At 34.2% G+C, this 120,321-nt stretch overlaps 2 protein-coding genes across 4 annotated transcripts; both read left to right on the forward strand.

Moving 5' to 3' along the window:
* The first annotated feature begins 3,527 nt into the window (after positions 1-3,527).
* Positions 3,528-5,523, forward strand: LOC116668198. The gene is made up of 2 exons (XM_032494807.1): positions 3,528-3,671; positions 3,957-5,523. The coding sequence occupies exons 1-2, from the start codon at positions 3,528-3,530 to the stop codon at positions 4,683-4,685; spliced, it is 873 nt and encodes a 290-aa protein (XP_032350698.1). The 3' UTR covers positions 4,686-5,523.
* Positions 4,481-114,010, forward strand: AGO3 (argonaute RISC catalytic component 3). Of its 3 annotated transcripts, XM_032495920.1 has the most exons (21): positions 4,482-4,798; positions 20,672-20,843; positions 27,515-27,579; positions 33,000-33,120; positions 36,736-36,944; positions 37,779-37,915; positions 44,638-44,730; positions 62,658-62,792; positions 66,928-67,015; positions 67,141-67,288; positions 67,722-67,841; positions 70,229-70,351; positions 70,680-70,813; positions 73,567-73,751; positions 82,561-82,720; positions 84,062-84,152; positions 87,311-87,505; positions 87,844-87,978; positions 90,609-90,710; positions 99,926-100,125; positions 100,604-114,010. In XM_032495920.1, the coding sequence occupies exons 8-21, from the start codon at positions 62,702-62,704 to the stop codon at positions 100,710-100,712; spliced, it is 1,881 nt and encodes a 626-aa protein (XP_032351811.1). In that variant the 5' UTR covers positions 4,482-4,798; positions 20,672-20,843; positions 27,515-27,579; positions 33,000-33,120; positions 36,736-36,944; positions 37,779-37,915; positions 44,638-44,730; positions 62,658-62,701; the 3' UTR covers positions 100,713-114,010. The 3 variants fall into 3 exon arrangements, with proteins under 3 accessions (XP_006186375.1, XP_032351811.1, XP_032351810.1); XM_006186313.3 differs by lacking the exons at positions 27,515-27,579; positions 44,638-44,730 and having other exon boundaries at positions 4,481-4,798; XM_032495919.1 differs by lacking the exons at positions 4,482-4,798; positions 44,638-44,730 and having other exon boundaries at positions 20,707-20,843.
* The last annotated feature ends 6,311 nt before the right edge of the window (positions 114,011-120,321 follow it).

The raw sequence follows: 120,321 nt of genomic DNA on the forward strand, positions 1-120,321 counted from the left end.
GCACAGGGCCCAGTGAGAAATTTTCAGTGGCAGCTAGTATGTATGTATATGGGCCTAGCAGTCCTCTGGGGGCCAAGTGTTGTAAACTTTTCAAATTTCAGAGATAACCTGTAGCTACCACCTGCCAGATTCTCTCAGAAGGAAGCCAGCCAGACCCATGCTCCTTTTTAGCAGCAAGGACTAGTGAGGTTGGTTGAACTTGAAGAGCAAATTGGAACATGGGGGGGATTTTTCCCAGTTGAAACAAGACTTAAACTTATGACCATTAATGAAGCAGAAATAAAGTGTTTAGCAGGGTGAATGGGAAGATGATCATTACGGCACATTTTCGCTATAAATTTCAGTTTCAGAAATGATTGATGTTAAATAGGTTTCAGGATGTTGGTTGCTATTCAAGAGAAAAAGATGGTGGAAGCCCAAGGCCTGATTTGTTTGGTGCTGGAGCTCAAGGTTTGAATTAAGCTTATCCTGGCCCTGGACATCCTTTTTCAGTATTGGTTGAGCTGCCTTCCTTCCCTCTGCCCTGTCAGTTGGCATCATATACTGTAGCACATCCTGTCTATCAAGTGGCTTTGGGGCAGGACGAGGTTGGGTGTTTGTTGGATATCACTTGGCTTAACAGACCCCAGAATGACATGGCAGTTAGGGGTTGGCAGCTAAAGGAAAGGGTTATAGTGCAAAAAGAAGAATATTTTCAAGTTCTGAGCCTGGGCTATCCTCAGACTTGTCTGTACTGCTTGAATAGCACTGAATTGGAAAATTATCTCTCCCTTTTTGTTTCTAGCTTTCAGGACATTTATTCTTTTGGCTATTGGCTAAGGAAACCTGGCAGGCTTAGAAGGTGCACAGAGCATGACAGAAGCACTCTTTTAAAGTAGTAGTTGTCAAGGGGGAGCTGAAAAGTGGACTTGTTGGAGATGAGGTGCATTTAGAAGTTCTCCATTTAAGTACCACTGCTGCCTTCCCCAGGATACCATATCAAGGTTTTTTAGACCATTGTGGCTTACCCTGAAGGAATACACTGTCCTCTTGTTCTACACTGCAGCGGTTTCACCACTATCCTCTTGGCAGTGTCTTTTAGGGACAAAGAAATTTTGAGGACCTTTCTAAGGAGCCCTCTGTCCCTCTTCCCTACCTTCTAGAGGCAAGGAACTTTCCTTGGAAAAGAGGCAGTGGGAGCTCCCAGCCAGGTTTTTGGAAAAGGCCTCTGGGTTGTTAATGGAAGTGAACTGGAAAAGGAATAGGGGCTTGGGTACTTTGAAGTATTTGGTTAGGTGTTTTGTACAGTATCCATTATATTATTTAGTTGCATCTTCATGGTATTCATGTGAAGTAGTGTATCAGTTACCTTCAATTGCATATAACAAAACCCAATGAAATTGGCTTAAATACGGAAATCTTCACATGACAGGAAGCCCTGATTTAATATGGCTCCAAGGTTGGTTAATTCAGTGGTTCAGTGATAACAGGCTCTTGGAATCTTTTTACTCTGCTGTCCTTTATATTGATTTATCCTCATGCTTGTTCACCTCAGCATGCCAACATGGCTACTATAATTCCAGGAAGGAAGTGTTGACAGGACAGTGTCTAGGAGAAGAGGGACTAATTTCTCCCAATATTTCATTTTAAAGAAAGGAAATCCCCGGAAGCCCCAGCAGGTCTGGCCTCCTGTCTCATTTGCTAGAAATGGATCATCTTCCCACTATTCTGTCATTGGCAAAGCAAATGAGATCATCCATCTTGAGTGGCTTAGATTAATTAGGAGTTATCCTATGAGTCATCTGGATTAGAAAGACAAGTCATGTTTGCTAAGCAAGAAAGAAAAGGATAAGGGCTCTTGGGTAGGCATCCAGCAGTGTCTGCTCAATGTAGGTACTCTGGTTTTTACAGATGAGGAATGTGATGTTCAGAGAGAGTGACTTTCCTAGAGTCACAGATAGTAGCAGAGGGCCTTCAGTGACAGCTCTGACTGTTATATATTGTGCTGCAGTACAAAGTAGCTTGCTTTCTGCTGTGTAAAAATTGCTGGTCTAGGAAAATATTTCAAGTGTTATGTTGGCTGACTTCAGTCCATGCAAAAGGAGAGGATTCTGTCCAGTTGCTTTTCTCGTCCAGTGATGTTTATCTAGCACAGGAAGCCTAGGAATGCCACTTTCAGAGGGCACAGATTTCCTTGCCCCCAAAATTTGTTTTCTTTTATAGTTTTCCCTTCTGAGAGCAACCAGTATCACAAGGGATGAGGGCAGAGTTTTAGCCTGTTTCCTGAGCCCCATTCTTGAAGCCCAGTTATCTATTTGTCCATCCATCTTGCCCCACAAATATTTACAAAGTGCTACTATGTGCCAAGCATTCACACTGTTCTAGGCACTGGGGCTATGACAGTTAAGATACAAAAAGACCCTGCTCTGTGCCCTTAAGAGCAGACCTGTGGGAAGTGAGGTCCAAATATAGGGTTTGCATGTGATCAGGGGAGAGCCTCCTTCAACTTTGCTTTTGGCAGAATCATTCAAACCTTTTGCCTTCCTACTTCCTGATATTACAATTCACATGGGCTTATAGGTGGGGGGGGGGTCTCTGGATAGCAGAAGTAGATGGGAAGGCATCATTGACATTTATTAAATTGGACTGAAGTAGAAGGTCCAAATCCTGCTTCACCCATCTCAACAAAGAAGAAGATGGCCCACCTCCAGGGTTCATCATCATCACTATGTCTGATCTGGGAGACACTGAGGAAGCCTGCAATCATTTAGGGAACCAGTTGAGGGTGTGATAGGCCCTTGATATTTACCCCTGTCAAATGCTGCTACCTGCTTGGATTATGTATAGTCAAGGGTTGAAAATAACTTAAGATACAGTGTTTCATCTAGTGACATTTAATTTGATACTTAAAAATTGGGGAGGGCATTTTCAGTAAGAGGGTTTTATGATTGGAAGGAAGAAGTGAGGCAGAATTAGAGTCAGTGTGGATTTGAATCCCATCCATTTACTGTTTACAGCGGGTGCATCTAATAAGCGCTTTAAAAAGGTAACTATAGTAGATACCTTTTTTCTTCATTAACATCTAGGGAGGGTTTTCTCTGTGCTTTATGTACATTTCCTAACTTCACAACATCTGAGGAAACTGAGCCCCGCAGGATCAATTGACTGATCCAAAGTCCCACAATAATTGGGGGGAACTAAAAATGGGATTTTCCTCCTTTCCTCTTTGTCCCAAGCTTTAAAAAAAAAACACGTATTTTTGATTATTAAAGCTCTAAACATTACTGATGCTTAGGGACATAGGGAGAAATCATGAATCATTCCTCGGCCTAAATAAAAAAGTATCACATTTCTTTACGGCAACAAATACTAATGTGCTGGTCCTAATAACATAAAGCCTACATTCTAGAGGGAGAGAGGCATGCAAACTAGTAAAAATTGCTGACTGGGATAAGGGTTACTAAGGAAATACTGTAATAGTATACAGGAGTGCCTCACCATTGATCGGAGGTCTGGAAAGGGCCTCTGAGATGTCCTTAAGTTGAGGTATGAAAAGTAGAGGGGAAGGAGTGCGGAAAAGAGAACAGAGAGGGTTCCTGGCCAAGGGAACCATAAGTAGAGAGGCTCCAAACCCAAGAGAAGCGCTTTGCCTGGTGGAGGAATTAGAAGCAGACGAGTATAGCTGGAACACAGTAACGGGGAGAAGTCTTGTTTAAGGGGAAAGACAGGGCCCCTTTACGCCATACGGTTTGGCCCTGTAATGGAGTTTGGGTCTTAGTGTGACCAGGCGTTATTGAAGAGTTTTAAACATAGAAATTATTCGATCTGATATTTGTGTTAAGTCCTGTTTCTTAATCTTTCCCCAAGTTATATTGTACATCCCCCACCCCCACCCCAGTCCCCAAATGGTCGTCACAGCAACTCTACAGACTTAAGAGTGATCCTCGGTGGTGGACACTAGACCGCGGGTTGAGTAGGTGGCCTCGTGGGGCATCCAAACGGGGCGTGGCGGGAGGGCTGGAGGAGAGAGCCTCGCCCCAAGACAATATCGGCCCGGGGCCGTCACAGCTGCAGGTTTTGGTCCAGCACCTCAGGCCGGCCACGCTCCAGGCTCCACTCCCCGTTACCTACGCCGCCTTCAGCGACGTCGTCTCAGGCAGGCGCGGCCCCGCACCAAGGTGGCGGGAGGGGTCCAGTCCTTCGGGGTTGTCTCCGGCCGGCACGGCCCCGCGGAGGACCGCGCGAGGGCGGACCCGTCCTGGCTCTCTGGACTCGGCCGCGCCCCGCCGCGCTCACCCCAGGCTCCGCCCAGGCTGGGCGACTGCTCCGCGACACCTCCCCTGCGTCCTCCGCGCCGGCCGCGCCCGCACCGACGTCGCGCCCGCAAGGCTTGGGCGGAGAGGCGAGGCTTGGGCGGAGAGGCGAGGCTTGGACGTCGGGCCAGCCGGGGCGGCGGAACTGACGCCATCAGGCTTCCGGGGGCGGCCCCCAGGGAGGTCGGCGGCGGCGCCGCAGTCGTGGAGAGGCAGTGGGAGCGTAAGCGGGCACGGGCGACGCAAGTTCCGCACGGAGCTCTCCTCTTCTCGCCTCACGCTTCTTCCTCTCTCCTAGTCGCGTGCTGCCTCCCCACGGCCGCTCTTCCTGACGAGAGCTTTCGGAGTGCGGTTGCTGAGAAGCCGTCGCCACCCCGCCTCGGGGCCGAGTGAGGGTTCTGTCGCGCCGCTTCGCCCCCCTGCGCCGACTCCTTGCCCTCAGTGGCGGGCGCCCTTCTCGCTCGAAGCACTCCCCCCAGCTCCATGAATGGAAATCGGCTCCGCAGGTGAGTCAGAGCTGCTGGTCCGGTCGGTGGAGGTATCCGCAGAGCATCGTCGCTCCCTCCGCCCCGGCCCAGGTGAGCGAGGTGAGCGCGGTCCGGGAGGCTCCCCTCTCCTCCCGGCCCCTCCTCCGCCGCCCCGCAGCCCCGCCGCAGTTCCCCAGGGCCACCGAGTAGGCGAAACTGCGGGGAGGGGACGTTGCTCAAAGGATTGAAGTTTGGGGTTCTCTAGGCGCTGTTAACTCTTTTTTTCTGGAGTCTAGAAGGGTTTGCCATCGCTTTTGTTATTCCAGTTGAAGATGTAACGGTGTGTGTGTCCTTTAACCGTGTTGTGTGTCCTGTAGAGGCACTGGGCGGCTAGCCCTCTCCCTTATTTATCTCGTAAGGTATCCGTGAAGATACATTGAGACGACAGATGAGAATTAAGTTTGAAATAGGTATTAGTGCAACATCAAATGCAAGATGGCATTTCTTCCATCCCCTGGTTCTTTTCTGATTGTGGCAGTATGATACAGAGTTCCTGACGATCTTGGAAATGTCATATCAGCCTGGATCACTGCTTATGTGAGGAGGTAGATCTTAATATTGCTGACTATATATATATTTTCCATTTTCTGTTCCCTAGTGAATCGTTTGTCATATTCCTGGAAATTTGGAATTTAAGAAAACTGCTTCTCTCCTTGGGAAAAAATGAGAGTCTTGAGAAAAAATTGCAATATGGGCAGTACTTAAGAAAAAGCACCCTTTACCGTCCGTAATTAATTGAAGGACATAAAGTAGATATTACATAACGGTTTGCTTTCCAAATGATCATACTTGCTAATGTTAGATTTGGAAATATGCTTCATCCTGTCACAAATTTATAAATTAATTTTTAAAATACTAAGGGGTGTCTTGTTACTAATGGTATCACAAGTTCCTGAATTTCACATCTCATTTTGCCGATTCTAGAGGCACCTAAATATGAGATAACAAAAACTTAAATGAAAGAAACCAGAGACATAATGATGATAAAAATTTTGTTGACTGTGTTGAGGAGTTTTAATTGTTAAGGAGTCTAATTGTCAAGTAGATGCAGAAAGCACTTAGAAATTGTAGAGGTGGACTGAGAAGGATTTATTACAAGTTTTATTATATGGAATTTTCTCTAATCCGTTTCTACCACTTCTCTTGCATGCTCCATTTTTTTTTGCCTTATTTGTATCTTCTTAAAAAGGGAAAGTTTGTCTAGATTGTGAAGAGTTTTAAACTCTCATTTGTTTATCATTGATTTGTATATTTCTGAAACTGTCCTTTGTTTTTCAGTTTTCTACTACACTATTTAGGGAATGTGATGATTTGGGGGCTATATATGATTTTTTACGTAAGTGTCTTTTTGTTGAGCCTGGAAAACAAACATGAAAGTTAAACACTGTACTAATTATCCTAAATTTTAAAGTTTTTTTTTAACTCTTCAAGTTTTTTTTTTCTTTTTCTTTTTTGGGTTTTTCATGCGAAATTATGCCCAAATATATGGACAACATCTTAGAAAATAGTTCTGAAGTCAAACCACCTAGCCAACAAGTCCAGTTAGCCAAGTACAAGTCAGTAAATGCTCCTATGAATTCTTGAGCTACAGATAAATTTTACCTCTTTTTTACATGTGCCATTGCTGAAATACATATCCATTCAACTGTCTTCACATCTGCGGAAGTATAGTTAGACTTATCAACCATATGCTTGGACATCTTGAAGCACAAAATTATTCTTCAGTGCAGTTTATACATGATTGACTTTAATTTAATAATGAAATAAAGTATAATTTAGCTCAAGATTGTCATCAAAAACAAAATTTTCATTCTTTCTGAGACTTACATGTAATTGTTATGCTGCAAATGAAATTGAAAGCATAGTTGGGAAAAATGTGCAACTAAGTTTAAAATCAAGATTTTGACAGATACATATTTTGGTTTAAAAAATTTTAGAGGCAGATGTTCTCTAATAGTCTGTTGAATCAGTGTGGGATCTTGGCTCTCCAACTCTAAGTTTTTCTTTTGCGTGGAGATTCTCAGGAATCATCTTATGACAAGATACTTTAAATTTTAGTTGTCAGATGGATACATAGAAAACTTGAATTTATTTACATTAGAGTATTTCAGATAGAAATTCTATATAATTGTTTCTTGGTGAATCATTCTTCACTAAAAGTAAATATTTGTGTATTCTTCCCATTCACAGGTAATATTTTAACTGATTTTTAAGGGTGTCCTTTACAATGTACTGATTTAGTACTGTGTAAAACTTCGATTTAACTGAAAAGCTAGCACAATTTGTTTTTAAATAGTAATAATCAATAGTTTAGCATCTATGCCTGTGACTCCTTAGGGGAGCTTTTGATGAAACCCTATTTTTTATGGTTTAATTACAACTGGACTAATGGTATATATGTTATATTTTTGGTCCAAATAAGATGTAAATAGAAGAAACAGAAATGTTCATTAAGATACCAGTTCTCAAAAAACAAACAAACAAACAAACAGATATCAGTTCTCCTGAGTAGCCATTTTTTAGGACCATACCATTCTAGTCTGTATTTTCAAGTAAAGTCAGACTACTGTTTAGGATAGAAAGAATTGTACTTACCTACCAATGGAAGAAAAACAGTTTGTACTACTTTAAATTAGTGATAATGCAAAGGATTTAATGTGTTTGGTAGTTGTCTTATACAGTCTTACAAAAGTGAATAGACTGTTTCTTAGTTATATTCTCAAATTCATGTTTGAACGTAGTTCTTTTAGGACTGTGCATTGCTTTAATAATGAAAATCAAGAAAAGTCATTTGAGAACAAGTTCCAAAGGAACAAGAATTGCATTTATGGAAGCTAGAATTGAATGAAATGAATAAAAGCTGTGGGTTCAAAATACTAAAATATATAATACCATTAGGTTCTCAGTTTAGTATTTAAAATAAACAATCTTTTTTAATCACCTGGGAAATGTTTTTATTGTTATATAAATTTTCTCACTTGTAGATTTTTGTCTTGAAGAAAATAAAATGCTCTCTGGGTAGGGGGCATGAATTTTAAACATCGAAAAGGTTTTTCTAGTTGGTTGTCGCTTAAATTTTAGCTAGTGCTGCTCTGGAGTGGCCATTATAACTTTTTTCCTAGTATTTGCTGCCCTCGGCTGGAATTGGGACTTATAAAAATGTGTTAGATTATTTTGATTTTTGTTTTAGAATTTAATTTCTCTGACAGTGATAGAATGCCCTGAAGGAAAACTGAAAAGGAGGCAAGAAACAACTTTTTTCTTGTAAACAAAGACTTTAAAAAGTAAAAAAGAAAAAAAGAACACATATGTAACTCTCAAATGTAATTAGATTAACATGATGAAGACTTAAAAATTATCCTTGATTTCATCACCCTAATATAACTACTCTTTAAATTTTAAACTAAATTCCAAGCTAATGAATATATTAGTTAAAAAATTTTTTAAAGTAATTTTGGAGAGCAGTTAGAATGAATGAAATGATTTCTAGATGCTACTTTTGCTCTTTTGGAGATTTTCATGTAATAAGTTGGTAATTTAGAAATAATTCATATTAGTTTATATTTTTCAATGGGAACATTGCATTTGTTTGGTTCTATAAGCCTGGTCTGATAGTATGCAAAGAGGCCAGGGGCCCTGTAAGGGGGACATTTCCTGGAAGAATTCTCTGTTGTATATGGAAAAACCCTAGCTCAGGGTAGAGTTCTTGCCAAATTGCCATAAACTGTTGGATTCTAATTGAATACTATGTTGCTTTATATCACACCCATCTTTTGTCATATTGGTTTCTGTGGTCTTTAAATACTTGAGGATCTACCTGAAAGATGAATTAAATAAATATTTTTTAAACTTTCTCTTATAATACTGAAAACTAGGACTTTTAAGTAATTTTTGTATGTAGAGGGGTTTGTTTGGTTTTTTATTTTTAATGGATGGGAAGAAAAGGCAAGTTATCTGTTTGCAAGAAGGTAAAACTAAAAAGATAATTTATTTAAGAATAGTATTCTTTCCAAACCTGTTTGTCTCGATTGGTTGGGATGAACAGCATTCACCAGACATTCCTACTTCTAATTCAGTTGTCTAGGATACTCAATAGACCCTCATTCTTGGCTCATTAACAAAACAGATGTGAGAAAGAATATTGTGTGGTTTTTCAACCATAGTGGTTATGCTGTTAGGATACATGAACAGCCTTTCTGTGTTTGGAGTTTCTGTAGTTTTCTCCCATTATCTGTGTTAATATTAATAACTTTCTTTGGCTACTCATTGCTTAAAAAAAACCAGACTATTGAGATTCAGCAAAATCTTGTCACATAACTGATGCTTTCTCTTATATCTTAAATGTGGGCTCTGTGGTTTGGTTGCAATAAAAAATTATGTACATTAGTCTGGAATGTCAGTTTAATGAAATAATTTGAAAGAATTCTGTTTTACATCAGCCAATTTTTCTTACATTGTTTCTAAATTATCAAGTCTTTGAGAAATCAGAAGGTATCTATAGGATATAGACATGTAATATTTTTGTATTGTTCATTGGCAGAAGAAATTTTGCAAGAAAATGTTTTCAATTGTAGGCTTATGTAATGCTGTTTTTGAGTCATCACCAATACTTGATATTTTAACTGATTTCTAAATCTAACATCAGAAATTCGTTAGTGTATCTGTGAATTTTAAAAAAGACTGAAGAATAGATTGCAAAATAGGGTTATACCACAGCAATGAAGTTCTTTTTTTGTTGTTTTTTGAAGAAACTTTTGGCTTCTAAATTAGGACTTTCTATCTGTATATTTAACATAAAAGTAGTGATTCTAAAATTACTGAATTTTTCTAAAATTTTTGCTTGGATGATCGAAGTTTTTCAGAACTGTCCAACCTTTAATTATAAAATAAATCTCAAGGCATTTCCATACAGGGGCTACTTGTTTTCCAGGGGGAAAAGTCTTCAAAAAAATGGTTCCTCATACTGCCATCTGAGAAGTTTAACCCTCAACAGATTGAATATTCTAGAGTAATTATTTAGCTGTAGTGAATATAATAAATGTAATTATGTAAGTGCATTGTATTTGTACAGGTTCATTGAATGAATAGGTAGAATTAGGTAGGAAGTTACTAAAATCTCATGCTGATGTTTACTGGTTACCTCATGGATTTAAGTAGTAAACAGAGGCATTTAGTTATGTCACATTCTGAAGTCAACACAATTTATGTATTTTTCCAAAACAAAAATAGAAATTTTTTGCTGATTGCAAAAAATGTATGTTTATTATCTTTAAAAAAGCAAACAATATAGGAAACTCTAAAATAGAAATGAGAATAATATGATCCCATTTTCCAGATAAAACCATTGTTAACTTTTTCTTGTATATTTTCCCAGACACCCATCCATGTTTCTTACTGTCAATCCATCATATTGTTTTTAACCTGCTTTTTCTACTCAAAAATGTCTCATGGACATTTTTTTCCCATATTTTACCTACATCTGTATAGCAATATAATAATTTTTACTGAGTACATAACATGTAATTTTATATATTATTAGTCTTATGGATGATGGTTTAAATTTTTTCCAGTTTTTAAAAAATTATGAGTAAAATTTTGGTAAGCATACTAGCATATACATCTTTGTATAGTGGTTCAGTGATTGCTTTAGGATAAATTCCTAGAAGTAGAATTGTTGAAACAAGGAGTAGTCCATGAATATAGAAGCCAAAGTTCTCAGTGAAAATTCATAATTTGGTAATAGGCTATAGTAATGCTATAGTTGATTCAGATTTATTTACTGCTTATTTTTAATTAACCCCATTTGCTATAGGCTGTTATTTAGCTTTGGATTCACAAGTAGTACATTTTAGATTGTTAGGTCAGTGAATGCTTTGAAAATGTATGGTTTTATGTTTGAAGTTTAATGTGGTTAGTTGTTATTAGCCATACTTGCTACAACTACTAGAAAAGTTTGAGGTAGAGATCAATTTCAGATAGTTTTCTATGTAATTACATTTTCAACTCTAGTGGGCAGTGTATGTATTTGTTAAATAACTAAAGTGTGCTTCACTATAATTTATTCTATTGACAGAATTGTTTCTTCCATTAATTTACTTTAAAATATGTTTGATACTTAAACTTGATGATTATTTTATAGTTAGTAACAGTAGAATTCTGTTACATTGCTTATTTATGAAACAGAATTTTGGTTTTTGCCAGTTTGTATAAAAAGCACCGGGCTTGGTTTCTCTCCTTTATAATGATAATGGAGGAAAAAATTGTCAGTATGATATAGTGTAGAAAGCATGGGTTTTAGAAGCAAATCCTAGGTCTCAAATTAACTGTGACTTGTTAATGATATGTCTTTGTAGGTTCATTGATTGTAACAAGTGTACCACTCAGGTGCAGGGATATTGATAGTGGAGGAGGCTGTGCATGTTTAGGGGCAGGAGGTATATGGGCAGTGTCTACCTTCTGCTCAGTTTTGCTGTGAACCTAAAACTGCTCTAAAATATAAAGTCTACTAAAAAAAACTGTGACTTTGGGTAGTGTATTTAATCTTTGGTAACCTTAATTTCATTATCTGTGGAATGGCATAGTAAAGAGATTAAATATGCAAAGGAAATGGTATTCCTATCTTCCTGTTTTTTAAGACAGTTTATTACAGAGAATTGAGGATGTATACGCAGACTTGTATAATAAACTCCCATGTACGCATTACACAAACTCAGCAACAACCAACCATGTCCAGTTGTGTCCATTCTAATTTTCTCTTCCTCTATGTATTTTGAAGCATATTCTAAAGATAATAACATTTTATTCATAAATGTCTACTAACTATATCTATAAAAGATATCAACCCACAATACCATTATCACAGCAGAATAAAAATAGTAATCATCTTTTACATCAAATATCCAATCAGTGTTCAAATTTCTACTTGTCTCAGATATTATACTTTTTTTAAAAAACAATTTGCCTTTTATTTATTTCCTTTTTGAGTCAGGATCCAAATAAGTTTCACACATTGTGAATGGTTGATATGTCTTTTAAGTGCCCCTTAATTTTTAAGTTTTCTATCCTTTCTCCCATCTACAATTTATGGATTGTTTGTCCTTTTAGACTTTCTCAGTCTGGATTTTGCTGGTTCCATGTTCATGGTGTAATTTAACATGCTTCTCTAAATTTACTGTAAACTACCAGGACCTTAAGTCTTGACCAGATTCAGGGCATCCTTTTTGAACTTACTCCAGTCAGATTTTTGTCCCCACCACTTCATTGAAATTGCTCTTATCAAAGTCCACAAAGAATTTGCTAAACCCAGTAGTCACCTCCCAAGTCTTAATTTTATTTGACTCTTCAACTGCATTTGATTACATTGCTTCCTTCTTGAAACACCCTTTTTTCCACTTGGCTTCCTGGGTACCATATTCTCCAGATCCTCCTCCAACCTTTTTGGAGATCACTTTTCTGCTTTTCTTTTGCTGTTTCTTCTTCATCTCCCCAATTTCTAAACACTGGGAGTGTCCCAGGGCTTATTAGTAGTCTTCTGTATCCTGCCACAGTCTGGGTGATCTCTGGTGCAGTGGTTTCAAATACCTCTAATATGCCAAGGACACTCACATCTATATCTCCAGCCTGGACCTCTCCTTTGAACTCCACACCTATCTAATTGCCTACTAGACACCTACTTGTACAGAAACCTTAAAGTTAACATGTCCTAAAAATCCTCTTGATTTCTTTTCAAAACTTTCTGCTGTTATGAGTCTTTATTATCTCAGTAAGTGACACTTCCAATTCTTTCAGTTGCTTAGACCAAAAAAACTTTGAGAACTCTATTCTCTCACATCCCACACCTAATCCATTAGCAGTTTTTATCAGGTCTGCCTTCTAAACGTTTTCCATCCACGTTGCCATCGTTCCCGAGCTGCTACCACCCCTGCCCTAGCCAACATTATCTTTTGCCTGGAAAGTCAGCTAGCCAGTCTCCCTGCCTGTACTCTTATATTATTTTTCATACAGCAGCTGGAGTGATTGCTTTAAAAAATTTAAGTCAGATCATAATGCTTCTTGACTCAGAATGTTTTGTTGGTTTCTCAGGTCTCAGAATAAAATCCAAAGGCCTCATCATACAAATCCTGTATGATCTGATCTCCCATTAACTTTCTGACCTCATCTCCTGTCATTCTCTCTCTCGCTCACTCTGCTGCAGACTTAGTGGTCTCTTTGCTGTTCATCAAACACCATGCAAGCTTGTGCTTTTTCCTGTGTACTTGATTTTCGCTCTGCTTGGAATGCTCTTCCAGCTATCCACATGACTTGTTCTCTCACTTCTTCTGTTTTCTGCCTATTTGTCACCCTTTCAAAGAGGCCTTCTAAACCTATCTAATATGGCGAACTACTCCCCCCCACCACACATACATACACTTTCTATCCCTTTAACCTATCTAATTTTTTTATAGCAGTTATTACTACCTAATTGGCAAAAAAGAAATACAATATAATCTGCTCCCCACACCCCTATAAAACCTTCATGAGGACTAGGTCTTTATTGTTAATATTAAAATTATTATTCACCTGAATCTGAACAGTGCTTGGCACTTAAGAGACAATCAGTAAATATTTGTTGAACAAATTAATGAGTCAATAAATTAATGACTTAATGAATGATAGCCTTTCAGCAAATATTAGTTTGTAGTATAGTGTAATGATTAAAAATGCAAGCTCTGAAATCAGACTATTTGCAAATCCTAGCCTTGCTACTTTCTAACTGTGAATGTGTTTTTTAATCTCCCTGTGCTTCAGTTCCTCATTATAATATAGTACCTCCCTCAAAAGTCAAGTTGTTTGTAAACTGACTATACTTCAATTTTTAAAAAGCCCCCCAAAAATTATGTTGTAAGAAGTTCACCTAATGTATGTAATACTCAGTACATGTTAGCTGTTTTTATTGTTACAGTGTTGGGATACTTCCTAATATATTATGAACTAATTAAGCAAAGTAAATGTGACTTTAATTAATCCATGTATCTATAAATTTTGAACATAATAATTGTTCAGTAAATAGAGAAATGACTTTATGATTTTGATTTTTTAAAAATTATCTATGGGGACAGTGAGTTTCATAAGGGAATGGGGGATATAGAACAATAAATCATTATTTTTAAGCCAATCTTGATAGAAATCACATGTAAATAAAACTGCCGGAAGTTATTTTTTTAAAACACATTAAAGGTTTTTTAAAATTGTAATGCTTAATGCTGGACAGGGTAAAGAAGAGAAACCTGGTGATAGTAATGTGTTCATATGCGGTTTGGCAGTATGAAAAATCAGAGACATGTTTCTGTTTCTACTCTTTGACCTGGAAGGTCTACTACTGAAATTTATCTGAAGGAAAAAATTTTGTTTACTAGTTTCCCTCTCTGGCTCTCCCAAATAAAACAATAGGTGCTTGATGCAGAGAAATTCACTTAGCATATTGTGTGACATTCTGTAGATGTTGATTAATATTTATTGCAGAGCTACTGTTTTTTAACGGCTTCTGTGCCAGGCACATCTAGAATGTGTAGGTCGTTTTATCTCATTTTTAAAATAAGGCAACTGAATGTACCTCAACATAATAAAGGCCATATATGACAAGCCCATAGCTAATATACTCAGTGCTGAAAAGCTGAAAGCTTTTTTTCTCAGATCAAGAACAAGACAAGGATATCTATTCTAACCACTTTAATCCAGCATAGTGCTGGAAGTCCTAGCTAGAACAATTAGGCAAGAAAAAGAAATAAAAGGCATCCAAAATTGGAAAGGAAGGAGTAAAATTGTCTCAGATGACATGCTATTATTCAAAGAAAACCCTAAAAACTGCATGAAAAAGCTGTTATAACTAATGAATTTAGTAGAGTTGAAGAATGCAAAATCAGCATACGAAAACTATTGCATTTCTGTACACCAACAACTATCAAAAAGATTTTTAAAAAATCTCACTTACAATAGCATCAAAAACAATAAAATACTTAGGAATAAATTTAACGAAGGAAGTGAAAGATCAACACATCAAAAACTATAAGACATTGATGGAAGAAATCGAAGAAGACACAAATATATGGAAAGATATTCTGTACTCATGGATTGGAAGAATTTAATATTGTTTACATATCCACACTCCCTAAAGTGACCTACAGATTCAGTTCAATCCCTATCAAAATTCCAATGGCATTTTCCACAGAAATAGAAAAAACAGTCCTAAAATTTATATGGAATTATAGAAGACTCCATAGCTAAAGCAATCTTGAGAAAGATGGAGAAAGTTGGAGGTGCCACACTTCCTGATTTCAAACTATATTACAAAGCAGTATCAAAACAGTATGGTATTAGCATTAAAAATAGACACATAGATCAATATGAGTCCAGAAATAAACCCATGCATGTATCGTCAATTAATTTTTGACAAAGGAGCAAAGAATATACAGTGGAGAAAGGATGGTGTCTTCAATAAATGGTGTTAGGGATACTGGATAGCCATATGCAGAAGAATGAAACTGGACCCCAACATATGTCATATATAAAAATTAAAATGGATCAAAGAGTTGAATATAAGACCTAAAGCCATAAAACTTCTTGAAGGAAATGTGGTGAATGAGCTCCTTGACATTGGTTTTGGCAGTGATTTTTTTGGATTTAACACCAAAAAGAAAAGCAACAAAAGCAAAAATAAACAAGGGATACATCAAACTAAAAAGCTTCTGCTCAGCAAAGGAAACCATTGACAAAACTAAAAGGATGCTTATAGAATGGGAGAAAATATTTGCAAACCACATATCCAGTAAAGGGCTAATATCCAAAATATACAAGCAACTCTTACAACTCAATAGCAAAAAAACCCCAACTCAATTAAAAAATGGGCAAAGGACCTAAATAGACATTTTCCCAAAGAAGATATGCAGATGGCCAGCAGGTACATGAAGAGGTGCTCAACATCACCAATAGTCATGGAAATACAAATCAAAACCACAATGAGATATAACTTTGTATCAGTTAGGATGACTTTTATCCAGATGAGATGAATGCTGGTGTGAGTGTGGTGAAAAGAGAACTCTTGTGTACTGTTGGTAGGAATGTAAACTGGTACAGACACTATGGGAAATAGTATGGAGGTTCCTCAAGAAATTAAAAATAGACCTATCATATGTTCCAGCAATCCCATTTCTGGATATATATCCAAATGAAACCATTATTTCAGAGATTTAATTGTACTCTCATGTCCTTTGCAGCATTTATAATAGTAAAGAAATGGAAACTATCTTAAGTGTCCATCATTGGATGAATGGATCTAGAAAATGTGATACATACACACACAATGAAGTATTATTCAACCTTAAAAAAGAAGGAAATCCTGTCATTTCTGACAACGTGGATGAACCTGGAGGGCATTATGCTAAGTGTAATAAGACAAAGACAAATACTGTATGGTATCACTTATATGTAGAATCTAAAAAGTCAAACTCAGAAACAGAATAGAAAAATGGCTACCAGAGGGTGGTGGAAATAGGGAGAGGTTGGTACAAAGGTATAAACTTTAAACTATAAAATGAATAAGGTCTGAGAATCTAATGTACAACATAGTGACTATCGTTGATAACACTCTGTTGTATAATTGAAATTTGCTAAGAGAGTTGAAGTTCTAAATCCTCCTTCCTCCCTACCAAAAAAGTAAGTATATGAGGTGATGGATGGATATGTTAATTAACTTGATGGGGAGAATATTTTCACAGTGCACAGGTATATCAAATCATCATGTTGTGCAGTCTAAATATAATTTAAAAAATAATAGTAAGGCAACTGAGTCTTAGAGGTTGTGACTTTCTCCTGGTCATTAAATCTGGATTTTGAAGTCAGGTCTGAGACTATAATTCAGTTGAATTGATTAATTTAATATACTCACTTTTTTTTATCAGTTAAGAGTTTTAGTTACAAATGACAGAAATCCAGCTGAAATTAAGCAAAAGTGATTTACTGACTCACTGAATCCAAGGAAGGTTGAATAGCAATAGGAAGAACAGGTTGTGCAGCTGAGATTGCATCTGGAGCAGTTGGAACTAGGAACTCATGGTATCAGGCTGCTCTGTTATTTTGGCTTCTCTCTACATGTAGCTTCCATTTTCTCTCACTGTTGATTGGCTTTTTCTACACATCAGGACACCTACATCTCCAACAGCTATTGTATCTCATAGCTTTAGGCCCTGGAGAAGAAATGCACAGTTTTGTTTAGGGCCTAAGTTAAAACAAAGTCCCAGGGGAAGGACTTACTACTTTGTCTTGGATCTGATGTCCATCCCTGGGCCAATCAACTGTGGGGTCAAGTTCACGTAGGATCATAGCAATTGTTGATATTCATGTAGTACTTGAGAGAGGGTACAGTTTTCAAGAGAATAGCCAGTAGATGGAGGAAAAGAGTAGGATTGTGTTTGACATACAATTCTATGACTATCCACTACAACTGCTTATGCTTCACTATCTATAATAGTGAAGAAGTGAAAACAGACTAAATATCCTTGAGTGGAGCTTGGTCAGTTGTAGTTCATCAACTTAATGGATTATTATGTAGCCATTAAAATTGTGACTATGAAGACTGTAGTCATACAGAGACACTTATGATGCTATGCTATTTTAAGTGGGAACAGAATATAACTTATTATATGTAGTGTGTTTGCTACTGTGAAACTTTAAAATGTAGTGGGAGGGATTCAGATTACTCGAACAGAAATGTATGAGGTAATATGGCACAGGATCACTGTGATCCAAAAGTCTAGTCCCTAGCTTTGTAGATCCTGACTCTTGGTTTTGTCAGGGCATCCGGAGCTGATGAGGGACTGATTGATGCTAGCCAAATTCACAAGAAACTAATATATAAATCATAATGCTAGTTTAATAATTTATAGAGAAAATACTTCCAGAGCATTGAGAAGATTCACATTGACTAGTCAACAGCTTGTCTCCTTCAAGTGGTCTTTATGGGTAGCCAGACAATAATCAGAAGATTGCTCTGTAGTCAGGGAATCAGAACAAAGGATTTAATCAAATTTACTCCTAAGTATTAGAAATAGAAATATGAATCACTCTTAATCTCTGTCCTTAGATCACTCAATTTATATGAAAATACAGGTAGTAAAATAACTACAGAATTTTCTCTGTGTACAGCAGGCAGGTTATTTTATTAGGCTCTACTCCCACTAAAGAAAACTAAAAAATCTGGATAAAATAGAACAAAATGCCTTCTTAAAAGTATGGAATTCTTAAGAACAGGTTCCTGAAGATCAGATATTCTACATCACAACCACTAATTAACCTCAACTAATTTCCCAAAATATAACTAAAACACATTAAAATATCTGTATATCAATCACAAAGTATCATGTTAGGATGTAAAATGCTTAAGAACATCTTTCCTGATCACCAGATAGTTAATATGGTTAGTTATAAACAGTCGTTTCATGAGTAATGACATGACAAATACATGAGCTTTTTAAAAATGATTTTGTTAAATTCATTTCTTAAACTGAGATATAATTAATGTATAACATTATTTTCAGATGTACAACATGATGATTTGATACTTGTAAATATTACTAAATGACGACCACAATGAATCTGGATAACATCTTTTACCAGACATAGTTAAAAAGATTTTTCTTGTGGTTAGAACTTTTAAGATCTACTCTTTTAGCAACTTACATATATGCAATACAGTATTATTAACTATAGTCACTGTGTTGCATATTCCATTCCCATGACTTACTATTTTGTAACTGAAAGTTTGTATCTTTGACCCCCTTCACCCATTTTGCCCACTCCCTGCTTCTGAACAGTCTGGCAACCACCAGACTGTTCTCTGTATCTATGAGCTTGGGGTTTTTTTGTGTTTTGTTTGTTTTTCTTCCTCTTTTATATTTCACAAATAGATGAGTTCTTGTGCTATTTGTCTTTCTCTGTCTGACATTTCATTTAGCATAATGTCCTCAAGGTCCATGTATGTTGTTACAAGTAGCAGTATTTCCTTTTTTATGACTGAATAATATTCCATTGTGTGTGTATGTATATCACATTTTCTTTATCCATTCATCTGGTAAGACACCTAGGTTGTTTTCATATTTTGGCTATTGTAAGTAATGCTGCAATGAACATGTATGTATATGCATGACTGGCACACTGTGCTGTACACCAGAAACTGACATATTGTAACTGACTGTTCCCCAAATAAAATAAATAAATAAGTAAGTTTTTAAAAATTAAGTAATTAAAAAAAAAGAATCAGGGTTTTTTTGGCATTTTGGTTGAATTGGGGTATGTTTTTTTTCCCTCCCGTTCTCTGGAAGAATTTGTGTAAGATCAGTATTATTTACTTGCTTAAATATTTGGTATAATTCTGTACTGAAGCCATCTGCATCTGGAATCTTTTAGTGTATGCATATGTATGAATATTTTAAATTGTGGGTTTAATTTTTTTCAGATAGTTACAGGACTTTTCAGATATTTTAAATGTAAATTCATTCAGATAATAGTTATTAATTTACTAACTAAATTTATTGTTTGAATTTTGTTTCACAAAGCTACATTTTGAGCTTTAAAAACTTAATGCTAGATATCATCTAGGGTTTTTTTTAACTAATAAAATATGTGTAACATTAAATTTGTCATCTTAGTTTAAGTGTACAGTTCAGTAGTATTTAAGTACACTCACATTGTTGTGCAGCTAGCCTCAACTTTTCATCTTGCAAAACTGAAACTATACTCATTAAGCAACAATTCCTTTTCTCCCTTTTCCCCCAGTCCCTGGCAACCACTCTTCTACTTTGTCTCTATGAATATGACTACTCTAGGTATTATTAAGTGGAATCATATAGTCTTTTTGTGACTGGCTTATTTCACTTAGTATGACCTCCTATGTTATAGCATGTGTCAAAATTTCCTTCCTTTTTAAGGCTGGTTAATAGTCCATTGTATGGATATACCAGATTTCATTTATCTATTCATGTATCAGTGAACACTTAGGTTGCTTCCACCTTTTGACTATTGTTAATAGAGCTGCTGTGCATAAATGTATAAATACCTCTTCAATACTCTGCATCAATTCTTTTGGGTATATACCCAGAAGTAGAATTGCTGGATCATGTGATAATTCTATTTTTAATGTTTTGAGGAACCACTCTACTGTTTTCCAAAGCAGCTGTACCATTTTACATTTTATCAACAGAGAACTTTTCAAATTTTATATACTTTCATGTATCAGTCAGCTGTATTTTTGTAGGAATTTGTTTATTTCATCAAACTTTCAAATTTATTAACAAGGTTTGTAATGTCTTCAGTATCTGTAATGATACTTTTTTCCCTCGCTGATATTTGTTACTTATATTGACCTTTTTTCTCCTGTTATAAAAATCAGTGTTGCCTGCAGTTTATCAATTTTATTTGTCTTTTCAAATAATTTATTTTGTGCTTTGTTGACTCTTTTTATTGTATACTCTTTGTTATTTTGTTCATTTGTTCTTATCTTTCTTTAAGTTTACTTTGCTCTTGGTCTCATACTCTCTGGATGTGATTTGTGCTTGCTTATGCTCACGTGGGTTTGTAGGATTGTTCTTTCTACCCCTTCCAAAACAGTTTTCCAGAAGTCCCCAGTTTTTGTTTGTTTGTATGTTTGTTTTAATGAGAAAGGTAAATTGGGATGAAAGAAGTTGGTGTTAGAAATGACGTTGTCTTTCAGCACTAGGCTTTAACTATTATCAGCTGTACTTGACCTACTCTGTTTGACAAGATTATCAAATGCAGCTTGTAACAGTGTTATTCTTTTTTTTTTTTTTCCTTCCTTGGCAGGACCCGTTGGGGCCCAGCCCCTACTCATGGTGCCCAGAAGACCTGGCTATGGCACCATGGGCAAACCCATTAAATTGCTGGCTAACTGTTTTCAAGTTGAAATCCCAAAGATTGATGTCTACCTCTATGAGGTAGATATTAAACCAGACAAGTGTCCTAGGAGAGTGAACAGGTAAGAATCTTGAAGTCACAGAGATCTTTTGCTGTTGTCTTCGCTTTAGTAATTATGTTTATCTTATACATCTGAATAAAATGATAATGTCTACCAGTTTGACCAAGAACACATGGTAATTTGCTTTGAAATTGATTATACCTCAGCGGTGTGATGGTGGGAAAAAATCTACAAACAACCTTGAAATTTTTCCATTACAACATGAACTCATATGTTTCCTCTGTGATAATAGAAAAGGTCCAAGTCATTTTTATATGTTCTTGAAATCAGATTAAACATCTTTTCCCTTGCTGTTAGGTAGTATTTATATGTGCTTTCTTTTTTCTCCCCAACCTACCCCCACCTTACTGACCCATTTTATAATGTTCCCTTTAAGAAGATGGTGTTGGTAGCAATGGTAGATAGAGATGGTGGTTGTCATGGTTTCATGCTTTCTTATGATCCTCAACTCCTAACTGTTCCTTACTCTTATATAGGAACAGGTATATATGATATATATAACATTTTATCAATCTGCTTTCAATAAGCTTCTCTCTCACTTCCCCCAAATACTATATAGTATATATCTATATATAGTATACATAGATATGGATGTGGTTTAGGTGATACAGGGAATATAAAAGGAATTTATGACATGCTATACACTGTGGAAGAGGATTTTTTCCCCCTTGATGGTAGGTTGTTTTTTTTTTTTTTTTTAGTCTTACAGACAAAACATTTAGAAAACAATTATGTTCAACTTAGCATTTTGGTTTATAGTGTCAAATACCCCAGTCTTTTCTTATTCAATCAGTATTATTATTAGACCTTCATTTAAGACAGATTTATTGCTGTCAAGAAACTTGTAATTTAGTAGAAGAGATAAAACACATAAGAAAATGAAGTGAATGAGCACTTAGAGACCTTGTAATAACAGTGAAAAAAAATTTGTAGTATGAATGTTACAATTAACATGTAGTGCAGTGTTCTTTCTGAGGTCAGGAAGTGAGCTGTGGAGTCTTAAAAGTGGAGGAATCTAAGAGATAACTAATTTGATAGCTTTTATATATTTGAGATCCAGAGAGGTTGAGAGGCTTACTCAAGAACACAAATTTCTCGTAGCAAAGGTGAGACCAGAACTCCAGAATCCTGACTTGGTAGTCATTAAGAAATACTTGTAAAGCAAGAAGGAAAGGAATTGAGTTAATCTAAACAATTGGTAGAATTGCAGATAGCTGTAGTAAAGAGAACACTTTTTTTTTTCCCCCAAGATAAGGCAGAAGTAGCAAAGTTACAACAATTGAGAAGAACTAGGTGTAGGGAGCATAAGCCAGGTTCATGGAGGAAGTTCTAGTCAAATACTACAATAAGCTACCATCTATGAATACATGATTTCCTTATCTTGCTGTAGCCTCCACCTCTTTCCTGAGCTTCAGACTGATGCCTGAATTTCCCTAAAGTGTTTCAGACACAAGTCAAAACAACTTATTCTTTCAATCCCCATCCCCAAATTCTGCTCATACTGTTGTATTCTTTTTCTCTACCTAAACTCCCAAACTAGACCTCCTTTTTCCTCCTATTGGTTATCAAGTCCTATTGCTTCTATTTCAGAAATTATTCCCTAATCTGGCCCCTCTCCATTCATACTACTGCCACCTTGGTTTCAGACCCTTTTTTGTTATTCAGACTATTGTAATTATCTCCTAATTGGTCTCCCCAAACATCTTTCTGTTCCCATTCTCACTAAGTATCCACACTTCTGGCATAGTTATCCTTTTAAATCAGATAACTGATTATATCACCCTCCTGCTTTAAAATGTATTCAGCTCCCTATTGCCAAATTTAGTATAGCATATCCTTCTTATTTTGGCTCACACCTGTATCTTTTTCCATATTCTGTAACTCTGGAATGCCCTTTCTGCTCTTACCTCTCTTCCAAACTTCTATTATTTTTGAAGACAAACCTTTTGAACTCCATAGTCAGATGGTAGTTCATTCTACTATGACATTGTAACACTTGGTTGGTGTACACTTTTGTTATAGTATTTTTAGTGCATTGTGGTTATTTGTTGCTACCCTCTTCTCTCAATATAACCTCTTCATGAAAAGTAATATTCTTTGTCATCATCTTTGTATCCCTGATCTTAGCTCAATGATTGGCACATAATACATACTCAGTAAAGTGCTTATAAAAATAAAATGGGTTGACACAACATTGTAAAATGATTATAAATCAATAAAAAATGTTAAAATAAAATAAAATGGGTTGAGTGTGATGGTGGGGGATGGGAGAGAGAATTGGACACTATAGAAGGATTCATATGCCTCGATACGGATTTTCAGTACCCTGTGCTTCTCTCCTAGGATCTAGTCTTTGTCTTAATCTTTCTCTTTCATCTATCTTTGTGCTTATAGGGACCAACTATCTCATGCTGCACTCTCAAATTCCCTTTTCCTTGTTTCTCAAAACTAGTGTTAATGTGTAAATTTGAATGAAGGATAATCTTGACCTTTTGATAGACGTTTACAGTTTTTTAAAAGGCCTTTGTTAACCAAAGGAAATCTCTTAACTGATAGAATGTCTAAGGCAGATGTTTCTTAGCTGAATTCCTTATTGCTACCTCTCTACCTTGCCCTGCCTAAAAAAATCACCCCTAACTTAAGAAGTAGAGTATTACAGGTTATTTATTGAATAGAATTATATGATGAAAATATTATGAAAATGAAATCACTTGAAGATAAAATGAGTTGGAATTCAGGGAATGGTGGGAGGTGAAGGCTTGGGACCTTAGAGAGATGTCAATTGAGGTTTCTGTAGTATTTCAAATGAGTTATGAGGGTCTAGGACAGTGGCAGTAATGTTAGGTAAAAAAGAACAAAATTGTTTATTAGATTTGTTCCTTCTCCTACCTTTTCTTTGGTAGGAGGGTAAGGGAATAATCATGTGTTATATGTGTATATATTATGTTCCATACCATAGAGTTTTGCATGTAGATGCTCAACATGCAGGTTAAGTTTGGGGGGGAAAAGTATATACATTCTGGTTTTAACTTACAGTCCTGTTGACATCCATAATTGTATTTCATCTTTATGTTGTTTTGTCTTACATTATTTGCCAGTAGAAGTAAAGAATCTGTAATTTAAAGGTTTCCAAGTGGAAATTTTTTAATCATATATCTTTTTTTTTAATTAAAGTACAATCAGTTACAATGTGTCAGTTTCTGGTCTACAGCACAATGTCCCAGTCATTATCATGTATCTTTTATTTGAGTTTTGATAGGAGCTACAGGACTTCTTTGGGACTCTAAAATTAGCATTAATTGACTTTGTACTTCGTTAATAATATTGACTTGGTTTTATATCAACATACACAAAACTGACTCCCTTTATTTTCTTCAAAAGACTAACTTTTATGCTCATTTTTTGCAGTGTTACTTAAGTAGTTAAAATTGTTGGTGGGCTTCTGAAATTGGTTCAGTTCCTGTACTTCAACAACTGGAATTCTAGAAGTTAGAAAAAAACAAAATAGAATTTTGTAATTCCTTTTCAATATTAGCTAAATGGTTATGGGCCAAAATACAACAGTATTTAAATCAACACATATGAGGTTTCCCTTGTCCATAAGCCACATGCTCAAATACTTGGCAGTATAGCATTAATAATAATAGTAGAATCATGTATTGCAGCCAAACAAGTTTCCACTTTAGTCAGAAGAGTTTTCTTGGACAAAATATCCAGGAAATGCTTGTGAATCATTTTGTGAGTCAGTTTTTCTACTTTAGACTTTCTGTTCATTGCTTTTTTTTGACCTTTCCTCACTTCTTTGGGGACTGTTTGTGTTTCTTTTTTTCCTATTTAATGATTTGATTGGGAAAAAAATCATTAGTTAAAAGAGCGTGTTTGTTAAGCAGATTTCAAATGTTTCTCTCTCTCTTTTTTTTTTTACAAGAGAATGGTCTAAAAATTAATTTTTAGAAATATAACCTAGAGTATAAATTCTGTAAGTTGGGGGTTTTATGCTAGTTTGTCCAACTACTAAATATGTATATGAGGATAAACCTTGAGCAGACTGTTACATATACTTATTCTAAATCATTAAATTGTGAAATAGATGGGGAAAATTGTGTATACAGCTGGATTATACATGCAAGACCTATTTTCAAAGATTTAAAAGAATCTTGAAGTAGTTGATAGGTTGTGATTGAATTTTTGATGCAGTTTTCTTTTATAAATTAAACATTGTCTTATAGTCATACTATTATGATTACTCTTGTTATTCTATTACAGTTAATGACATAGTGCTGAATATTTGTGCATGTTGCATATGGACGTAATGTAATTCTGATGATTAAATTTTAGAAGGGAAAAAATAAATCTATCTTGATACTGTTTGGGCTTTTAAATAGAAATCTCAGATCAAAGTATTTGAAGAACCTCTTCTGCTGTTATTAGGAATATTATTGGCACAGTGTTATAACAGGATAGTATGCCAAGAGAAGGACATTCTTTTTTAAGTAACAGTTTTATTGATTTAAAATTCACATACAACACAGTTCACTCATTTCAAGTGTACAATTCAGTGGTGTTTAGTATGTTCACAGATAGTGTACAGCCATCACCAAAATCTAATTTTAGAACATTTTGTCCTTTCCAAAAGAAATCCCATACTCTCCATAACAGTCACTCTCCATTGCCTCCCTCCTTGCAGCCCCTGCCTGACACTAATCTATTTTCTATCTCCATAGATTTGCCTTTTCTGAACATATCAATATAAATGGAATCATACATTCTAAGTTATTACAAGATAAAGCCAATAAGTCCCTGTGCTATATTGTATATCCTTGTTGCTTATTTATTTTATACATAGTAGTCTGTATCTGTTAATCCTATAGCCCTAATTTGTCCTTCCCCACTTCCCTCTCCCCTTTGGTAACCACAGGTTTGTTTCTATATCTGTGCGTCTGTTTCTGTTTTGCATATACATTCATTTTGTATTATTTTTAAGATTCCACATATAAGTGATATCATACAGTGTTTGTCTTTCTCTGTCTGACGTATTTCACTAAGCATAATATTCTCTAGGTCCATCCATGTTGCTGCAAGTGTCAGAATCTCATTCTTTTTAATGGCTGAGTAATGTTCCATTGTGTGTGTGGGGGGGTGTACCACATCTTTATCCATTTGTCTGTTGACGGACGATTGGGTTGCTTTCATGTCTTGGCTATTGCAAATAGTGCTGTTGTGAACATTGGGGTGCTTGTATCTTTTCAAATTAGTATTTGGTACTTACTTTTTAAAATTAGAGTCAGTGTATTGTAAGACTTAACTAACAGCAGTGGCAGTGGTGATGATGGGAGGATGTAGATAGAAGATTTAAAAGAAGAATGAACAATTTAGGTGTGTGAGGGAAAGGGAAGAGATAAGAATGGCTTCATAGTTCCTTGCTTGTGCATTGTAGATGGCTTTAACAGAAATACAGATTATAAAAGGGCCCAGTTTCTTACTTTCTCTTTTGGATATTTGGAGGTTAAAATATATAAGAAACATCAAAATGAAGAAGTTCAATAGATTTTTGGAAATAAGTGCCTAGAGCTCAGGAAATAAGATGGAGATTGAGGTTTGAGATGTGTCAGCATATAAGTGATAGTTAAAATCTAGGGGAAGTGTGTATAGTTTAGGTAAGAAGACTGAGAACAGATCTGGGGATACTGTTGTTTCAGCTTTCCCAGTGAAGACACTGAGAGATTGCAAAGGTAGGAGAACCAGAACAAAGTAAGTAGAAGCTATTTGAGAGAAAGCAAGGCAAGGATCGTGATTTTCAAGGATAAATCACAGTGGCAAATGCTAAAAGAAGCCAGGAATTTAGAGGCTGAAAAGAGACCATGCCTATTAAGAAGTCAGTGGTGGCCTGAGGGAGAAGTGTTCTAGAGGAGAATTGTTAGTGTAAGCCATATTAAGTTAAAAATTTATTTCTCAACCTAAAGTAATCTATCACTTGTTTGTGAATACTAGAAATGTTTACTAGATTAGCTTGTGTGGTTATATAAGATTATGAAAGAATTCACACCCATGTGAATTGGCAATGAAGATAGTTTATAGTAAAATGCTCTGGTGTACTACAAATTTTATAAAGTACTAAAGTTTAAATCTAAAATGTAACTTCTTTCTTCTCTACTCTACATCTTTAAACTATGTTGATGCAAAAGTACATATTGGCTACCTTCTCTGTTACTTTGTAAAGAATTTGAAGATAAATCAGAGGTTGGAAGGGTACTAGGAGACGCTGCCAGTTGTTTGTTGTGTTTTATAAACCTCTGGGTTATTTTACTATCTTGTTATACTTTAGCAGTCTTCCTTCATTCTGTCTGTACTATAATGACAGATTAATTTATTGCAGCTGGGAATACTAAACTAAGGTGAATATTTTCCACTTTTAGAGGAAAATATTACTTCATGTCTTCTCCTAAAGACTAAAGTAACATTTCCCATCCTACCTTTTGGGAGCAGAGAATTAAGAGGTACCTAAAAATGAGATGAAGATGGGTGTCTATGAGCTTATAGTAACAATTAACCGGGAAAATAATTTCTTCTCCTCTTTACATTGAAGTTTCCCTCTTTTACCATTTTTCTGCTGTATGAGTCAGATGGTAAATTGGAACTTACTGAAACCAATATTAAATTTTACTTTACAGTCTGTGCACCAGAGCATGATGGAGTCAAAAGTCTTGGTACCAGAATGTAGGAAGTGGTGGTTGAGGTAAGAGTGGGAAGGTAGGCTGTAGCCCTTTTTTAAGACCTAACATACTCAGGTAGGCTCTTCCATTTTTGTAGTAATCGCCAGATATTCTTAAGGATTTTTAAATTCTATCCTGAAGTTCTACAAAAATGCATCATATTATTCTCTATGAGAATTGTTCCCTCTTCAGACTAAGGTTATTAGTAGAAGGAAGCCACTAAAGATTAGTTAGAAGTTTTCATCCCCATTTACTCAGATTTTCTTTTTCAAACTTTTTCCCTAAGTACTGCTTTAGAGTTAAAATATTTTATGTATTTTGGTTATTATAGCTTCACTTTTTATCGTAAGCTAAGAAGCTAGCTTAACAGTGTACACATAAAATATTGTCCTGAAATTTCTACATCTGAACAGAAGATCAAAGGATCCCCCCATTGTTATAATAAAAGACTACCAGTGCTCCACAATTACAATATAGAGAAAATTTCATTCACAGTTTCTGTTAATTATCAGAAATTGTTCTTTGTATTAATTTACTATATTTGATGCTAATGCATTATAATGTATTCTTTTGTTACTTGAAAGACTTCAGTACTTCAATATAATTCTTAAAGTATTTTTGAGATAATTGTGCTTAAATTTTTTATAAAAATAGTATCATACATATTTACTTTTTTTTCCTCAGAGTACTTTCACTAATATCCCAAGGGTTCCTGTAACAGCCCTTTATATCATTTTTTTGATAAAGGAACTAAATTCAGAGAGATCAAGTAAGCTTCCTAACAATTTAATGGCAGAGTGGTACTGAAAACTGGTGTCTACCTATTTTTTCTCTGGTACATATGTTACCACATATTTTATAAGTTTTCACATTGGCAGTTTCCCAATTCAAACTTTCTTCATAATACACTGAGTACCTTTGCTGCTATAGATGACTAGATAAATTACTATATTAGAGAGTTTTTCCTCTAGTTTCACATGCCTGCCTGATGAACATTCTAATAAACTACACTTTGCCACAGTATCTTTTGAGATAAAAAATGAAAATTTGCAATTCCTGGATTTGTTACTTTGTTATGTTGCATACTAAAATTACATTAAAAGTCTAAATATATCATTTAATTTCATCATATTAGTGAGAGGTTAAAGTGAAGAGACATGATAATAAATGATGGTCCCATAAAAGCTGATTCCCTTTGAAGCATAGATTTTAGCAGTTATGAACTTAATAGTAGTTTAATGTTAAAATTGCCCAATGTATATAGAATTCTAATACCATTCTGTTAATGCTGTAAAGCCTTAAGTTAAAACCAACATTTAGTTAAATTATTCATAAAGGAGTTTCTATATCTGATGCCATGATCAAATCTTCAGTTTCATTATTTGATATTCTCTTCACTAAATTTTACTATTAGAGGGATTGTAGACATTATTCACTTCAATCTCCTAGTTGGTATCTTCCCTGACATAACTACTCTTTGAACAGTTCTAGCAAGGATGAATTCAGGTTCTTCATGAGATAGTGTAATCCACTTGTGAATAACCTGGTGGTTAGAAAATGTTGGAAGTTTTTGTTCCAAAATCTGTCTCCTTATATTTTTCCAACTATTTGTCTTAATTCTATCTTCCCATACAAGGTAGACTTTCTACTCAGTTTTTCACTTGAGGATCTATCAGAATAGCTGAAGACTTCCATAATTTCCTTTGAGTCTTTCCTATTCTAGACTAAAAGTCCTTACTTTGATTTATTTTTACTCATAAGGGTTTCTATCAGGATTACTTTCTTCTGGTTATGTTTCATTTTTTAGAGTCTTAAGTTTTTTCCAAATTGAACAGAGTACTACAGAATTTTAAATGACCTGTGTAATATATGATGGGATGGTTACTGGCCTTATACTGGGTATTTAAATATATGCAACTGAGTTCTTTAGTTTTGAGGAAGCTACATCACACTATTAGTTCATTCTGGATTTATAGTCACCTAAAGCTCCTTTCCATAAGAGCAGTGGATAAGTTCAGGTCCTCTAATTTGTTCTTACTGCAGTTGAACTTGTGTTTAGACTTTAAAGTTACCCTTATTATATTTTATCTTCATTTAGTTTATTGTTGTAGTTTGTCAGTAGCTTTTAACATACTAATTTTTTTTTAGCATAACAGCCATGACTCTCAAGTATGTATCATTTGAGGGTTACTTAACCAACAGATATTTTTAAAATTATTTACTGTATGTAGGACACTAAATATGTTTCTTTTGCTTACGGTATTTATAGTTTTTTGTGTGTAGGGGGAGGAGGACTTCAGACATTTATTCTTAATAAAAGTTTCCATGAATATCTAAGTTAACTTAGAAAAAGAAAAGGAACTTGTCCTGCCCCAAATTACAACATAATAAAACACTCTAGTAATCATGAAAACATGTTCTGCTGCTCCAAGAACAGACAAGTAGACAATATAGAGAACTCAGATCAGAACTTAAAAAGATAAAACTAGCATTACAAATTGATTGGTTAAGTATAGACTGTTTAGTAGACAGTGTGGGAAAACTGGCTCACTAAATGGAGAAAAATGAAATTGAGTTCTTATACAATTCTGCTTATAAAAAAGAACCTCACATGGATTAATGACCAACATATATAGATAAAATAAAATTAATAAAGCATAATACATCCTTGTGACTTCATATTAGGAAACTATTTCTTAAAACCTCAGAAACATGAGACCATAAGGTGAAAAAATTATTATTTTGATGATACAATATTGAGGATTTATAGTTTAGTAAATACATGGGCATTGTTAACAGGCAGATAACATTTGTGGGGAAGATATTTGCAATAATTAAACCTGTTAGTGAATTAGTATTGAAATATCAAAGAAACTTCTTCAATTCAACAAGAAGACTGGGACCAGAGTGAAAAAAAATGAGCAATGGAAATAAACAAGGAATTCACAAAAGAAGAAATGCAGACATGTGAAGGGATGCTCACATTCATTAGTAATAAGAGAAATCTAAATAAACCAAGATTTTAGTTTTATCCACTAGACTAGCAAAAATTAGAAAGCAAAGCCAGATAATGCCAACTCTTGTCTGGGATGTAGGGAAATAGGAACCTTCAGGAGCATGGTTTAGTATAGCCATTCTGGAGAGCAGTTTGGCAGTTCTTCATCATTTAGTTGATAAAATTCATTTGGACCTAGTGGTTCTGTTCCTGGGTATATATATGTATAGCCAGAGATTAATTCTCACACAAGTTCATAAGGGGACATAGAAGGATATATTGCATTGCAGCATTGTTTTGTGGCTGACAATAAAAGATACTCTGAGTCTGTATTGCTGGGAGAGTAGATGGACAACATGAGGAGTACTTTGCATTGGTCAGAAGCAATGAACTAAGTGTCCCACAGCAACATGAATAGATTTTGAAAACCTAGTGCAGAGGGTAAAGTGAGGAATATGTACAAATAGAAGGATCACCAAACACATTAGAAAAAAATAACTTATTGGGAAGGAGAACAGGAGTATGAAATGAATATGGAAGGAAAGAAATCAATTAGTTAGAAGAGGGGTCTTATACAGATGAATGATGATAATGTGGCATGAACTGAGGAGTGTGATTAACTTAACCTTTTGTACCTGGGGAATGAAAGTGGGGTTTGGAGATTCATTTGGCAGTGGTTTGTAAGTTGGGCCAGAGAAGAAAAAATTAAAGGCATAAAAAACAAGAAACTTAAGATAATCCACATACTAGGGCATGAAGTTTTAATTTAAGATAGTAGCAAATGGGAATCGAAAGTAAAAGACTGGTGCAAAAAATAGTGCAGAGAGGTGAAGTCAACAACTAACTGGATGAAGAGTGGTCCAGGTTTTGAATCTGGGTAAGTGGGAAAATTGAGGCATCAGTAATTAAAGAGAAGTACTAAACAGAAGGATAACCAGATCGAATTTGGGGGAGATATGTTGAATTCAGCTTTAGATATAGTCCTTTGGAGGTTCTATCAGATCATTGAGGTAGATTATCTACTGTTAAGAACATTAAGAATATACTGTGTGCTAGGCATCAAAGCAGAACAATTTTTTATCTGTAAGATGTTTTGAAACTCCCTACTATTTTGATCTCTTCTACCATTTTGATCCTTAGAGTGGTTTGATTGGGTTGCCAGGATTTGATAAACTTAAAATTATATACCAATTTACTGCTGAGTAATAAGTGACAAAGCAGTCAAAACATCCTGACAAATTAGATCTGTAAAATCTCACCTGAGAAACCAGAATTGATGATAAATCACAAAAGAAAACTTAAAATGGCAGAAAATCTTTGAAATTTTGTTTTGTACTCAAAAACTGATCAGTGAATCAAATCCTCATTGTAATATTTACTCTAGAAAAGACTTGATCTTCGTTTAAATAGTTTAAGCAAAATAAAATTGAAGGGAGGGGAGATAGAAACTTTGAGCATTTGGAAATTTCTCTGGGTATCAAATAAGCTTAATTATTTTGTTCCAGAAAATGCTGTTTTGTCTTCTTTCCCTTCTACTTGACTGGGCTAGAATTGAATCCCCCCCCCCCATTCTTTAAATTATATTGTATTATAACTTATACCAGTACTATGTGAATATACTGCCATTGTAGTATATTTAGATTGTATAAGCAAAATAAAAAATCATTCTTCTCTCCACTTCTCTCTCCAGAGGTAACTAACCACTGTATCTATTTGGTACATATCCTTCTAGATATCTTTCTACTGCTTTTACAAATTATGTGTACATAAAAATAAATATTTATTTGTGGATATTTAATATTATTCTGTCTATAGTCTGTAATTTTTTTAAACGTCTAAGCCTTGAATATTTTTCCATGTAAATACATCGGATAAAAATTTTAGTTTGTGGGATAAAAACAGAAGTTTCAAAATATCCTTATTGACTAGAAACTATTGGAAGAATGGGGGGTGGGGGTACAGGTGTGTTTATTGCTCTCAGAAATCTCACAGTCTAGTAGAAGTGAGGTGTATAATAATTATAATACAGTAAAGTAAGAGTTTTAATAGATATTTGTATTAGGCACTATTAATAGATATATATATTAGGAAAGGGCATCAAGCTCTTTGATAAAGAGAGGTGAATGTGTCAGGTAGTGCTTAGCGATGGTGAAAGAGATTTTGGATCAATTTCTGAGGATAATGTTTTGCAGGTCAGCTGTATCCCAGAATGATTAAGTAATTCGCTGGATTCATTCTTCTTTCTTTTGTGAAATTCACACCATCCCTTGCCAGAAATCAATCTTTCTGGTTTCCTAAGCCATGATCCTGAAAGCAAAATTTTAATCATGTATGATTATCTTTTAGAATTTTGGCAGTTTTAAGTAGTATAAGAAATTACTTTAGTTAAGATTTTTGTATTTCATCATGCAGAGGATCATGTGAATGCATTTTTTTCCCCTTTTTTAGGGAGGTGGTTGACTCAATGGTTCAGCATTTTAAAGTAACTATATTTGGGGACCGTAGACCAGTTTATGATGGAAAAAGAAGCCTTTACACAGCCAATCCACTTCCTGTGGCCACTACTGGGGTAAGATATGCATTCCTTTATTGGAAAGCTATACTTTTGCAATGCCTTTTAAATACATTTATTACCATGTTATATATAGACTCTATATGGATTATTTATGTATTTTAGCTTTTTGTTTTGAAATAATTTCAAACTTGAAAAAAAGTTGTAAGAATCATGCAAAGAATTCATGTATACCAGATTCACCAGTGTTGTTAAAGTTTGCCACATTTGTTTTATCATTTTTTCTTTTCTCCTTTCCTTTCTCTTTGTATCTATAGAGATAGCTGTATACAGAGATACACATATATACTTATTTTTCTCTGCACCATTCAAGAGTAAGTTTCATACATCATGCCCTTTAATGTGTTTTTCTTCAGAACAAGGATAATAAATGATAGTAGAATGATCAACTTTCCTAAATTTTACATTGATATAATATTATTGTCTAATCTACTCCTATTCCAGTTTTGTCATTTGTTCCCGTGATGTCCTTTAGCATTTTTTTTTTTCCTTTAGTACAGAATCCAGTCCGGGTTCCTGAATGTATTTAGATGTCCTGACTTTTTAGTCATCTTTATTCTGGAACAATTCCCGGCCTTTTTTATTTTCTTTTATGACATTAACACGGTTAAAAATAACAGGCACGTTATTTTGTAGGCTATCCCTGTGGGTTTTTGTAGTGCTTCCTCTTGATTAGATTCTGATTAAGCATTTTTGGCAGGAATATTACACAGTTCTTTCATTAATAGTACATCATATCGGGAGGCACATAATACGTATTTTTTCCATTAGTGGTAATGTTAACTTTGATCACTTGATTAAGTTGATATCTGTCAGACTTCTCTTGTCAAGTTTTTTTTTTTTCTTTTGTGGGGATAGGGAGATAGTTTTTTGTTTTTGTTTTTGTTTTTAATTGTGATAAAATACACATTACATAAAATTTACCATCTGAGCCATTTTAAGGTACGGTTCTGTGGCATTAAGTACATTCACAGCCATCAATACCATCCATCTGCATCTTATAAAACTGAAGCTCTGTATCCATGGAACACTTAACTCCCCATTTTCCCTCCCCTCAGCCCGTAGCAACAACCATTCTACTTTCTGTCTCTGAATTTGGCCTTTGTCAGTGCCTCTTATGAGTGGAATCATACAGTATTTGTGATTGACTTATTTCACTTAGAATAATACCTTCAACATTCATCCATGTTGTCATGAGTCAGAATTTCCTCCCTTTTTAAGGCTGAATAATATTCCATTGTATATATGTACTACATTTTACTTATCCATTCATCTGTTGATGGACACTTGGGTTGCTTCCCCATTTGAACATGTGTTTACTCTAGGGACCTCATGTAAGTGGATCTATACAATATTTGCCCTTTTGTGACTGGCTTATTTTACTTAACATAATGTCATCAAGGTTGTTGCATGGGTCAAAATTTCCTTCCTTTTTAAGGCTGAATAATATTCCATTGAATGTATATACCACATTTTGTTTATCCTTTCATCCATTGATGGACACCTTTTGGCGGCTGGCTGCAAATAATGCTATGAACATGAATGTACAAATATTTCTTCTAGTTCTTGCTTTCAATTCTTCTGTGTATATACCCAGAAGTAGAGTTGCTGGATCATATAAATGGTAATTCTTTTTTTAGTGTTTTAGGAAATGACCAAACTGTCTTCCACAATGACTGTGCCATTTTACATTCCTACCAACAGTGCAAATATCCCACATACTCCACACCCTTGCCAAAATTTGTTGTTTTCAGGTTTTTTTGATAGTTGTCATCCTAATGGGTATGAGGTAATGTCTCATTGTAGTTTCTGATTTGCAGTTGCATAATGATAGTGATGTTGAGCATCTTTTCATGTGCTTATGGGCCCTTTATGTATCTGCTTTCGAGAAATGTGTATTCAAGTCCTTCGCCCATTTTTTAATTGGGTTGTTTGGTTTTTGCTTTTGTTGTTGAATTTTAGGAATTCTTTATATATTCTTATCAGATATATGTTTTGAAATACTCTCTCACATTCCATAGGTTGCCTCTTCACTTTGTTGATTGTGTCCTTTGATGCATGGAAGTCTTAAATTTTTATATGGGAGATACTTTTAAGGATCCTGTTTCTCATTAGACTTTTTTAGTAATTGATGATTTTTGCTTGAAAGGATTACTGCTGTGTAGTAATGGTGATTTTCTATTTCTGTCATTCCTTCTATATTAATAATTGGTATTCTCCTGTAAAAGCATTTTCTTCTCTGTTTATCCTTATTTACTTGCCCAAATCATCCCAGATTTAGCCTGTGGGAGCACCTTTAAGCTGTTCCTGTGTCCTTTTGACATGACACTTTTTTTTTTTTTTTTTTTGATTATTTCCTCACTTTTGGGCATAAGATGTTCCAGGTTCATCTTGTTTTCCCTGCTGCAGTCCTGCAACTAGCCATCTCTCAAAGGTGCACTGATTTCTTTTAGTTGGGGAATACAATTTAGAACCCAAAATCTGGGTACTGGATATGCTCGTTGCTTCTAAGTTATATGTGCATCTAAGCCCTTTCAATGGATGGAGGTAGAAAATATAAATATATAAATAAGTAAATAAGTAAAACCCATAATAAATAATAAGTAAGTATTACATTCATATAATAAACCTAACATGTATCCTGCAAATATCACTTATTGTATGCAGTATGTTTATTGGAAATCATGAGTTCAAACTGATTCTTCCAGTTCCAGTCTAGCCCCACTGGATTCTTTACTCTCTACATTGCATATTTGTATTTTCCTTCTTCTTTAAACCCCTGCCTCCTCAAAACATCACTTTTACTTATTTGTTTAATCCTATAGTACATATAAAATAGTTTCTAAATTACTGCACTGTATCAGTACAGAAAACAAACCTGGTAGTAAAAGTTCCAGGTTTTATTTTGTGTGTAGTTCTTCCCCAACCACACCCCTCCTCAACACCCTTAACCAAGAGTATAGTCAATATACTATGTTCAGGAGTTACCTGCATTAGAGTTTTCTTATCTCTTCTTTTTTTTAAATATTCTTTTAATGTGGTTATGTTGTTTGAAATGCATTTGGTTTCATTTGATTTTGTTTCAGTTTTAGTTTTTTCCCTCCATTTTTGTTGATCTTATTTTTTTTAATGTTATAGAACTTAATGTTCTTCCAGAAGTCAAAACTATACTGAAAAACATACCCAGAATTGCTAGTCCCTCCTTATTTCTTCCAGTTTGTTCCTTCCTATCCTTTGAAAGTAACTAATTTTTTTGTTTCTGATTCATGCTTCCCGTATTTCTTTTTACAAAAATAAGCAGATATATAAATATTTTTCCGTTTTCCCCTTTCTCACACGAAAGATGGCATACTATTTGTGATCTTGTGTACTTGCTTTTTTCATGTAACAGTATAGATTGGAAATTATTCCTTAGCATTTCCAACAGCTCTTCCTCATCCTTTTTTTTTATAGCTGCCATTGCGGTGACAAAGAATGCTGGCATCGATAACTTGCCATTGGGATTGTTTCTTACATTTGCTTTTTCTCTCAAACATTTTTATAAGTTAAACTTAAAAATAATTGTATTTATCTTTTTAAACTTTTACCAGTTGACTCTTTTCCCATCAATAGGTAGATTTAGATGTTACTTTACCTGGGGAAGGCGGAAAAGATCGACCTTTCAAAGTATCAATCAAATTTGTCTCTCGAGTGAGTTGGCACCTACTACATGAAGTACTGACAGGACGGACCTTACCGGAGCCACTGGAATTAGACAAGCCAATCAGCACTAATCCTGTCCATGCCGTTGATGTGGTGCTACGACATCTGCCCTCCATGAAGTGGGTGCTTCTGGATTTTTGTCCTCTTTAGATTTTACATGTGAAAGCTTTCTTCCCAAGAGTGAGTTATATAGGCTTCCTTTGGTTAACCTTTAGATGTTGTGTATTTTGTGATTTCAGTTGAAGAATAGCACACATACAAGTTCATTGACAAAAGTAAGTTACAGAAGATTCTCTGACTTGTGAAAGTAAATGAACATCATTAGCATAGCTATTCTAATGGGTATTTTTTCAGAAAAAAAAATGTCTAACCCTTTTTCTTAGGAGATATAAATCTTAAATAACTGATACATCTTTAGTTTTAGTGTTTTAGTTAAATCACTTTGTTTTAAAAGTAATTTCATTTTTTATATAATAGTATCAGATTGTGTTGAAATTGTTACTCTTCTGACCACACTAGGTCTCACATATGTATATGTATATCTGTGTGTGTATATATATATATATAGGATCAGTGTGTCTTTTCAAAGAAAAATAATGTGTCTTATAAACACACAGAAGTAGCTTTTTGATCAATGATTTTTTATTCAGCATTTTCTAAGGTTGGAACTATTTTTTAAAACTATTTTCAATAAAGTGTTTTAAATAAAAGTTATTCTTAGTCAAACTAATGTTAGTTTTAAGAATAGAGAATTTCAGTGAAGGATGCTGTTTTTTCATTTTGAGTGGCTACTTTTTGCTTTCACAAATTTGGAAGATGTTTAGTTTCATATATTCACAATGGTAGGCAGCATTATGATAAGTTAAGGTTATGTGCTCCACACTCACCTGTTCTGCAGACTTAAATACTTAATGGGAAGGGAAAGATTGAACATGCCATTTTAATTTTTGTAGATATACACCTGTGGGACGTTCCTTTTTCTCAGCTCCAGAAGGATATGACCACCCTCTGGGAGGGGGCAGGGAAGTTTGGTTCGGATTCCATCAATCCGTTCGGCCGGCCATGTGGAAAATGATGCTTAATATTGATGGTAAGGGAATTAAAACCATAATCTGTGTTGAGTATTGAAATCTATATGGCCTCTGTATGTATTTGTGTGTGTGTGTGTGTGTGCGCGCATTTTGTGTATAATTATACTTACTAGTGTCTTGAAGTAAAATTTGGACATAAAACAAACTGAAAAAAACTTAATTTTTTATTACATTTTATTTAGAAAGCCTTTACACAGAACTTTTCCTAGAATGCTACTAAATAAAAATGAAGTAAGCACATGAAAACAAATATAAACTCTTTGACATAATCATCTCAGAAATTGTAGCTCATTTTTGTCCTTAACTGTAAGTCAGGATTTCATTATGTAATAAATATTTTAAAGGAAGAGAAGTCTGTCGTTCACGATCACCCCAAGTAATCTTCACATTTTAGGTGTTTTTCGAGAATATTTTTGAACATACATAAAAGTAGAGAGAATAGTATGATAAACTGCTACCTATGTTGCCATTATCCAGGTTGTCAGAGTTTTTCTGCCTTTGCTTAAACTGTCTACATTTCTTCCTCTACTGTAGTATTTTTAAAGCAAATCCAGACAGCGTATTATTTTGTCCCTGCTACAGCACGCACCTGAAAAATTATGGATGTTTTCTTATATAGTCATAGTGCCATTATCATATGGGAAAAAAAAGTTTAAATAATTATGTATTTGTAGCCTCTAATTCTCTGTCCAAAATTAGATTTCCCTGATTGTCTCAAATATGTCTTTCTATAGTTTCTAATTAGGATCTAAATAAGATTTACACATCACATTTGGCTATTATGCCTTTTTAAAATGTAGTAGTCCTATTTCCTTCCCTCTGCTGTTATTTTGTTTTTCCTTTTTTTTTTTTAATGCCATTGACTTGTAACAGAAACTCTTCGGCTTTTCCTATAGAATATCCAGAAATCTGGATTTATCTTTTGTTTTCTTATGGTGTCATTACCTTGTTCCTCTGTTCCCTGTATTTCCTGAAAATGAAAGTTGGCCCTAGAAGCTTTATTCAACTCTGATTCATAAGTGCTCCATATTGTATCATATTAGGGGCACACAGTATATAGTGGTCCTAACTGTAGTGATACTAAGATTGATCAATATGTTCAGAGATCAATAGGCCTGATCTCTCCATTGTAAATTTCCTAGTCTTTCAATTACTAATACTGCATTCATCAATCATTGTTACCTGAACTATTTTTTTACTAGGAATTACCAACTGGTATTTTTTCTAATTCTGTTATCCTTTTTCATTAGATGGAATTCTTTTGAGGAAAATCACATTTTCTTGTTGATAACTCATTAGTCTTTGATAGCTTTCTTGCTTTCTGGCACAGCAGAATGTTCCAGATTCAACTTTATGTCCTCCCCTGGAATCAGCCATTCCTCCAAGGATCCCTGGATCTTTCTAGAACAGTATATAGTTTCATCATCATTTTCAGCTGCATCTACCATTGTGGGGATATGACATCAAGAGGATTTATTTTTAAAGTCATCTTTAAATGTATATACTAGGGCTGTTTTTAATCATTTGCCATTTAAGAACATCATTTCATATATATTTAGGTGTACCTTTAAGATAGATTCCAGGAGGTAAGATTGGTCAGTCAAGGGCAGATGTGTTTTGATTATTATTGCCAGGTTGCCCTCCAGTGAGGTTGTAAACATTTTGCATTAGTAAATGAGACTGCCTGTTTCCCTATACTTTGCCCCTAGAGGTGTCAAACTCTAGATTTTTGACAGTCAAATTTGCAATAAACAGTTTTCTTATGTACTGTTATTTTTCATTTGGCCATCTTTTCACATATGTAAGGCCCCCCTTATTTCTTTTTTTATTACTGTTAATGCCCTTCCTTTTTCCTGTTGGATTTTTGGTCTTATTTACTGAAAGAGCTTTCTACATTAAGTAGATTAGCCTGTGGTGATATGATTTGCAGGCATTATCCCTAGGTTATTATTTGTCTTTTGATCTTTGGTACTGTTTTGTTTTTTGTAGAAATTTGTCTGTTGTGGGGTTGGGATGTGTCAATCAGTCCCTTCTTTTATAATTTTTAATATCTGATAGGGCTAGTCTAATTTTTCTCTTCAGGGTTTTCTAGGCCATTCTTACTTATTGTACCATATAAGCTTTAGAAACACCTGGTCTAGATCTAGTGAATGTGAGAGGATGGGCTGTTACCTTTATTGTGATCTCATTATATTTTTAAATTAACTTATTGAGTCTTTCTGTCCAAGAAAATACTATGCCTTTTCATCTGTTCAGGATTACTTTTGTTTCCTTCAGGAGTGTTTTAAAATTTTTCTCACATAAAATTTGCACATTTCTTGTTGTCATTCCTAGGTATTTTCACTCTCTCTCTCTCTCTTTTTTCCTCTCTGACTTACTGAATTCCATTGGCTTTTCAAGTGATTTCCTTGGACTTTCTAGGTTATAATTATTTAATCTACAGATAGTGATAGGTTTACCTCTTCCTTTGAATTTTTATACCTCTAATGTTCTTAATCATAATATTGACTGATTAGATAGGACAGTATTAAACTTTAGTTATCAGTGGGCATCCTCTTTTTATTCCTTAGTTTAGAAAGAATTCTTCCAGTGTTTCTGCTTTAAGTATGAGGCATGCATACATATATATATATGTATAGGAGTGTGTGTTGGTTCCTATTTTATTGAGTACTTTTAATCAAGAATGGATGTTGAATTTTGTCAGATGTCTTTTTAGTATCTATGGAACTAATAAAATATTTCTCTTCTTTTTAACAAACTTTGAACTAAACTTGGGTTTTTGGATTCTGTTAATGTGATGCCAGATTTCTTTTTGTTAATGCTATACCTTTTTATTCAAAATGCAAAAAAGTAAGATTGATCTGATCTGCAATCTTCTCTTTTTTTGTGCAGTCTTTTTCAAGTTTTGGTATTAATGTTTTATTTCATAAAGAACTTAGAAGTTTTCCATTTTCTAAAATGTACAACAGTTTTAAAATAGTATTGAAATTATCAGCTCTTCTAAGATTTGGTAGAATTTCCCTGTAAAATCTTGTGGCCTGGTTTGTTTTGTTTTGTTTGATTGATAGTTCTTTTAAAACTTTCATTTATTTTGTGAAAATCAGTCTGTTTAGGCTCTCTGGGTTCAGTTTCAGTACATTATATCTTACTAGAAAATTATCTATTTTATCTATATCTGATGAATTTTTATAAAGTAGTGTCTTATTTTTTAAATTTTCTCTGTTTCTATGGTTTACCCCATTTGTTTAATGTTTGTGTTTTGTCCTTTTTACTGTTGATTAGGAGAGGTAGTAGTTTAATCAACTGAGTTTTGGGGTTTTTTTTCTGCTTCTAGCCAAAGAGCTTTTGAAATTTTTTCTTAGTTCTCTGATTTTCTGTTTTCTCACGCCTTAATTTCTATTTTAAGCTTTATAAATTTTTTCTTCTACTTTTCTTCAGTTAATTTAGTTGTGTTTCCTAACTTTTTGAACTATATTAGTAATTCATTTACTTCAATTTTTTTAATTGAAAAACATGTTTAAAACAATGAATTTTCTTCTGATCACTGTTTTAGCTATGTTCCAAAGCTTCTAATATGTAGTTTTTATTACATTCTAGAAACACCACAAATTTTACTTATTTCCCCTGTTATCCAAATGTTGTTTGAGAAACTTTTTAAATTTTCAGATTGAAGATCTTTTTGTTTTCTGATTCTATTATAAGTTTCTAGTTTCATTGTGTTGTTAATCAGAGAATGTGGTTTGTATTTCTACTTTTAGAATTTGTTGAGACTTTTTTTTTATAGCCTAATATGCAGTCAGTTTTTGTGAAATTTCAATAGCTATTTGAAAGTAAGGTATATTCAGTTACTAGGGTACAGTTAAATGAATATCCATCAGCACTTCCATTTTTATTATATTGTTTAAGTCATTTATTTCCTTATTTATTTTAGTTTACTTGTCTCAGAATGGGAGAAATAAATTTAAACATCCTATTGTTTTTCTGTCTCTTTCTCCTTATATTTCCTGTAATTTCTGCTTTCTTAATGTTGCTGCTATATTATTGGGAGCATATGTTTACCTATCTGTTTTCTTCATTGTGAATTGTACTCTTTACAATGATAAAGTGATTTTTTGTTTTGTTTTGTTTTGGGCCAAAAGTCTACATTGTCTTACAAAATGCTCCACCTAACAAAATGCTCCAATCCATGTGGTTTGTTTTCTGTGCTTTTTATAAAAGCTAATTCTGATATTATGAAGGTTTTTTTCCTACCAGTAGTTACTTTTATACCAGATGATATAATATTAATCTTTCTCTCTCTTTAAAGCAGTGTCTTTGGCTTTCCTTAATGAGTGACAATTAGATTAACTTTATTATCTTCCTGCCCTTCTTCCGTCCCTCTCCTTTATTAACTAGTTTTAGCCAATATAGCATTATTTTATTGTTCTTTATAATTTTGCTTAAATTTTTACTACCTGACTTTCAACTTTGACTCCTATTACTATATGTGCAGTGAGTTTATTCTACTTTTTATGTTTTTTCTGTCATCCATTTATTTGTACATAGTGCTATTCCTGTGTTTTTTGATCACGTAACAGTTACTTTCCGTGCTGTCACTTGTATGTTCATTTTTTTTTTACCTTAAATCTCCAATTATATGTATCAGCTGGCTTAAAGTCCTTTTACTGAAATTTTTTCTGTCATCTCTTGGATGTATTTTGTCCGTAAGTTGTTACTTCAGGAAGGGCTCATATAGTAAGAGTTGAGTTTTTGTGTATTGAAAACCACTTGTTTATAGGCTTGTTCCTGAAGGGCTGCTTGGCTAGACATAAAATTACTGGCTCTCACTTTCTTGAGTTTCTCATTAGATATTTTTCTACTGTCTTCTGACAATCAATGTTCAGTAGAGAAGTATGATGTCAGTTCGAGGGTTTTTTTCCCTAGAAGGGACCTGCTTTTTTGTTTTGTTTTGTTTTTTTGTCTGGTTACTGAAAGTATTTTTTACAATTATTTTACTAGTTTTTTTTTTCCTCTGTGTTGACCTTTTTGGGTCAGTTTTGTTTAAAATGTGGGATTACTTTTCAAAATGTAGATTCAACTCTTTTATCTTTTTATTTTAATGTGTCATTTTATGTCTTTAAAAACAAATTTTATCCTATTTGCTCTTTACTGTGCCTTCTGTGGTATAATTTTTACCATTTGCCCACTGTAGTTTAGTCTAATTTTTTAATTAAAAAAAATCTTTTTCTTCTATTTCTTTCATGAGTTCTGCAGTGCTTACTTATTTCATTTCCTTCTCTCTCTGTCTTTTTTTCATCTCCTTCTCTTGATTGTCTCTTCCCTGAGTTCTTAAATTTCTACTGAGATCTTTCTTTAAAGCTGCATTAAGAATTTTTGAATTCATGTTGAAAAGTAATGTTATAATTTTTATCTACTTTGTGGTGGAATTTTCTGTTGAGTTGTTTTTTGTTTTGGTTTTTTGTTTTGTTTTGCTTTTGTCAGGGATGCTGTGCTGCTTTTTAAAATTTTCTAAATGGTGTCTTTTTATGGATACTTACCACTTTTGTCATTCTTATTTGAATGAGATGAGTTTTCCAAAATCACCTATTAGAAGAGACTGGAGTGGGAGGGGGAAGTGGGATAGGACATTAGGAGCAAGGTAGTTTTCCAGATTTCTCTGCTCAAGGCTTCTGTCCTCTTATTCTGATGGGTTCTTTCTTTAAAATATAGCCACATCTCCTTTGCCTCTCAGTAATTCCATGTTTAAGCAGCTTCTGTTACAAGGTGATACAGCTCCTGCCTTAAAGTGCCTACTCAAATGTTAACAATTACAGGATTTGTGAAGGATATATGATAGTTCTTTATACTATTCTTTTAACTTTTTCTCCAAGTTTAAAATTACAGGAGAAAAATGCATGCCTTAGTTTTAAAAGGGTAGTCAGTCTGAGATTTGTCACTTCTAGTTCACCCTCCACTCACTGTCATGACTTTTTCTACACCTCCTTTCTCAGCTTCCTTCTGCGATTCTCCCATTCAAACTCAGTTCTAAACATTGCAGTTCCCACTTAGGATGGGACCCTGTTTCTGGGAGTGAAACTGCTCTTCCTCCAGTAGGATCCTTTCATACTTCATGTCTTTCTCCCTTGCATAGGCTCTGCTAGTCCCAAGTAAAAGTACTTTTGTTTTGGGCCATATTTACTTAGAATTTGGCATTTTCAGGTTTTTATTATCTCCTAGGTTCATTGAAGATGTAGGGTTTTTTTCTTTTCTCTCTCTTTTTTTACATTCTTTTTGTTGCTCTGCATTGAGTTCTAGGAGGAAAGTAGGAAATTTTGAAAATAAATTGCTGGTATTTACCTACTGGAACTTAAAGTTCATCTTTGGATACTATTAAAAAATAATTTATAAATAATCTGTCAAAGAAATCACAAAGAAAATTTTAAATATTCGGAACTGAAAGATAATGAAAATAGTACATATCAGAATTGGTATGATTAGCTAAAGCAATGCTCAGAGAGAATATAAAACCTTAAATGCCTATTAGAAAAGAAAAGCATAAGACCTATGCATTCTTCTTAATAATTTAGAAAATAACATAATTAAATGCAAAGAAAAGTAGAAGGAAATAAGAGTTAAAAACAGAAATTAATAAAATAGAAAACAAATTTACCTCTATCCTGTAGGTAGAGAGACTTCAAAGATTTTTAAGAAGGATAGTGACATGATCATATTTGTTTTCCAGAAAGAGACCTCTGGCAGCAGTGTGGAGAATAGATAGAGGAGAAAAAACTAATCTGAGAAGCCAGTTAGGAGGCTTTTTCAATCACTAGTTCAGGTAAGAGATGGTGATGGTCTAATGTGGGATGGAGAGGAAGGAACATATTACAAAGGTTAAGTTGTAAAAATAGGCTTAAGAACCATGTCCAGAAAAAAACTTTGGGTATAATTACTGGTACATGGAACTGATTGGAAATGAATAGACCAGAAGGTTTACTAGATTATTGAAAGGATTGTTTTTTGGAAATAAAAGTATAAACTTACTGTATTACTCCAATTCAACCAGAGAAGCAGAACCAGTAGGAGATAAATAGATTGAGCTTTCACAGTTGTAGGGGCTAGCTAATCAGGTCTGAAACCCTTAGGGTAGACTGTCAAGAAGGGCAGACTAGAACTCATGGGCATGGGCTGAAGCTGCTGTCCGTAGAAGGAAGTTATTCTCCTTGGGGATACCTCAGCCCTTTATCAAGACCTTTCAGCTGACTGAATGAGGCCCACCCAAATTACCCAGGATAATCTCTGTTACTTAAAGTCAACTGATACGGACTGTAATTACATCTATAAAATACCTTCATAGTAATATCTAGATTAGTGTTTGGTTGAATAACTGGCAACTAGTAACCTAGTCAAATTGGCATATTAAAAATAAAAAATTTTGGAAAAACATACCTGGCCTGCAAAATTCTGTGATTATTCAGTCTTTCAAACAACCTTCATAGTTCCAAACCTTCAGGCTCAGTGACTATGCTGTATTAGAAACTAGTTTTCAAGGACATACTTATCAACATACATTCAGAATGTACTTATGCCAAGTATGAATTACAATGTTGAGTATGGGAGGTAGATCTGCTGTGGCTAGTTAGTTGGCAGTATATACCGTGTATAAATAGATCAAATGTTAATATGCCTAAAGCTTGAGGATTCTATGGAACATATGGGTAGAGTCATCTAGTATGTAGTTGGAAATGCAGGTATGAAAATCTGTAGTGGTAAGAGCTAAAAGTAAAAGTTTTGGGACTCCTTAGAATATAAATCCATATTTGAAACTCTGGAAATGGAAAGACTTCTTTAGAAATAGTATTTAGATTGAAAACAGGAATGAGAAGTATAGAGTCATAGGGAATACTAGAATTTAAGGAAGGAAGAGGAACCAGTGAGCAATGAATGATTATTACAGGCAGTATGAGAGTCAAAAAATGATGTCAAGGAAACCAAGAGAGGAAACATATTCAAAGAGTAGGTCATTTCACAGTTAAGCAGTGGGAACTTTTCCAGTAAAATCAAGAAAGACAAGGATGTCAGTACTGTGATATTTAGTCACTATTGTGTTTGCTAACTTCTGTTCTTCTTACAGGTTTTAGTCTACATGTTACTTCCTTGAGAAGCAATATTTAATACCCTTCTCCCCCATATCCAGCCATCCCCCAGATCTGACTTATGTATTTCTCTTATGTATTCCCATAGCACAGCGTACTCCCCCTGTAATAGCATGTGTCACCCTGAATTATAAATATTATTCTGTGTCTCCTATCAGAATGAAAGCTCCATGAAGCTAGAGACTATCCATCTTATTCATCAGTATGGGTACCCTCCATGCCTGGCACAACTCTTGGTCATATTAAGCTAAGAATGAATGAATAAAACCAAGAACACGGAGGAGGAACATTCCAAATGAGCCTGGAAAGTTTGAAAAATATTTGTAGAAATGAATGACGTTTTAACTGAGCTTTACGAAATATGATGAGTCAAGAGTTTGGATTGAAAAGGAGATACGTAGGAAAAAAAAGATTTCTGAGAAGTCTCTAAAATGTAAAACTTTATTGAAAGATGTAAGTGAAAATCTAAATGAAAGAAATATATTAGTTTTATTGAGAAGACTCAGTTTGATAAGATATCAGTTCTCCCAAAATTAATCAATAAATGCAATTTTAAGTAAAATCCCAGTAGGACATAGAGTGAAACTTGATAAGTCAGTATTAAGATTTATTTTTTTAAAAATGGAAAAATAAATGACCACGAAAAGTCAATGTAATTTTAAGGAAGAATAAAGAGGAAGGAACTACCTTCCTTATTTTAAAACTGTAACAATTATACCACACTTCCTTAACTGCAGGGACAGACAGATTAATGAAGCAAATACAAAGCCTAGAAACAAGCCATGTGTGTGTGTGTGTGTGTGTGTGTGTATAAGTGTGTATAAACTTTGTTATTAAGTTGGCATTTCAGATCACTGAAGAAAGAGTGAAATATTTAATGAATGGTGTTTATACAGTTGTTAACTATATGAAAAAAATATACCCATCTCACATCATATCCCAAATTTATTTCTAGGTGAATTATAATCTAAAATTTAAAGCAAAACTTTGAAGTTCTTTCAGAGAAAAAATAAGAGACTATCTCTAATATTGAACAAAATGTAACATGTATAAAAATACTGATAAACTTGGCTGCATCAAAATTTAAAACTTGTTTTTTATTAAAAGACACATAAAGTTAAAACGCTTGGAGAATATTTACAGCACATATAACCAAGAGCTTTACAGACTCTAAGGAGATTGGTAAAAAAACAGATAGTTCACAAAAGAGGAAAACCTAATGGCCAATGAACACATGAAAATCAGATTCTCAAATTCATTAGTAATCAGGAAAATGCAAAAAAAATCAATAAGGTACCATTTCATACTGATCAGATTTGTAAAAATTTTTAAGTCTTGTATCCAGTGTTGGTGAGGATGAAGTAAAAAGAAACTCTCACACACTGTTAATAGGAGTATGATTTGATATAGCTACTTTGGAGAGCAGTTTTTAATACCTAGAAAAGAAGTAAAGATGAAATCAAACATCTTAAAACCCTTAATATACTGTACATATATTCTGCACATGTGCCGGAGGCATTATTTGTAATAGAAAATTGGGAACAGCCTGATTCCTGTCAGTAGCAGAATAAGTAAACATTTGAATGAGTACATAAATTGTTACATCGTGGTGTACTATATAACAGTTAAATGAACCAGATCTACATATATCAACATGGATTATTACTGAAAACAATGTTGGGATGAGCAAAGGGTATGTTACTATTTATATAAATTTAAAACAACAAAAGTATATCCTGCATACATACAAATGCTGTAAAATTATCAAAACATAGATGAGGCAAATACACATCAGTTTCAGAATAGTAGTTCCCTTTAGGAAGAAAGAGGAAAGAAGAGTGGAATAAATTGGTTGGGGTAGGGAGAAGAGATAGACTAAAAGGCTGCATGTTTCAAGAAAAATGTGAAAGCATGTTTGTGTGAACAAAGTATGTAGATAACTAGTTGCCATTGTGATGCAAAGAAATCAAAAGGTAGGATTTTTTTTTAAAGATTTGTAGTATCTTAATGAAATGAAAATAAAGCCTAAAATTTTAAATGGGTTTATTAAAGTTGATAGTATGTACTGTTGCTGTGAAAAATAGTGAGGGAAAATATTGCACTGACCACCTTACCTATTTATATTGCCTTTTTTATTTGTGTAATTTTGATTTTGCAACCCTTGCCCTCGGTATATTGCACGGAACAAAACAGCCTTTATTGAACTTAAAATCTACTGGAAAAGATTAGTATTAAACAGTATAATGAGTACAGCAAAGAAGTACTGAGTCCAGTGAGACCATATAACAAAGGAATCCATTCTGGTCTCAGTGTTTGAGGAACATTTCTCTTAGGAAGTGACAGATGGGAGCTCGGTGAAATTTGGGATGGAGATGAGTATGGAAGAGTACTTTAAGAAAGCAAGCAATTTAATTCTAATTGCATGACTTAAATCGTGTCTTCAAAATGATTGTTTTCACGGTATTTAATATCCTAACTCTCAACTATGTAATTAAAGTTACTGAATTTTACCAATCTAAGATACAAAAAAATTTTTTTCCCATTTCATCATCTCTGAAATTGGGAGATGTCTTACAGTGGATGGTTATCACAATTTAATAAGCAAATTTCTCTTTTAGGATGTATGAAATATTGATGTACCTTATCATCACTAGCATTTTAGAGTCAATAAAATGCAGAATATTTTTTCAGTTTAGCCTGCTTTTAGGCCTAACTCATTGGCAACATGCATTTTGTTGTTGTAATTATGCATTTTCAGAGCATTAGAGTGAATCTGGCATTTATTAGATGTATCTCCCTGAAGATATTTTTGTTTACCACTCATGTCCCAGGTAGAATGCTAAGCATTTTACATTAATTATAGTCAGCCCTCATTACCTGGGTTCTGTGGATACTGAGGGCCGACTGTACTATGCCATTTTATGTGAGGGACTTGAGCATCCACTGATTTTTTTGATATCTGAAGGGGATCTTGGAACCAATCTCCCACAAGATACCAAGAGACAACTGTATCTCGTATGAACTTCATCACAGTTGTTTGAGTTAGGTCATACCCCCAACTGAAGTTTAGAGAGAGAAAATCTCTAAACTTTCCCTCTCTAAAGTGATTTTTCTCTTTCTAAAGGTCACATAGTTTATATTCCATATTTATATTAATTTATATGTGCTATAACCTATTAAATGTGTATTTAAATATAACCATAGTTTATATTTGAGGTTCAGTAGTTTATATTTAAATGATAGAGGTCAGCTTCTCCAATTCCAAAGCTTATGCCCTTACTATTCACAGCTCTTTACTGCATTCTTAAAGAAGCAACATTCCTGGCAGACAAATCTCAGACCCAGGAAAGAGAAATGTTATTTTATTTTTATTTACTCTCTTGTGCTTTTAAGTAAAAAATAGCTTTCTATAAAACATTCACTATGTATTTTGCTGCTAGAAGGAAGTAGTCAGAACATATAAGTGGTTGTAGAATTTAGTAATTGTAATTTATGCTGCTTAAGAGTCAAAAGTTCACACTGAATATGCTTCCTTTGCAAGGAAAACAGATTTCTAGTAAGTAATTTATTAATCACAATATAAATATTGCTTGCTTCGTATGCTTGTCTTGAGTTCAGGTATAAGATCCCTAAGGTTAAGAAATAATTTGATGTTTAAAATATTCAAATTAGTCCTCAGAAGTAGATCAAAGCAGAACATTCCTTTAGGGTAAAATGAGAGTCTGATTTCAGGCAGCAGGGCAGGAACTTTATCAACACTGGTCAAGCTAGGCGAAGTAAAGATCTCAGTACCAGGCTTAGCCAGTCTATCCTCGCATTAGAAAAATAGTATAATGGCAGCAGGAGTTCCAGTAATAGTCTTTGTCAAATCTTTTTCTTGATTCACAGTGTTTCAAGTCTTGTGAATATGCCCTTCATATTTGATGCACAAGGGTCCTCTTGCTATCTGTATCCCTTCCATTCCCCCCTTCTTTTTTTTAATGTTAAGAAGCTTCATGAGAAAAGGGTACACAGGAGGCAAATTTTTGATGCGTTTCACATTGGAAAAGGTATCAGCAAACCTAAATGAAAGTTTAGCTGGGTTTCTGTGCTGGAAATAATCTTCCTTTGTAAATTTGAAAGTGGCGCTCTATTTTTTAAATAGCTTTAGTGAGGTTTTGTCTCCCTTGTTTTACTTTACTTTCTGATAAATTCACTCACCTTCATCTTCTAACCTTCTTTTCACTTTTTCATTTTTGCTATTATTTTTAAAAATTTTATGTATATATATATATATATTTAATTGAACTATAGTCAGTTTACAATGTTGTGTCAATTTCTGGTGTACAGCATAAAGCTAAAGTGAACATACATATATTCATTTTCATATTCTTTTTCACCATAGGTTACTACAAGGTATTGAATATAGTTCCTGTGCTATACAGTATGAACTTTATGTTTTTTAATTTCTAATCATTTTTTATTCCTTGAATGTTATTTTATTATAGCATACTATTTTTTTAAATAGAGATATAGTAGATTTACAATATTGTGTTAATTTCTGGTATACAGCATTGTGATTCATTTATATATATATATATATATTCCTTTTCATTAGAGGCTATTACAAGGTATTGAATACAGTAGGACCTTGTTGTTTATCTCTTTATATGTAGTAGTTAGTATCTGCAAATCCTGAACTCCCAATTTATACCTCCCCAATTGCTTCCCCCCACTAACTATTGTTTGTTTTCTATGTCTGTGAATCTGTCTCTTTTGCCAATCAATTCATTTGTCTTTTTTTTTTTTTAAGATTCCACATATAAATGATGTCATATGGTATTTTTCTTCCTCTTTCTGGCTTACTTCACTTAGTATGATGATGTCCAGGTCCATCCATGTTGCTGCAAATGGCATTATTTCATTCTTTTTTATGGTTGAGTAGTCATCCATTGTGTATGTGTACCACAACTTCTTTATCCAGTCACCTGTCGAAGGACATTACGTTGCTTCCATGTCTTGGCTATTGTAAATAGTGCTGCTGTAAACACTGGATGCCTGTATCTTTTCAAATTAGAGTTTGCTCCAGATATATGCCCAGGAGTGGGCTTGCTGGACTGTATGGTAAGTCTATTTTTAGTTTTTTTCAGGAATCTCCGTGCTGTTTTCCATAGTGGCTGCACCAAATTGCATTTCCACCAACAGTGTAGGAGGATTTCCTTTTCTCCACACCCTCTCCAACATTTATCATGTCTGGACTTTTTGATGATGGCCATTCTGACTGGTGTGAGGTGATCCCTCATTGTATTTTTGATTTGCATTTCTCTGATAATTAGCGATACTGAGCATTTTTTTCATGTGCCTATTGGCTATTTGTATGTCTTCATCAGAGAAATGTTTGTTTAGGTCTTCTGCCCATTTTTTGATTGGGTTGTTTGTTTTTTTTTTATTGAGTTGTATGAGCTGTTTGTGTATTCTGGAAATTAAGTCACATCGTTTGCAAATACTCTCTCCCATTCCATAGATTGGCTTTTCTTTTGATTTATGGTTTCCTTTGCTGTGCAAAAGATTGTAAGTTTAATTAGGTCTGGGTTTTTTTGCTTTTATTTCAGTTGCCTCTATCGACTATTCTAGGAGAACATTGCTACAATTGTATCAGAGAATGTTTTTGCCTGTGTTCTCTTCTAGGAGGTTTATGATGTCTTGTCTTTTCTAATTTTTTGAGGTGAAAGTGTGATAATTAGGTTTGTTTATTTTTTAACAGGGAGGTACTGGGGATTGAACCCAAGACCTCATTCATGCTAAGCACACACTCTACCTCTGAGCCATACCCTCCTCCTGGGGTATTTTGTCTTATATTTAAGGCTTTAAGCCATTTTGAGTTTTTTTTTTTTTGAGTATGGTGTGAGGAAGTGTTCTAATTTCATTGATTTACATGCAGCTGTCCTGCTTTCTCAACACCACTTGCCAAAGAGACTGTCTTTTCTCTGTTGTATATTCTTGCCTCCTTTGTCGAAGATTAATTGACTGTAGGTGTGTGGGTTTATTTCTGGGTTCTCTATTCTGTTACATTGATCCATATGTCTGTTTTTGTGCCGTTATCTATAGCGTACTATTCTTGTTTCATATATGGTAGTAGCCTCTCTGAGCTCACTGAGAATAATTTATTTTGGAGTTTTCTTTCTCTTGCAGGAGCTTATGCTCTTTTTTTTTGTTTGTTTTGGTCTCTTCTATTTTGGAGGCTTTCCCCAAAAATATAGTATCCTTGATTATTTATTCATGATGCAGTGGGAGTCTAAAACACTGACTAGATACTCTGAGTGCATCAGTGGGGCCTGTTGACTTTGAGCTTTATCATAGCATAATTTCAGTGGTTTAATATTGGGTTACTAATATTATGGATAATATTTGTATCCTTAGGTCTTTATTCTTGCCTTCAAATTACCCAAAGATGAGTCTTCCAAACTCCTGCCTGAAGAATAGTAGTTTCATTGCCTGCATTCTGGAAGCCAGGTTAGGGATACTGGCTTGGGAATTGTCTGCACTCAGTATTTAATATTTATGGTGATTTAATTTCTTGTTTGGCATACAGTCCTGTGCCCTCAACTGTACCTGACATCCTCTCTCCAAAAAGTCTTTTACTTTTTCCAGAAAACAGACCTACAGATTATGCCAGGATGAAGAAGGGGCAGTTGTTCAGCAATATGGATGGAGCTGGACAAGGGATCTAGGACTCTACCTGCTTCTCGAACAGCTTTCCTCTTTATTTTTCTGCACTACCCTCATACTTTTAGCACCAGTTTCAGAGGTACCTAGTACTGCCATTTCTCATGCCTTTTGAGGATTCTGTAGTGTAAATGCAGTTGATTCTTATCTTTCCAAACATAGCTGGACTGGGATTTCATTTTCTTGGATCTGTTGTGTCAGTCACAACTTGTCCATTTGCTTTTCATCAGCTACAATGCTGATGCCTTTGTTTTCTGTTCTCCTTTCCTTCTAGGTTTATGTCTTCCTTTTTTTAAAATTTGTTACCATAGTTATAGTGGAGTTTGGGGAAGGATGAAATGAGCTGCTTGTGGTTCATCTGCTATCTTAACCCAGGATCTGTTCTTAAAAGACAGGCTTTATCTAGTTCATCTCTAAATTCCAATCCAGAGAGGAGTTCCTGATATAGTAGGTACTTGATGAATGTTTAGATGAATGATTAAGTCTTGTTTTATATCTGTAAACTCAGTTGGTAACAAGTTTGTGCTGGAAGCCTAATTTCTTGCCACCTGGACCTCTCAGTAGGGCTTATTAAGTGTCCTCATGATGTTGTAGCTAGCTTCCTCTGTAACAGGTAATCCATGACAGAGCAAAGCAGAAGCTGTAATGACATTAAGGCCTAGCAAAGTTACATTCTGCCATTTTTGTAATATCCTGTTAATTATACAAGTCAGTTATATTCAGTGTAGGAGAGACTTACACAAAGGTGTGAATCCCATGAGGCCAGGCTTATTATCAGGGAACATCTTGGAGGCAGGCTACCACACAAAATTTCTGTCTTAATCTAGAGAAGAACAAATTAAACCCAAAATAAGTAGAAGGTAAGAAATGATAATCAAATCAAAAATTAATTAAGTAAAAAAATAGTACAGAAAAATGAATGACACAAAAAAGTTGGTTCTTTTTAAAAAAAAAAAGTTAATAAAATTAATTAACTCCTAGCAAAACTAATCAAGAAAAACAGAAAAAACAGATTACTAGCATCAGGAATGAAAGAGGGGGTTATCACTAAAGGTTCTTTAGTTTTGAAAGATTAGTAAGGGAATGTTAGAAACAATGTTATATCAATTAATTTGATAACCTAAACACAACTTTACAAAAATTGGCTTAAAGAAAATTGGTTGTACTAGCCTCATACCTACTAAGAAAATTTAACTCATAATCTTTTCTAACAAAGAAAACTCCAGTCCCAAATGATTTCACTGGTGATTTTTATCTAACATTTAGAGAAAAATAATACCAATCTTTTACAAATTGTTTCAGAAAACAGAAGAAGAGGAAAGGCTTTTCAACGTAATTTTATGAGGCTAGTATACTCCTGAATCTGACACCTGACAAAAACAATACAATCCTCTCAACAGACAGAAGTTCCTTGACACATTTTAACATTTTCATGATAAAAATTTACAACAAACTAGCAATAAAAGGAAACTTTTTCAGCCTGGTCAAAGCATCTAGAAAAACTTACAGGCATTGTCATACTAAATGATAAAAAGAGTGAATGCTTTTGCTTAAGATTAAGAACAAGTCAAGGATACTGGCTCTCACTATTTCTATCCAACATTGTGCTGGTATTTCAAGAAAAATAAAGGCATAATGTTGTAAAGGAAGTAATATGACTATCTCTGTTTGCAGGAGACATGCTTGTCTACATAAAAAATCCTGAGAAATCTACCCTCTCCCCCAGAAAACCCTACTAGAATTAATAGATGAATTTAGCAAGATCACAAGACACTACTTGTATATGCAAAACATAATACTAGCAATATAATAAGAAATAGTACCAGCATTCAACAATAGGAAAAATGAAAAACATATGTACCATTTTTAATAATATACAAAAACGTAGTATTTAGGAATAGATTTAAAGAGAGACATTTAAGGCCTCTACCCTGAAGACTACAAAGCTAAGAAGGATAAGGAAGATACAAGTAAACAGAGATACCATATACTTGGCCCAGTGGACCCAAATTGTTTCAATATCCATTATCATCCCCAGGTTGATCTGTGTACTCAACATAATCTGAAAATCTCATCAGACTTCTTAAAAAATACATAAATTGGCAAGCTGATTCTAAGATTTATATGGAAATGCAAAAAAACCTAGAATAGCCAAAATCATTTTGAAGAGGAACAGAGTTAGAGGCTTTATAATACCTGATTTCAAGATGTGCTGTAAACTACAGTAATCGAAACTGTGATATTGGGGTTATAGATGGACATATAAATCAAGTTTCCAAATAACTGTATATACTACACTTAGTCAAAAGGCTAAGGAGCGATTAAAATAGACACGGAAGTAGACCCACTCATGTGGTTGATTGATACTTAACAAAGAGGCCAAGATAATTCACGGGGGAAAGAATAGTCTTCTCAGTAAATGATGCTAGAACAACTGGGTATTTGTATGAAAAAAAAAAAATTAACTGCTGTTTCACACCATACTCAAAAATTCAAACTATATCACAGGCAAAAACATAAAAGCTAAAACTTAAAAAAAAGGAAAGATATGTATGTCCTTGAAGTAGACAAAGATTTCCTAATACGTTGGAAACCTCATCTAAATGAAAACCCTCTCAACACTGTTAAGAAGATGAAAAGGTAAGCTACCTGCTGGGAGAAAATATTTACGTAACACATCTGAACAAAAAACTTGTATCCAGAATATATGAAAAACTTGCTAACTCACAGACAATTTTAAAAAGTGGTCAAAAGCAGATATTTCACAGAAGAATATGGGAATGGCCGATAAGCACTTGCAAAGATGCTGAACATCAATGGTCATCTGAAAAATGCAGATAAGAACCACAGTGAGATATCACTTCGCATCCATTAGATTGACTAATTTAAAAAGACTGGCAATATCAGGTGTTCTCAAGGATATGGAGCAATTAAAAATGGTAGGAGTGTAAAACTGTACAACCACTTTGAAAAATATTTTGGCAGATTCTTTTAAATTTAAACATTTTCTTGCTGTGTGTCCCAACAATTCTATTTTTAGAACCTTCTCCAAGAAAAATGAAAACATAGTTCCATGCAAAGATTTGTGCATGTATATTTACATGTTCATAATAACTAGGAATTAGAAACAACCCAAATGCCCAGCAACAGGTGAACTGAGAAACAAGTTATGATTTATTTATACAATGAAGGACTACCCAGCAATTAAAAAAACTAACTACTGATTTATACAATGGTATGGATGAATCTCAATTAAGATGTGCAAAAGAAGCTAGATGAAATGGTATGTATAGTATAATTCCATTTATATGGAATTCTAGAATCATTTAATCTATTATGAAAGGAATCAGATAAGTGGTTGCCTGGGGCAGATGTGAAAGGAATTGATTACATACAGACAGGAAAGTACTTTCTGGGGCAATGACATGTTCTGTCTTAATTGGGGTGGTAATAGCATAGATGTATATACATTTGTCAAAATCGTTGAATTTTACAATTAAAATGCATTTTATTATATGTGAGTTATACCTCAGATTGTTTTTTAAGTGAAATATCACTACACATCCACCAGAAGAGCTAATATTCAAGTCTAACAATACCAACAATGAAAATTTGGTACAACAGTGACTCTTACATGCTGCTTGTGAGAGGGTCATTTGTTAAAAGCACTTTGGAGGAGTTTGGCATTATCTAGTGAAGTTAGAAGTACACATCCTTCATGACTCATAAATTCTCCTAGATAATCGTCTTTTCTACTAGAGAAATATATGTGTGTGTGCATCAGAAAGACCATCTATAAGATTATTCATAAAGTTAATCCTAGTAACCAAAGGAAAGTACCAGTACAAACTGTCCACCAACATTAGAGTGGATAAATTGTTTCGTCAATAAAGTTTTTAGGCAGAACAATGAAAATGAAGAAACTAGTTACATTTAATACAGATGAGTTAGAAACAATCTTTAGCAAAAGTCTCAAAAAAGATTACATGCTTTATGTTTCCAGTTACGTAAAGTTTAAGAACTAGGAAAACTAAATTGTGGTACTTTGTGAACTGTACTTATGTTGTAATTCTATTAAGAAAAGGAAATGACCACCATCCTTTTGGTTACCTTAAGAAGAAAGAGAGGAAGTTAAAGTTGGGAAGGGGCTAGGGAAGAAGCTTCTAGGATACTAGCAGTATTTGGTTCTTGATATGAATGTTGGTTATGTGGATATTCACTTTATAATTTAAGTGACACATTTATGTTTTATACACCAATAAATATGTGATATTTTATATTAAAAATAGAAAAAAATCCTTTAATCAGTATCTCCAGAGTATTATGTTAATAATATTTTGCTAGGTGATAATAGGAAATGCAAAGATGTTTAACATGACCTCCAAAGTGCTCACTATTACCATAAAGAGGCAATGTGTAATAAGTGGTCTTAATTTCTGCTCTTACACCTTCAGGCATGGAAGTACTTATAAAATTGAGGCACATAACTCAAGAGGTTAAAGTATGAGTGTGGTTATGTTTTTAACAGGATCTAACATTATTTACTGCTTTATTTTATACTCTTATTTTGGACCTAGACTCATTTCGTACATGTAGTCCTAGTTACCTTAAATATGGCAAATATTTATTATTTTCTTTTTTCTCATGTTATTTTACTTGTGTCCTAACAGAAATTTTTAGTTTTGACACAGTGAAAAGCAAACTCAAGAATCCTAATGTCTTCTTCATGGACCATTCTCCTGTACAGTGTCTTTGAGTTAGTTTACATTGACAAAATGATTTTGCCAAGAATTAAAATCTTAGTAGATAGTGGACAAAAGACATGAGTAAACAATTCTTCAAAAAAGAGAAAAAGAGCTCTGATGAACTCCTGCCATTTTCTGGGCATAAATAGGTACCTTACATTAAATGCTGGACCTAAAATTAAAATCTATTTCATTTTCAAACTTACCCTTTTCTTGTTATTTTAATACGGCTTACCATGAAAAGAATAAAATAAACCTAGTTTAAAAAAACAACATGTGACAGTAAGTTACGAAAGATTAAAGGATCCATTTCCAACAGTGACAAAATTTTTTATCAGTGAATAAATCTATTAAAAGATATGTGAGTTATAAGATATAGCATAAAACCTTAATGAAATTGGAGTGACATTAATAAATTATGTTCATGAATTGAAAGACTAGCCCACTAGTATTCCAGTCTAGTTTCGTAAATTATTTTGCCCTAATTGGATATTATACATGTCTAGATACTGGCAATCTAAGTAGTTGGTAATATTTCATTTTCTACCAAACTCATCTCAAGTTTTTTATTTCTTAATTTTATTTATCTCAATTCTAACGCTTGCCCATTAGTTTTAATTATATAACCTAGTACAAATTTATCTAATTTGATAAATGATTATTTAGGTTGTTTCCTTTCTTTTTATTATTAAAAATAGTGCATCAGCCTTCTTATTCATGTCACTTTAACAGATATGGAATTTTTCTAGAGTATATATTCCAATAGAGTCAAACTGTTAGTTTGAAAATTATGGTCGTCTTCAAACTTACTTTAAATTACCATTTGCTCCTAACTGCATCAGTTTATATTCCTGCAGTCCATATGAGAGCTTTCATTCTTCATTCTTCTTTTGGCTTGTTGTCAGTTTGTGTTACCAGTCTTGAAATTTTTTGCCTATCTTGACTCGTGTAAAAATGATAGCTCAGTATAGTTTTTATGTATATTTCCTTAATTACAAATAAGATAATTAGTGAAAATTTGTTTTTGACATTTAGATTTTCTCTTCTATGAAATGCCAAGTCATATCTTTTGCCATTTTTATTGTATTATCTTGATTTGTAGGAACTCATTACATATTATGGATAATAATCATTTGTTACATGTATTACACATATCCAATCTATAGCCTGGTTTTGTTTTGGGGTTTTTTTGGCTTTGTTTATGATATCTTTTATATTTTGTTTAAATTCTTTCTTGCCTCCAAATCATAAAGATGTTCTATATTTTCCTCTAAATGTTTGTTTTTCTTTTCATATTTAGTTCTCTGGATAAGAATTTGTTTTTATATATGGTATAAGGTACGCTTTCAAGTCTATTTTGCTGGTCAGTGTTTTTGTTCCCACAGTCTCTTGACTTGAATAGGATTATAACAAATCTTGATGAATGATAGATAAGATTTCATTCTTTAAAACTGTCTTGGTTATTCTTGTTTCATTGCTCTTTCATTTTAATTTTAGTATCAACTTCTTAAGTTCCAGAGGTCAAGGGGGTTATATCTTGTTGGTATTTTGATTGAAATTGCTTTGAATTTGCAGATTAATTTATGTAATTAATTTTTAATTACATTAAAAAGGTAGATTACTTCATTTATTTAGCTCTTGTGTAGTAGTGAAGATACCTGTTACTTCTATAGGTCTTATACATCTTTTGTTTAGATTTCATCCCAAGTGTCTTATGTTTTTTGCTGTGATATTAAATGGTATTTTTAGCTAATTTTTTTTTTTGGAGGGGCAGGTAATTTGGTTTATTTATTTATTCATTGATGGAGGTACTGAGGATTGAACCCAGGATCTTGTGCATGCTAAGCATGCACCCTACCGCTGAGCTATACCCTCCCCTCAAGTGATATCTTTTCTTAATTACATTTTAAGTTGATTGCTAGTGTATAAGAATGTAATTTATTTTTACATATTGATTTTAAATCTAGCAACTTGCTGAACTCTTATTCTAGAATTTGTAAAATATTGGGTTTTCTATTTAGACAGTCATAATATAAATAATAATAATTTCATTTCTCCCTTTCCAGTCATTTTACCTTTTATGTCTCTTAACTTGCATTACTATGCTCACTAGGACTTTCTATTAAATGAAGTTGAATTTACCATAGATTTTTGGTGGATAACTTTAATTGAGGAAGCTCTTTTCTAGTCCTGGTACAGTGAGAGTTTTAGTTGTGGTCCTAAATTTTATCTAATGCATTTTGGGGGGGCCATCATCTATAGAAATAATTGTATGTTTATTTCCTTGTTTCCATATATTAATGTAGTATATTTTGTTAGTAGGTTTTTAAAATATTAAATGTAAATATTACTTTTTCAGTTAAACTCAGCTCATTTATGAAAGGGGAAGAAGGAATAAAATGCAATTTATGTAAGTTTATAAAATGCTTAGGATTCAACCAAAGGGTAGAGAGGCACATCCTTTTCTCATTAAAATTCATGCCTATTTCAGCTGTACTCACTGATTTCATCCCGTCTTTTGTAAGAACTTTTCTTCAGTAACTTTAATTTTTACCTCAAGTGTCCACATTACTGTAGAGAAGATGATAAACTTTAAAATGATTAGAAGCATAGTGGGATAAATACTAGGGAAAATTAATAGAATGTTGAACAGGGTAAACGATGTTAGTAGTTTCAACTCTGTGATATAAGACACATTAGAGCTAGTATTATAATAATCCAGTGAAGAAAATTTACCTGTAGGATTAAAGGAAAGATAAAATAAGCATGTTACCATGTATTTATTTTTCAAATTAACACAGAAGCAATTATGTGGTTATTTGATATGTATCCTGCCAGCCTTGTTTTATGCCCAATATTCTCACGTTTTTAATAGAAGAATATAATGTATACATTTTTTAAAGTACTGTGGATTTGAGTAAGATATCCAGAATGCTAATATAATCTTATCAGTTGCTCTTTTTTTTTTTAATTAGTTATAAACTGTAGAGGTATTTCTAAAGTTTATTTGGATGGAAGTGTAGCAATGCGTATTGATTCCTCTTAAATCTTTCCTACAGAAGTACCATGGTTGTGCGCTTATACACAGACACAAACACGCAGGACAGTCATTGGACCGTCTTTCTGTAATGGTGAAAAACAAAACCAAAATAATTATCCATCATTAGGGACATGAAGTACATCCATACAATGAGATATCCTACAGCTGTGAAAAAAAATGATATAATTCCATATTGGTACATATAGATCTGTCTCTAAGATATATAATAAGAAAAAAGAAATCAAAGCCCAAAATAGTGTTTCTCATGTTTTATCATTTGTGTTCTCTTTCACTAAGAGAAGAACAGAATATATATTCACTTAATTATCATGCACTCAAACTGCAGAATTATATGAAGCCATTAAAAAGAAAGTATTGATATGGAAAGATCTCTAAGATATATTGTTAATTTTTAAAATAATAATAAAGCAAGTCATAGAACATACTATCTGATCTCATGTTTATCTGTAAGTATTTTTTTCATTTTTCAGTTTTATTAGAATTGTTACAATATGACTGCACATATATAATATATTGCATATAAATACGTATATACAATATACTGCACATATTTTTTCAATTTACGTATATGTAGTGTTCATTGTTTCTAAGAACAGTTTAGAACTTTAGCTTTTTAAACTTACATTGTTATCAAAGGAATAAAGCCAACCACATATTTCTAAGTACTTATTAAAAGAACAGGATATATACATACCTAACTTAATAATGGTTACTTCTTAAAGATACTTGGAGACCAGTAGAAGTCTTTACTGTGCATATCTGTATTGTTTAATTTTTTTATGATGAGACTTCATTCATATATTATTTCTGTAATAAAGGAAAAAGTAATATGTGCTCACTATTTAAAAATGAAGATTTAAAGATAAAATTAAAAAGAAGAAGATTTTAAGTATTCACAGTAACCTTACCACTCTTGAGATAACTACTGTTAAAGCCTTGATAAATACCTTTCAGAGATGACATTTTGTGGAAGATACTTAATCCTAAACCAGGGAGAAGGAGAGACAAAGCTCCACAGTGGGCATGTTTTTTTAGTAGAAAAATAACATGAAAGCATGTAGCTTATTGTCTGTCATGGTTTTGATTTTCATTGTATCCCCAGTGCTTTTATAGCACATAATATCCATCAGTAAGTATGTGTGTAAGAAATGAGTGATGCTGATCTACTCCCTGTGGTGAAGTTCTTCCAGTTCTAAAACCCAAGGGTAAGAAATCATACTTGTTGGCTGTTAGAAGACTGCTGACTGTAACTAGGTAACATTGGGCAAATAACCCTCACTATTACTACATCTAGCTTGGATTAGCACACGTAACATTTAATACCACTCTCTTCTCACATCTGTGTAAGACATGGAAAGCTCTTATTAGAACAGATAAGCCATCTAGGGTGGCACAGAAAGCTTTGTTTAAGAAAAAATACCTAACCTCATCTGCTAAGATGCTCTAGCCTTTGTCTCTTTACAGGCCTTGTCTCATAGCCAGAACACTGCTCTGTAATGTAGTAGGAAATGGAATGTTTCACTTACCCGTGATGAAAAAGATAGATTATGAAAACTGTAATATTAGGCTTTTCTGTTGTGCTTATCTTCCAGTCACACAGGTCAAATTAAAACTTCTTAATCTTAGAAATATTTTTATGTGTGTATAAGTATATATAAAAGGGTAATTTTATTTTTTTAACTTTTTTCTCCTTTTTCAGTTTTATTAGGTAGAATTATTACAGTTCAATTGCACATACACATTATATTGCATGTAAACACATATATACAGTATACTGCACTTTGTTTTAGTTTACATATATGTACTAATTATTGTTTCTAAAAACAGATTAGAGCTTTAGCTTTTTAAACTTACATAGTTACAAAAGGAATAAAGCCAACTACAAAATAAGAATCAACAGAATGCGGTAATCCAATCATAAAGAACAGTCAAGTTCTTAGTTATAAATAATAAGTAGTTCATTTGTGTCCTTATTATTATTGTTACTAAAAGGGTAATTTAAAGTCTATGATTAGTTAATTATCATGAAGCCTGAGATCAAATTTTTGAATTTTTTTAAGAAAACAATAATTTGTATTATTTGTGTTTTTCTTCTTAGTTTCTGCCACTGCCTTCTACAAAGCACAACCTGTAATTCAGTTCATGTGTGAAGTTCTTGACATTCATAATATTGATGAGCAACCGAGACCTCTGACTGATTCTCATCGGGTAAAATTCACCAAAGAGATAAAAGGTGAATTAATTAGCATTTGGAACAACTTAAGTATAAAATGCATGAATATAACAAACTTTTGTTGAAATTTTTTTAAGTTAAAATCTTTTCATGTAACATCACCAGTAAAAATGTAGATTGATTATAAAATGTCACATTAAATTCATTACCATAACATCTTAGGTAGTGTTTCAATGAAAGAAATACCAAGTAGTGAAATTAATATTGATACTAACTAGTTTTTTGTTAATATTTTCTTTTACTAGCTGAAGAGATGAATATCTCATGGGAAAATGCTTCTATGATACTGTTAAAAATAGGAAGCTTATTCCAAAAACATTGTTACTTCAGAACTGGAGCCATTCTTTGAACATATTCTAATATAATGACTTCTTTATTTTTCTGAAATGATAGCAGAATATTGTGGATATGGGGCTAGCTTGTTTCATGTGTTATTCTAGAATTAAAACTTAGTTATTTCATATGCATTGTACAGTTGACCATTAATCTTGCCTCTTTTAGTTAGTAGCTAAAATTTATACAGTGGTGTTGCATCATATGTATATTTTACTAATATAAATTCATCTCTAAATGGTCTTCCAAAGATAAAAAGAAAAATTAATTTCAATTGTATTCTAAAATTTATATTTTGCATATATTTATTCTTTATATATTTGTACATTTTTATGTACATATACAGTTTTATGTGCAAACCCATATAAACTGTACTTTATCAGCAATTTAGGGGATTTTTTCAAGGGTAATCTCCCCCACCCCTTGGGTTTCTTTTTTTTTTTTTCCCCTACTTTTTTTTTAATGCAAGTCCTGGGGTTTGAACCCAGGACATCATGCATGCAGAGCACACACTCTACCACTGAGCTGTTACCCTCCCCAAGAATAATTTGATTATGTAAAATCCTTGCCTTGTTCATAACTTTAGAACCTAATCCTCATATAAGATGTGACTCCACTGTATTTAGTTCTTTATTATTTAGACACAAAGAGAAATTAGATATTCTCTAATTAGAATGAGTAGGATAAATTCTTTTTATCATGTTAGATCTTAAATAGTCAGAAATACTTGTGTTGTTTTATTTTAAGGTTTTACCTATTTGCTGCAGATAATTTTCAGCTTGTGGTTTGAATGAAGTATTAAAGTTTGTTCTTTGAACATCTTTCAGTTCCCCAAGTCAATTAGTGTAGCTGAATACATCTTACTTGCTCCAGTAATCATTTATTTTTTGCCATTCAGTAACCAGGCGAGAGAGAGTCACTGTAATAAAGAAATTAAAAGGAAAATCCTTCCTTCTTTGAAAATAAGCATCCATTTATCACAATTTATTTAAGTGTCAGAATAAGAAAGTGTTATATATTCTCGTATTGCAGTCATAGCATTGTCCTTTCATAATCTGTATTAACTGCACAGTTCGCATTGTTAGGAGGTAGTGCATTACCCACCATTAATATGTGATCATCTAAATGCCATGGTTTCCCGTGGAGTTGCTGCTTAGTTACCACCTCTGATATCATGAAGTCACTTACATTATTGTGCGGTAACTATGCAATCAACTCATATCACCACTCTATCACAGAAAATACAAGATGTACAGAACAAGGATTCAACTGCTGCCCGAAGAGCATGGACTCGATCTTAACGTCAACTGCTCAGGGGGCCAAAGAAATGACTGAAAATATGACTAGACAAAGCATAATAAAGTTGATGTTATAGTGAAGGTAAAGCCAAGTTTATAGGTTAAATTATTTGATTTATTAAAAGCCAAAAACATTTTTGGTTGGATGGAGGGTTTGGGGAGGGATCTGGGCAGAGAATTATCTAGTCCATTTTTTTTTTTATTTAACTTTTTGCTAACCCCTGAATTTGGACCTAATCCTTGGCAATTATGACCATAGATTTGGGGTAGAAAAATCTGAGTTGGATCTAATTGACAAACTGGTGGTTTTTTCCTCTATTCAAAGTCAAGAAGGCTTTTTCTAAAGAGGACTCTTTAAAGTACATCATGTATTCCTACCTCAGTAACTCAGAATCAAATTTACATATTCTGTGTTGTATATTTAGGTTTAATTTTTAGTTGACATGAGAAATTTGATAACTGTTAAATAGTGATACAAAGTATGCTATAATGAATAGATTTTCTAGTACTATATACATTTGATTCCAGTTGAACTTTTTTCTAAATATTTAATAATAACTTTAGGATGGTTTCTTTGTGCAATAATTCATCATAGTTAAGCAGCAGAAATATTGGGGGAAGTGTATGGTAAAAGTACCATATGTATGTAAAAGTGTCAATTTATTCTTGATAAAAACTTATGTAGTAGGTTTGCAGAATCTTACTGATTTTTTTTAATTCATGGGGGAGATTTGAAAAGAAATTGCTAAGTGGTGTAGTTAATAGAAATTTGTTTTAAAATTTTCTATCATGTTTTCACCCTAAATATTTTTATATCTTGCTTTCTTCATAAAGGTAGTTACTAATAAAAATTATTTCTCACTGATTCAATTACGAGTACTTCTCAAGAAAACCCCTTACCTATCTAGTACAGTGACAGTGTGTCCATTTAACATCTTAATTTATGGTGATATATCAGAAGAAAATATTACTGATTGAACTTTGTGTTTTGTACTGCAGTTGGTAGATAGGAAAATAAGTTATACTATATCAGGATTTCTCAACCTTGACATTATTGATATTTTGGGCTGGATAATTCTTTGTTGTGGTTGGGGATGGGAGGCAGTGGTGTCCTATGCATTGTAGAATAATTTAGCAGCATCCCTAGATCCAAGTATTCCTAAATCTAGCATCCACTAGATGCCAATAGCACCCCACAGTCATGACAATCAAAAATGTCTTCAGACATTACCACACAAATGTTTCCTGGAGGATAGAATCACCTCTGATTGAGAACCACTTCACTGTAGGATTCACAAATGTAGAAGGGAAATAATACAAAAATAATAACCATTAACACTATCAGGGAACTCAAAGTTGTATGCCATCTACCCCTTTTTAGATTTTCCTCCTTTGAAGTGTAGGCCTTATAAATAGAGTTGCTTATCTGTGACCAGCAGCCACTGTGTTTGATTGTTAGTTCTTCTGTAGGTAGTTCTAAGACTGCATTGGCCAGTGTGGTAGACACTAGCCACATGTAGCTGTTTAAATTTAAATTTTAATTAATTAAATTTTCAGATTTTCAGTCACACTAGCTATATTTCATGTGCTCAGTAACACATATTGCTATTGATTTTAGTGCAGATATAGAACATTTAATCATCTCAGAAAATTCTGTTGAACGTCACTGCTTAGGAAAATTCATTCCAAATAATTTCAGCTAATGGTTTAAAAGCCTATGGCTTCACTTTTCTAAAGTAGACCTGGGATCCTCAAACCCTCAGGGTCCACAGATGGATACAGGGATCCAGGAACATCTAAAACCATATGCTAAATTATGTGTATGTGCATTTTTCTGAGAGTTTATTGCCTCCATCAGATTCTCAAAGGGCTCATTGATTCCATAAGAATGTCTGCATCATCTGTTCTAGGAATTATTTTGGTTACATTTGATTTCTAATAGTCAGTAGTAAAAGAGCTATGTTACTATATTACGCTTCAACAAAGGGCCTGGGGGAGGTTTTTTTTGTTTGTTTGTTTTGTTTTTTCTTCCTGCTTTAAAAATCTTTGAAGGACTTTCTTCTTGAGCTTTATGAAATTCTGATCTTCAGTCAGTATGTGACAACTGGACTATTTAAGTATCATGTACTTTGAAGGTTATTAAATATCTTGAGAGTTATTGCAACTCCTTTTCCATTGCTCCTTCCCTCTTCCAGCATAAAAACCTGCATTATTAACAGAGGTTTTTATTAATGGAGAACTTTGTCCCTTGATCTACAGGCTTTGGAAATTTTATACTATTTTTTAATAGCTTAATAGAATAGGGAAAAGGTTTGGAGTTAGGTCTATTATTATTTTAACCATTATTAACAATGTTATATATAAAATCCTTTGTTGATACCACATTGCCTGTATCACAAATTTTCTGTTTAGAGTTTGAGTTTTCATAGGAGTGAACAGGCTTTAAATTATAAGTATTTTACATGTGACAGTTCTATAACCTCAGTTTTTCTTGTTGGGAACAGGTCTGAAGGTTGAAGTGACTCATTGTGGAACAATGAGACGGAAATACCGTGTTTGTAATGTAACAAGAAGGCCTGCCAGTCATCAAACGTAAGAAAAGCTGGTGTTTGTCAGAGCAGAGATGATGTGAGGCAGCTTGCTCTCGTTAGTAGATTGGGAGTTTTGCTGGCTCATAATGAGATAAGAGTTGTTAATGTGCAATTTTTTTTTTCCAGCTTTCCTTTACAGTTAGAAAATGGCCAAACTGTGGAGAGAACAGTAGCACAGTATTTCAGAGAAAAGTATACTCTTCAGCTGAAGTACCCACACCTTCCGTGTCTACAAGTGGGGCAGGAACAGAAACATACCTATCTGCCACTAGAAGTAATGTGTTTAGGCTGTTTATTAATATCTTCTTATTTATCATTCTGTTGGGTTTTTTTTTAATGACTGTAACTTACTTTATACTGTCACATTTATTTTGGAGATTGAACTGTTTTTAACTTTCATTTTAATCTAAATTTTCAGTTATGAAATAATACAGGGAAAAAATTCATCCCCTGTCCTAGTACTATAAATGTAATAACCACTGTTAGCATTTTGGTACACTTCTTTTCAGCCCTTTTATCCAATATACATTTTACCTAATTATAATAATACTGTAAAGCAGTGTTGTTTACCACTTTTTTACTTCACATGATATTAAAAAGAATTGGTTTAATGGAGTAGATTTTAAAATTTAATCTCACATGTAATTGACACTCAGAATTTTTAAAAAGATACATACATCAAGCACAAAACTTTTTTCCATTTGTAGGTCTGCAATATTGTGGCAGGGCAACGATGTATCAAGAAGCTAACAGACAATCAGACCTCCACAATGATCAAAGCAACAGCAAGATCTGCGCCAGATAGACAAGAGGAAATTAGCAGATTGGTTAGTACTTAGCCCTAGAAATGGAAATTAAAAACATATTGGGGACGGGGGGGCAAGGTATAGCTCAGTGGTAGAGTGCATGCTTAGCATGGACAAGGTCCTGGGTTCAATCCCCAGTACCACCACTGTCAGTCAATCAGTCAATTAATCAATCCATCCTCCCCGCACCAGAAAAATAATTTTTTAAAGGGACAAATAAATAAGCGTAATTACCTCCTACCAAAAAAAAATAAACATATTAGGGTAAGCTACTAAAGAACCGTGTCCTTATTACCATTTCATAGAGTATCAGAATTAAAAGAGATTATGGAAGTAATCTAGTGGTATTCTAGGAGTAAACCTTATGGGTTCTATGAGAAGCGTTAGATCCTTCTAATTTAACCCTAAGCTCTTTAGTTAGATCCAGAACAGATTCTCTCAGAACCAGTGTTTCAGTTTAGTGAACTGGACCTTTATATCCTCCTACTTAAAGAGGAAGGGAAAAGGAAGAAAAGTCAAGGTATTATGATGAGCAATGGTGGGAGTCTTAACACGCCATGTAGGATTGCTTAGCCCTAGTATCAACACTGGTGACTGTACAGGATGAGTAAAGAAATACAAGCCAGCTCCAACCATATGGGGTTTCTAAGCTGTCTCCTTGTTCTAAATGGGTAGAAAAGAAGAGATGTCAGTACCACCTTATAAAACTGACAGAATAAGGCAAAACGAAAAATAAAGGCACCTGGATCTTATCTTACTCTATTCTTGAATATCATGTAAATCACCCAAGTTAAGAGAAAAAAGTCTGGAAATATTAATATTTACCCAAAATAAATTAATAACACTTTTCAAAAGCAATTTTAAAGATTGTTGGAAAAGGGTCACAGAACTGGCTCTTTCATTTTGTAAGCCAGTTACCCAAAAAAAGACCTTTTTTTTTTTCCTGATAGTTTTGTTAAGAGTAGTTATTACATGATATTTAATTAGGAAAATACAGGCTGGTTCTCACCATGGATTTTTCTCTGATCTACTATAACAAAATTTTAAAACCTTTAAGAGGCTAGAACATCTCACTGTCTCTATAAAATTTTAATAACTAATTTGACTCATTTATTATAGCTTTTCTGTTCAGAGAGGTAATATTGTACAGTGATTAAAAGCATAGGCTTTGGACTGTTAATAGCTCTGAGTTCAAAGTCTAACTTCTCCACTCATTTACTGATACTATTATTGTGTTATAAGTATAACATCTGGCAGGCTAGTGCAGTGACTGAGAGTAGGAACTCTAGCATCAGAACGGTTTCAGATTGTATGTCACTTGCTTAGCTATGTGGTTTTAGGCCAATAATTTTACTTTACTAACCTTTAGTTTTGTCCTCTGTAAAATAAAGACGATAAAAGACTTTTATAGTGATAAGTCATAATTAATTGTGAAATTTAATTGTAAAACATTTAGCACCAAGCACATTACCCAGCAAGTCTTGGAAGATAGTAGTTATTGCTATTCTTTATAACCTCACAAAAATGAATGGCATTTAAGCTTCAAGAAAAGATACATTAGTGCCTAATTTAGAAAACAACTTTTCCTGCTTATTGTAGGGAAATTCTTCTTACATATTTACATTATATAGTGTGTTTTAATAGATTGTTACTCAAAGACTTGAACACTGCCTTCTTTTTGTAACCTTTGCACTTTACCCTGAGACTAAATATGTTTTGAAAAAGAGTTATTATGGCACACTATAAGCATGAATTACACTTTGAGATCCAAGCCTACATTAAATTACAATAAGTTCTTTATCTTTGAACGTATGGATATATTATATAAAAGTTATAATCTGTATCTCATACTGGCTTTTTTGTCTGTGTCACAAGTGTATCTTTTAAATTTTTAGTGTGCTATGTTTTATCTGAAAATATGTAAGTAGATTTTGTATAATTTGTAAATCAAGTAATTAGGGAAAAAGCCTTAGGATTATCAATATTTGCTATCAAACTGTACATAAAATAAATTTTAATAGTGTACGTCTAGATCCTTTGATTAGAAGTTCTTAACCATTTTTAGGTCGGGTATTTCTCTTGCAGTCTCTAGACTACCGTCCCCAAAATATATTAGGCTTAATCATACAAAATTACCATTTTTGTGAGTTATAAATAGTTAAAATTTCTTTTTAATCACTCTAATACATTGAAATGTTCTGTAAATTACCAGAAAGTTCAACGACTTCCTGCAATCCACTCATGGTCTGTGGTCTCCAAGTTTAAGGTTCTCTGCTTTATAGTTGGGGTATCAATATCTAGAACTATTATAAAACATTGTTGACACATGAAGGAAAAAAAATAGATGGTTCTAAAGCAGGGGATTTGGGGGAATTTTGACAGTAACTACAAACTTTTTATGTTGGTAGGTAAGAAGTGCAAATTATGAAACAGATCCATTTGTTCAGGAGTTTCAATTTAAAGTTCGGGATGAAATGGCCCATGTAACCGGACGTGTACTTCCAGCGCCTATGCTCCAGTATGGAGGCCGGGTAAAAAACCTCTTGATTTAATTTTTAAATTATAAACATACAGTTTCTGTGTATGGAGAGAAGGACATCATAGTTGAGTCTGGAATTTAGAAACATGTTTTATTGTTCTAACAGTTTTTAAGATGAGTGCCTTTGCTTGAGCTTTAGTAGAACTTTTATTTTTCTATGATAAAAATATAAGATATTGATTTAGAATAGCCTATTCCATATAGAATATCAAATAGATACCAGTTCAGCAATTCGAGATGCTTATTTTCAGCTCATTCAAATAAATTATATGTTAAGTATTTGTTCTTTTTTGCCTTTTTATTTCTTTTTTTCTCTGTAGAATCGGACAGTAGCAACACCAAGCCACGGAGTATGGGACATGCGAGGGAAACAATTCCACACAGGAGTTGAAATCAAAATGTGGGCTATAGCTTGTTTTGCCACACAGAGGCAGTGCAGAGAAGAAATATTGAAGTAAGGCTTGTCATTAGTTTGGCTTTGGGACCTTTTTGTGTTTAAATTTTGTATTTCAGTTTTAAACTACTCTGCTAATATTCTAACAAATATTGCCTCAATATGAAGTATATTTAATCACTGAACTTTTAAAAATGTTCCTTCTCGATAGTTTTACGTAAGATTCCTGAATTCGTTGGTTATAGCAAAATCACTGGCTCATTCTTCTAGGCATCCTAATAGGCAACTTATGTGGTATAGCAGGAGTATCATTGGCTTTGATGGCAAATAGGTTAGGTTTAATTCCCAGGTTTGCTACTTCCTAGTTTTATTACTACGGATAATTTATTTAATTTCATTATGCTTCAGTTTTCACCTTTTAAAAATAGAGATAATAGGATCTATCTACTGGATGAGGATTAAATACCATCCTTCTCAATTGAGTTCCTTGAAAGAGTCATTTAACTTCTCATTTTCACTTCCTTACTTTCCAAAATTTGGCCTTCATCTCCACCACTTTTCCTTTTCTCCAGATTCTTTCCCTCAACATCTAAGTGTTCAACAATCTTCTGTTTAAATTTAAAGTAAACCCCCCCAAATCTTCAATTTTCATTTTACCCGATTTATTCTCTCAGGCTGCCAGTCTTCCATTCTCTCTCCTTCCTTAAAATCTTAGTGTTTGCTGAAACTGGTTCCTGGAAGATCCTAAAGATCTTTGTTCAATTCTAATTGATAAGCCATTCTCTTATCAGCCGTTATTTTTCTCAAAATTTGTGCAGCATTAAGAGATAATTGATTACCTTCCTGACAGTCTCTCCATTTTTGCCTTCCTGGTTTCTTTTTATCTCTTTAGCTTCCTTTCTTTATCACTTCTCCTTTGGTACTCTCAAGTCTTTGGGGCTTTGGCAGTCTCAAGGACTTCTGCTGGCACTCTTGTTTGAGGAGTCGTGCTGTTACGAAAAGAGTACCAGCTGCACTTGTGACTACCCCCACTCAAATTTTTAGGCTTCTCTTTTAAAAAGAATAACATTAAAAATCAGTATGACATTTAAAATTTTTCATCCGCCTCTTAAGTCCTTTCTCCATTTTCATATATTTTGGACAAAGAAACTGAAGCAGTGTATTCACTCTATCTCTGGTATTTTTTTCCATTCCACTCATGCTGCTCTTTACTGAAAATGCCTCCTTTCTATCTCTGCTCTTCTAAATAATACCCAATCTTCTGTGATTTGTGATGCTAGAAATAATCCATGGTAGTAAACATAGTAGTTTATTAATATCCTCTGTTTGTACTTGTCACTTCCTGTGTAAAATAGAATTGTATTGTAATTATTTGTGTAAATTTATCTCCCTTCTAGAATCTACTTTTCTTAAGAAAATGTGTATTGTCTAATTTAAATCTCCACTAATAGATCCTATAAAGTATGATAATGAATAGTTCTTAAGTAACATAGAGACCAGTTTACCCCAGGTCAATTCAGAATTTGCTTTGCTTCCTTCGTGTGAGAAATAAAAATTTTTTTCTATTTAGTTTTGTTCCCTCCTTTTTATTACCTCCAGATCTCTAAATAGATGTCTTAAGGTTAACTTAGTATACTTTTTTCTCCAAAGTTTTTATTCCCTGGCTTTCAGATAAAATATCATGAGGAGGGCAGTTAAGTACAATGCTACGGTTATCTTACTTGACCTCCAGTGACCAAAGAAAACACCTCCAATTGTTTTTCAAGCTTCAAGTTATTCTTTTCATTTTACATTGGGCTTATGACTCTTGTTTAGGCTGACTGAAAATATTTAACTTCATACTTCTTGAATTAAATACTAATAAGGAAAAGGAGAAGAAGGGAATTCCTACAGACTTCATCTCTGTCCTGAGGGAATCAGTGTTTTTGAGCAAAGATCACTTAGATCCTTGACTTAGGACCTTATTTGTTTTAAAAACAAGTAAAGTGATTGTTAAACCCCAACATTATTACTTATTTATCCTAGGCTAAATGCAGAATTCTGTTTAAATATGGAATTACTAGTCTTTCATTTTTTCAGTGTGGATAAAAATGCATTCAAGTGCTGCCTGCCTCATTTGTTTTTAATTTTTTTTTTAAATCTTTTCTGAGGATAGAATCTTTCCTGCTATTCTAGTTTGAGATAGGTAATACTGTAGAAGGAAGTTCTGGACTAGGTCATAGTTTTGACTCTGCCATTTGCTAAGCATTTGACCTTGGACCTTGGTCAAATACTTAATGTCCCTGAACTGTTTCCTGATCTGTAAAATGGGAATGATACCTTACTTACCATTTTCTTATGAATTTGGTCAGGATACATTAGAAAATGTGTAATAGCTTAAATTTATCAAGCTTTTACACCATATCTTGGGCAGTGTGTAAGTGCTTTACATGTATTATCTCATTTAATCTTCATACAAACCCTATAATGGAAGTAATCATTTTACAGATGAGGAAAATTGAAAAATTTTGCCTGAAATTCCATAGCTATTAAGTAATGGAACTAAGATTGGAACCTGTCTTGCTAATTCTAGAGCTGATCTCTGAACAAGCAGTCTATTACTAATGCCCTTTGTAAACTACCAAATGCCACATAACTGTATAGCAGTGTTCTTAGTTTGCAAAATAGATTACTAGCCATTGCCCTTACCTCTTCATATATGGAGCACACAAATCTTTGCTTTATTCTTTATTCCCTTCCCAAACTTTCCATTACTACTTTGTAGGTGTTGATAGCTAAACAAAGTTTTTATTTTTAGTGATTTCTCCTTCTAGGGGTTTCACGGACCAGCTGCGTAAGATTTCTAAAGATGCAGGGATGCCTATCCAGGGCCAGCCTTGCTTCTGCAAGTATGCGCAGGGGGCAGACAGTGTGGAGCCCATGTTCCGGCATCTCAAGAACACTTACTCTGGGCTGCAGCTCATTATTGTCATCCTGCCAGGGAAGACGCCAGTGTATGGTAAGGATATCATATTAAGATTGCATTTTTCCCCAAGTACTCAATATTCCTTTTAGAATTATGCTAACGATATTCTAAAATTTTCAAACATTAAAATGTATTTTATAGCTACAGTGTTTAAAATCATGTATTGCTACTATAAAAAGACAAATCAGTAGAGCAAACTCAATAGCCTGAGACCCTGTAAAAAGAATTTCTGTAGTTAAAGGAGGTATTACAAAACAATGGTTAAGAGAAGAATTATTTATTAAAAATGTCATTGAGATATCTTGAATATCAGCATAATGTAGTGGTTAAAAGCACAGGGTCTGGAATCAGACTGTGCTGCTTAATACCCAGATATTGCCAGGTATACTGCATGTGTGATCTAGCTGAATTACTTAACCACACCAAGCCACACTGAGCCTTCCTCATCTGTGAAATTAGGATGCTAAGAATATCTAACCCATGGAAGATGGTTATAAAGCTTAAATAAATTTACATATGTAAACAGAGCCTAGGATATAGCACCTGACATATAGTAAACACCCAGTAAATGTTAGCTGTTATTATTGTAAACAAATTAAAGTTTTTTGAGATTAATAAGTTAAATATAAATCACTGAATCATGGAAAAACACAAAGAAAGTATAATTTTCAAACTATTAAATGGAGTATAATAATTTACATTTAGAAATGATAGAATTCACAGAAGTGTTAGATTTGACTACATAAAAAAATTAAATTTTCTGTGTGTCACAGATGTATAACTAAAATTGAAAGGAAACCATAAACTGTGAAAAATATTTGCAATAAATGGAGACGAGGACTAGCTTATTATTAGTTGAACTATTCAGATAGATCTGTTATTGCATTCAAAGGAACAAATTTTTATATTCTTTTAGAGTAATGAGAAAAGACTATAAACCAAAATTTCTCAAGAAAAAACAAGTAAGTATTTGAGAAAATGTTGGCTTTCACCAATAAAGTAAAAATTAATAAAAGGAAATTTTTTATGGTACTAAATTAGCAAATATGTTTAAATACTGTAATACCTAGTATTTGTGAGTATGTAGTGAATCTAATATTTTAATACATTGCTGATGGCAGTATAAAGTGATAATATCCTTTCCTCGAAAGTATAAAAATGTGTTTTTAGTCAGAAATTCAATATTTCCAATTCCAAAAATGTGTTCAAAGGAAAGAATTTATAATGTAGAAAAATCTCTGTGCATGAAATTTTCATACCTGTGATGTTAAAAAAAACTAAGAACTGGTTTTAAATAATGAGTGTGTTATAGTATGTTGGTGAACTGGTATGCAGTAATTAAAAATGATGGTTATAAAATTCAAAAGATATCTTGTAAGTAGTGGTAAAATGCGGAAGGTTTTAAACTCAAAGAATTTGTAAATCAAGGAAAGAACAAACAACTGAACTGAAAAATAGACCAAAGACCTGAAAGAGAAATACAGATGGTCAGTTACCTTATGACAGAATACTTAACCTCATTAGTCATTAAAGAAATATGACCTAGTATTTTTCACCAGTGATAACACCCATTTTTGGCAAAGCTGTTACTAAATATACATTCTTATACACTATTGATGGGAGGGAAAGTTGATATTACCACATCCTCCAAACTGGTGGTCTTGCCTGCATTCCTTTTAGTTCACGTTCAGTCCATTTTCTACACTGCTTCACTGAGTGATTCACTCAGTGATTTTTCTAATTAATAGATTTCATTTTTTAGAACAATTTCAGGTTTACAGAAAAACTGAGCAGATAGCAGAGAGAGTTCCTACATGCCTTTCCTCCCATCTGCAGTTTTTCTTATTAACATCTTGTATTAATGTGGTACATTTAATGAACCAGTACTGATTAATTATTATTAGCATATTGCCGCAGTTTACATTAAGGTTTACTCTTAGTGTGTACAAGTCTGTAGGTTTTAACAAATGTATAATGTCATGTATCTACTATTACAATATCAAAGAATGATTTCACTGCTCTAAAAATCCCCTGTACATCTCACCCTCCATCTCTTCAGACCGCTGACAACTGTTAGTCTTTTTATGTCCTTCTAGTTTTGCCTTTTCTAAATGTCATATAGTTGGAGTCATATGATCTGTACCCTTTTCTAATTGGCTTCGTTCACTTAGCAATATTTAAGATTCTACCATGTCTGTTTGTGGCTTGCTAAGTCATTTCTTTTTAATGGTGAATAATATTCCATTGTATGATGTACTACAGTTTGTTATACATTTACTTATTAAAGGATGTCTTGATTGCTTCCAATTGGGGGCAATTATGAATAATGCTGCTGTAAACATTTACGTGCAGGATTTTGTGTGGACATAAGTTTCCAACTCAGTTTGGTAAATAAGTGGGAGCACAATTGCTGTATCAAATGGAAAGACTGCCAAATTGTCTTCTAAAGACTGCCAAATTGTCTTCTAAATAAGTGGGAGCACAATTGCTGTATCAAATGGAAAGACTGCCAAATTGTCTTCTAAAGTAGTACCATTTTGTATTCCCACCAGCAATGAATGAGAGTTCCTATTGCTCTGCATCCTGTTCAGCATTTGGTGTTGTCAGGTTTTTGGATTTTAGCAGTTCTAATAGATGTGTAGTGGTATCTTACTATTATTTTAATTTGCAGTTCCTTAATAACACATACTATTGAGCATCTTTTCATATGCTTATTTACCATCTGTATATCTTTGATGGAGTGTCTATTCCAATCTTTTGCAAATTTTTTAATTGATGTGTTTTCTTATTGTCAGTTTTAAGAGCTCTTTGTATGTTTGACTATAGTTCTTTATCGGATACGTATTTTTGCGATTTTTTCCTCCCAGGCTGTCGCTTGTCTTCTCTTAATACTGTCTTTCATAGAGTCCAAGTTTCAAATTTTAATAAAGTCCAAATTTTAATAAAGTCATCAATTTTTTTCTTTCACAGATCCTTTTTGGTATTATATTTAAAGGCTATTGCCAAACCCAAGGTCACCTAAGTTTTCTGTGTTGTCTTCTAGTAGTTTTATAGTTTTCCTTTTTGCATACAGGTTTATAATCCATTTTGACTTAATTTTTGTGAAAGATGTAAGGTCTGTATCTAGATTCATTTTTTTGCATGGGGATGTCCAGTTGTTCGAGCACTGTTTGTTGGAAAAACTATCTTTCTCTATTAAACTGCCTTTGCTATGTTGTCAAAGATTGATTGACTATATTTGTGTGAGCCTATTTTTGGACTCTTTATTTTGTTCCATTGGTCTGTATGTCCATTCATTTGCTAACACCACACTGTCTTGCTTAATGTAGCTTTGTGGCAAGTCTTGAAGGCCGATAGTGTCAGTTCTCTGACTTTGTTCTTCCTCCCTACTAATTACATTACTATTACTGTTAGTTAATAAGTTTCTTGCCTCTCTAAACATTAGAGTCAGTTTGTCAGTATCACAAAATAACTTGCTGAGATTTTTATTGGGATTACATTGAATCTGTAGATCAAGCTGGGAAGAATTGACAATGTTAAGTCTTCTGTCCTTGAACATGGCAAGTCTTTATTTAGAGCTTCTTTGATTTCTTTTATCAGAGTTTCATAGTTTCCTCATTTATATAGTATACCTTAGGTATACCTAAGTATACTGGTTTTATTCTTTTGGTATTAGTGTATGTGGTACTGTGTTTTTAATTTTAAATTATAGTTGTTCATTTTTAGTATTTAGGAAAGCAGTTGACTTTCATATATTTATTTTGTATCCTGTAACCTTACTATAATCACTTATTAGTTCCAGGAAGCTTTTTGTCAATTTTAGGAGGATTTTCTGCATAAATAATCACTTTCTCTGTGAACAAAGACAGTTTTTTTTTTCCTCCCAGACTGTCCATTTTTATATCCTTTTCCTTGCACTAGCTAGGACTTTCAGTACAACGTTGAAACACAGTGGTGAGAGGAGACATCCTTGCCTTGTTCCTGATCTAAGGGGGAAGACATCTAGTTTTTCAGCAGTAAGCATATTGTTAGCTATAAGCTTTCCGTAGTTGTTTTTTGTCAAGTTGAGGAAGTACCCCTGTAATCCAGATTTGCTGAGGGTTTTTATTATGAATGGATGATAGTTTGTCAGAGGTTTTTTTTTCTGTATCTATTGATATGATCATATAATTTTTCTTCTTTTTTCTCTTAATGTAATCGATTAATTGATTTTCAAATAATGAGCCCAGCCTTGCATGCCTGGAATAAATCCCACTTGGTCATGATATGTAATTGTTATACTTTGTTGGATTCAATTTGGTAATATTTTGTTGAGGAATTTTGCATCTGTGTTCATAAGAGATACTAATCTGTAGTTTTCCTCTCTTGTTATGCCTTTATCTGGTTTGGGTATTAGGGTAATTTTGGCCTCAGAATAAGTTAGGGTATATTTCCTCTGCTTCTATATTCTGGAACACATTGTAGAGAATTGTTATTTCTTCCTTGAATGTTTAGTAGAATTGCCAGTGAAACCATCTGGGCCTGGTACTTTCTTTTTTTGGAAAGTTACTAATTATTGATTCAATTTCTATAATAGATACAGGCCTACTCAGGTTATCTGTTTCTTCTATGTGAGATTTGACAGTGTCATTTCAGAATTGGCCCACTTTATGTAAGTTAATAATTTATAGGCCTTGAGTTGTTCATAATAATCTTTTATTATTCTTTAACCTTGGGGCCAGGGACCCTTTTTTCATTTCATGAATAGTTTCTGTTTTCTTTCTTGAGGAGTCTCGCTAGAGGTTTATCAATTTTTTTCATCTTTTCAAAAATGTTTTTGGTTTCCTTGACTTTCTCTATTGATTTTTTGTTTTCAATTTCATTGATTTCTGCTGTTAATTGTTAATATTTTTTTCCTTCTGCTTGTTCTAGGTCTGTATTGTTCTTCTTTTTCTATTTTCCCAAGGTAGAAACATAGATTGTTGATTTTAGATCTTTTCTAATATATGCATTCAATGCCATAAATTTTTCTCTTAAGTACTGCTTTCACTGCATCCCACTACTTTTGATAAGTTGTATTTCATTTTCATTTAGTTCAAAATATCTTTAAATCCCTCAGGAATTTCTCTTTAACCCATATGTTATGTAGAATTATGTTGTTTAATGTGCAAGTATTTGGGGATTTCCTGGCTATCTTTCCATTACTGATATCTAGTTTAATTCCATTGTGGTCTGAGACCATATTTTGTGTGATTTCCATTCTTTCAAATTTGTTAAGGTGTGTTACTGGACCGGAATGTGGTCTATCTTGGTGAATATTCCCTGTGAGCTTGAGAAGCATGTATATTATGCTGTTATTGGGTGAAGTATTTTATAAATGACTCTTAGAATCAGTTGATTGATGGTGCTGTTCAAGTCAGCCATATCCTTTGATCTTCTACCTGCTGGATCTGTCAATTACTGGATCAAAGTGTGTTGAAGTCTCCACTATAATAGAGGATTTGTCTGTTTCTCCTTGCCAATTCTATCAGTTTTAGCCTCATTTATTTTGGAATTCTTTTCTTAGCAGCATACATATTAAAGATTGTACTGTCTTCTTAAAGAATTGACCCTTTTATTGATATGGAAGACCCCTCTTTACCTCTGATAATCTTCCTAGTTCTGAAATTTACGTGTGAAAATAATATAGTTACTCCAGTTTTCTTTTCCTTGGTGTTAGCATGGTATATCTTTCTGTATCACTTTATTTTAAGCTGTATCTTTATATTTAAAGTTGGTCTCTTTTTTTCCCTTTTCCAATTTTAATTGAGCATTTTATGTTATTCTGTTTTCTCTCCTCTCTTACCATATCAATTATACTTGTTTTTAAAAAATTTTTAGTAGTTTCCCTAGAGTTTGCAGTATACGTTTATAGCTAATCTAAGTTCACTTTCAAGTAATTCTATACTATTTCACAAATATTGTAGATGCTTTATGACAGGGTATTCCCAGTTCCTCCTGCCCGTCCCTTAACAGTATTGCTGTCATTCATTTCACCTATCCATAAGGTATAACCACCCAATATATTGTTGCTATTATTATTTTGAACAGTTATCTATTAGTTCAATTATGAGTAAGAAAATAAAATATTTTATTTTACTTTTTTTATTCCTTCTCTGGCCTTCCTTTCTTTAATATATATCTGGACTTTTTTTTAATTTTCCTTCTGTTCTGAAAAACATCTTTTGTCATTTCTTGGAAGGCAAAGTATACTGTCAACAAATTCCCTTAGTTTTTATTTGTCTGAGAAAGTACTTCCCCTTCACTTTTTAAAAAGTTATTTGCTTATGTTTACTTATAAATCAGATTATCCACTCACATAGTTTCAAGTGTTAAAAATAATTCCGAAATTCTTATTTTCAGAAACAGCCCCTTTATAGCCTTTATCTCATTTGTTTTTCTCGTAGAAAAACTCTTTCATCATTTGCCACTTTTTTAATTTAATTTTTGTTTCTTGAATGTGGCTACCTATTTCATCCTCTTCTGTAGTATTGCCCTCTTTTGCCAGAGCCCTGGAATCTCTATATTTGTCATGTTGGTATAGGTGATACCTTCCTTAAGTTAATCATTTGGTGTCAGATTTTGATTGTAGTTTTCATTCCTTCTGAGGTACTGTTTTCATGGGAGTGTTCCTTAGTTAGCTACTTTTTAACAAGTTTCTGTGTGTGTGTGGTAAAATATACATAACATAAAATTTACCATTTTAACAGTTTTTTAAGTGTGCAATTCAGTGGCATTAAGTATATTCACAGCATTGTGCACCATCACCACTATCCATTTCCGGAACTTTTTCATTGTCTCAAACAGAACCTCTATACCCATTAAACAATAACTCCCCATTCCCCTACCCACCAACCCCTGGTAACCTCTACTCTACTTTCTGTCTCTGAATTTTCCTATGCTAGTAACTCATATAAATGGAAGCATATAATACCTGTCCTTTTGTTTCTGGCTTATTTCACTTAAGGTAATGTCCTCAAGGTTTATCTATGTTGTGGCATGTATTGGAATTTTATTAGCCTTTTAACAGGTTTACAGTTCAGTGACATTAAAAACATTCACATTTTGGGGCATCCATCACCACCATTCATTCATTTCCAGAATTTTTTCATCATCCCTAACTGAAACTCTGCACTTACTAAACAGTAACTCCCCAACTCCCCTTTCTCCCCTCAAACCCTAGAAACCTGTGTTCTTTTTGTCTCTATGAATTTGACTGTTCTGGTTACCTCACATAAATGAATCATAGTTTTTCAGTTTGTTCAGCTTTTTATTGTGAGGTAGGGAGTGATGACTTCTAAGATTTTACATGTTGATACTATAACCAACGTCCAGAGTAAAATTTTTAAAATACAGATCTGATTGGGTCTCCTTCCCTGTCACCCCCACTTCAGTAGTTTTTCATTATATAATTGATAAAATTGATATTTAAGATTATCTTCCAAGGGTTTGCATGCTCTAATCCATGAATTCCTACCTCTTCAGAATTCAGTTCACTTTATGCTCTTTTTTCCCCACAGGAACTCTTTGTTCATCCTCTTCCTTCTACCTGTATTACTTCTCATAACTCATCTTCTGCCCTTCACCAACTAAATGTACATTATTCTTTTGAATTTTAGTTAAGACATCCCTTCCATCTGGAAGCTCTACCTGCCCTCTCCGACAAGGTCAAATTCTCTCACTTTTATTGTCTTATAGCACCTTGTACCACTCCTTTATGTTGTTTCATAGTTGTAATGTTAAATTTGAAGTTATTTAATTAATGCCTATTTCTCTGACTAGACTGTACTTTCTAAGAGCAAGAACAGTTTCTCTCCTGAGTAACCAGAGCTTCACACAGCGCTAGCATGTTTAGGTAGACATTAAACATTTGTAGAATGAATGAATAAACCTTTTTGGAGGGTAATTTGTCGGTATCTGTTAAAATGTTAAATTTTTATGTATACCTCTGACTCCTCAATTCTACCTGAAGAAATTAATCCTGAAGCTATAGTTATATCAACCAAACAAAAGTAAATATACAAGGAGGTTATTCATAGCATTGTTTGAAATAATGAAAACCTGAAACAGGCTAAATATATGTCAGTATATGAGTGGTTAGGAACCTTATGGCATTTAAAAACAGAATAACTGCTGTCATTATAAATAATAAAGTCATCTTTATAAGAAGGTATATACACTGAACTTATGGTAATTACAGTGACAGAGGAAAGGAACAGGGTAAAAGCCTATTTATACTGTAATACCTCTAAATTTTGAAGAATAGGATTGAAATCTGTAAATATACTGTGATTATAACTGCATTAAAATAATATAAATGAGAAAATTACTAGAAGAGTACAATTAAATGCTAATAAGGGATTATATATATTTTTCTCTGGTTTTTCAGTTATTGTGGTTAAGCTGTTCTTATGATGACAAAATATGCTTTTTTAAAATTTTTTATTGAAGTGTAGTTGATTTACAATGTTAGTTTCAGATGTACAGCAAAGTGATTCAGTTATACATGTACATACATACATATATATATTCTTTTCAGATTCTTTTCCATTGTATATTACAAGAAATTGAATATAGTTTGTGCCATTCAGTAGGTTATCCTTTCTTATATATGAAGAAAAAATGGAAAAATTATCACTAAATATTTAAGCTAATCTTCAAGGCAATATACTTTAAATTTTAATAGCCTTGTTTTAGTATTGATATAATTTGGGAGATCCTGCAATACAATGATGTATTTTGCAGAGGGAAACCTACATAGCAGCTTAATTTTGAGTAAAATTTGACCTTTTTCTAACTAGAGGTATTTGTATTTGTTCCTTAGCGGAGGTGAAACGTGTCGGAGATACACTTTTGGGTATGGCTACGCAGTGTGTTCAAGTCAAGAATGTAATAAAAACATCCCCTCAAACGCTCTCAAACCTGTGCCTAAAGATAAATGTTAAACTCGGAGGGATCAATAATATTCTTGTACCTCATCAAAGGTAAAATAAGTGAATCACATAATAAAATATTCATTATTTTTCATATCTTAGTTTTTCTATATATTGCCACGTCTAATATCTGTGTAAGGAGACAGGTTTGATGATTCCTGCCATAGGAGATAAGTGGACATTATGGCAAAAAGTTAAGAGTTTGGATTGGTAAGAGTTAAAAGATTCCATTGTGAAAAATCCCCTTCCACCTCCATTTTCATTTAGTATGCAAAGTACCTTTTTCCCTAGCTAGAAAGTATTGAGAACTTTATTTACAATAATTTCTCACTAGCGACTCCAGCTTGAAGAATCTTCCCTTTGTTTGATAGTCATCTTCAATCATCTTCAGTCATGAACCTACTCACTTACCTAGAAAGTGAAGGAAGAAAGGAGGGGCTTGGGCGGGGGTGGGAGGGGAGGCACATGTCAATGAAGTAATTCAGCCACATCAACTCCTGCTGGAGTCACTGAGACAACAGTTGTTAACTGTTAGATCACCATCTTGTCTCAGAGTTCTTGGGCTGTATGGAGCATGATGACCTAGAAACAGGGTGCTGGGGAAGAGACAGTTATTTGGGGAATGAAACGACAGGTTTCCTTTTAATAATTGAAGCAATTAGGGATCTAAAAAGTTAAATATCTTGACCAGTGTGCACCACAAATAAGCATTAGAGTAAGGATGGGACCTGTGTATGTTTGACGCAGAATCTCTTTTCCGGTTTTTCCATGTTGCCTCTATTTTCCATCCCTATTAAATATGAGATTCATAAATGAGATGAATGTAAAGTTTTAGCAACAAGTTCAAGAACTAAGAGAAGCAGTCATTTGAATCTTAAAGGATATAGTTTTAAAATAAAATGAGCTACTAGCTACTTTATGACTATTAAATACGTTACTCAAATTTTATACTTTTGGTTATAGGTCCCATAATCCCTCCCAGTGTAGTTTAATGATTGTTTTTCTCCTTGAGAGATTACATTGGCTTAAAATGTAAGTAGATTAAAGAAAGATTGATATAAATTGGTGGATTAATGTGAGGAAGTTTATCGTTTTATGCCTGTTATGAAAAATGCTAGCAGCAATTGCCCTTTGTAACCAGCAGCACCACTGCTTAAGGCAGAAAACTGCTCTGAATAAGACTTTGGATAGATCCCTTATGACAGCTTTTACTTCATTTACTTAGGGATTCATGAATTAAGAGAATAAAGCTGTCAGTAGTTCAGGCCTATGAAGCTGTCTATAAAGGGCCTCCTCTGTGCTATACCAGCAACCTATAATTGTGTTGCAGTAGTATGAAACAGATAACTGGATAATGAGAAAAAATGAATTATCTAACTCTTTGTGTTTAAGACCATCTGTGTTCCAGCAACCAGTGATCTTTTTGGGAGCAGACGTCACTCATCCACCAGCTGGTGATGGGAAGAAGCCTTCAATTGCTGCTGTGAGTGTCATTAGGCAGGTTTATCTTATCTAAAGTTTATACAAAGATCAACATTTTGGTTTCAACTTTTTGAATTTTAGTATTTTATTTGAAACCAACTTTTATAAATATAAAGTTTTTAAAATATATTTATGAAGTTTTATAAATATATATCTATTTATAGACATATCTAGGGCCAACTTTTAAATGTCCTTTGGGTTTTTGAAAAGAATGATTATTCTCTGATTTGGAGGCTACAGGTTCCGTCTGTATCTGTTAAATCAAGTTTATTAATTAATATTACTCAGCTTGTCTGTATCCTACTTTAATTTGTTTGTTTGACCTCTTCATGTTGTATATTTTCAGTTACTTTTTGTAATTCAAAAAGTTTGATGTATTTTAGTAGTGTCTTTGTTACAGAAAGGTGCATTACCTATAAGCTTGGTGGATTGCGGTTTTTTTCAGTGTATCTGCCACTTTTGTCCAATTAAATACTTTGCATTTGAATTCTTTGTTTAATACTGCCCCTCATACTTTTAATATCTGCCCGTTCTATCTTTTGCCCACTTTTATATTTGTAACCTTTCTGTGTCAATTCAAAAACTGTATTTCTTATAAACTTCATAAAGCCAGCTATTTTACCCAACTTGAAAATTGCTTGATTTTAACAAATGCCAACATTGTGAAAATGTCAATATTTTTTAGACATACTTGATAAATTTCAGAAATTACACAAACTTTTTGTTTTTTCTATCATTCATTATAAACTACATTTTAATTTTAAAAATCTAATAAATCTTAATCGATCCTTGAAAATTATAGTAATATTAAATTTTTATTTATTATTCTAAGCTACTTTTATTAGTGAAGAAAATTAACTTTTATTTATTAATAAATTACATAATCTTTGTATTCTTAATGTTATGCATAAATTGTGTACATTTCAAGGGTCCTAGAGGTAGTATTGAGCCATCTCTGATATTCATTAAACTGTTCTTATAGAAGATAAAATGATAAAAAATTCAAGAGACTCAACTTTGGATTTGCCTTTTTTGCAGTTATTTTCCAAGAAAGTTTAAACATATTTAAATTCTTTGAAAATTCTGGGTTGTCATTGTCCTTTTTTGCTAAATCCATTTTTACCAAATATCCACTTTCTTTTATGATTATCAGAGGTTTTGTAAGTAGGATTTGATTCTTTTTGCCGTATGTCTTCTATTCCCAAAAACTTTGACTAGTGTGAGAAACAATGTAAGTAATAAATGCCACGTAGTATAATAGATACTACCATGATAGTGATATAAATTAAAATTAAGAATGCAGAAATCTAGTGTGTTTGGGGATATTCCAGATGCAGGGAATTGGAATGTAATACAGTCGGTTGTTGGGCTAGTAAGATTTTGTGAGGATTTTTTTTTTCCCCATCAGAAGGGGTATGGATTTATTTTTTTTAGTGGTGAGAAAGAAAAGGTCACACTTCCTTTTTTTTTTAACATAGAGAAGATAAAGAAAAAGCAGATACAATTCCATGTACATAAGTAAGCAGCAAGTTCTGGCTCACTTTTTTTTAAAACACTTGATTATTTTCTAATCTGACCTGAGACAAGAGAAATATAAGAATTTTCCATATTTTGGTTTCTAGTAAGACATTTAAATTATTGACAGGAATTTGATACTCTTGAAATTTCTGTTTACTTTTATTTATTTATGTTTTAATTGAAGTATAATTGACATATAATATTATTTTAGTTTTAAGTGCACATGATTTAATATTCATGTATGTATTACAAAATGATCACTACAATAAGTCTAGTTAACGTCTATCACCATGCATATGTACAGATTTTTTTCTTGTGATGAGAACTTTTAAGATTTACTCTCTTAGCAGTTTTCAAACATGCAATACAGTATTAACTATAGTCACTCTGCCATATATTACATCCCCATGGCTTATTTATTTTACATCTAGAAGTTTGTACCTTTTGACCCATTTCACCCATACCCCACCCCTCTGGCAACCACCAGTCTATTCTCTATCTGTGAACTGATTTGGAGTTTTTTATTTGTTTTTTGTTTTTAGATTCCACATATAAGTAACATCATATGGTATTTGTCTTTTTCTGTCTGACTTATTTCACTTAGCATATTGCCCTCAGGGTCCATCCATGTTGTCAAAAATGGCAAGCTTCCGTTTTTAATGGCTGAATAATATTCTGTTTTATGTATATGCCACATTTTCTTCATTCATTCATCCTTGTACATTTAGATTGTTTCCATGTCTTAGGTATTGTAAATAATGCTGCAATGAGCATGACGGTGCAGAGTTCTATTTTTTAAGCATGACTATGGTATAGAAGGAGAAGCTAGAAGGAGAATAACCAGGTGGTTCTCAGCCGAGGTTCTGATCACAATGATGTGTGGACATTTGTAAATATTCTGGTTCCAGAGATCCTGCTTCAGTAGGTCTGTGAGTGACAACAATCAAGGTGAACTTACAAGTTCATGCTTCAAAGTTTCCTCTGCTCCAGACACGTAACAATATTAAGACACAGAAAGAGAAAATTAAGTTAGCTACTCTCAAAACTAAGATTAACTTCTATGAGGACCAGATACAAAGCAAAATACAGTGCAATAAGACTGAGTATAGATTCAAGCCTTCTTGTCTAAGACGTTACAGTAAGAGAGGAAAAATTATTTTATAATTTATGAAGTATAACAGTTCTAAGGTATGCCAAAGTCTTGAGTATGACTTCTGGGGTGGTTTGCAGGACTGTAAGAGCTATAAATAGAAATCAGGGGTTTGAATGGGCCGTCTTTTTTACTTATCTCCTTCCTCTTATTCTCTTTATGTACATCTTTTTGTCTCTTTCTGTCCTTATGAACTGTTAGGTCTACCTGCAACACCTATAAATTAGAATCTAATTGTTGTTAGATGTAAAGTGCAGCCTACTTATAGGCAAATAGTTTTTGACCCTAACTGGGTCTTTTATTCTGTTCTTCACTGGAATTATCTATTTTTATTACTTTCAAAATGAACACTGATAGCTAAGGTTATAGTAAAGATACAAATTTAAATGAAATCCATGTACTTCTAAAAAAAATTTTTTTGGTGATAAAATTCATGTTTATATAGTTTTGGTTATCTAAATTTCTATTTTTCTTTACTTTTTCCAACCTAGGTTGTAGGTAGTATGGATGCCCACCCAAGCAGATACTGTGCTACAGTAAGAGTTCAGAGACCCCGACAGGAGATCATCCAGGACCTTGCCTCCATGGTCCGAGAACTTCTCATTCAGTTTTATAAGTCAACTCGGTTCAAACCTACTCGTATCATCTTCTATCGGGATGGTGTTTCAGAGGGGCAGTTTAGGCAGGTTGGTTGCCTGAGATCTCATACTGTGGTTAAATCAGATACTGTGTTCATAATATGGTGTCTAGTTCTGAAGTTAGAAGTCTTAATTAAATTGGAAGTTCCTAAAGTCAAATTTTGACACTTCCTTAAATTTTTTCCCTTTTAAAATGTTTACTGTGAATGTGTAAGCCTTGATCGCTAAAACCATGCTCTGATAATAGTTAGGATGAACTAGAGAAGTATAATTAGCTATACAGTGATGAGACTAAGAAATCCTGAGACTAAATTATTAACAGATCTTTCAAGTATGCATAAGAGAACAGCTGACTATATCAAATCTTTCCATTTTATCTTCTCTAGGTATTATATTATGAACTACTAGCAATTCGAGAAGCCTGCATCAGTTTGGAGAAAGACTATCAACCTGGAATAACTTACATTGTAGTTCAGAAGAGACATCACACTCGATTATTTTGTGCTGATAGGACTGAAAGGGTAATCTTTTATCTTTTGTAATACTGTTATAAGCAAAGCTTACCTAGCATAGTTCATAGAGCACTTAACAAAGGCTCTCTGCCAACAGCAGTTTCTAATGTATAGTAGCAGGTTACAACAAAGCAGATTTTGAGTACCGCAGCATCAGAATAGGTTAATTTTTAACTTTCTAGAATATCTGGTAACACTACAAATGTTCAGAATCCCATTATGCTTTTTTATTGTGAAGAAACTCATAGTTTTAAAATTGTTCTTTTTCTTCATATTTTCCTTAAATGTTTAGAAGAAAAAAGTTATGTTCTCTTTTTAAAATATCTTGTAAAAATTATTTTTACAAGTGAGGCGCTTTCTAGAGTGGTTAGTGGAAATTCATGCAAACTGACTTTCATTTCCCATACTCTGCCCCCATCTTACAAACCTTAGAGCAGAGAAATCTGAGGATTGCAAGTGTCAGTGTCCCCTTGGGAAAGGGGTTCAACAGAAAAGACTGAGAAAGGGAGGAGTGTGTCTTGTCTTTGGTACATATTTGGTCTTTGATTACACTCATTGAGTAACTCTGGACAAGTAACTTAACATCTCTGTGCCTGTTTATTTCTCAGCAAGGTTTGGATAATATTAATATTTACCTTATTTGCATTTTTGAAAGGATTGAAAAATTAAAATTACGTAATGCACCGAAAATGGTGCTTGGCACATCCTAAGCACTCAGTAAAGCTTAGCTAGTTGTAGAGTGGTGGTAATGGTGGCAATGATAAAGAAGAAGAAGTCATAATAGCAGACACTGTTCAGGATATTTTTTGTAAATAACTCATTTAATCCTCACAAACAACACTATGAGGTACTTACTATTATTATTATTATTATTATTATTATTCCCATTTTCCACAGGAGGGGGGACTGTGGTGCATGGAGGTTAAGTAAACTCCAAGGTTACAAAGCTAGTAATTGATAGAACTAGAACTCAAATTAGGCAGTCTGGGTCCAGAGTGCTCTTAATCACTGACCTATACCACCTCTTTAATAGCAGTGATAATAGTTTTATTATGGCCTCCACATTGTTAAAGGCCTTTGATCCCAAAATTAGTAGGTACATTTCTGTACCTAGAAAACCAAAGGTTTCTTCAAAAGTAGGATTAGGAAAACCTAAGTTAGATTTAATAATTACTAACTTCTGATGTCTAGTCAAACCTTTCCTTCATTTGTTTGCTTCTCTTTCACCTTTGCTCTAAATAATTCTAATTATACTAGATGAAAGATAATTGTAAATGAAGAAACAGAGGCACAGAGAGGAAAATAGCATGCCCTAGATTTCACAACTAGAAACTGGTGGAGCTGAGATAGGAACACGTGTATTCTGCTGCCTCTCTAAATGGAGTAAACTTTTCTTTTTTAATGGAAGTATAGTTGATTTACAGTGTTGTGTTAGTTTCAGGTGTACAGCAAAGTGATTCAGTTATACATTTACATATATATATATGTATATATTCTTTTTCAGATACTTTTCCATTATAGATTATTATAAGATAGTAAATATAGTTCCCTGTGCTGTACATTAGGTCTTCATTGTTTATCTGTTTTATATTCTAGAGTAAGACTTTTTATATGTATTAATTAGGAGATTTGTGTGTTAAGAATAGGCATATAATTTCATAGATTATGAATGTTTTTCTTTGTTTTGTGCTTTGGTAAAGGCTAGCTGGTTGGTCCACACAGTTATAATTCAAGCCATCACTTGATAGCAGTCCCTCACACAGAGGAAATAATGTCTGAGTCAGTAAAAAAAGTTTCTGATTTGCTAGCCATGTAAACCTTAACTTATAATTAATGATTTTAAATGTGTTAGGGATAAAGAGATAGAGGTGAGTGTACCTATGCATTTTAAAGTGTTTTATTAAGAGCATTTCATTATCAGGCATTTCATACTATTTCATTCACGTGATATTCTACTCAGAGAAAATTACGATGCCTCATTTTTTTTTTTTTTTACAAGATATTAAAACTTCTAGTAGGAAGTAAAAGGAATAGAGCCTTTGCAGCCATTTCCATGTTTGACTGTCAGTTCTGCCCTTCATTTTATGCTATTGAGCAAGTTATTTTGTATTCCTGAGCCATGATTTCCCCTCAAACAAATGGGAATAATGCCTAATTTTCAGGATTATCACAATTAGAAATAATTTATGTAAAGTGCCTGGCATGTAAATGGTTAACAACTGATGACTCTAGTTGATGTTGTCAGCATTCTTTCCCTCTTAAAATATAGGTTTCTCCAAGGAAAATGCTAATTTTCATAAAATTACACATTCAAGAGTACCTCCCATGCACAGATGCCATAAATTAGAGCACTTAAAGTAACTTTAAAAAAAATTTTTTTTAGGTCTTCTACCCTTATTAGGATCAACTACCAGCTAAGCATCAGTAGAGACTAATAATTCTTTGTTGTTTATCAGCTCTCTCAGCAACATTTAAGAGTAGGAACTAGGAATAGAATAAGATCTGCTCTTAATGCCTGCTTAAGTAATAATGTAGTGACACAGGTGATCAGTGTATATATTTATACTTTTTTACAAGTGCTTTCAGCCACATTCTTTACCTTTGTCTTGTTTGTTTAAATTTTGACCAAACAAATCTAGGTCGGAAGAAGTGGCAATATCCCAGCTGGAACAACAGTTGATACAGACATTACACACCCATATGAGTTTGATTTTTACCTCTGTAGCCATGCTGGAATACAGGTAAGCCTATATACTTGGGGTGAAATATTTTAATTCAGGAACTTCCGTACTTAACGCTTTTTTTTTTTTTTTTAATCTCAGAAAAAGGAGAAATACTCTTCTCTGCAGTTCAAATTGTTTCCACATGAAATGAGATGAAACTTTCAGTAACTAAACTGTATCCCCTTTCTCTCCTTGAGAGGGACTTATTTCTGTGAAAATACCATAATATAAGTAGTTTAATAGAATGAATCACCCTAAATGAGGTCCCTAATTTAATGCAAAACTTTAAAAAAATCTGAAATACCTGATTATTCCTTTGACATATACTTCTTTTTGATAATACTTCTTCATAAAAATCTTTTGACATTTACTGGCAGATACTGAGTATGTGAAAGAGTTTAATTGTAGAATTACAGCTTTAGGTTTCAGTTAAATAATTTTAAGAGTCTTTTCTTATTTTCAGAAAATCTTTTTGTTAATTTGTTAGCTATACTTAGTAGAGCAGAAGCTTTAATTCAGTGCTTCTCAGCAACAGACAGTGAATCCATAGTTCCAGGATGTCTGAGAGAATGTAGCCCAAACCTATTTTTGTTTACTTGTCATTGATTAAAATAGAAATTTCAGGAAGATGTACCTAACTGTGCATCTCTATCTTTAAGCTTTGTGTGTCACACATGCACTAACCCCAGTTTCACTCTTATGGCTTTAAAATTATTATCCCACTCATTTATGTATGTTCTTATATCTGCTCCTCTTTACAATGTACTTTTTCATGGTGGGTGGTAATAGTCAGCAAAACAAAGTTAAAAGTACCTTTAGAGGTAAAATCTGTCTCATTTGAGTACATGTTTTAACCTAGTGTTTCCCTCTACGTATCCCAAGGAACACTACTGCTATGACTTTTTAATGAATATAGCAGAAGGGAGAAAAAAATTCTCTGTTCATGTAAATTTTAGAAATGCTGGTTGAACAGATTTTTTTTTTTTACTCTAGAACTCTTGGGTTCCAATGATATGCTAATGGTTATTATGAATCCTTAAGACAGAATATTTCCCCAGTGCATTTAACCAGAAACTAGGGAACATTTTGGGCGGGGGAGGGGGATACCAAATTGAAACGTTACTCTAGTCAGCAAATAACCAGGAATATTTCACAGGGACTAAAGACAGTTCTTTACACACCTTCTTAGCGTTATTAAAATTTTCAAACTTTGAGATAAAAAAAAAAGTCTTGTTTTTTACCAGCTAAAATTAAAACGAAATCATTTCTAACCAGTATAAGAGATTATTTTTTCATATCACTACTTTTAACTTTACCATTGAGTAGCAACTCCTTTATGGCCAAACTCCATTACTTAACATTTATATTGGTCATATTGGTCAGCTTAGTCCCATTTCCTCCCCTCCCCATTTTATTTTGAGGTAAAATTCCCATTCATTTTTAAAGCTTAAATTTACAAATCAAAGCTTGGCTCTTCCCTTCTACCCTCCACCTTCCCAAGACAGGCTAGAGCTTTGGTCTTAGTGTTTTGAACAGGTAAGAGGACCATAGGCTGACTCTGAAATACCCTCTTCCCTTCCTCCTTCTAGGACTCTTAACTCATCTGGTACCACTGACTGCCAGAAAGTCAGCAGTGGAGAGGCGACACAAGTCTTTCTGTGGTCCATTCAGATTCTTTCTAACCCTTTAGCCTCCGTGGAGCTGAGGACCCTCAAAGGGCAGCAATGTCTTTCTTTGGCCCCTTCAGTGGTATAGACCCCAACTCCTTTAGGTTAGATTATTTCATGGGATGGCTCCACGGCTCCTCCTCCTCTGCTCATTTGCATTTTTTTAGGCTCCGAAAACTGCTTCCAGGAACTCTCACCACTCTAGCTCTGTGGAGTCAGCAGAGTGGGCCTGTGGACTCTGAGCTCAGAAGTATCCAGTTGTGGAATGAGATGATAGTCTCTCCCTTTCTAACAGGTCTCATCTTTATAACTGATTCTCTAGGAGTGCCCGTTAATTCTCTTCAGGGGAGAGAGAATGAGTTTCCTCACAACTAAAATAACATATTTTCACAAAAACTTCTGCCTCTTCCTATGCTGAGAGGAAGAGGGTAAGATGAGAAGAAGCCAGAGCCAGGGATTTGGTGATCTCCTTCATTGTCTCCTTCATTGAGCCCTTGAGAGAGGGTGGCTGGCTCCAAAGATTGGTAGCTGTTTACAATGTAAGCTGCTCAATACCTTTAGTCCTCTGCTTTGGGCCTTAGTTGAAATTCTAGAACAGCAGGGGAAAAAAAAATCCCACTTATCATACTGTTAGAAACATATTAACTGGATGGAGCATGTGACCCCTCTGACCCACTGAAGGAAATTCTCCTGAAGAGATGAATGCGCCCTAGTGAGGAGTCAGAGTGGGCAGTGTCCTAAATTATGACTTCCTGATATAAATTGGCAGAACTTCAAAGATATTCTTCACTGTTGTTTAACAGTTCTTTGACTCCTCTTTCATTAACTCTTTTTACCTTTTTCTGTGGGTTCCTGACCTTGGTCTGTTGCCTTAACACTCAGCACATGACCCCTTCCTTTTACTTCATTAAGAAATTATATTGTCAGTCATGCCTGTTTTCTTCCCTCCTTTCTCACAGGAAAAAGGGTCAACCTGTAGGATTGTTCTCATTTATTCTTGCCTGCCTTAAGTTGGCCTTAGTTCACCAGTTATCCTCTCACATATCTTCAGTGTCTTCTAAACTTCTGATTCCATTCCTTTAGCTTATAGTTACCCCTGTCCTAAAATACGGTTCCTTGATCCTGCTGTTCTTTTAAGTTATTGCCCCATATCTTTCTTCCATTTGTCACCAAACCATGCTTAAAAGAATAGCCTAAACATACCCACCAGGATGGCTGAAATTTTAGAAGACAAACAGTATTAAGGACATATAGCAACTGGAACTCTTACACTCTCCTGGTAGGAGTATAAATTAATACGAACATTTTTTAAAACTACCTGGCACCTACTAAATTTAAATATATGTATGCTCTATGACCAGGATTTCCACTCCAAGTTAGCCAACAGAAAAGTATGTCTATGTTCACCAAAAGATAATATGTTAATGTTCATAGTAGCACTGGTCCTAATAGTCAAAAAATATAAACAACTCAAATGACCATGATCAGTAGGTTGGATAAATAACTATACAAATGAGCTTATACAACAGAATATTACACAACAGTGAGAATGATGCCAACAATATGTATGAATTTCATACACAATATCCAACCAAAAAAGCTAGACCAAAAGGGTACATACATTATAAAGTTCAAAAACAAGCAAAACTGAACTATGATGTTAAAAGTCAGGTTACGAGGAGCAGGGTGGCAGGTGGGATAGTGACCAAGAGAGGGCACAAGGAGGCTTTGTAGTTGCAGTTAATGTTTTTTAATTTGGGTGCCAGTTTCGTGGGTATATTCACTTTGAAAATTCATCAATCTATATGTGAACATGGTCTATGTACTCTTCTCTATATATTTATACTTCTATAAAATGTTTCCATTAAGAACAAAAAAAGACTAAGCTTGTTTTTTCTTCATCAGCTTACAGCAGCCTGCCTTCTGCTCCACCACTATTGCTCCTTGATCTCCCTAACATCTGACGCTGTTTACACGCACTCAAGGAAACCATCTACCATTTGACTTCCACTACATGTTTTATCCTACCTGTCATCTTGCCATCCTGTTTTTTCCAGATTTAGTTCTTCTTCCATCCACTCTTTAAAATTTTAAGTTCAAATAATATTCATGACTTTGAAATCTTTTTACAGACAGAATGTTTCTACGGATTTCCAGGTTTTGAAGCTATTTTTGATTGTACCCTCTCACCTACCACCCTTATCTAATGAATCCCTCAACTCTACAGAATGTACCATCTCACTCTTAGATCTAGTCTTTATTCTTATCCTCACCTCCCCTGCTTAGTTCCAGTTCTCATTATTACTTTCCTGTACAATTACACAATGATCCTGAGTGCCCTTGTTGAGTCTGTTCTCATCAGATTATTTAAAACACAACTAAGACCTGTCATTCATCTACCTAGTGCTTCACATCCAGTGAAGGTGAAGTCTTATCTTCCTAGGACAACATGTAGATTCTATTCCTTATATCTAACTATCTTTACTCCCTTCACTTCTGCTACCCCCTCAGTCTCTGTCTCTTGCTCTTTTCTCCCATTCTTCCCTCCTACTCCTCCCCTCTCCTTTTCTTTTCCTCTCTGTCTCCTCTCTTTACATATACAAACACGCAACACAACTTCAGCCATTCTAAACTACTTTTAGATAGTTCTCATAACTGTCTTGCCCATGCTACTCTCTTACCTTAAGCATTCTTTCCCTAACTCCTGCTCTTCCTTCAAGACTCATCTCAGACAACAGTTCTTCCCAGTAGCCTTTCTTGTATTCTTCCCCAAGACAAATGCCCTTCCCCTGCACTGCCTGAGCACCCTGTGCATACTTCTTTGTTGCATTTATTACACAGCATTGTAACCATGCTTTTGTTTCTCTCCCCGTCTCACTAGTCTATAAGGTGAGAAAAGGAAGAGGTTACTCATTCATTTAATCAACAGATATTTAGTGTGTACCTCTTAGAAGATAGGTGTTGATACTAGGTGTATGGAGTGAGCAAATAAACATAATCTCTTCTTCTTTTAGTTTATTGAGGGAGATGTATTAAGTAAGTAACCTCATAAATATATATTTATAAATGGGGTAAGTGCAATAAAAGGAAAGTAAAGATAGGAAGAGAGACTTTAGTGGGAAACTGATTTAGATTGGGAGATCACAAAAAGCTTCCCTGAGAAATGACATTTCAGATAAGATCTTGAGGGATGAGTATGAGTTAACCAAGCCAAGAATTAAGAAGCAGCACATATATAAGCCCTTTTGGTGGAAAGAAATTTATCCATTGCAGGAATCAAGTGGAGGCAGCTACTGCAGTATGAGAGTAGATAAGAGAGATAGCCTGACTGGACCGTGTAGGCCTTGTTGGGCAAAGATGAGGATTTGGATTTAGTCTAAGTGCATTGAGAAGCCATTAAAGCTTTGACTGGGCACTAACATAATTAGGTGTGTGTTATGTCTTGTTTTTTAATTCACTCTTATTGAAGTACTGATTGTACTAAGTAAGAGTAATATTGAGGACATCAGTTAAGAATCTGTTACCGTAGTCCAAGCAAAAGATGATGGTGGTTGGGACTAGAATGGCGATGGGAGAAAATGAATGAATTGCATATAGTTAAGACTTTTGTCCTATCTCTTCCCTGTGCCTGAAATGCTCTTTTCCCTGGTCTCACCAGCTCTCATTATCATACAGAGCTCACTTCCATGTCTCCTTCTCAGAGAGACAGGCCTTCTCTGACCACCCAGTCTAAAGTAGCCACAGAGTAATCAGTCTTCTGTGCTATCCTACATTTTAATTCTCTTGATAGCTCAGTTTCTGATGGTTTTATTTATATTTTATCTGTTTCATCGCTGGGATGTGTGTCTTACTCATTATTGTGGGCCCAGTACCTGATACAGGATATGACATATAGTGAATGTTCAGTAAATACTGAATGCGTGAGTGTATAATATATTATATATGCATTATAAACATATAATTTGAGGGAGGTTGGATCCGGTAATAGCTTGAATTTTATCCTCCAAATCTTGCACAGCATCTGACAAATGGTACTCAGACAAATGTGTGTTAAAGTATGCGCTGATCTTTCTCCTTTTCTCCTTTGCCACTGCCATTTTCTTAGTTCATACTTTCATTATCTCACAGGAATACAAATGCAACATCCTCCTAATTGTTCCTCTTGCTTTCAGTTCAGTCTCTTCCTCCCTTTTTTTTTTTTTTTTAAATGATACTTGTTTTTTGTTTTGGGGGGTGGAGTATTTTTTAATTCATTTTAAATTGAAAACAAAAACAGTTCACCCTTTTTTCACCACACCCCGTCTCTGATAACCACCAATCTGTTCTGTGTATCTTTGACCTTGTTTTATTTTGTTTTGTTTTAATTTATTCATTCATTATCTTACTTTGCTTCCACATATATGGCATTTGTCTTTCTCTGTCTGACTTATTTCACTTAGAATAATGCCCATATGTATGTATGTATGTATGTATGTATATCAGTATATCACAATTTCTTTATCCATTCATCCATCAATGGACACATAGGTTGTTTCCATATCTCGGCTATTGCAAATAATGCAATATAGGAATGCATACATCTTTTTGAGTTAGTGTTTTGATTTTCTTCAGATAAGTACTCATAAGTGGAGCTGCTAGATCATACGGTATTTCTATTTTTAATTTTTTGAGGAACCTCCATACTGTTTTCATAGTGACTGCAACAGTTTACTTTCCCACCAGCAGTGCATAAGAATTCCCTTTTCTCTACCTCCTCACCAACACTTGTCATTTCTAATCTTTTGGATAATAGCCATTCTGACAGGTATGAGGTGATATTTCATTGTAATTTTGACTTGCATTTCTCTGATGATTAATGATATTGACCATCGTTTCATGTACCTGTTGGCTATCTCTGTGTCTTCTTTGGAAAAATGTCTGTTCAGATCATCTGCCCATTTTTTAATTGGATTTTTTTCTTTTGTTATTGAGTTGTATGAGTTCTTTATAATTTTGTATGTTAACCCCTTATCAGATACATGATTCGCAAATATTGTCTCCCATTTAGTAGGTTACTTTTTCATTTTATTGATGGCTTCCTTTGCTGTGCCGAAGCTTTTTAGTTTGATGTAGTCTCACTTGTTTATCTTTGCTTATGTTGCTTTTGCTTTTGGTTTCAGATCAGAAAAAAAAAAATTATCAAGACTTAGGTAAGGGAGTTTACTGCCTGTGTTTTCTTCTGAGAGTTTTAAGTTTCAGTTCTTACATTAAGTCTTTAAACTATTTTGAGTTAATTTTTAGTGTGTGGTATATGATAATGGTCCAGTTTTAGTCTTTGCATGTGGCTATCCAAATTTCCCAACACTGTCCTTTCCCATGGTAAATTCTTGGCTCCTTTGTCATAAATTAATTGACTATATATGCAAGGGTTTATTTCTGGGCTCTGTATTCTGATCCATTGATCTACCTACATGCTTGTTTTTATGCCATTGCCATACTATTTTAATTAGTACAGCTTTGTAGTATACAGACATTCCCTACCATATGATGGTTTGACTTACTATTTTCTGACTTTACAGTGGTGTGAAAGTGATATGTATTCAGTAGAAACTGTACTTCAAATTTTGAATTTTGACCTTTTCCCAGGCTTGTGATATGCAGTGTAATACCCTCTCACAATACTGGGCGGCGGCAGCAAGCCATAGCTGCCAAGACACACCATCACTAGGGTAGACAACTGATGTGCTTACAACCATTCTGTACCCAGACAACCATTCTGTTTTTCACTTTCAGTACGGTATTCAATAAATTACATGAGCTATTCAGCATTTTATTTTAAAATAGGCTTTCTGTTAGATGATTTTGCTCAACTATAGGCTAAGTCTTCTGAGCACTTTTAAGTTAGGCTAGGCAAAACTATGAAGTTTGGTAAATTATGTGTATATTAAATGCACTTTGACTTAGGGTATTTTCAACTTAAAATTGGTTTATCAGGACATAACCCCATCATGAGTCATGTAAGATCTGTGTAATATTTTATTTCTTCTTCTTGGCTAATTTCTCTGGCTAGGACTTCCAGTACTATGTGAATAAAGTGGTGAGAGTGGCATCTTTGTCTTTTTCTTGATGTTAGAGGAAAAGCTTTCACCTTTTCACCACTGAGTATGATGTTAGCCATGGGCTTGTCATATATGGCCTTTTTTATGTTGAAGTATGTTCCCTCTATACCTGCATTGTTGAGAGTTTTTATCATAAATGGATGTTGAATTTTGACTTCTATTTAATCTGCTTACTAGTAATCAGTCTGTTAAAATTTTCTATTTTCTGTTTCATCAGGATTCTGTTTCTAATCCATCCTCCATATAATTGCCGATATTACTTTTATAAATTCCAATCTCATCCCTCCTAAAAACCCTCCTGTTTAAAAAGCTGTGCAGTGCTTTCCCTGCTGCCCCTAAGTGAAAGTCTGAATTCCTAAGCATGTCATTGAGTCTGATTCCAACTGTTCATATCACCTTCATCTTTTCTCTCTCATGTACCATACTCTGTTCATTCTAGTCTATTAGCTATTCCCCAAATATGCCAAAAAATTTTATGCCCCTTGTGCTTTTGTTAAGGCTGTTCATTCTGCCTGGTGTCTTTATCCTGTCCACCCCAAAAAGGCCAAATCTCACTCCTCCCCAACTTGGTGAAGGGCCCCAGGACTCACCCTCACCATTTGTTCCTTTAGTATTCTCGTGCAGGGCTTAGTAGTAGCAGTACTATAGCCGTGTATTGGGTGTTTTATAATTGTAGATGCTCTGCTCCTCTGCTAAAGTACAGTTTTTCCAGAGACAATAAATTTTTTGACTTTGTTGACTTTTTCTTTGAATTCATAGTACCTAACATAGTAGCCAATACATAGGAGCTCAACTAAATGTGCTAGGTTTTTATTATGGTACAGTGTGTATACATAACATACGGTTTATCATTTTAACCTTTTTAAGTATGTAGTTCTGTGGCACTAAGTAATGTGCACTATTGTGCAGCCATACCACCTTCTGTCTCTGGAACTTTTTCATCTCTCAACTCTCTGTACTCCTTAAATACTAACTCCCCATTCTCCCCTCCCATCATCCCCTGGCACCACCATTCTACTTTGTCTATATGAATTTTACTACTTCAGGTACCTCATATAAGTAAATCATACAAATTTTATTTTTTTGTGACTGGGTTATTTCACTTAACATAACATCATCACGGTTCATCCATGTTGTAGTATGTGGCAGAATTTTCTCCCCTAATAATAATATTATTACCATACCACCTTTTATTTATCTGTTCATCCATCAGTAGATACTTGGATTGTTTCCATCTTTTGGCTATTGTGAATAATGCTGCTTTGAACACAGGTGTGCAAAAATCTAAGTCTCTGCTTTTACTTCTTTTGGATATATACCCTGAATAAAAACTAAATGTGTTTTTAATTGATTGTTAAATTAGAATGTTTTACTAATGTACAAAGTTTGTTTTTTATTTAACTTAGTCCATAACTAATATTTACCGGGAAGTTTAGAAATCAACAGAATACGCCGTTGCCTTTTATAGGGTACCAGCCGTCCTTCACACTATCATGTTTTATGGGATGATAACTGCTTTACTGCAGATGAACTTCAGCTGCTAACTTACCAGCTCTGCCACACCTATGTGCGGTGTACACGATCCGTTTCTATACCTGCACCAGCGTATTATGCTCACCTGGTGGCATTTAGAGCCAGATATCATCTCGTGGACAAAGAACATGACAGGTAATATAAAAGCATAACAAATACAGATTCTCACCCAAATCCAAGTATGCCCTGTGTGTTAGAATTTTCTTTGGAAATTTCTTTGTTTCCATGTAAGAATGTGCCTCTCTGTTTGCCATAAAGCACTGTCGTTTAGAATTAAAGTTCCATGAGCTATTGTTAGTAATAGTATGATATAGTGATTTTGTTGATTTACCTAGTTAATTCAAGGGAGAGGTTATTGGTGACAGAAGTGATATAAACAGACAAAATGATAGGATGTCTTGGATTTGCTTCTAAATAATCCTAGGGAGGTGCGAGAAGTAAAACAAAATTGGCCTTGAGTTAGTAATTATTGAACCTGGGCGATAGACATGTATGAGTTCATTATACTGACCTCTTTTTTTTAATGTGTTTGAAATTTTCTACAAGTAATATTTTTCAGAATTATTATATCAGAATAGGGTTGGGTTTGTGTTCATTGCCACTTTTCTTACAGTGCTGAAGGAAGTCACGTTTCAGGACAGAGCAATGGACGAGATCCTCAAGCTCTTGCCAAGGCTGTACAGATTCACCAAGATACCTTACGCACAATGTACTTTGCTTAAAAAGTTGAAGGATATTCTCTGAGAGGAAGAACTGGAAGATGAATCGACATACAGTGTATGCTTCCAGTGGAGTCAGTTGAGTGGGGAATGCCTCCAGCCATACAGAAACCAACACTGTGTGGGGGCCAGGGTCTGATCTATATGTTGATACAAGGAAGATCGTTTACTTCATCAAGGAACACAGCACCATTATGCAATATGAAACCAGCCAACTGCTTTTTTGTGCGGTCTCCTGTAGGAAGTATCGCAATTGTTTCGTTTTCACTTTCTTGTAGTCTAACCCTTTTAATGCCTTTACCTCAAGTTGCTTGGCAGCACAACTCTTTGCAAAAAAAAAAAAGGTAAAGAAAAAGTAAATGATGGTTAAAAAAAAAATACCGATATGAATAATCAAAGTGATTGTTCACAATTATGTGTGCAAAAAAATTAATGTGCATTCGTGTATTCTTATAAAAGATATCTGTATATTTTACATATATACATGTATACTGCATATGCATATATATCTGGATCTACATTGACAATAGATATATATGTGTCTGTGTATATATTTTATAGTTCATTCCACTGGGAAACTTTCTTTCCCTTTTATTATTCTCCCACCACCACTTTTATTTCTCTCTCTACCTTCCTTGCCTTCATCACCTACATTTTTTTTCCCTGATGCTACCAGTGACATTCAAATGTTCATGTATCTGGTTCATTTGAATATGAAGCATGGCAAACTAGATTTTTATTTTTATTTTGCACACCCTACTCCGGTCTCTTGTCTCATACACAATTCTGAGTCCTCAACTCTTAACATTGCTTTCTTAAGAAACAAAATTATTTTTGTTTTTTTGTGAGGGTGAGTGGCCCTTCCTGCTCTGCTCTGAACTTACATTTGCCATTTGTACAGTGTGTACATAAGCAGTAGCAACCTAAACTATTCTTTTTCTTTAGTGAATTTGTTAAAGCTGCTATAAATATAAAACCTTCTCAGAAGTTGTAACTCTTTCTCTCTGTAAGTGATATACATTCTAAAGCCTTCTGTTTCTATGGGTTATACATGGAAGTCCCTTAAAGCTTTTATAAAATATAAATATTTTAAATGATTGGAACTGTATAGGGTTGAGGCCTCTGAAATTGGGTGGAGAGAAAGGGTTGTGGAGATCTCTTATTTTTTTTTTTTTTTTTTTTTTTTGCTAGTTTACTTGCTGCCTCTCATACCTTAATGTGATGTTCATATATATATTTTTATATATATGTGTGTATATATAAACATATATGTATGTGTTTTGAAGTATAGCTTCCTTTTCTTTATATTTATTAGAATAGCGCTTTAATAATTATAGAATCATATTGGCAACATCTTTTATAGAAATATAATCATGTTTATTTTAAGAACTGACAACTTGTTTTTGCTATCTTTTAGTGCAATAAGCAGTTTTAAAAGAAAGCTGTGTCTGTTTGACATCTCTACCACAGATAGTGGGAGAAACAGGCACCTCCATAATTTTAAAAGGGCAAAGTAATACAGCCTTAATTTCAGAAGGAAAGTTTTGTAATTTTCAAATTTCAAGCATGTCTTTTTAAAAATCACAATGAAAATGAAGTTAAATTTCCTAAATGAGTCTGACCTGAATATTAGAAATAAAGTTGAAAAACTTTAAGTAATGACAGTAACTAGCTTAAGATTTAGAAGATATTTAAATTCTTTGAAAATAGATCATGTTTATTAAAGAATCATACTAGTGAGGTGTCCATTTTCATTTACTAAAATGAATCAGAAAAATGTAAAATGACATTTAAAAAAATTTTTTTTTGCTAATTCATCACCAGTGTAACTTTCCTTTTAAAATTAGGGTAATGGTGACAGAGGAAGTTAGGTCTTTGATCATTCTATATGAGTTAAATAACTGAAATGTTGGGAACAGTTTTGCAGAACTTTTGTTTTATTGATTTCACTTTAAGATATTAATAAGTACTATAAAGCTGTCAAACCGAGTTCATCAGTAACCTTGGATTCAGGGGAGCTTTGCACTTTGTAACTCATGAAAATCGCATTTTAATTTTTTTTTTTTTGCACTGGTTCAGAGTATAGATATTACAGATTGTTTCCAGTGGGCATTGTTGTTAACCTTTCAGAATTCCATCTGCACATGAAAACAAATGGATTAGCTCTTTTAGTTTCTCTCTTACTTGTACCCACATTTATTGTCGATTTACTGTATTTTGAGCCTAAAATCTGAGCCCATGTCCTCTAACAGTTAGGAAGTCTTTTGTCCCTCTGCCAGAAAACTAACAAAGTACTGTATTTTGTATGTCTATTATATTGAAGTGTCTGAAATGCAATTTAAAACACTGTTTCCAAGCTCTTTACGTAAGGTATTATTTGTGTAATATATACATTTTTCTCCCAACCCTCCCCCCCAAAAAAAATTCCTGTAAAGGATGTGTTTTTTTTCATTGAAGTTTCACTGAATATCAAAAATTGTTGAATTTTTTTTACATTGAAAATTCATAGAACATGGGCAAAAGAAGAAAATAGTATATCCTAGATGGTAAAAACTTGATTGTATATGTTTCCTCAGTATGAATAACACATCTTCCTTTATCAGTGGGAATTGCACAGATTCACATGGGAAACTTTAGGTCCTAAGAAAGAACTTTAGATAACCTTTCCTGATTTACTGCTTTACCTAATTTTTAGTCACTTAATCTCACATGCGCTAAAATAAAGCCCACAATTTAAACCTATTTGGAAGGGCTTTTACAGAGGAAAAAAAAAATTTTTTTAATATAAAATTTTACGTTGGAAGTGAGTTCTTTTTAGGGTGCTCTTAGAGTTTCAACACTGCTAGTTTAAAGTTGGTTAACTTGAAAGAATATGTATAGTGTATTTCTATTTTGCTAGCTAACAAATTGGTATATCGAACTTAATTACAAGAAACTTTGTGCTTAGAATTTTAAGGTAAAAGACTATGTGGCAAATATGTTTTGAAATTTGTTTTAATTGTTACTACACTTCTGGTGTAGAATTCCTGATCATTTTTATTAAAAAAAAAAAAGTTTTGAGTTTAATGGTCATGAAATTCAACAGTGACCTGTCTGTTCCTGCCTTTGCTCACTATACAATGAATGTCTGTTGTTTTCTATGATATATGAGTGACACGGTGACTTTAAAATGTCAGTCCCGGCAACTGGTATAATTGATTTTCATGTAAAGAAAAATTGGGAGTTTAATGTATATTCTGGATGGCAAATGTGTCCGTGTAAAGGGCTGATACATATTTTACATTACAGTATCAAGTTACTGGCATTGAGGACCATGCATTTATAATACTGTAGCTGCTATATTTATTTAATGAAGTGGAGTCTGACAGTTACTGCACTAAACAGTAAGGAGATGAGCAGGATTCAAGGCTGTGTTAGACCCTTCTTTCTTTCCTTTTCTTTTCTTTTCTTTTTTTTTTTCCCTAAAAAGATTAAGAACATAAAATATCAAGGTAACAAAGGGTGCTGCCATTTTAGTTTCAATTTAACATCAGGATACTCTTTTTTTGGTTTTAGAAATGTGGATTTTGACTTTAGCAGTTTTGAAAAGGGTACCTCAACCTCCTCAGTACTGGTTTTTGGCATATTTTTACGGAAGTACAGATGCCCTTTATTTTTTTCTTAGTGTTTTACCTTTTAACAAGTTTCTCAGAAAAAGTATTCTTCTATGGAAATCTTCCTGTTTATAACCTATTAATTTATTTATCTTCCTAGAAGAGAGTCTAGCTAGAATTCTAGTGGGAATGTACTAGGTTTTTCAGAAGGCACCTGATAAAGATTCATCTCTACCTTCTAGCACAGAGACTCTAGCCTTCTAAATACCTATACTAGTTTTCCAAACTAGGTTCTCTGATGACCCACCACTGCCTAAAGTTTACTTGTATATTCTGTAAGGATTTTAGTATGACAGACCTCATGACAGGCTTAGTCACAGCAGACTTAAGGTATGTCTAGGGAAATAAAAGCTGAGCTGCCATTCAGTAGAAACGGCTAGCAGAGGATTTCAATGTTTAAGGAAAAGGTGAACACTCAGAGTGCCAGTAATAGATCTGAAGTAATTAGATGGATTATAGACCAGGAATTAGAGATACTATTCAAAGAGTTTGGTGGGTGTTTGATTCAGAGGCCAACATGAATTTGCTGTGAGTGGTGGTTTTTATGACGCCCATGAAGCTAGCCACTTGGATTCAGCCAGAATATTTTGTAGTCTTGCTAGTTGAAACTTGATAGTAATGTTTTGCCAAGAAGCTTAACTGAAAACTCAGTGATTTTTATTCAGTATCATTAGACTTGAGTTCAATATTTATTTAACTCATCCTCTTAGATATTCTCCTATTGAAAACTTTTAAAGACACATTATCCCTAACAGGAACTTGCTGCCTAAATAATCTTTTAGGAGTTATCAGTCAAGCTGCAAAAAGACATCACTGGCCTGGCAACTTTATTTTATTTATTTTTATTGTAGTATAGTTGATTTACAGTATTGTGTTTGGCCTGGCATCTCTATTTTGGCTTTTTTATCCATATGAATTTTAATCCTTTTCATTCTTTTTTGAGGATTCATGGTTGTCTCAAAGCTTCAATAATAATAGTTGGGAGAGCTTACATCAAGTGAGGCCTTTGTGAGTGACAGTATAACCCTGACTCTAAAGTCTGTCTTTATTTTCCTTTTTCTCTCCCATTTGGTCATATAAAGCACTTTGTGATTCTATAGGGAGTCAAAAAATAAGCCAAGAATAATGTGTAAAATCAGAACATAAATGTGAAAGTGAGAATTTTCTCCAAAAAACTCATTTCTTTTTAAATTCCTGATTATACTAAGAACACTCTTGATCAGTGGCAATGTTAGAAATGATATTGTGATTAATGAAACTTAAGCTGACTCCCAGGAGAAAAAAAATCTCAACCTCTCTTCCCCTCTCCCGACCCCCTTCTCCCTCTCTCCCTCTCTCTCCCTCTCCCTCTCTCTCCTCTCTCTCTCTCTCTCTCTCTCTCTCTCTCTCTCTCTCTCTCTCCCTCCCTCCCTCCCTATATATATATATATATATAGGGATATATATATATATATATATATCTCAAAGGGGGAAATACTTTTTACTCTTCCTGTTTTTAAAAATGGTACATTTCAGCTTATAATTTTCCATGTTGGTCAGAATAATTTCTTTTAGCTAAAATATAATGGTCAAGACTTGTGCTAATATTATTGACTGCTAATTGAATTTTATTTTTATTTACCCATCAAAGATAGTGCTCTAGATTTTTACATTGCTGTAAGAATCTATTGCTCTTAAAGTTTGGATGTTAAAGATTTTTATTTGAATTAAAGATCATAGGTTAATAAATTTCATATGGAGGGCTTGAGATTGACCAATGAGAAGCCCTGTTTGAAGTTATCAGGTCAAAATTAAGATTCTGTCAGACCATCCAGCCATTCATTGGTCTCCCTTCCATTTTGAAATCAGTGTCTAAGGTAACCAAAATTTACTCTTGTGTCTATGTTAGGGTCTCAGTAAAGCAAAAATGTTCTTCAGGGTAGATGCTGGATTAAATTTTTAAATCATTTTTAAGAGCAAGGCGGTTCTTAGAAAGTGCCTTTTCAGAAGATGGTGCTGTAGATTTTTATTTTTCAAATAGCACAAGGCTAAACATTTTAAAGATGAATTATTTTAGGAACTCCAAGGGTGTGACCGTTTCATATAAATAATGTTATTTGTTGTCCTGAATCTGGTCCAAAGGAACCAAGTAAAGCTTTTATTCAGCAAAGTATCTAGGTAAATGCTCACCAAATGAATTTTGTAAGTTTAAAAGCAATTTTTAACAGAATTAACCTTTTCATTTCTCATCTGTGTTGAAGGCAATTTATAAGGCACATAAAACAGCAGATCTTCTTAACTTTTTGACAAGAGTATGGGTATAGTAGCAAGTGCCCAAAGGCAAAGGTAACTTGCCAGAAATTATGTCATAGGCTACCTTTTTCCCCCCCCAGCATAGATTGACCCTTTTGTAAATATCTATTGGCAACCTTTCCTGATTAATCTTTATTAGAGAAGACTGTATATAAGGGTAGAGCCAAGTGACCATGGGAATCAGTCTAAAGGAAAAATAAAATGATTATGTCTCTGTCTTTAGGGAAGTTTTCTTTTTCAGGTACCAAGAAATATTCTAAATGATTCTCTCTCTTTTCTAGCATAGATGAAAAACAATGACAGTGCATCTGTATGATCAGTTAATTAGAAATAGAACATGTAAAATTGGGCTTCGGGGGAAACAAGCAAAAGGAAGGATAATAACAGGAGCATCATGCATTGTTAGAAACCTGGTAATCTACCAGAAAGCAATTTTCCCTGAGCTAGGAAGTAGTAAACAGTAGTAAATGATCACCTAACCAGTTCTTACTTGTGAATTTGGTGAGCATTCTTCCAGAAAAGAATAGACATAAAAACAGACAAAAAACATTACACCTCAGTAACCTTGTATGCTGCATTATGTAATAATGATAGTAAAATTATATTGATTGTTTGGAGTGTACTATGTCTGTCTGCAAATATACATGCACATTAAACTTTTTCATTTTTTTTGTAATGTCTTAATAGCAATTATGAGTTTATTTTTTAATATTAATTTTCTATTGTGATGTTTGTATTTATTGGCAATTTGTGTGCAACTTTTATATTTTGCTTAGATTAAGGTATTTTTTTAATAGATATTTCCAGCTTTTCCTCTTTCTTTGTTATATTAGCAGAGGTTAAGATGGACTGTTAATATACCAACCAAACTACTATTTCCATAAAGTCTAGAGTTTGGATTTTTACCGATAAACCAGTAACACTATTTTGTAACTTAGAATACTTAATGTTGTTTATATAGTGGGCATTAAAGACAGTCTTTAGACAAATTTCTAAATGTGGAGGGGAGGTGGGTCTTTTCTGTAAGTTAGATTTCTTTCCCTTAAGTAGCAAACTAACATTAACGAATTGGATTTATTTTACCTGATCTGTAGTTTGGGGGCAACTTGTCAAATAAATGATTGTTATTTCTTTTTCTAACTTCAGCTACATTGAAACTGCTTAAATGGTTACATCATCCAGCATTAGGATTATGATACCATTTTTATAGGCCTGGAAAACAAATAGCAAATGATCAAGAAGTCAGTGATCATTGACTCTGAAATGGAGTCTCCCTTCCCCTACCATAATTATATTATATGGAAGATTTGCTACCCTGATCTTTTCCCTAGCATACTTCTAAAGATGAGTCAACCCTGAGCATCAGCGAAGGAACAGAATTTAAGTGGCTAGGTAGAACCAGAGATAAAGACTGATTAATACAGTATTTCAGTTAATTAAAATTTTAACTAATAATATGAGTGTGAATTAATTGGAAGGAAGTGAAAAGTATGATTATAGAATATTAATTTCAAGCATTTATGGTCACTCCAGCTTCCTAGTGAATAGACCAAGATTATTTGTATTGACATTAATCTTTTATAAAAATACATTTGAAATGAATTCTTTTAAACAGGTAAAATATTTCCATTGTGTTTTTACATGGTGAATTTGCTTGATAAGCCATTTTTTCAGTGAGACATTGAAAGATAAATTTTATCCCATTCTCTGAGTTTTAAATTCTAAATTATCACGTTTCAATGTATGACATTTTGTGGTACTATATTCTATTCTTCCACTGAGAGGGGATAAATGAGAAAATTTTAAGTAATTGGGAAAATGTTTTCATATTACATGAAATTTTACAGTTTAAAATGAATCCACATATGATTTCATATAGACATTAGCCATTTGTGTATAATATACTATTCTGAGCTACTTCCTTCACCCCTGTGTCAAGTATTAATGGAAGGTTGGTACTCTGAGGATAGGAATTTGTTGCTACTAAAAAACTTTGGAGCAGTCAGATATATTTTTGTTGCAAATACATGTCCTCCTCTTAAGGATGTTTATTGTGGTTATAACGTTAATAGTTTTATTCATTATGTTTCAACGTTGTCCTTGGTTGATAAGCATATAATTCTTGTAGAACAGTATTTTTAAGGCAGCTTTGAGTAGAAATCATCCTTCACTTTCTTTTTTTCCTTCTGAAAGATCATAGGAATCTGACACCTAGAGCTTATTTTGCTCTTTTAACTGGTTGGCTTCATAAATCAGAGTCCCTGGCATCAGCAGTGAATTACCACAGTGAAGTACTTGGTGACTTGTTCAAGTTTACTGTCCCCCTCCTAAGAAAAAAAAGTATTTCTGCAGTGAGTAATAATACATCCCAAAAAAGAACATCATGAATAGTCTTATGTGAGTCGAAAACAGATGGGAGAACTGGTCATTAGAACTTTGCTTTGGGCGTTTTATTATTTCTAAAAACTGTGTGCACCTCTATAATTTTATGTTTAGGAGGCTGTGCCAGAGACTAGAGAGGGAGATTAGTCTGGTTTAATGCCTAAAACTTTCCATCCTTATTTATTTCATGGCTTTAGTTGGAAGGGCAGACATACAAAAATCCCTTAATTTGGCCCTTTAATAATAATTTTAGAACCAAAGGAGGACAGATTCTTTGTACAAAAGTGTTACAGGTGTGACAGGAGGTCTCTGTGAAGAAATGGAGTAGAGGAATTGTGAGAGTATGTAGTGAGGGGAGAAATGAGGAAAAAGAAAGGGTTTATTTCCTGGAATCCTTGGATAGAAACCTTACAGCTGTTTAACATTTGTCCAGTTCCCACAGTTGCATTGTAAAAGAGGGGCTGTTGCTGTTTGAACCTACAAGAGAAACCTAAGAAGAGTGCTTCTCCAACGTAAATTTATTTTATGTTGTTCTCCCAGACCTAAAGTTGCATCTGTTTTCATTAAATTAGAGAAGTTGTGTCTGAATTATAATAAACAAAATTAAATGAAGTATTTATTCTTAAATAGAGCCATGGCATTACTATCAACATGGCTTCTCCAGCTTTTCCCTTTATATAGAAAACACCGAACAGGGCCTTTCTAGACAAGGTATTCTTTCCTATAAAGAAAATGTTTTTGGTGAAAGATTTGGGGAAAACACTGGTAGGTTGTAACAAGGGGGGCATTTTGCCTAACACACACAGTCCAATCAGTAATGGATACAATTTGGTCCCAGGGAGTTTGACAAGAGGAAGGTTTGGTTTTGGTAGCAACAGACTTGGATCTCTGATGATAAATAGCTCCCTGTTTTACAGAAAGGGAATGGCCTCATAGTATTGATGATCCTGCAATGTGCATGTGCTGTTTTTCTAATTCAAAAATCAGGAATGGGGGGAGGGTATAGCTCAAGTGGTAGAGCACATGCTTAGCATGCATGAGGTCCTGAGTTCCCCAGTACCTCCTCTAAATATAAATGAATAAATAAACCTTAATACCTCCCCCTCAAAAAAAAAAAAATAGAAAAGGGAAGGAAAGGAAATCAGGAATAGCAAGCACAAAATCTTCTAATGCTTTGTCCCTATAAGATTCATTAAAAGTTTTCCAGGAGTTTCTCATTTCTTAGCCCAAGGCACAACCCTTTTCTCCTCTTTAAAAAACAAAAAGGATTTAGAGGCAGCTTCTGTAGAATTCTACTGTGAGTAAATAATAGTCTTTAAAAGACTTGAGAAAGGAAGATCACATGCCACAAGTTATAGCGTGATTGAGAGACTCTTTGAGCACTGTTTTCATGTTCATGTCAGTTTTTCCTTCAGTATATATCATTCTTTGATTTACTTGAGTAACGTCATTCTGTTTTGGGATATAATCAGTGTTGTATGCCATTTATGAATTGTGCAGTTCTCTCTCCACCCCCATACACACACACACACTGTTAAAAATAAAAAGAGGAGAGATTTTTAAGAGGGAGAGAATGAGAATCATTAGGATGTAACTTCAGTTAATACAGATGGAAAGAAATCCTAACTCAGTTAAATGACAATTAAGATTGAAAGTGTTGATGCTGCAGGTATTGTCTCTAGCCATAGAATTTTTTGCTAGCTATAGAGTGATAATGTGAATAGAATATGTATCTGAAATAGGATGTTATAACAAAGTGACAAAAGAAAATTATTCTTGAAAGTAATATTTCAGTCTTCCGCAACAGAGATTTCCCATATTATGGAAAATTAATATGGCTTTTGGTTATGATGAATCAGACTGATTTAAAATTCAAAAGATTTGTGACTTTTATTCTGACATATATAAATATTCTATCAAATGAATACTTAGACTATTATTTCCTCTTAATTGATTTTGTCAGACCTCAGTTCTGTAGATCTCTCTCTCACATATGTACTTCTTGGTGTGTGCAAAATTCTATATAAAAATTTTTTTTTAGCTCAGCCTATTTCCTTGTCAAACCTGACCTGTAAAGGAGAAGGCATAAATAGGTTTCAAATGCAGGAACTTTTAGAAGATCACAACTGGAAAAAAACGGTTGAGAACTTGTTGCCTTTGAGAGTAGGAAGGGCTCTAACACTTGAGCTGAGATTTTCAGTTAGAGCTCTACCACTGATTTGATCTGTGTCCTTAGGGCCATTTTCTTAGTTTCTGTGTGCCTACATGCTCTGTGTGAAATGGTGGCGATGACACCTGCCCTCACCTACCTCACAAAGTAGTAAGAGTAGAATAATGTTTATGACAGTGCTTGAGTTCTCCAAAAGAAAAGCTATTCAGAAGTTCAAGATTAAAAAATGTTGTATGAAGAGTTCGTTTCCAGTTTGCCTCTATGAGAGTGTCTTTAATTACCGTACATCATTTTATCAAGCAGGTATAGGAGAAACTGAGGCTTTATCATGGTATGGTGTTCACATACAAATGTATCCTGTTCTGTCCGTCCCCCCCCCCCCCCAGCACACAGGCTGAATTTTTCTTTATAGGAAAACTTTGGGAAAAGTGTAACTTCAACAACCAAACTCCTTTTAGTGGTGCTATGGCAGCTGTGATTGTATTTTGAGTTAGATTAATGTGGTGAAATCATCAGATAATCAGAAATTAACTTTGCCTTTTGCCTTCAGGCATTTTTACTACATTACTGGCATCAGAGGCTGTTGTACAACCAGATAGTTATCCCTTTGTGTCTTGCAGGTTTTTGGTACCTTTCTTTGGAGTAGGGGGTTAGGTCTTAAGAAGGAAAATGTGCTTATTTCAGTTATCACTTTGCAGAGTTGAACCTTGCTTTCCAATCACCATGTTCCTCTAAATGTTAAAATACAGCAAAAGTTTTTTTCCTTCATTTCAGTTCAGTGCTGAGCACCTGCAGGTGATATCAGGCAGCCCGTTGGTGTCTGACCCAGTTATCTTTTTGGATCATGGGCAGAACCTTACATTTCTACAGGCTTACCCATTTCCCTGGGGGGAAGGGATTCCTGTTTCTAGGAAAAAAACAAAGGGCACAGCACCACAGGTTGTGTGAGCAGTTCCTTGTTGAAACAAACAAGTTTGGTTTTTTGGGTTTTGTTTTTTAAGAAAAAAAAAAAAAGGATGCATTTTAGGTACACAGGGTATGAATGCATTCAACATTTATTTTTCTCTCTAGATGCTGACCTCCCCTTGTTGCAGGCAGTCGGGCTTTTCTAGCTCATCACTAACATGGGTGGAATCTGTGTGAGTTTTTATAGGATAATGAAAATTACAAGTACTAAAAGTTGGGGAGATTCATGCTTGGAAAATGAACAAAAAAATCTACCTTGCTGGGTGAGATAGCTAAGAATAATGGGTATATCAGGAATACTTTTAAACAATTTTTGCTGTAATGTGTAGCTTTAATATCTGTCTTCAGTTATAGACCCATAAAAGTATTACTGTATCTTGTGAATAAAGATCATTCTTGTGGACTAGTGTATGGATGCATTCATAGGCTGAGGGAAGCAGTGGGGTGTGTGTGTGTGTGTGTGCACACGAGTGTGTAAATATCCTATGTTTATAACACTGTGTATTACATAAGTTTATATAGAAAAAAATACTGTGTTCCTTTAGTGTTTGGGGGACTAAAATTGTGATATAACCATTCCAGTGTAATCTGACCACTCATTCTAGAGAACATTTATATTACACACAAATGCACACCCCTAAAGCGTTGCTAACTGCTCCCACTTTAGATAATTGCTGCTTTTTTTTTAAACCCGAAGTAATGGAGGAGGAAACAGCACTCTTTTTAAAGGGGCTTTTTTGAAAAGTAAAATGTAAATATAGGACACGTGGGGAGGGTGGGGCCACCTGCAAATGTCCTGCAGATGGACAAATAGCCTTTTAAATTTTACTTTTTAACCATCTTAACCGTGTGTGCCTATTTGTATTGCAGATGTGAACTATTTTTGGGAGTTGATCTCAGTATGTTTTGAAACTGAATTATTACATAAAATCAGAGTAACCTCTTTCTCCATCCTCCTTTTCCACACTGACTATTCTTGCCAAATATTTCTACTGATACCAAGTTTCAGCATGGTAAAATGACAGACTTTCAAACCTCCTTCCTCATCTTCCCTATCCTGTCTTATGCCTGGCCTGGCCTTATATTTTTTGTTAGCTTTTCATAAGTAAGAACAATTTACTGTAGTAATTTAGAGACTGCAGAGTTTCAAAATGTTTCTCCATAAGCCTTCCTTTGTTAATGTTTGGTTACACAGTAGCATCAGTTAAAACAATGGAGTGAGTGTGAGTTTGTAATATGCTGTAAGATAAAATCTTGAATGATACTAAACTGACTGCCACACTTTATTAAGAGGAAATTGGATTATATGGTGGGTGGGAGCAAGTCTATGATATATATGTAATCACTGTATAATTAGAAACACCAAATGCTGAATCCTATCACTGTGTACTTGGGGGCCAGGCTTTGAATATGGTGGTTATTTTAATTCCTTGAGAATAAATGTAATTAAGACGAGCAGAAGGCAAATAAAGTTTTTAAACAAAAGTGCTTTTTTTTTTTTTTGGTATTTAAATTATCTTCCCAAAAAAGATTACTACAAAAAACTTAGGGTTGAAATTGAGAAGCTTGAAGAAGCCGCTTTTTAAGCAGTTCAGTCACTTACACTATTTTATGTTGAAGAAATTGTTATAATTCTTTCTGAGCCAAACTGTCACTGAAATGTCCTGTGACAGAACCACTCCTCTTTTTTCTGCCATTCTGTGTATCGGAAGGGTTCTATGTTGTATTTGTTTTTAATCCTTGATTTTAAAAAATTAATGGTTTTAGTGTTGCTTAGCTTCAGTTTGAAGTGTAACTTTCACTAATAACTGCAATAAAAAGAAAAGCTTTGCTCTAAACTTTCTGTCGTGTGGACATCATTACGCTCTCTCTTCAGGCTTAGGTAAAGGAGCCAGTGTGATAGAGTGGGAAGAATGTAGGTTTAAGAATCATGACGTCCTGGGTTCAAACCTGGATTGCATGACACTCTGGACAAGTTCCTTGATGCTTCTAAATTTCCACTATAGAGAGGCCTGCTGGAATATTAAATGAGTTAATAGATGGAAAATGCTTAATAGTGCTGGGCATGTAGATGGAGCTCAGGTTTTAAAGAGATTCCCCCCCCCACCTCCATTTTCCCTTAAATATAAGACATTGAGTGGGATGGAAAGGGGGAAGCAAGAAGCCAGGCTTACGAACTCTGCCAGGCAGTGAAAGAACTTAAGAACGGGTAGGAAAAACAGAAACCGAAATGAACTGGGGGAATCTTCACAGGCCTTGAAGTGGATACACAGCTCAGGTGTGCTGTGCAAGAAAGCACTCAATTGAAATTTTGGAAACCAGCTCTCAACTGTTGTAACTATGTAATTTCAGGTATATAACTTTTCATTTTATAATTGAAGTTAATAGACAAATCAGAGGTCTCAAAGTTGGCAGGTCAATTTCAGTCTACAAATAACTTTTGTTTGGTATTTAAAATACTTTTTTTAGTTGCTAACATTATTTTTAAAAATCCCTTAAAAAGTGACGTGATTCAGCAGCTTCACTCTTCCTGCAATATCCCTTCACGGCTGCCACCAGGGGGAGCTCGGGAGTGGTTGACCCCTTTGGATGGAGTAGACTCTCCACAGCCCCCACGGCTCATTGCCCAGCCTGCACATTATTTCCTTTGCCATCGCTGGACTCAAAGGAACCCCAGGGTGAGGTGAGGCCTCCAGCCAACCCAGGAATTTCTACAAGGACATATTCCTTACCCGGGGGTAACTCACTACTTTGAAGCAGTCCAGCCTAAGAATCAAAAATGTGTCCCTTCCTGATTTCCATTTACCCTATTTATGTTCTGATGTTCTCCAGGACATCAGAGAATTCAGTCTAATCCCTTCTCGCTGTTATGTATTTTGCATCCCAGTCTTCTCCCATCTACATGTCCCCACACCCTGTGCAACCCTAACAGTACAGTTCGTGTTCTTGAAGGATCTTGTTACTGATGCTGAGGAAGCGCTAGTTACTTTAACTAACATGCTGATGGATTGCGTTTGGTCTTTTTTTAACTATATGTTATCAGTTAAGTTTGACAAATTGAAGAGAATCACTCTAATGTCAGTCTGCCCAGTAACTACACTGCTATAGAAAAGTTCAAAAAAGATCATATTGTTATACTCAAATTCATACGGTTCAGTGGGGGAAATATGTGTAACCGTGATGCTAAGGCCATGCTCTGAAAAATCAGGCTGAAGCACAGATAAGTGTAGCACCAGAAAAGCAAAACGGTTATCTAGGCAGATGGTAATTGGCCTGCGAACAATCCCTTCCGAATCTCCAGTGTGTTGGAACATCAATAAAAGCAGGCTTTGATTTTCAAAAAACATTTTTTTTAAATGCTCTAATCAATTAATAAGACAGCTAAACTGGACAGAACAAGTCACTAATTACATTAGAGCTCAGCTGCTTGAAACTTTTTTCTGAAGAAAAGGATGCTCAGAGCACTACATTTAAGCATGCAGAAATGAGGTGGCAGTCTAAGGTAAAATTCCAAGGTGGTTTGTTTTTGTTTTTTGTTTCCGGAGGGGGGCCATACACCTTGAATTTTAAGTTCTCATGGTTACCATGTTTCAGTCGACTGATCAATTAAAAAATTCCTTGGCTGCTGAGACTTGCATACCTTGCTGTTGCTTTTAGGAAATTAATTAGGTTAATCTGTCAATGCCAGGAAGGGAGGGGATCATTTTTACAACATTTGATAGGATGTTTTTTATCACAAAGGGGACTGGAATCTTTAGTTTCATCTGTAGAGAAAGATGACTGTCTGTCTGTCTTCTGTCACTTTTGTTACTTCTATAATTACCAGTCTATAAAGAGCTTTGCAATGCCTTCATAGAGCAGTACTGTTCTCGTACTTTTCTCTATTAAAATCTTTTCCCTTAAGAATAATGCTTGGGCTCAAATTTTACTTATAATCAAAGCAGACGCATTAGTGGCTTAGGATTTTGAAGCCTTATATAATGTCTGATTCTCAGCTGAAACAAAACACCAATAGGCTTTTTTGCTAACTGACCCAGAAATAGCCCCAAAGTACTTAAAACTGCTAAATATACAATATTACTTTTTTTTAATGCAACATAACTTGCTAAATGGAATTTGTACATTATGTTGCAAAAACTGAAGTCAAAAACAACTTAGGAACCGTTTGGATGCTGCACCAGGCAGGACTTCAGTCACCACCATCATCCAGATGGTTTTCATGTGTATTATATATAAATGTAAAATTAAGTTGTTTAACCATATTATGAGTTTAATTTTTCTGATTTATTTTTGTACTTTTATAAATATTTTAGATTACAAAAGTTTTCCATTGGTGGTATCCCTTTGAATAGTTTTAATATATTAAGTTTTAATATATTAAGAGGTGTATTCAAAACCTTTAATTAAGAAGTATTACTGTTATGTACGTTAAGACCATTTAGATATTAATTTGAAAATCTGCACAAAAGTATATAACACTTTACTTTGAGTGCAGCAAAGCTACTTTTCATTCATTTGAACCGAGAGGCTTTTCTTTCTTACGCAGTAAGAGTGGGCTTGGAAAATAAGAAGGGCAAATCAAGTCGGGAGAAAGTTTGCTTCAGCCTCCAGGGCAAATCATCTGCAGCTGGGTAGTGTAAGCAGCAGCTTCTGCTCTCTGACTAATGTGCTGTTCAACACTGCTTAGCCTCACATATGTCTCAGCCTTGAGAATCAAAACGTGAATTTATTTGGCCTGAGACAAGGGCAAGATCAACAGAAGAGTAAGCTGGAAAAAAAGGCCAGAGTCAAGCACTTTCCTCTGGAGGAAACAAACAAAAATGTCTAAATTAAAGTGAGAGATGTCAATTATTCCCACCCACTCCGTGTTTAAAAAAAAAAAAAAGTGTAATTTCACTCAGGGGCAGGTATGCCCAATTCCTTTGGCAAACAACTCTTATATAAAACCTCAAAATCTTACACTATACCTTTAAGGAGGGTCACTTTGTAAATAGCCAAAGCCAGTCCCAATTTAAAGCAGAAATCTTCTAAGGTGACACTAAATTGTTCTTGCTTGAAAGACACTTTCACAGTCACAGTTCTCATATTTCTAAAATAGCAATTTGCAGAGGGAAGACCAGAGTTTGATTTAATAGTAAACTGTAACATAAGTCTTTGCTGTCATTTGCCATCACGTTAATAAGCTGATTAGGACTTAATTTTAATTATCTGCATATAACAGAAAGAAGGTAAACAAACAAACAAATCTCCAAATTTGTACTTAAGAGGGAAGAAAGGCCGAAATAGCACAGCTCTTAAGATGTTCAGCTTTGCATTTCTGCATATTGGAAGTAACTTGATATTTTAGCACATTTCTAACCAGACAAGGGTGAATAAAGTCATCATTCACCCTCTGAATTGTCTTTGTATCTATTTTTCTTTTAGATTTAAATTTAACTGAAAACAACCTCAAGTCAACACCAAAATAGGAACTACTATTTTGTTAGATTGGCCACTTGAAAGAAAAATAAGGAAAGATAATTTACCTGAAATCTTTACAGATAAAAGGTACTTATCATGGAGAAATTATAACCCAATATTTAATTAGTTTGTAATATCTACAGACATCAAGACACACAGTAGGAAAGCAGGGAGATAAGAGTATTTCAGTAGGAAAGACTTGGGAGATGGAGTACCAAGTAATCCTATGTCTGCCTCTGGACACTGGACGTGTATTCTAAAGGAAGATGCTAAGGCTTCAGAGGGCAGTGCCCAAAGCAGGCTGTGCAATTATATACCTCCAGGAAAGGCAATACAGTTCTAACTTCAGTAGCTAGATGTGGAGATCGATACCAAGATATTATTTTTCACATTAGAATAAGATCAGCTGACCAAGTATTAGCTAAAGCACTTTTAAACATTGTCCTACTTCAACTGAAGGTGTACACTCTAAGGATTTTAATCACTGGAATTGACTAAGTAAGGTAATCTGTGACATTTACTGGGAGGAGAAGGTTGAGAAGAATGAAGAAGATATACATACCATAACACTTCACAGATTTTGAGAGAAAATGGCTTGTTATTGCTAAGGCACTAGGTGTCTCCTTTAGCTAAATCTCAATCACTTAAAAAAGTTATGAGTGGGGAGGGTATAGCTCAGTGGTAGAGTATGTGCTTAGCATCCATGAAGTCCTGGGTTTAATCCCCAGTACCTCCATTAAAAAAATAATAATAAATAAATAAATAAACCTAATTAGTCCCCCAAAATTGTTTAAAACAAATAAAAAGAAATTTTAAAAAGATACGAATAAAAACAGGAAAAAAAGTTATGAGTTCATATCCTTCTGTTTCTTTTTTTTTCACATTTAAAAGAATTTCTTGCTTCATTGTCTACATCTCTGGGATCATTTTTAATCCATGAGAATGCGGAATGGATAGTTAGGTTCTTTAAGTCTGAAGAGAGAGAGCAGCCAACTGAAGAATATTAAAACTAGACACATACCGACTATGGACATTATCTTCCTCTTTATAATGTTCACACGAGAGGTGGCAGCTTCATCTAAGAGCACCATTCCCAGGGTAATGGACATATGAAACAGAGAAACGATGTACATTTCTGCCACGAACTGAGAGAAACTCACTCCATGAATATAATGGGTATGTCCTGTGTGAGGATTGCTTTGAGCATATGGGGCTCCTTTTATATAAGTCCACATTTGACCAGAAGTCATCAAGATCACAAAACACAGAACTAAAATGGCCCATAAATTTTTGCTTAAAATAAATTTCCTATTCCATTTCAATACATACACAATTCCACCAATGAGAGCCAAAGATACCCCTAACTTGAAGGGATAGTAATTATGTGCATGCTCTCTGACTTTGATGTTGACCATCCTTTTCTGGGTTCTCTCAGCTACCCATGCAGACATTTGCTGCACTGTGATACCCCTTTCTTCCAAATGATAAATGTCATCTGGTGTAAATGTCCTTTTAGCAGAAAAGTGGAGGAAACATGGAATTGACATCAACTGGAGCATTTTAAAGATCTCAGGGCTTTCCTCAAAATCCACCATAGCAAAAAATACCTTGTTGCCGAATGCATTGGAGAATTGCCAGGAATTTGCCAAGATCTGAAATTCTTCAGCAGCAGGTTGGCATATTACACATGAGCTAAACTGGAGAGTAGTAAACATCACAATAACAGAGTAGTTTCGTGGTGTTTCTAATACAAAATGACTGAATGTGGCATCATTCATTTTTATCACTCTGTTTTTCTTGGTCCAAGTCATCAGCTGTCTGGTCTTCTCTGCCAGTATCTTCTTCCGTCGGTCAGGATGTGCAGGAACTGCAAGAGTCGTGAACATCAAGGCCACCACTACAGTCAGAGATACCCGCCAAAGCCACCACCATTCTGCCATATTTGTTTACTTCTTTCTGTTATGTTTCCAAATATCTATGCCAAAATTGGATCATTCCTTCTGGCAATTAACTTGTCAAGGGCCTCTTTTTTTTTAATCTTCTTTAGTCCTAGTAAAAGAGCTTTATCACAAGTTCCCATGCATGTCTGGCTTATGAGCCATGTATTAGAGTTTAGAAAATATTCTGTGGGGAAAAAAAAATGTGATCAAAGAAGTCTGGGAAACATTCCAGCCTCTATATCCTCCACAAGCACCTCAAACTTCTCTAAAGCCAACCTCATCCTCCCCTTGCCTACCAAGCCATAGGTTTTCTGCCTCTCTGCCCTCTGTGAAGGATAACCGCATCCCATCAATCACTGAGGTTCTAAGACTGGGGACTCTTCTTGGATTCCCCTCTTGGCCTCATCCATCAAACCTGAACTTAGCCACTGGGGCAGACTGCCTGGGTTTGTATCCAGGCTCTACCACTTAGTTATGTGACCCCGGGCACGTTCCTCACTTCTCTGTGCCTCAGTTTCCTCGCCTGTAGCACAGTCGTAATAACACCCTCCTCCTAGGATCTTTTTGCACAGCCTTCCGAGGGGGAGCGGGTCGGCACGCTGGGGATAGCATCCCTGCCTTCCTCTTGATGTCTAGCACCACCACTAGAGGCAGTGCGGAGGCGTAACTGGGAGAACGTAGACCAGGGGATCAGACACCTCCGGCTTTTCATCCCTGACAGTCTCTTAATTAACCGACGAAAATGGGGA

The sequence above is a fragment of the Camelus ferus genome, chromosome 13 (genome assembly GCF_009834535.1).
Source record: "Camelus ferus isolate YT-003-E chromosome 13, BCGSAC_Cfer_1.0, whole genome shotgun sequence".
NCBI lineage: Eukaryota > Metazoa > Chordata > Mammalia > Artiodactyla > Camelidae > Camelus > Camelus ferus.

What these genes read in the sequence shown, in the direction of transcription:
- LOC116668198 (XM_032494807.1), top strand. Translation starts at nt 3,528, where the DNA reads ATGAAAAGTAGAGGGGAAGGAGTGCGGAAAAGAGAACAGAGAGGGTTC. An exon ending in ACGAGTATAGCTGGAACACA is followed by an intron (nt 3,672 to 3,956) that starts GTAACGGGGAGA and finishes CGGGTTGAGTAG; the next exon opens with GTGGCCTCGTGGGGCATCCA.
- AGO3 (XM_006186313.3), top strand. An exon ending in AAGAGGAAATTAGCAGATTG is followed by an intron (nt 67,842 to 70,228) that starts GTTAGTACTTAG and finishes TTATGTTGGTAG; the next exon opens with GTAAGAAGTGCAAATTATGA. An exon ending in GTGGACAAAGAACATGACAG is followed by an intron (nt 100,126 to 100,603) that starts GTAATATAAAAG and finishes CTTTTCTTACAG; the next exon opens with TGCTGAAGGAAGTCACGTTT.